Source organism: Symphalangus syndactylus, chromosome 13 (assembly GCF_028878055.3).
Source record: "Symphalangus syndactylus isolate Jambi chromosome 13, NHGRI_mSymSyn1-v2.1_pri, whole genome shotgun sequence".
Taxonomy (NCBI): domain Eukaryota; kingdom Metazoa; phylum Chordata; class Mammalia; order Primates; family Hylobatidae; genus Symphalangus; species Symphalangus syndactylus.
This window is the reverse complement of record NC_072435.2, coordinates 105,462,538-105,583,794: the sequence shown is the minus strand read 5'-3', so window position 1 is coordinate 105,583,794 and position 121,257 is coordinate 105,462,538. Positions and strand designations below refer to the sequence as shown.

Here is a 121,257-nt window from a genome sequence, read left to right as displayed (position 1 = left end):
GTTGGGATTACAGGCATAAGCCACCATGCCTGGCTAATTTTTTTGTTTTTTTAGTAGAGATGGGGTTTCACCATGTTGGCCGGGCTGGTCTCAAACTCCTGACCTCAGGTGATCCACCTGCCTTGGCCTCCCAAAGTGCTGGCATTACAGGTATGAGCCACTGCGCCTGGCCTAAAGTTGAGATAAGAAGTCTAGTGCTGCCTATGATTTAGTGGCTGTGGAGTCATATCAGCATGTTGTATTTTTTTCCACCTGGACCTCAGGCTTAAACCTACACATATTTCTAAACAGAGGCCTAGGTGGTACTTTGAACTTCATCACTCACTGTACCGCTGAATCACTTGAAATCTCCACATCCAGTTCATCTTCCTTGATGTCATTTGTGGTCAGCAGGAGACTGCGACCAAGCTGGCAGTTATGGCAGTTTCCCTTTCTTGTCATTATTTAGAGCAGACTTCCACTTCCTTGACATGCCACATTTATGTAGTGTGACAAGCTTGTTTACTAGAGCAGAGTGCCGTAGGAACTTAGTTCCTAGCAGTGTCTAACGTGCAGAAGTTGCTCAATTAAAGTTTCTGGCTGGGTGCGGTGGCTCACACCTGTAGTCTCAGCACTTTGGGAGGCCGAGGCGGGTGGATCACCTGAGGTCAGGAGTTCGAGACCAGCCTGACCAACATGGTGAAACCCCGTCTCTACTAAAAATACAAAAATAAGCCAGGCATGGTGGCACACGCCTGTAATCCCAGCTACTCAGGAAGCTGACGCAGGAGAATCGCTTGAACCTGGGAGGCAGATGTTGCAGTGAGCCAAGATCGTGGCGCCATTGCACTCCAGCCTGGGCAACAAGAGCGAAACTCCGTCTCAGGAAAAAAAAAAAAAAAGACTTCCTGCTGATATTGGGCCACTCAAGCTTAGCTTTTCAGTTTTTTTTTTTTTTTTTTGAGACGGAGTCTCGCTCTTTCACCCAGGCTGGAGTGCAGTGGCGCAATCTCGGCTCACTGCAGGCTCCGCCCCCCAGGGTTCCGCCATTCTCCTGCCTCAGCCTCCCGCGTAGCTGGGACTACAGGCGCCCGCCACCTCGCCCGGCTAATTTTTTGTATTTTTAGTAGAGACGGGGTTTCACCATGTTAGCCAGGATGGTCTCGATCTCCTGACCTCGTGATCCGCCCGCCTCGGCCTCCCAAAGTGCTGGGATTACAGGCGTGAGCCACCGCGCCCAGCCAGCTTTTCAGTTTTTAAGTAATCCATAGTCATTGCATCTCTTGACCTGAAAGAGTAATGGTATTCTTTATAGTGTCGTTGTGGCTTCAAAATATTGATATCTACTTTCCCCTAAAAGCAAAGCAGCTCCTTTACATCTTCCCAGAAATATAGCCTCATTTCTGGAACCCATACATTTCTACTGGCCAGTGCCTTTGTTGTTTTTAATACCAGCTTATTTAGATATAAGAAGAGTTTGGAAGCCTTATCATCTGGACTTCTAGGAACAGCCTCACAAAGCACTTGGCTTCAAGGGATAGCATTGATGCAGAGCTTTGATGTTAGCTGGGCTTCCCTTACCCCACAAGAGCCAGTTCCCCTCCAGGAGGACCACAGAGGTATCAGAACAGCCCAACACTGGCTTGCTTTTAGTTGCCATTTGAAACGAGCAGCATGGGACTTGTTAACCTGGGCAGGAAGGCTGGGAGGAGCATGCCACCTTTGCAGTGATGAACTGAGTGATGTGAAGCATTCTAATGTTCTACTGACATACATGACAGGAAGTGTGGGTACATCCAGTGACTAGAAAAAACTGAAAAGGAAAAAGACTCAAAGACTGGAATATTATATGAGCACCCTCTAAGGAAGCAGTCTTTATTTGCATTTTTAGAGTGAACACATATATGAAAAACGCTGCAACAGGTTGACACAATGCTCAGTCCCTTTTTAAGTGAGTTCCTGGGGAGAAAGTCAAGGACCTTAGGGAGCAGAGCAGTGGAATGCAAACACAGAAATTACCTATGAGTCACCTTTGTGAGCCAATGACACAGCCTCACTGCAGCCATTCCAAGAAGTATCTTTGCTCACAGTAAACGCAAAGTAAACAAAATGCCACACTGCATATTTGAAACAAATGTGACATTGCCTATACTGGCCTCGTGTGCAGAGAAGGAATTTTGGTCAGACAATGACAAAAAAGAAAAAAAAAAAAAAAGCAGATGGTGAAATGGAATTAAAAGCACAATTCTTTGTATCTGGGAACGTTTCACTGGCAACACTAACTGTATGATACAGACGTTACCTTGAACAGTAGTTATGATGTTTCTCTTCCTATCCCCAAAGAAGCACAACAGAGGAAACAGATGCAAAATGGAGGAGGGTATTGTTTACCAGGTTATTTCAGTGCAGCCTGTGGGAATGAATACGCGGGCCACAGTGAGCAGTGCCCTTGGCTGTATTCCCCAGGGTTCTGTATGTTGTGCGATGGTTATTTACAGGAGGGTTTGACAAGAGAGTTAACTACTAAAGGTATCCAAAAAAGGCCTGAGAAAATCTGGTTAAAATGTATAACCTTGTATTGCTACTGATGGGAGTTGTTTTTATCTTTTACAAATAATAAAAATATTGTTAAAAAATAGATTTATCTAGAAAGATGCTGATTTGAACTCTAAAAAGCAACGTGGAATCATCATTTTCCCTTTTGAATGAACAGCCATGGAGCTCCGTGGTTTTCAGCTTCCTTTCTGGTTGCAAATCCATCCTTCCTCTGGAGTGAGTCTAGGGCATGCAGTGGGCTTTTCCTAGGTGTCTATGTGGAAATCCTTCACTCGTGCAGGTGTAGAACACACCTGGTTTTGTTCTGTGTGTTCCAATATTTTGGCCAGCTTGCCCACTTCAAGAACAAGCCTCAGGTTCCCCTAGCTGCTCCTTCAGGGACAGGATTAGCTGCCTTTGATTTAGCCTGGAGAATCCTGCTCTCAAAAGAATTGCCTTTACAAATTCAAATCAGATCCTTCGATGCGTGCAGTGAGGTGATGTCAAACTATTAGTAATGTTTAAGGCTAAGGCAACATCCATGGCCATTTGTGTATCTTAATTTGATGCAAATAGCTAACAATAATCTAAAATAGATTCTATATGTATCTCCTCTAACTTTAGCTGGGTGTGGAAGGAACGGAATCAGATAGAGATGGAGGAAGAATAATGACAATGTCCTAGAAACCCTGTAAAAAGGTAAAAATAAGGAGATCAACACAGATTACCCATTTCTTTGGTGAACAGTAAAGAAGTGTCTCCAATTCTCATAGACCACACTTTATAGAGGTGGCTGCTGCTCTCATATATAAAAGCACCCTGACTCTGCAATAACTTGTCTTGTTATCACTCCTTGATAAAAATTTATCTACAAACCTGTGGGGATTGGGGTTTTGTCTAAAGCTGGTAGTAAAAATGTGACCTGCAAGCCAATACAGCTGATGGAAAGTGATGATGCTCTCCTCCCCTTAGCCTGGAGATGGGGCCTGCAATCCCTGGTCCCTTCTCCACCCCTGGGAGTGGCCTGGATGGGCCCAGGAGTCCCTGGTTCTGCACCTCTGCATAAAGAAGGGGCAGCTGTTGCCTGCTGCACGCACGCAAGGTGCAGGCCCTCAGCCCTGGGGCCCTGGTTGACACAGCATCTGTGACAGCCCACAGCCTCTGCTTTGTGCAGAGGCTCACAGGCCGAAAGGTCTATTTGTCAGTGAGTGACAGCTGTAAGACTTGCTGGAGCTCAGCCTCTTCCTCCTGGAGCCGGAGCTCCCATTCCTCCAGCTCTTTGGCAGAGAGCTCCATGGCCAGCTGCAAGTCATTATCAAAACGGCTTGTCTCGCTCAGGGCGCTGGGGCACAGGCCTTCTGTGCTGGTGAGGAGGCTCTCCTGGATGGCCCTGGGTTGGAAAACAGATAAAAAGGGAGAGTCACTACTATTTCATCATCATGGTGGCAGCAGTAACTACATTTCTTAACCGCTTACCAAGGGCACACTGTGCCAGGCATTTAATATGCATGATGCCATTTAATCCCACATAACTGGCGGTGTAGGTGCTGTATGTGGGTGAGAAACCCCACACTCCTGCCCAAGACCACCCAACCAGTAAGTGATAGAGCTGGGAATTGAACTTGGATCTGTTTTAAAGCAAAACTCAGGTTCTTCATCAACAGACTCTCATAGACACCTTAAGTCTTCGTAAAATGAATCCTTGCAGTTTTTCCTGTAATCTCTGGAGCTGTTCCTCCAAACTTCCTTATCTTTACAATTATATAAACTTCCCACTGAGGACATCTAGGCCCTGTGATCATACATCATTCATAGAAGATCAAACCAATCAGAAAAAACTGACTCAGTACCTTTCCCCCAATGGCACTGACCTGTGAACCAGTCAGCAATTCTATCACCCATTCCTGGAAACTTGATATCAAGAGTCTAGAGTTATTATAAGTAACTGCCACAAGAGGAAGCAAGAGAGCCAACACTTTAGTCTTTTTTTTTTTTTTGAGACGGAGTCTTGCTCTGTCGCCCAGGCTGGAGAGTGACGCTATCTCGGCTCACTGCAAGCTCCGCCTCCTGGGTTCGCCATTCTCCTGCCTCAGCCTCCCTAGTAGCTGAGACTACAGGTGCCCGCCACCATGCCCAGCTAATTTTTTGTGTTTTTTTTTAGTAGAGACAGGGTTTCACCGTGTTAGCCAGGATGGTCTCAATCTCCTGACCTCGTGATCTGCCCGCCTCGGCCTCCCAAAATGCTGGGATTACAGGCGTGAGCCACCGCTCCCAGGCTACTTTTTCTAGTCTTTCCTGCCAGTATGTGGCACCATGCATCTGCCTGGGGACCAAATGCACAGTGCCACGCGTCTGCTCGCCTGTGTCCAGGCCTGTGTCCACCCTGGTTTATTCCAGAGTCACGTCAGGCAATCACCTCTCATACTGGGCATCATAGGTGTTTGTCTGGCTGATCCCTCCATTCGAAGCTGGTCCTGAAAGTTCCTGGCAAAGACAAATGTGATAGACATGAATACATCTTAGGAGAAATTGGTGCCATTCTGGTAAGGAAACGATGGCAGCAAGAACCAAATTAAAAGTCTTTTCATGACCATTATCAATAGTGCTGTGTGAAAACCTAACAGGGACTTGGGTTACCTCAAAAACAACACCTAAGTGGTAGGGAGTAACATGCCACAGCCTAACTCACAGCCACAACCTTCTCATCCTTTGTACAAAATCAATCTCTTAAATACAGCTAACCCATGTGGAAGACATACACAAGGAAACACAAAAACACAGCTGACCTTGGGCAAAGTTCAAGCAACCAAAGCAGGTTTTTGTTTTTTTAGAGACAGGGTTGCACTCTGTTGTCCAGGCTCAAGGGTAGTGATGTGATCGTAGCTCACTGCAGCCTTGACCCCCAGGCACAAGAAATCCTCCCACCTCAGCCTCCTGACTAGTCGGGAATACAGGTGCACACCACCATACTTGGCTTTTAAAAATTTTTGGTAGAGGCTAGGCATGGTGGCTCACACCTCTAATCCCAGCACTTTGGGAGGCCAAAGCTGGTGGATCACTTGAGGTCTAGAGTTTGAGATCAGCCTGGAAAACATGGTGAAACCCCGTCTCTACTAAAAATACAAAAATTAGCTGGGTCTGGTGGTGCGCACCTGTAATCCCAGCTACTCGGGACGGTGAGGCATGAGAATCACTTGAACCTGGGAGGCAGAGGCTGCAGTGAGCCAATATTGTGCCCCTGCACTGCAGCCTGAGCAAAAGAGTGAGACTCTGCCTCAAAAACTTAAAAAAAAAAAAAAAATTGGTAGAGATAGGATCTCACTATGTTGCCCAGGCTGGTCTCAGACTCCTGGGCTCAATCAGTCCTCCCACCTTGGCTTCCCAAAGTGCTGAGATTATAGGCATGAGCCACTGCACCCAGCCAGTAATTCTAGGGCAAGATTAGAAGACACAATTCAATATTGGTAGTCTTTGACTTTGGCTACTCCCCTTGTTAAAACTTATGGTCAACAAGGTTTATGAAGCTACTTGGGAGCTGGCAGGGGGAGCTAAGCTCACTTACATAGGGAAAGGAAAAGCATACCAGGCTGATGGTGATGTCCAGGGGTCTTCTCCCAGGATGCCTCCCAAAGGGAACATGCTTGCTTTGGGGTCTGGCTCGGAAAACTGAATGGGTCTGGGAATGGGGCCATGGTGGTGGCAGGGGGAAGTGGAGGAGATAGACTCACATTACACAAGCACTAAGACTCAGGAATAGAACCAGAAAGCCATAAACTTGAACCAGTGAGGATGCTGGAGTGTGAGCACTGTTCTCAAAGCAGCAGCCCTGTGAGGGCAGGGGCTGCTTCCCAGAGAATTCCCAGCGAATTCCCAGCACCTGGCACAGCCTGGCACAAAGAAGGTACTCTGCAAATATCTGAATGAAGAATGGAAGAAAAAGCCAAGTAACAAATAAATGGACTGCAGGAACCCAGGACACACCAGAGGGTGCTGGAGGCAGACCAGACCCTACCCTAGTAGAGCCAGGAGCCACAGAAGGAAGGAGATGGAAGAAGTTGATGTTAGGGGAGGAGGACCTCAAGCCTTGGACTGTCCCAGGTAGGTGAGGCATGGAGGGAGAACCACATACGACGATAAAAGGCAACTGTTCTACTGGGCGCAGTGGTGCATGACTTTAGTCCCAGCTACTTGGGAGGCTGAGGTGGGAGGATCTCTTGAACCCCGGAGTTTGAGGGTGCAATATGATCATGCCGGCGAACAGCCACTGCACTCCAACTTGGGCAACATAGAGTCACACACACACACAAAGCCTACTGCTTACACAGGTCTGTCCCGTCCTCCATTTTCTGTTTCACTAGAGACCCAGAGAGAGTTTAGGGAGATGGTACCCTTTGTGGAGGGAGTGGGATTCAAATCCACTTCACTGCTTTGATCCGAGACTACTGACACACAGGTAATTCTTCAGGAAAAATATGATGATGTGATTCAGCAGTAATTTACTGCTTCAGTGCTAGAAAATGATGAAGGACATCTTGAAAAGTACAGAATTACAAGCTATGTGCGTGAATATGAGGAAAAGGAAAGTCTGCCTGAAGACATCTTGTGAATGGTGCTGACTGGGATTATGTAGATGGTCTCTTACATAACAAGCTTTTGTAAGAAGACCAGATGCACAAAGTATAACCTATGCAAATACCATGAATGTGTCAAACTTGATATTTAGAATAAATCTTTCAAATCAGCCAAACACTGAGGCTAACCCAGAGGGTAAGACCACCCACGCCCTGCCATTAGAATATTCTGATAAACACACCTGGCTCCTGCTGGACTCCAGCAGACTTTGCTGGATGGCAAACTGCATTATCTCATAATCTTCATCTTGCAAATGCACATTTCTGCCATTGTCTTGAACATAGTAAGATTCGGGAATTTCAAACACAGATTGATCAACCTCAAAGTTTGTGATGTGGGAAGCTGAAACACAAAAGGCAACCATCCAGTATCTGAGTTCATTACATTTCCACTCCAACTTTTTGCAAAAATGTTTTACATTAGAAAAAAAAAAAAGAGGCCGGGTGCGGTGGCTCACGCTTGTAATCCCAGCACTTTGGGAGGCCGAGGCGGGCGGATCACGAGGTCAGGAGATCGAGACCATGGTGAAACCCCGTCTCTACTAAAAATACAAAAAATTAGCCGGGCGTGGTGGCGGGCGCCTGTAGTCCCAGCTACTCGGAGAAGCTGAGGCAGGAGAATGGCGTGAACCTGGGAGGCGGAGCTTGCAGTGAGCCGAGATCGCGCCACCGCACTCCAGCCTGGGTGACAGAGCGAGACTCCGTCTCAAAAAAAAAAAAAAAAAAAAAAAAGAAAGGCTCAAAATTATAATAATCAAGGCTTACTATTATATGAGAGATTCTGAGGAAGCATGACAGAAAAAAGGGACAGAATACAGCTTTTTTCTTTTTTATTTATTTTTATTTATTTATTTATTTATTTTTTTGAGACGGAGTCTCGCTGTTGCCCAGGCTGGAGTGCAGTGGCATGATCTCGGCTCACTGCAGGCTCCGCCCCCCGGGGTTCACGCCATTCTCCTGCCTCAGCCTCCCACGTAGCTGGGACTGCAGGCGCCCGCCACCTTGCCCGGCTAATTTTTTGTATTTTTAGTAGAGATGGGGTTTCACCGTGTTAGCCAGGGTGGTCTCGATCTCCTGACCTCGTGATCCACCTGCCTCGGCCTCCCAAAGTGCTGGGATTACAGGCGTGAGCCACCGCACCAGCCAATTTTTTGTATTTCTAGTAGTGATGGAGTTTGAGCATGTTGGCCAGGCTGGTCTTGAACTCCTGACCTCAGGTGATCCACCTGCGTTGGCCTCCCAAAGTGCTGGGATTAAGGCGTGAGCCACCGCGCCTGGCCTTTTCTTTTTCCTTGATTTTAGTGGAAACAACGAACACAGTCATAAAAAAATACACAAAACTATAAAATGAAAAGCGCAGATTTCTCCCCCTAAACACATACGCACAGTCACACCAATGTGTTTCTTCCTTTAGCAGGAAGATATATGGTAAATATATAAAAGATGGTATATATAAAATATCTGAACACTTAAAAATGATAATAATAAAACATGCCTGTGTGCCCTTCACCTAGCCTAAGACACAGAACACTATCAATAACTGCCGGGCGCGATGGCTCACGCCTGTAGTCCCAGCACTTTGGGAGGCTGAGGCAGGCAGATCACGAGGTCAGGAGATCGAGACCATCCTGGCTAACATGGTGAAACCCCGTCTCTACTAAAAATATTAAAAAAAAAAATTAGCCAGGCATGGTGGCGGGCACCTGTAGTCCCAGCTACTCGGGAGGCTGAGGCAGAAGAATGGCGTGAACCCGGGAGGCGGAGCTTGCAGTGAGCCGAGATCGCACCACTGCACTCCAGCCTGGGTGACAGAGTAAGACTCCGTCTCAAAAAAAAAAAAAAAAAAAGAAAAGAAAAAACACTATCAATACCATACCACAGGCACATCCCTTGTTAACAATATTCCCTTCTTCCTCTCCAGAGGTAAATACATAATTCAGAATAGTTGTTTACACTGCCTAGCTCTTCTCTGGAGTTTGCCACATGTATATTATTCTAATAGTTTGTATTAGCCTGTTTGTGAACTCGACATAAATGGAATCATGTGGAATTTATTCTTCAAATTGGATTTTCTTCATTCAACATTATGCTTTTGAAATTCAACAGTTTTGATGCACATAGCTATAAATTTTTATTTTCAATACTATATGTTATTCTGTTGTATTAATAGAGCACAATAGCGCACTCTACCATCTCAGGACATTTGGGTCTTTTCCAGGTTTCTGCTGTTATGAATGGATGCTGCTGCTCAGTACTGGGGTCTCCAGATGCTCATGTGCATAACTTTCTTTAGGGTACACATCTAGGAATTGCTAGGTCATACACATCTTCAGTTTACACAGTAATGCCGAATGTTTTATTCAAGGAACTATACCAATCTCCTCTTCCTGCCAAGAGTACACGAGTGTTCCTTAGCTGCACAACCTCATGAACACATATCACCCAACTTTATTGCTATATGGGAACGTAAAGTTGTATATTACTGTCGAGTTCAATTGTTTTTATTTGAAGTCTTAATTTATATACATTAAAATGCTATCTTTTGATTCCTCCTACTGGTAGACTACAGGGGAGAAACACAGGACCATCACAATAGTTGCAGAAAACGCATCTCACAAAAATCAATACTTAAAAATGGTAATAACTCTCAGCAAACTAGAGATATAAGAGAATAATGTCCTCCAACTAATAAGGGACATTTACAAAAAACCTACACAGCTAACATCATACCTAATGGCACAACAATCCTTCCTCCCCTAGAACCAGGAACAAGACAAGGACAGCCATTCCTACCACTCTTACTCAACATTGTACTAGATGTCCTAGCCAGTCCAATAAGTCAAGAAAAAGAAATGAAGAGCTTAAAGATTAGAAAGGAAAAAGTAAAATTTTCTTTATTAATAGACAACATGACCATATATGTAAGAAATTCTAAGAAATCTACAAAAAAAGTGTAAGACAAGTAAATTCAGCCATGTTACAAGATAAACAAGGTCAATCCTGGCCATGCAATTGTGCAAGAAAAAAAAAGATTAAAACATTTTTAAAAAAGATTCAAGGTCAAAATACAAAACGCAATTATATTTCTATATACTAGTAACTGGAAATTAAATTAAGAAAATAAGTCCATTTACAATTGCATCTAAAATCATGAATTGTATTGATGGCAAAAGAGCGTGAGGAAATTTGGGGGCATATGGAAATACTGTCTATCTTGACTGTGGTGGTGGTTACACAGATGCATACCTTTGTCAAAATGTGGCTGGGTATGGTGGCTCACACCAGCACTTTGGGAGGCCAAGGTGGGTGGATCACTTGAGGTCAGGAGTTCCAGACCAGCCTAGCCAACACGGTGAAACCCAGTCTCTAATAAAAATACAAAAATCAGCCAGGCATGGTGGCACACGCCTGTATTCTCAGCTACTTGGGAGACTAGGCAAGAAAATCACTTGAGCCTAGGAGGCAGAGGCTGCAGTGAGCAGAGATTGTGCCACTGCATGCCAGCCTAGGTGACAGAGTGAGACTCTGTATTTGAGAAAAAAAAAAAAATGCATTGAACCGTCACACTTAAAATGAGAGCATTTTATTGTATGTACATTACACCTCAATAAAGCTGATTTTTAAGAACATCCTGTCTTTTTAATATAACTAGGATCATATATATTCTACAAGTTTTTTTTTCTTAATCTAAACTAAATCTGAAATTTTCTTTCATCCAACACAGACATCTACTCCCTCAGATACACCAGCTTCAGAGTGAATTATGAATATAATGACTGGATTATAATTTTTTTTTTTTTTTGAGATGTAGTTTTGCTCTTGTTGCCCAGGCTGGAGTGCAATGGTACAATCTCAGCTCACAGCAACCTCTGTCCCCCTGCCTCTCCCCCAGTTCAAGCGATTCTCCTGCCTCAGCCTCCCGAGTAGCTGGGATTACAGGCTTGTGCCACCACATCCGGCTAATTTTTGTATTATTAGTAGAGACGGGGTTCCTCCATGTTGGTCAGGCTGGTCTCAAACTCCCGACCTCAGGTGATCCGCCCACCTCGGCCTCCCAAAGTGCTGGGATTACAGGCATAAGCCACCACACCCGGCCACAAATTTTTTTTTAAATAACAAAACTAAACTTTTTATTTATTTATTTTTTTACCTGAATCAGCCTGGGTCCCTTCCACATTTTGAGATACAGATTCTTCGGCAGTGCTACAGCCATTAACGTTTCCAAATGTAATCCGTGCATTTAAGACATGAAACAAGGGAATTTCTAACAAACAAAATAAAAACTTTTATAAGTAAACTTTACTGAGAATAACAATAATAGTTAGCATTTACTAAGTGCTTACTATGCCAAGTACTTTGATAAGTATAATTTTATTTAAGCCTCATAACAACCCTTCCCAATACACAGATGGAAAAACCAAGATTGAGAGTTATGTATTTTCGGTCAGGCACGGTGGCTCACACCTGAAATCCCAGCACTTTGGGAGGCCGAGGCAGGCTGATCACCTGAGGTCAGGAGTTCAAGACCACCCTGACCAACATGATAAAACCCCATCTCTACTAAAAATACAAAAATTAGCTGGGCGTGGTGGTGCATGCCTATAATCCCAGCTTCGTAGGAGGCTGAGGCAGGAAAATCGCTTGAACCCAGGAGGTGGAGGTTGCAGTGAGCCAAGATCATGCCACTTCATTCCAGCCTGGGCAACAGAGCGAGACTCCATCTCAAAAAAACAAGAGAAAACGAGTTATGTATTTTCTCCTAGATCACAGTGAGTAAGTGATCAAGCCAGGGTTCAAGTGTCATGAACATACAACTATCCAAAATTAATACTCTTCATGAGTAGTATGTATGATATATACATATATAGCATTATGCATACTAGCTTGGGACGTAGATCACATTTACATATCAAAGGATCTTGGTGTCAACTATCTTCCTCAAATAATTATCTAATTTGAAGTCTCACTGAATTAAGATTTGACATTAAAACAATGACTGTGTCATGTTTTTATGCCTTTTTATATCTGTCAGCACCATTTGCAAATAGAAATGATGGTTGGAGATCTCTTGACTTTGATACGCAAAATGAACCACCAATCATAACACTTCTTTAAATCAAACCACAGAACTCTGACCTCCATTATGTCTATAAGCTACTTTGACCTAAAGCACTCCAATTCTCTGAAGCATCCTGCCACCCACAAACATGGGCAGAACCTCCAAGTGTTGCCGAAGTTTATTTATCAGTACCTATTTTGACAGGAAATCCAGGTGGGAATTCCAATTTGATGAAATCTCTCAGTCTTGCAAAATGAGCACTCGTTCGAGCCATTAAGTCAATGATAGGAATGACCTGCTCCACCAGAGAGAGGGGAAACTCTTCACACATCCACAGCATTGCTTTAAACCTGCAGAATTCAACCAAGAAAAGACTGAGGTCATCTCCACCAGATGGGAAAAGGAGATTACTGCTATGCAGTAGGCTAGACAACAGCAGCCTTACTCCACACTCTGCCCAGTCATCTCTTAATTCAGACCTATTAAAGGTCAAATGTCTAGGGCCGAAAGGAATTCACATCACCCTAAAATCTGGCAATAAAGGCAAGCGACCTGCGTGACAACCACCACGATCAAAGCTTTAAATGACAGCAAGCATGAAGAAATGATAGCGGGTGGAACAGTTTCATTTCAACTTGATCAGCTGAAGCTGGTTAGCAATAAAAAAAAAAAAAGGAATTCTTACATCCAATCTAGATTCTATTTGGAAAAGAGCTAATAACATGGACAATCTACTGTTAGCTTTCATGGCAAAGTAATTTTAAAATTATTTTTTATAAAAAGGGGCAGAGGAGGCTGGGCACGGTGGCTCATGCCTGTAATCCCAGTAGTTTGGGAGGCCCAGGCGGGCGGATCACGAGGTCAGGAGTTCGAGACCAGCCTGACCAATGTGGTGAAACCCTGTCTCTACTAAAAATACAAAAATTAGCTGGGCATGGTGGCACGCGCCTGTAGTCCCAGCTACTCAGGAGAGTGAGGCAGGAGAATTGCTTGAACCTGGGAAGCAGAGGTTGCAGTGAGCCGAGTTCGTGCCACTGCACTCCAGCCTAGGCAACACAGTGAGACTCCGTCTCAAAAAAAAAAAAGGGTGTGGGGGAGGGCAGTGGAATGATCCAACATAACACCATAAAACAGCACAATTTCTGAAACATACATAGGTTGAAAATGGCAGCTGAACCTCTCTTACTTCTGTGTTCTAATCGTCAGCTCTTTCGGCCTTCCAATGTCCCTGTCTTTCAGATCAAACTCTTCATTGAAGTACTCGTCAGGCGTGATGGCTGTGGGGTTGTTTGCAGTAGCACATTCCGTGGTGAGGTCCTGCTGAGCCAGAACTCAAGAGAGTCAGAAATGCCAAATGATGTTCACAAGTGAAGGCCTGTGGCACTCAGTGTCTGAGGTGGACGTATTAACCAGTTAAAGACCGGGAAGTTCTATTCACTAACTTTTTTGCATGGAACAAGAAAATCTATGAGGGTATCACCAAACTACACGGGAAGTCTAATGGATTTCTTCATTTTAAAGTATTGCTCTACTCTCCTTTACATTTTTATCTCCTGATTATAGCAAAGAAAAAAAGAAAGAAATATCTGAAAGTGCATGAGACTTGGAAGACTTGGAGTTGAAGTTCTAGCTGTTTCCCTGTCTAGCTTTGACAGTGGAAAGGTAATTTCATTTTTCTGACCCACAGGGACATCCACTGTACCAAGTTCATATAGTTACTGTGAGCATCAAGTAAGAAAATATTTGTTAAGGTGCTCTGTTGCAATATAAAGTCCTGAATCCTTTTTAAGTTCCATTTCTATAGAGGCCCCTCGTTTATAATGGATGAGGGAAAGCACCTGATTTCTATAATCACTGCCCCACCTCTAAAATCCTTATTTACTTTCAAAGAGTCACTCATCTAATTCTCTTCCAAAAGAGTATCTCAAATTCCAGCTTGGGGGTATCTTTGGCCTTTACAAAGAGTGAGCTGTTCAGGATCCAGTAAATGCCATCCCAGACACAGACAAGTTGTTTCCTTTCATCTAACTGCAATGAAAGCTCATTGCTTCAACTTACCCCTTGTGCACCAAACTGATGTTCCACAGTTCCCAGCAAAGATTCCAGCGGGTTCCTATCTGCTAAAGAGGGGGGGAAGTTTAAAGTCTAATATTATATCTCACTTGTGGCTATAAAAAAAAGATCTTCATTAAAGTTTCTGGTCCAAGCTACCTCATTAGGAAATGCAATTACAGATTGGCTGATCAACTCATTCACAATAACCATAAACTAATTTATCCTTTATAGGGTGCTTTTCATGAGGATCTCTAAACTAGATAAACAGTTGTAAGAACTAAAGCAGAATAATGGGAAGAGTCTGGATTTTGGAGTGAGCCAGACCTAGATTCCAACCCCACCTTGGCCACTTGCTACGCATGTGTTCTGGGCCTCAGTTCCCTCATCTGTCAAAGTGGAGTAATGGCAATGGTGGTGGTGGTGCTGGTGAACAATTACTACGTGCTTACCGCATACTGCAGGTGCCATTCTAAAGGCTTCCACGTCGTAACTCATCTAATTCTCTCAATAACTCTAAGGAAGGTTGGGTATCACCTGCATTTCACTGCTGAGGAACTAAGGCACAGAGCAGAAGTAATTTCACAAGGCCATAGAACTGGTGGGGCTGGGATGTGGCAACCACATGCAATGTTTTTGCTACGACTCCAAGTTCTGTCTAAATCTTTCATCACAATAGTTTGGACTAAATCACTCATTCCAATGATAAATATTCTCAAATGTCCTTATCTCCTTTTTTGGCTGAATTCAACAATTGTTCTTGATAACACATAAACAAGCCCTCACGAATAGCTTTAATTACAGCTGAGGCCAACTATGGGGAAACACCTCCAAGAATGAGTCAGACTAAGGAAATTTTCTTTCCTTTTTCTTTTTTCTGAGATGGAGTCTAGCTCTGTCACCCAGGCTGGAGTGCAGTGGGACAATCTTGGCTCACAGCAACCTCCACCTCTGGGGTTCAAGTGATTTTCCTGCCTCAGCCTCCCCAGTAGCTGAGACTACAGGAGTGCGCCACCACGCCCGGTTAATTTTTGTATTTTTAGTAGAAATAGGGTTTCACCATATTGGCCAGACTGGCCTCAAACTCCTGGGCTCAAGTGATCTGCCCACCTTGGCCTCCCAAAGTGTTGGGATTACAGGTGTGAGCCACTGTGCTCAGCCAGGAAATTTTTTTTTTTTTTTTTTTGAGATGGAGTTTCACTCTTGTTGCCCAGGCTGGAGTGCAATGGCACAATCTCGGCTCACCAAAACCTCCGCCTGCCAGGTTCAAGTGATTCTTCTGCCTCAGCCTCCTGAGTAGCTGGAATTATAGGCATGGGCCACCACACCCAGCTAATTTTATATATTTTTTAGTAGAGATGGGGTTTCTCCATGTTGGTCAGGCTGGTCTTGAACTCCCGACCCCAGGTGATTCTCCCACATTGGCCTCCCAAAGTGTTGGGATTACAAGCATGAGCCACGGTGACTGGCCAGAAATTTTTATAAAAAAGAAGTTAGGGGCCAGGCACGGTGGCTCACGCCTGTAATCTCAACACTTTGGGAGGCCGAGGTGGGTGAGGATCACCTGATGTCAGGAGTTCGAGACCAGCCTGGCCAACATGGTGAAACCCCATCTCTACAGAAAATACAAAAAATTAGCCGGACGTGGTGGCGGGTGCCTGTAATCCCAGCTACTCAGGAGGCTGAGGCAGAAGAATCACTTGAACCTGGGAGACAGAGGTTGCAGTGAGCCAAGGTCGTGCCACTGCACTCCAGCCTGGGTGACAGGGCGAGACTTTGCCTCAAAAAAAAAAAAAAAAAAAGAGAAGAAGTTAGGGTTAGGTTTAACACATCCCAATCACATTAACCCTAAACTTAACAGAGCCAACAAAGAGTTCCCTCTAGGCTTAAAAAATAACAACAAAACAAGAGGTGGAAGGGTGGTGGTGATTACCTTTATATCTCTTTTTTTCCTCCTCGGTCAGATGTTCTGTGCGTATTTTGGTGATCACATTCACATTGTTTACTGTGTAAACCTGAGAGGTGTATGCGAAAGAAAATAGTGACACAGGGAATCAAAACTCCAAAAGTAAGCACAGCAAAAGCAAGAATGCTGAAGCAAAAAAACAGAAAACAATCCAGCAAAATAAAAATGAGAAATGGTTAACTATCATTAGGATCCTTCAGAGAAAGTATATAAACTATCAACTGAAAAATGCATCAGCAGTTACCTCCCATGTTTGACAGTTTTAATACCAAGGAGTTGGCAGTGACAGGCTGCATCTTCCTGCTTGCCCTGCTGTAGCTAAATAGTCTCAAACAAATGCCCTGCAATCTAGGTTTCCACCTGGGTTTCTATTTAAACTAAGGTACCCAAACCAGGATCCTGTACTTCTGTTGGTAATTTTTTTTTTTTTTTTGAGACAGAGTCTCCCTCTGTTGCCCAGGCTGGAGTGCAGTGGCGTGATCTCCGATCACTGCAGCCTCCGCTTCCTGGGTTCAACCGATTCTCGTGCCTCAGCCTCCAGAGTAGCTGGGATTACAGGCGTGTGCTACCATGACTGGTTAATTTTTTGTATTTTTAGTAGAGACGGGGTTTCACCATGTTGGCCAGGCTGGTCTCAAAATCCTGGCCTCAAGTGATCTGCCTACTTGGGCCTCCCAAAGTGCTGGGATTACAGGCATGAGCCACCACACCCAGCCTCTGCTGGTAGTCTTGTAATACTAGTATGACTCAGACAGCCATCTGCTGGGCAGAAGAGAAAGGTAAGAACACAAGGTTCTCTATAGACTTATGAGCTTTAGAGAAAACCAGCAAGTCACTATTTAAAAGGCATTCCATGCAATGACAAAAATTATTGTAACTGCCAGAGCAAATGCTCTGTTATCAAGGATAACTGGGGAATATGGTGGTCTAGAAAATCAAACATATCAGTTAACACAGAATTCTCTCTATATGCCACGTGAGGAGCCCCAACATTCAAAGCTGCAGAAAACACACTCAGCACTAGGACAAGTGCTTCTAAACGTATCTTGCTGAGCATGACGTAAGCCTTTCTTTGCTCACTCAGAGGCCACTAGAGGACCCTGCAGCACTGGGCTCCATCACCAAAAGCCATCAATCCCTGCTGTACTGCGGGACTGAAAGGCCAGGAAACAGCTTTTCAGCTGACAAAATGCCAGATGACTGGATCAACAATCGTCTCCACTATTACAACTATGTTTTAAATGCACTGATGTCATACAAATGGGCTGTGAGCCTGCTGATTACAATTAAGCTGATTTAACAAAAAAGAGAGTCAAAAGCTACTACACAACATTTGAACACATGTGAAGTCTAATCCTTCCTCTTCCTTTTTTTTTTCTTTTAAATAATTAAGGGAATGACTAGCTTGTCATTCCTACTAGAACAACTGGTACCTGTACTCATTTCTCTACAATATTGCTTCTCTTTAGCATAGCTACAGACCTCCTCAGGGCATGCTATCCCATTTTCTGAAAGTCAGATAAGACAAAATCAAAAATCCAAGTGAGAGACACATCAGACAGTTCTCATTCCCCAGAGCATCTCCATGGCACAGATGCATGAAAAAAATGGGAACAGATTCCTCATTTGCACAGAAGCTAAATAGCTATATTAAATCTTATTTTAAGAGTTTCCTTTTACCTTTGCTTCGTAACCATTAACAACTTCTGCTTTATCTGTCCTCCAGCCCCAGAATCCGGATTTAGTTCTGATAAAAAGTGAACACCACAAATTTCTACATGTACAATATGCCATTCAGATTTATATCTGTAGCCTTTATAGTTTTTTTCCCCCCAGCTTAAGTTAGTGAAGGACACTTGGAAATCATGGTCCTATTGTACACAGAAGGCGGTTAGCAATGACAGATGGCTTATGCACCCTCCACCCTCCTCCCAGTTATTAATCAATTTGCCTCACCCCAGGCATAGAAAGCCTCCAATCTTGGCTTCTTTACAAAACTGCCGGCATTGAGGACAAAGCTGGTGACATTTATTGGACAGCAGTCCCAAAGAAGTGACTGAAGATGACCAGCATCCAAGGGCTCGCCACGAGGTGGTAACCAGGTCAGAGTATTTATGTGGGTCATCTTAACTGGGGACATGGATGTCAGTGGTGGGATCTCCACAAGTAGCCACATCTCAATCGAGGAATTCTTAGAACAATGAGGCACAGACCATCCTGCTCCTTACAAAAGAGCAGGTGGGCTAGAAACTCATCACTGTGGTGAGCTGCTTGGAGGCCATTAGGCCTGCAAAATGGCTGTGAGTCACATGTTTAGGCAGGTTTGGTGCAGCAGGGGAAAGGATGTGAAAAACAGATTTTTTTTAGCCCAGCTGTTAATTCCATCTCTGTGGAACTCCTTTTAAAGTAGCCCAGCATTCCAGTGGCAGATGCAGCATTGGTAATATGCCCAAAATCTCAGTTATTCAACTTAACATATTCCTGAAAAACAATGTATTTAGGAGCCAAAAGCAGCCAGGAGGCTCTGATTCTTTTTCAAAGCAGCTTGCCCTGGGAAATGCTCCCTCTCACAGGGGATCCCTGACCAGCCCTACCCTTTGTCTAGGACATCACATCCCAGCTCCTCTTGGCCCTGGCTAGGGCAACAGCCTGACTTCTGCTCTGACCACTGAGTGGGTTGGGACGTCATGCAGGAAGCTCAGGGAACGGCAGCAGGTTAGCCACGTTACAAAGAACATATGCGGTTATTTGCATTTTGTTTCCAAATAGTTTGCTTTTCTTCTAATGGGATTTGGTCAATGAAATTAGTCCAGATGGTATAATGAGTTTACACGTGTATTTTAGCCCATCAGAACAGGAGGGATCAGAGCTCCCATTTTCCTACTAGTTGTCTACAATTAGGACACCACAACCTGTGGATGCAAACAGAGGAATCCTAAAAGGATTATACCAAATGCTATCTCCAACTTACACTTCAGAAACAAGATAACAGTCACAGGGGCAGAAGGTAAGGAACCAGACTCAACTGATTAATAAGCCACAATCCCCTTTTATCATCAATACCAGAAAATCGAGATAGTCTTTTTCCTTCAATCCTCAGTTCCTTGTTTGCTTAAGTCACTTGATGTCTTGCCACAGGAAGTCACTGTTTTCTGGCACAGACTCTTCTGATGGATGGAAAGATGACTACGTCTGCTCCACCTCACCCTTCATGCACGCTGGGAAGACGGCGCTATGCTTTTCTCCCAAGGAACCACCAAGCTCCTCACCGGGCTACCTCTGCTCCTTCGGCAATCCTGCCTCTACTGCCCTAAGCATTTCCACTCTTTTTTTTTTCTTTTTTGAGATGGAGTCTCACACTGTCGCCCAGGCTGGAGTGCAGTGGTGCAATCTCAGCTCACTGAAAGCTCCGCCTCCTGGGTTCACGCCATTCTCCTGCCTCAGCCTTCCAAGTAGCTGGGACTACAGGCGCCCGCCACCACGTCCGGCTAATTTTTTATATTTTTAGTAGAGATGGGGTTTCACCGTGTTAGCCAGGATGGTCTCGATCTCCCGATCTCGTGATCCACCCGCCTCAGCCTCCCAAAGTGCTGGGATTACAGGTGTGAGCCAGCGCACCCAGCCCAGCATTTCCACTCTTGGAAGCAGTTTAATTATTCAACCCAATGTTCATACCCTGTTTTAAATTTTAATTTCCTAATGACTCTGTGGCCCTTGATAACTTTGCATGCAAAAGCATCCGAAGATGATAGAACACCTGGCTTCCCTCTCGTGCCATTTTCACCTCTGCCTGTCTCCACTGAGACCACCACACCAAAGGCCACTTCACAGGCACTGTGTCTTGGTGGTTGCTACACAATCTGGAGAAAGACTCTGAAGGTGGCAGGGAATATGTTGTTTGAGGTGGGCAAAGCATAATCTTTCAGAGAAGGGGAAAAATTCAAACTGCAACCAACAGTGTACATACTGCAGGCCAAAAATTCATCAGGGCAGGGTATTAATTTGCACACATAAGCTCTGAGTAACAGATTAGAAAAAAGTGGACAAAAGTGACCATCAAAAAATGAGAGAGGGGGCTGGCTGCCATAGCTCATGCCTGTAATCCCAGAACTTTGGGAGGCCAAAGTAGGCGGATCACCTGAGGCCAGGAGTTCAAGACCAGCCTGGCCAACATGGCAAAACCCCGCCTCTACAAAAATACAAAAATTAGCTGAACATGATGGAGGGTGCCTGTAATCCCAGCTCCTTGGGAGGCTAAAGTGGGAGAATTGCTTGAACCCGGTAGGCAGAGGTTGCAGTGAGCCGAGATTGTGCCATTGCACTCCTGCCTGGGTGACAGAGTGAGACTCCATCTCAAAAATAAAAAAAAAAAAAAAAGAAAGAAAAGAAACAAAGAAAAGAAAATGAGAGAAGGCCACACCTTCCAAATTCAATCAAATGAATACTCACACCTCTGATCAGAAGTAAATTCACCCACTTTTTATACCAACAAACCTCACATTCAAGAGCAGCTATATTCTTTTCGTAGCTGGTATCAATCCTAAGGAGTGGCTCAATTCTTGCTCAGTGCACGACAAGCACACATTTAATTCTGAGCACCATTAAAACAAAGCAGCTGTCTTCCAAAAATTCTCTCTCAGCTACACACTGTCAGTTGCAAAAGTGTTAGCTTGAGCACTCTGAAAACCCTGTGGGCACAAAAATACAAAATGTGCCTTAGTCCTCGGTACAAATGGAATATGCTATCATTTCCCATTTATACTCAGTGGGGTAACAGCCAGGAATCATCACACTTTCTTCATAAATCGCACTTCAACAAACAATGACTCTGGCAACTCTACTGTTGAACAATATGGGGAACAATGTCTCTTCTCAAGACATCTTAAGAGTCATAGACTTTGGAGACTTCATCTCCAGATTCACTCCATTATTTCTTTCAGCTAAGGAAAAAGAAAACTGGAGAGATGAGGCCACTTGCCCAAAGTCACACAGTTATTTAGGAGCCCTGCTGATGGCACTCAGTTCCTCCCCCTCTCATCCCTACGGATGAACAGTGGCAGAAAAGGCTGCCTCCTCTGCCTTCTGGGGTTACGAATAGAGCCCTAAGCTGCAGGGGCCCTCCCTGTCTGCAGAGGGATATGCAGAAGCCTGGAAATGTCTTTCCAAGACCCTCCCAGGGAAAGCCAGTCAGTCCCTAAATTTTGCTGTCTCTGAAAGACCATGAATGTCAACTGGCCAGGCCTGTGCAAGGAGGCTGGCAGAAGAGGACTGACCCTGCCTCCAGGGATGCCACCCTCCTGCCCTAGCAGCAGCCCTGGACACACTGGTTTCTTCTTCTATTACAAACAGATGTCCTAATTCCACAGCTCAATCTAAATTAGAAGAAAAGGATACTTAACAAGTTTTATGCTTGACTAAACACATTTATTAACCAATTTTATACTAGAAAGAAAAGAAAAATATAATGAGAGGACAGTTGTTATATTCATCAAGAGAAAAGAAGGCCTAAGTCCAGGATAATAGTGTCCATTTTGTCAGGGTAAGCTACTTAGGCTTGCAGAGAGCTGGATGTGGCATCCTAGGCAAATACTATCAGAATAATAGTGTCCATTTTCTCAGGCTAAGCTACTTTGGCTTGCAGAAAGCTGGATGTGACATCCTAGGCAAATACTATCAGTGCTCTTAGGACTCCCTCGGGTCAGTATGTTCTCCACTGTAGAAACAAGTGAACAGCTTTGACAGCCTCTACTCAAAGGCCCCCCCAAGCCCTCCATGTGGCCCAGAGGCACATGACCAGTGATGGTGTTCTCATCTGGATTAACCAAGGCACAGACCTCTCTGGAGAATTCTTTATGTGTCTGGAACAGAACTGAATCCCCTCCAGATTCTTGCTCTAAACTATTAAACCTCACAGGTGGGTTAAACAAACAAACAAACATTTAACTATATAGTAAGTGTGAATCTGACTGACCAATATCAGTACAACTGAACTCAGTACTGGGTCAATTCTAACCTCCAGAAACTCCACGCTTTGTGGTCTGGGACTGAGTATTGTGGGTCCATAAACACCAAGACAAAAACAGGATTCAAGTAAAATCCACTAGAAAGGGTACATTAAAGAAAAGGAAGACATTTCTTCATACTCTTCATGTTGGTTAAGTCTTCTAAGACTTAACTATAAAAATGATGGATGGTGTCGAGTGTCAGCTACAATTTCAATTGCTTAGAGATCAATCTTAAAACCTACTCGTGTTTATTATGTCATATTAGAAAAAACCCAATCCATCCATAATTTCCAATTAATACATACATGTCACTCAAGATGGCAGCATGGGGATTAGACATTAAAATTTAGAGTCTAAATTTGTACCTTTCAAAAGCAATATTTTTAGTATCAAGGCTGGTGTTAATGACAGGGCTTGTGAGCCGCCGCTCAACTTCCCTGCTTTTTGGCTTCATCAAGTCCAGAGTGAGGCGCTCCATTTCTTGGGAAAGGTCGAAGCGTTCGGTGGTGACCACTTTGTCATCATGGTTGACTTCCATCAACTCCGCCCAGTTGTCTATTAATGGAAACAAAAGCATAACTAAGTGCAAAGTAGGGAAGATGCAAAAACAAGGAAGCTTCATATGTTAAAACGTATCATCTTTCATGTGTGTCCTCCCAGGTGCTATCTGATAAAACCTACAGTGTACTGATTATCGACTACCTATTTGCACAGGGATTATCTGACCAGCTTTCCACAATACATAGGAAGCTCTGAGCCATCTTCCCCAAAGATGCGGAATTTTTTTAATAATTTGCATTCTTATTAGCAATATATTCCATCAATGTCCTTTATAAAATATATTATTACAGAATTCACAGAAATTATGCATGCACAACATTAGGTGAGCAATGCCATTTCTCATGCCTGATTATGGAGGGTCATACAGAGATACACACAGAAGGCCTGTGCACAAAGGCTCAGGAAAGTGAAGCAGACACATCACAAGGGTAACTGCTGGGTGGTAAAGGACACATGAAGGAGAACTAGCCAGACAAGAACGAAGACAGGGATGGAGAGCTGAATAATTAATAAGAATAACCAAAAAAACATGCCCTAGGAAGGATCAGACAGAAAAGGCACATGAATGTGAAAGCATTTTAATGGTTAAAAATCACCCTGTAATTTCGCTTGAGCAGTGATTACTACAAGAGAAGTCACTCACCTTCTCCCTTAAATATGAAACTACGCCTCCCTCTTATCCAGCTCATGTTTTCAAATCCCAGCAATGTGATATCGACGCGCAGTTTGGCACCACTTTTCCAGATGCGACAGACATCATTCGGGCATATTCTAGAAACCAAGGGCACTGGAGGAGAGAAGTGTACTACTGAGAAAAACTCAAGGGCCAAGCAGAATACCTAGGCCAGGAAATCAGGATTCTGATTTAATAAAAGGAGGGGAGTGGCAAGATGGTGACCATCAAACAATGGACTTCTTGGCTCTCATATTTACCATACAGGAAATCACTCTTGAAAAATAAAAATGAACCTTCCGTTCCATTCATCGGAAAAAAAATCTAAATAAATTTCCCAAGAGTATTCTTGATCCCGAAATGAGCCCCAATTTATAGTGGGGTCTGTCCCCACTATATAAGGTCTGTCCATCTGGCCTTCCTCACTCACATATGCAACTCTTGCCATATGGCTGTGGCCTACCATATTGTCATATCCACCATTCAGAGTATCAAATGTCTAAAGTATGCCACTTTTTTTTTCTTTTGAGACGGAGTCTCGCTCTGTCGCCCAGGCTGGAATGCAGTGGCGCAATCTTGGCTCACTGCAACCTCTGCCTCCCAGGTTCAAGCAATTCTCCCGCCTTAGCTTCCCGAGTAGCTGGGATTAGAAGCACCCACCATCATGCCCGACTAATTTTTGTATTTTTGTAGAGACGGGGTTTCACCATGTTGGCCAGGTTGGTCTTCAACTCCTGGCCTCAGGTGATCTTCCCACCTCAGCCTCCAAAAGTGCTGGGATTACAGGCGTGAGCCACCGCATCCGGCCTAAGTATGCCACTTTTTAACAAAACTTGAAATAAGAGTGACTATGTGCATTAGAAAAAAATTTCATTTCTCAAAACAATCTGAAGTTCTATTCTTTTACTTACTTTTATATCATTTAAACATTTCATACAAATATGACTTCTTGCCTGAAAGGGAAATCTGGAAATGGAAACAGCTGAAACCCTGTAAGTTAGGCGTTACCGTTAATTTATCTACAAGAAATAAAAGTAGAACATCTATGGAAATATACTGTCAGTCAACTGCCTATGTAATACTTGAGAGAAATATATCCATTTTGTTAAAAAAAATAAGCTATTCCAATATTCACCTCATCTTGTTTAGAATAACAAGTAAAAGAATCAAGCTAAACCACATAAGGAAATTAGTAAATTATGGTAAATCTACTAATTAAAATTCTAGCAATTTAAAGTGACATTTTGGGCTGGGTGCAGTGGCTCATGCCTGTAATCCCAGCACTTTGGGGGGCTGGGGCAGATGGATCAGCTGAGGACAGGAGTTCGAGACCAGCCTGGCCAACATAATGAAACCCCATCTCTACTAAAAATACAAAAATTAGGCTGGGCATGGTGGCTCATGCCTGTAATCCCAGCACTTTGGGGGGCTGGGGTGGGTGGATCACCTGAGGTCAGGAGTTTGAGACCAGCCTGGCTAACATGGTGAAACCCCACTCTCTACTAAAAACACAAAAATTAGCTGGGCACAGTGGCACGCACCTGTAATCCCAGCTACTCAGGAGGCTGAAGCATGAGAATCACTTGAATATGGGAGACGAGGATTATGGTGAGCCAAGTTCGTGCCACTGCACTCCAGCCTGGGCAACAGAGTGAGCCTCTGTCTCAAAAAAATAAAAATAAAAATAAAATAAAAAATAAAAATAAAGTGACATTTTAAAACTAATAATATAGATGTCAGCTATAAATGACAAAATGACAAAAGGAGGAAATGAAACTGTCTATATACTACCTTCATGAATGCCTGGGAGGAGAAGTCCTATGCATGGCGGGGAAGACTGGATGAAAAACACCCAAAGCATTAACAGTTGTGTTTAAATGGGACTATAGGTGATTATTTTTCCTTATTCTTCACTATGTATTTCCTTGATTAAAAAAAAATACATGTAACTTTTACAAAGGAAAAATAAACCTATATGCGGGCTAAGTAAATTTAGAAAGAGAAATAAATAACAAGCCCACAGCCACTCACCCCAGCTGGTGAATTCCCATTTCATCTGCACATAGAAATCCGGAGCCTGAAGGGCAGACAAAGGTTTAAAACAGATTACCCTTAGCACTATCAACACAACATAAGCAGGGGTTCACAGGGTTCTTAAAAACCCTGGGTTAAAAAAAAAACAAAGAAAAGAAAAAAATAAGAAGAAACAAAAATGTAAGCCCCTAGCCGGGTGAGGTGGCTCATGCCAGTAATCCCAGCACTTTGGGAGGCTGAGGCGGGTGATCACTTACGCTCAGGAGTTTGAGACCAGCCTGGGCAACGTGGCGAAACCCTGTCTCCACAAAAAATACAAAAAGTAGCTGGCTATGGTGGCTCGCTCTAGTCCCAGCTACTCAGGAGGCTGAGGTGGGAGGATTCCTTGAGGCCAGGAGGTGGAGGCTGCAGAGAGCCAAGATTGCACCACTGCACTCCAGCCTGGGCGACAGAGCGAGATACTGTATCAAAAAAAAAAAAAAAAAAAAAACAAGTGTAAGCCCATTACTTATTTTATTAAATATTAGAGTGTTATTTTACCTTGATATAAAATATGTCTAGATGTTAAGAAAGTGAACAGATGGCCAGGCACAGTGGCTCACTCATGCCTGTAATCCCAGCATTTTGGGAGGTTGAGGTGGGTGGATCAGTTAAGGTCAGGAGTTTGAGACCAGCCTGGCCAATACGGTGAAACCCCATCTCCACTATAAATACAAAAATTAGCTGGGCATGGTGGCACACACCTATAATCCCAGCTACTGGGGAGGCTGAGGCAGAAGAATCGCTTGAACCTGGGAGGCAGAGGTTGCCGTGAGCCGAGACAGCACTATTCCAGCCTGGGCAACAGAGTGAGACCCCATCTCAAAAAATCAAGAAAGAAAGTGAACAGAAAGCAAGAGGATAATAGGATTGGAGGGGGATAAAAGTCAAACCTGATTCAGGGTTCCAGTCAGGTTCCTAACAGTAAGAGAAAGATGAGCCTGGGAAGATGGGCTTAAGCACTGCCAAGCAATGTGGGTAACCATCTATTCTAGGCAAAGGGCAGGGAATGTCAATTCCATCCATTCAACGAGGAACTTGACTGTAAAAGGCTTTGTGTGCTGGCAAGTGCTTCCTATTTATTGAACTACTCTGTGAAACTGAAAGAGGTTGCTAGACTTCACTTCCTCAGGAAGTTGATTTTCCCTCCAGTTAACATTTTTCTCCACTTTCCTCTGAAACATGTAGAATTTGGCTTTCTGAAGTTTTAAACCACCAGAGCAGCCCTGTTTAGGATTATTTTCTTACCTACCATTCCTATACGTTCCTAAGATTCAGAAATCTAAAAAGTTACCCTTCAAGAAGAGAAATGCAGCCGGGTGTGGTGGCTCACACCTGTAATCCCAGCACTTTGGGAGGCCAAGGCGGGTGGATCACGAGGTCAGGAGATCAAGACCACAGTGAAACCCCATCTTTACTAAAAATACAAAAAAAAAATTAGCCGGGCGCAGTGGCGGGCGCCTGTAGTCCCAGCTACTCGGGAGGCTGAGGCAGGATAATGGTGTGAACCCGGGAGGCGGAGCTTGCAGTGAGCCAAGATCACGCCACTGCACTCCAGCCTGGGCCACAGAGCAAGACTCCGTCTCAAAAAAAAAAAAAAGAACAGAAATGCTAGAAATTCCAGGTGTTCTTCCTGTTCCTACACACTTGCAAGGCTTTGCCATGATTTTTACCAAAGCACAGGGCAGGAGGGCCAAGAATCTACCCTGGAGTAAAATCTGCCAGCATTCCAATGATGAGCAAAGACAATCTCCAAGAGACAGGTGGTAAGAAAGGCTGGTGTATGTTATAAGGAGATATTGTCCAAAGACAAGACATCAATGACAGCTTCTGGAGCCACTAAGTATGCAGGTCATTTATGGGCTCTCTATAACTTGAAGCAAAGAATACAATTCAGTGCAGTCCATCGCAATGGACCAATATGAGTAAAAAAATTAAAATCCTTGACACTAATTATTAATATTATTATTATTATTTTTGAGATGGAGTCTTGCCCTGTCACCCAGGCTGGAGTGCAGTGGTGCAATCTCGGCTCACTGCAAGCTCCACCTCCCAGGTTCACGCCATTCTCCTGCCTCAGCCTCCTGAGTAGCTGGGACTACAGGCGCCTGCCACCACACCCGGCTAATTTTTTGTATTTTTAGTAGAGATGGGGTTTCACCGTGTTAGCCAGGATGGTCTCGGTCTCCTGACCTCGTGATCCACCCGCCTCAGCCTCCCAAAGTGCTGGGATTACAGGCGTGAGCCACTGCGCCCAACCGACACTAAATTTTTTAAGTGAAGGGTGACCTCATGTTAAAAAAGTAATTTTCTACTTTGCCAAGTGGGCAGATGATGTTTTTAGTTCCTCTTGCAGTTAAGTTAGGAAGAAAACAAGAAATCCACGTGATCTTTGCACACTCAAAAATGTACACCTATTTTTAAAACAATGCACACAAATATTTCATATTTTATGGGAGATTTCACTGTAGTATATACAGGAAATGAATACCTTGGGCATGACTTAGCTTAGAAATTTTTTTTAGGCCGGGTGCAGTGGCTCATGCTTGTAATCCCTGCACTTTGGGAGGCTGAGGCAGGCGGATCACCTGAGGTCAGGAGTTCGAAACCAGCCTGGCCAACATGATGAAACCCCGTCTCCACTAAAAATACAAAAAATTAGCTGGCCGTGGTGGCATCCACCTGTAATCCCAGCTACTCAGGAGGCTGAGGCAGGAGAATCGCTTGAACCTGGGAGGCGGAAGTTGCAGTGAGCTATCACGCCATTGCACTCCAGCCTGGGCAATAAGAGTGAAACTCCGTCTCAAAAAAAAAAGAAATTCTTTTTAAAGATGGCTCAAAAAATGACCAATGATTGTGACCAATGATTGTCTTTTTTTTTTTTTTTTTTTTTTTTAAACAGAGTCTCGCTCTGTCACCAGGCTGGAGTGTAGTGGCATGATCTCGGCTCACTGCAAGCTCCGCCTCCCGGGTTCAAGCAATTCTTCTGTCTCAGCCTCCCGAGCAGCTGGGACTACAGGCGCATGCCACCACACTCAGCTAATTTTTGTATTTTTAGTAGAGACGGTGTTTCACCATATTGGCCAAGCTGGTCTCTAACTCCTGACCTTGTGATCCGCCTGCCTTGGCCTCCCAAAATGCTGGGATTATAGGCGTGAGCCACCACGCCCGGCTGATTGTCTTATTTATAATAAAGTTGTTCCTTTTCTCAATAGAGCTATTAATTTTTCTCTATAAATGAATTCGGGCAATGGACTAAAGGTCTCGAAATACTAATAGCTGAAGTGACAAGCCTGGCAAGGAGAAGTTACACACGGACCTCTGAGCCTTAACAGAATCTGAAAATCCCTGCATAGTAAGTGATGCCTATCACAACTTCCTTAAGATTATTGATGCTCAGGAGGCTACTTTCAAGAAAACAGGCACCTAAACAAATTAACTGTTTGATGTCCATTTTCCTTAAGTTCTAATTTTTACTTTATTATCATTTATTATTATATTATTATATTTATTATTATTTTAGGTCTTGCTCTGTCACCCAGACTGGAGTGCAGGGGTGCGATCATGGCTCACTGCAGCCTCAACCTTCTGGGTTCAAGCGATCATCCTACTTCAGCCTCCCAAGTAGCTCAGACTACAGGTATGCACTACCATGCCCTGCTAATTTTTTTTTTAGAGACAGAGTCTTGCTTTGTTTGTTGCCCAGGCCAGTCTCAAACTCCTGGGCTTCAGCAAATCCTCCTGCCTTAGCCTCTCAAAGTGGTGGGAATATAGGCATGAGCCACCATGCCTGGCTAAATTATAATTTTTAAATAGCACTTAAAAGGGTAAGCCCAGTGACTTAGAAGTGTAATTTGTGAAAGACCTCACACTTCCACAAATTAGAAGGGCAAGGAATAATGTGATTGGTATTCAGTATTTCATATTCGCGAATCAGAAAACTCTTTAGGAAGGCACACAAGGATGTCAAACTATGTCTCCAGTAATTGTATCAGCATTTAGCTCAGATTATGGCCTGGCCACATTTTCATGGATACCTCGAGAATTTTTTGGAGCAGCTCAGGAACTCCCTCAAGGGCCATGGACGTGTTGTGGTAGTCTCGATGTTGGAGAACTGTGTACACCATCTCAGGATCGCCAGTGCTCACAGCCTCATGTAAAACTGGAAAACAAAAGGATGAAATTTAATTCTCATACTTTCTGACAAATTCCAAAACCAGGCTGAAAAAGTATCTAGATCAAAGACCAGTATTTTCTTCAGAAGAAAAGGGCTGCAGTCCAAACTTACCACGATGATCATGACTTCTGATTGCTAGCTCTTCATTGAGTAAAAAACATAGAGTACCCTTAGCACCTCTCCCGACCCCTATTCTTACCACTGGTTCCGAAATCCTGACAATGTGTTTAGACAGTTGGCATTAACTATACGATCACACAACATGTAACTGTGGTTATATGTAGACCTGGCAGGCAGGGCTTGGCCTACAGTATCCCTGCTCAGTCAACATAAAATTGCTCTGACCAATGGTAGAAGAGCTTAAAAACAAGTGAAATGCCAGGATTTCCCAGGAAGAGGCTACTTTTAGCCACAATTTATTTTTGATTTTTGCCTATTTTGATGGATTCAATGGAGGTAACCATATTCCTCAGGGGAAAACTGGCCTCCACATTCATGTATGGTGGAAGAAGTTTGCACTGAAAGCTGTTTCTGGATGAGGAGTCATTCTCTACTGAGGGTTTCTGGCCTGGGACGCAACCTGCATCATCCTGGGCTCCCATTTCCTTGTCCCCATCCCTCATCCCAAGAGAGAAACCTTAAGATAAAGATAACTCCAAGGAAAAGTATGATTGAGACCGGCCATTATTCAGAAAGAGAAACCAAAATGAATGACCTTTTTTTGAGACAAGGTCTCGCTCTATTGCCCAGGGTGGAGTGCAGTGACGCAATCACAGTTCACTGCAGTGTCAACCTCCCCGGGCTCAGGTGATCCTACCCCCTCAGCCTCCTGAGTAGCTGGGACTACAGACATGCACCACCACATCTGGCTAATTTTCGTATTTTTTTGTAGAGACAGGGTTTCACCATGTTGCTCAGGTGGACTTTAAATTATTGTAAAAGTATACTTACCTGTCCATCCCTGGCGATTTTCTTTTGTCACATCTGCTTTATGTCGGAGTAAGACTCGAGCAGATTCCAAATGTCCCAAGGAAACAGCAAGATGCAATAATGTTCGACCTCGTGGGTCCACAGCCTCCACATTCTGTGAAAGAAACACTGGCATTTATATAATCGGATGTATTACATTAAGATAGGGAAATGTGTATGTGTGACAGATATTTCAAGTACAAAAAATAGAAAACATATTTATGCATTAATTAGAGCAACACATGTAAGAAGGTATGTTTGCATTTGGGCACAGTTAAAATATGAATTTGGGGATTATATATGAAGATGATAGTTACTGAATTCCTTTTTCTATAAAGTTAACTGCCTAATAAATAAATGTTGGCAATAGGCCCCAGATCATCCAACACAACGTTAAGCTCTCAACAGCACTCAAATTAAGTCTAAATAAGGCCACGAGCTTTCATGAAATGCAATCGCCGGACAACACTGAACATGGGAGATTTCTCAAGCACGTATCAGCATTCAAGTCTAGAACAGTAACTACAGGACCTTAATCAAAACTGAAAGCATAGAAGATAATTTGGGTCAGAATAAAATTACATTCTCTAGCTGGATTCCCACCAAAACACCACTCTCATTATTGTGTATTGAGTTCCACGTGCCCTGAAGTAGCACAGAAACTCCAGCAGCATCTGTGGATCCTTCAGACCACAAACATGATCTGCCAGGCACGTATGTGGATCTACTCACAGAGAAACAGGCAAGTGCACATGCGTCACTTCCGTCCATCCCATCGAGGGTTTTCTTCCCCATGCTAGATATGCACACCTGGCTTTACCTCTTCATTCCTATTCTCCCACTCTCGCCCCCCTTTTGGCACCTGCACCGCGTCTCCAGAGCCACGCAGCAATTTCTCTAGTGTGAGCTGAGTCTCAATGCCTGTGCACTGCCTGCAAAATGTGACTCTGAAAGTTCTTCCAAGGATACAACAAACTGCCATGGACTTTTGGAAGGCACAACTTTTTTTTTTTTTTTTTTTTAAACAAGGTCTCACTCTGTCACCCAGGCTGCTGTGCAGTGGCATGATCACAGCTTACTGCAGCCTTGACCTCTTGGGCTCAAGCGATCCTCCCATATCAGCCTCCCTGGTAGCTGGGATTAAAGGCATGAGCCACCATGCCCAGCCTTTAAAAACTTTTTAAACGCCATAATACATCTTAGAAAATGTGCTTTATTTTGATTTGAGATGCTAGCTGTTATTCAGGTACTACCCCTGCAGTCTCTGAAGATACGCAGAAAGTGCCACTTAGGAAAGTGAAGCAGGATCATGGGTAAACCACCACAATCCAATAGCAGTCAAACTTCCCTGTTTTGCGAAAACTATGTCATGGCTATTATACAGTGAAGATAACTCTTATTGAGGAATAAGGGATATAGTTGAAGACATCTGCTAGCTGAACCTAAGTCCTCCTGGACTAATCCCAGGCCTCAGTGTTCCCCCAGTGCTAAAATACCTCCCTGTCTCCTGGAGCCCGGTCCACACACCTCCCATGATTCCCTGACTCTTCCCAAGGTTATGACTTGTCCATCCCACCAAAGAGATGGAGAATTCCAAAGGGTAGGATCCAAGTCATATTAATATCTTCTAGATTCTCTTACCCTAGTCTCTAACTTGCATTAAATATTTTCTTAAAAGTAACAAGACGATGAACTTATGAACTATGAATTCAATTGAAGTTTAGCAGGAAAGAAATAATTAGCGAACTCATTATCTTCCTACACGTCTATTACATAAACTAAGTATTTTCTTACCTAACAAATTCAATCTAAATGAAAGATGCTAGGTTTAGCACACTACCTGCCACAGGGGAGGTGTGTAAAAATGTTTATCATGGGAAAGGGGAAACTACTTACTACAATTCACACCCCAGAGCAAAACTAAAAGCACAGAGTAAGGATTAACACTCAAACTCAGCCAGGCGTGGTGACTCATGCCTGTAATCCCAGCACTTTGGGAGGCTGAGGCAGATGGATCACCTGAGGTCAGAAGTTCGAGACCAACCTGACCAAAATGGTGAAACCCTATCTCTACTAAAAATACAGAAATTAGCCGGGCGAGGTGGTGAGCGCCTATATTGTCCCAACTACTCAAGAGGCTGAGGCAGGAGAATTGCTTGAACCCGGGAGGCAGAGGTTGCAGTGAGCTGAGATTGTGCCATTGCACTCCAGCCTGGGTGACACAGCGAGACTCCGTCTCCAAAACAAAACAACAAACAAAAAACACTCAAACTCCTGGACAACAGTTAGAGATGATGTACAAAATAAAAGCCAAATACATTATGATGTTCACTTTTTTTCTACTTTGAACCGCAGAGGAGCACCTATGGATAAGCCACAGAGCAGCACACATTTCTTGGATAATTGTAACTCTTCAGACCTTCCTGAATCTCTCTCATCTGAAGTAAGAGGCAGTAGAAAAAAAAGATGCTGTAATTGTATTATGGTGACAGTGTGATTTTAAAACAATAAGTGAATAAAGAGTAGAGGGGGAATGAGTAAAATAGAGAAGAGAAAGCAACAGAGAAAATCAACAAAACCAAAAGTTGGTTCTTGTAAAATGTCAACAACATTGACGAACATTTAGTTAGACAGACCAAGGAAAAAAGAGAGAAGACTTAACTTACTAAAATCAGGAATTAAAGATGGAATATTATTAGCAACTCTAGAGAAATAAAAAGGATTATAAAAGAAAACTATGGGCCAAGAGTGGTGGCTCCTGCCTGTAATCCCAACACTTTGGGAGGCCGAGGCGGGTGGATCACTAGAGGTTGGGAGTTCGAGACCAGCCTGACCAACATGGAGAAACCCCGTCTCTACTAAAAATACAAAATTAGCCGGGCGTGGTGGCGCATGCCTGTAGCCCCAGCTACTCAGGAGGCTGAGGCAGGAGAATTGCTTGAACCCAGGAGGTGGAGGTTGTGGTGAGCCGAGATTGTGCCATTGCACTCCAGCCTGGGCGACAAAAGTAAAACTTCGTCTCAAAAAATAAAATAAAATAAAAGAAGACTATGAACAACTGTATGCCAACAAATTAGACAACTTAGATGAACAAGATAAATCTCTACAGAAATGCAAACTATCAAAACTGACTCAAAAAGAAACCGAAAATCTGAATAAGTTTATAACAAGAGATTGAATTAGTAATTTTAAAACTGCCCACCAAAAAAATGCAGGCCCAGATGGTTTGTGTTTTTTTTTTTTTTTTTTTTTTTGAGACTGAGTCTCGCTCTGTCGCCCAGGCTAGAGTATAGTGGCACAATCTCAGCTCACTGCAACCTCCACCTCCCAGGTTCAAGTGATTCTTGTGCCTCAGCCTCCTGAGTAGCTGGGATTACAGGTGCCCGCCACCACACCTGGCTAATTTATGTACCTTTAGTAAAACTGGGGTTTTGCCATGTTGGCCAGGCTGGTCTTGAACTCCTAACCTCATGTGATCCGCCCACCTCAGCCTCCCAAAGTGCTGGGATTACAGGCATGAGCCACCATGCCTGGACTTCACTGGTGAATGCTATTAAACATTTAAAGAATTAATACCGATGTTTCACAAACTTTTCCAATAAATAGATGAAGAAGGAAAACTTTCCAATTCATTTTATGAACCCACTATTATCCTGATTACAAATGCGTCATATGAAAAGAAAACCACACACTAATATCTCTTATGATATAGATGCAAAAATCCTCAACAGTATACTGGCAAACTAAATTCAGCAACATATGAAAAGGGTATTTTATACTATGACTAACTGAGACTTATCCTACAAATATAAGAATGCTATAACTTCAGATAGTCAATTAACATATTACACCATATCATAGGATAAAACAAAATACACGATCATCTCAACAGCTGCAGCAAAAACATTTCACAAAACTCCAACATCCCTTCACGATTAAAAGAAAAAAACCAAAACTCTCAACATACTAGGAATAAAAGGAAACTTCCTCAAAAAGCATCTCTAAAAAACCCACAACTAACATCATAGTTAATGGTGAAAGACTGGATGCCTCCCCTCTAAGATGAGGAACAAGATGAGGATGTCCTCTTTCACCATATCTAGTCAACATTGTACTAGAGATTCTAATCATGGCAACTGGGCAAGAAAAAGGAATAAAAAGCATCCAGAATGGAAAGGAAGATGACATGATCTTGTGTATAAAATCCTAAGGAATCCACCAAAAAACTATTAGAACTATTAAATGAGTTCAGCAAGGTTTCAGGACACAAGATCAATAACTAATCAATTATATTTCTATATACTTGTAATGAGCCACTCAAAAATGAAATTAAGAAAACAATTCCATCTATAATAGCATCAAAAAATAAAACATTTAGGAATAAATATAACACAATAAATATAAAGCTTACATACTCTTAAAACCATAAAACATTGTTTAAAAAAAATTAAAGAAGATCTGGCCTGGTGTGGTGGCTCACACCTGTAATCCCAGCACTTGGGGAGGCTGAGGTGGGTGGATCACCTTAGGTCGGGAGTTCGAGACCAGCCTGACCAACATGGAGAAACCCCATCTCTACTAAAAATACAAAATTAGCCAGGTGTGGTGGTACGTGCCTGTAATCCCAGCTACTTGGGAGGCTGAGGCAGGAGAATCGCTTGAACCTGGGAGGTGGAGGTTGCAGTGAGCCAAGATTGTGCCATTGCACTCCAGCCTGGGCAACAACAGTGAAAACTCCATCTCAAAAAAAAAAAAAAAAAAAAAAAAAAAACACACAAAATTAAAGAAGACCTAAATAAATTGAAAAACATGCTCATGGTTTAAAAGACAGTATTGTTAAAATGACAAAACTCTCCAAACTGAGGTATAGATTCAATTCAACTCCTATCAAAATCTCAGCTGGCTTTTTGCTGATATTGACAAGCTGATGTTAGAATTCATGTGGAAATACAAGAAACCTAGAATAGCCACCTTGAAGAGAAAGGTCTGAGGACTCACATTTCATGCTTGCCAATTTCAAAACATACTACACAAAGCTATAGCAATCAAGACAACGTGGTACTGGCATAAGGACAGACATACAGGTCAATGGAATACAATTTAGAGTCCAGAAATAAACCCACACATTTATGGTCAATTGATTTTCAACAAGGGTGCCAAAATAATTCACTGGGAAAGAACTGTCCTTTCAACAAGTGCCGCTTGAACAACTGAATATCTACATGCAAAAGAACAAAATTTTGGCTGAGCTCAATGGCTCACGCCTATAATCCCAGCACTTTGGGAGGCCGAGGCGGGAGGATCATCTGAGGTTGGGAGTTCGAGATCAGCCTGATCAACATGGAGAAACTCCATCTCTACTAAAAATACAAAATTAGCCGGGCATGGTGGTGCATGCCTGTAATCCCAGCTACTCAGGAGGCTGAGGCAGGAGAATCGCTTGAACCTGGGAGGTGGAGGGTGTGGTAAGCCGAGATCACACCATTGCACTCCAACCTGGGCAACAAGAGTGAAACTCCATCTCAAAAAAAAAAGACAACCCATGGAATGGGAGAAAATATTTGCAAATCACATACTGATAATGGCCTATTATCCAGAATACACAAACAACCTTTACAACTCAGCAAGTCAAATAACTCAATTTTTAAATGGCAAAGGATTTGAGTAGACATTTCTCCAAGGAAGATACACAAATTGCCAATAAGCACATGAAAAGATGCTCAACATCACTAATCATAAGAGAAATGCAAATCAAAACCACAATGAGATGCCACTTCACACCCACTAGGATGCATACAAACAAAACAACAGATAATACCAAGTGTTGACAAGGATGTGAAGAAACTGGAACCCTCATACACTGCTGGTGGAAATGTAAAACAGTGCAGCCACTTTGAAAAATTCCTAGCAGTTCCTCAAAAAGTTAACTCAAAAAGAGTAACTACATGACCCAGCAATTCCTCTCCAAGGTATATACCCAAGATAAATGAAAACATATACCCATACAAAAACTTAGACATGGGGCTGGGCGTGGTGGCTCACGCCTGTAATCCCAGAACTTTGGGAGGCCAAGGTGAGCTGATCACTTGAGGTCAGGAGTTCAAGACCAGCCTGGCCAACATGGTGAAACCCCATCTCTACTAAAAATACAAAAATTAGCCAGGCGTGGTGATGCGCACCTGTAATCCCAGCTACTAGGGAGGCTGAGACAAGAGAATTGCTTAAGCCCAGGAGGCAGAGGTTGCAGAGAGCTGAGATTGTGCCACTGCACTCCAACCTAGGCAATAAAGCAAGCTGTCTCAAAAAAAAAAAAAAAAAAGAAACCCACAAAAACATATACACAAATACACACAGCAGTGTTATTCATAATAGCCAAAAAGTGGCAACAACCCAAATGTCCATCAACTGACAAATGGAGAAACATGTTTGTCTAACAAACAAAACATAGTACATCCATGCAATGGAATATATTCAGTAATAAAAAGGAATTAAGTACCTGAAACATGCCATAATGTAGATGAACCTCCAAAACACTATGCTAAGTAAAAGAAGAAACAAAAGGCCACATATGATTCTATTTATATGAAATGTCCAGAATAGGCAAATCTAGAGACAGGAAGTAGGTTAGCAGGTTGCCTGGCGCTGGAGGGGTTAGGAGAAATGAGGAGTGACTGCTACAGGTATGGGGTTTCTTTTTCAGGTGAGGAAAATGTTACAGGGTGGGTGCAGTGGCTAACACCTGTAATCTCAGCACTTTGGCAGGCCAAGGCAGGAGGACTGCTTGAGCCCAGGAGTTTGAGGCCAGTCTGGGCAACATAGGGACACATTTTCGCTACAAAAAAATCTTTAAAAATTAGCTAAGCATGGTAGTGCTTGCTCGCAGTCCTAGCTATTCGGGAGGCTGAGGTGGGAGGATTGCTTAAGCCCAGGTCAAGGGTGCAGTGAGCTGTGATGGTGCCAGCCTAGGCAAGAGAGTGAGACTCTGTCTCAAAAACAAAAAAAAAAGAGAAAGAAAAATAAATTCTGAAATTTGACAGTAGTGATAGTTGCACAACTCAGCAGATATACTAAAAACCATTGAATAACCTTTAAATGTAGATTATATAAGTGAACTATATCGCAATAAAAATCTTTTGAAAAAGATCAATGTGTATGTGTTTATATATAATACATAAAACGAATCTCTCATGTACTGTTTGACAAGTTGCTTAATTCCTCCTGAGCTTCAGTTTGCTCGCTTGTAAAACTGAACAATAAAAAAAACCTACCTTACAGTTCTTACAAGGGGAAAGGCCTTAACTTAGCACGGTGCTTGACACCACAGTAAGCGCTGAGAAGAGTTATCTGTTATTATCATACGCCCACACTATGTAGTTTCATATAGCTGTCACTTTCTTCCTAAAAGGGATTTGCTCAAATGGCATTACAGTTAATAGTGGGGCTTAGAATCTTCAACTAATAATATGAGTTCAGAGAACAAGGACTTTCAGAATTTAGCTGGAATTCACTTTTTCTTTTGAGACAGTTTCCCTCTTGTTGCCCAGGCTGGAGTGCAATGGTGCAATCTCGGCTCACCGCAACCTCTGCCTGCCAGGTTCAAGCAATTCTCTTGCCTCAGCCTCCTGGGTAGCTGGGATTACAGGCATGCACCACCACACCTGGCTAATTTTGTATTTTTAGTAGAGACGGGGTTTCTCCGTGTTGGTCAGGTTGGTCTCGAACTCCCGACCTCAGGTGATCCGCCCTCCTCGGCCTCCCAAAGTGCTGGGATTACAGGCGTGAGCCACCACGCCCGGCCGGAATTCACTTTTGAAACTGATCATTTAGGTTTTTCTTTTAAGTTTCTTTAGCCATGAGCTATACCCAAACAAAAATACCCATCCCCCTTTAACTAGGAGTTTCCTTCCTATTTGCTCATCTCAGCCCATCCACTTTTCTTGCTCAAACGCCTTAAAAAAATATTTATTTTTTTTATTGAGATGGAGTCTCATACTGTCGCTGGGGCTAGAGTGCAATGGTGCGATTTCGGCTCACTGCAACCTCCGCCTCCTGGGTTCAAGCAATTCTCCCGCCTCAGCCTCCCAAGTAGCTGGGATTACAGGCACCCGCCACCATGCCCGGCTAATTTTTCATATTTTTAGCAAAGATGGGGTTTCGCTATGTTGGCCAGGCTAGTCTTGAACTGCTGACCTCGTGATCCACCCACCTTGGCCTCCCAAAGAGCTGGGAGTACAGGCATGAGCCACTGTGCCCAGCCAAAAAAAAATTTTTTTTTAAGGAGATGGAGTCTTACTATATTGGCCAGGCTGGTCTTGAACTCCTGTCCTCAAGCACTGCCCCCACCTCAGCCTCCTCAATCAAAAGCCTTCTTTACTATCTTGCCATCCTCCTGCCGAGCTCTGAGGCCAGGCTGCAGAACCAGACAACCAGGCACCCCTTCCAGCTTGCCCACTAGCCTCAGGTGAATTATCAGTTCCCCTGTGCCTTGGTACCTGGCATGCAGGAAGTGCTTCATAAACTCACTGTCACCTTTAGGGGGACTCCAGCAAGAGGCTGCTGGCTAGTCCTCCTCTCTCTCAACACAGACAACCACCCTCACTCCTCTTTACTCTCAGACCATCCTGGTCCTCTGTGCGGCCCCCACCGTGAGTCAGTGGGAACAGGAATCTTGAGGCCAGTTTCCTAAGGTGAGCTTGAACCCCCAATGACCAAGGGGGCACATGCGGAGAGCAGACTCTAGGCTCTTCATCTTGGATGCCTAGCCCATGGCTCAGCGATTTGAATCTGTGCCCAGGGGCCTCACCTGGCCTGCCCCAGGCTGGAGTAAGAATCCCAGGAATGTCCTCCTCTTACCTAGGTGCTATGCTTTTCACCTGCTGGCTTCCTAACAGGGAGCCTGGCTCTAGAGTCAGGCCTCATTTGCCACCCTCCTCACACAACCCAGGTTTTCTAACCCTGTCTAAGGTACACTGACTCACCTTTGCATCTGTCCCCTTAAGTGTTCATGTCTCAGCATCAGTAAGAAGGCCAAAGAAGTTTAACAGACTTCTTTAGCTAAGTGGCAAATGACATAAGCAGAACACAAAGTTTCAACTTCAGCAACCAACTTCAAGGCCCCACTGAATATTAATGAGCTGATGGGTTAAGAAGCACTTTATTAAATGCCTCTGCTGATCAAACGAAGGCCTGAAACAATCTCGAAGTTGGCAAAGTTACACAACTGCCTGCTATTAGTGAGACAGTGGGATTGGGGCTGGCTCACACACACTCAGAAACATGTGCTTATCCTCTTCATCTGGATAAACTTGATTCTTTCCTGTGTTGCTGTTCCTGGAACAGGAACAAAAAACCTGGAAAAAAATCCTTACAGCTATCAGTGTACATGCTCCAAGTCTCAATCGGGTGATGGAGGGAATGAGGAAACTGACAGCAGAAACTCACCAGCAAACAAAACATTAAGGGAAACAGGCACTTTATTGCTGGGGTGATAAGAATTTTTTGTTTTTTTGTTTTTTGAGTTGGAGTCTCGCTCTGTCTCCCAGCCTGGAGTGCAGTGGCACGATCTTGGCTCACTGCAACCTCGGCCTCCTGGGTTCAAGCGATTCTCCTGCCTCAGCCTCCTGAGTACCTGGGATTACAGGCGCGTGCCACCACACCCGGCTATTTTTGTATTTTTAGTAGAGATGGGGTTTCACCATGTTGGTCAGGCTGGTCTCAAACTCCTGACCTCAGGTGATCTGCCCACCTCAGCCTCCCAAAGTGCTGGGATTACAGGCGTGAGCCACTGCGCCCAGACTTAAGAATTTTTTGTTTTTAATTATGCAATCAATACATCTTCCTTGCAGAACAACCGTAATATAGAGAAAAGCTCAATCCCCAGGTTTACAAATGATGATTATAATAGCAGCAGCTACTAGTAAATATTGTTTCCAATTACCATATGCCTGCACTTTCAGGTCCATTATCTTCCTTATTTATTCTCCATAATCTTGAAATGAAGTCATTTTTGCTGAAAGAAGTATAGTAGGGGTTAAGAATACAGGATTTGGGCAGGGCACAGTGGCTCATGCCTGTAATCCCAGCACTCTGGGAGGCTGAGGCGGGCAGATCACTTGAGTACAGGAGTTCAAGACCAGCCTGGGCACCAAAAGAAGTAGATGCCTAAAAACCGAAACTGGTCATTTTTAAAGTGTCCTAGCTGAGTCTTAGAGTTTTTACCTCTGTACCATGTCTAGTAATAGAAAAGGAATTAAATGATCAGTATACTAAAATGCCTAATGGTGTGAATCATTTAGTCTGAGGGCATGTGTCCTATCTCCTTAACTCTTAAATCGTTGGCCTGTCATCTAATTAAGAATGATGACTCTCACAAAAGTTTATCGGATCTGGAATTCTTTTTAAATGAAAAAAGGCCGGGCACAGTGGCTCATGCCTGTAATCCCAGCACTTTGGGAGGTAGAGGTGGGCGGATTGCTTGAGGCCAGGGGTTGAAACCAGCATGTCCAACATGACGAAATACCATCTCCACTAAAAATACAAAAATTAGCCTGTAATCCCAGCTACTCAGGAGGCTGAGGCAGGAGAATCGCTGGAACCCAGGAGGCGAAGCTTGCAGTGACCTGAGATCGCACCACTGCACTCCAGTCTGGATGACAGAGCGAGACTCCATCTCAAAAAGAAAAAAAAAGAAAAAGAAAAGAAAAGAGGGTAATTTTGGACTTTCGGTGGGGGCTCAACCACCTTAAATATGGCAGGTTGCAAGCACACAGCTTGCAGTACCCATTCACCAAATGGAGTAATGCTAACCTGTCTCAATTTTTGTCAACCATAAGACAAACAATCCTCCTCTTCCTCTACAATTTCTCAACAATTATAGCACCAATTTTGAGCCATTCAAAAACCAGGTCAGTAAGACACTGGATAAAATGTATGAAGTCAACAAGAACAACCATACTAGATTTCAGGGGTAATCACAAATCCTCATCCTAACTGCTAAGTTTGTTAGCTTGAAACTTGAGGGCACCAATACCTCCCAGAATTGTTGGGATACTTTAAAAGCAGAGTTTCTCGGCCAGGCGTGGTGGCTCACACCTGCAATTCCAGCACTTTGGGAGGCTGAGGCGGGCGGATCACCTGAGGTCAGGAGTTTGAGACCAGCCTGACCAACATGGAGAAACCCCATCTCTACTAAAAATACAAAATCAGCCGGGCATGGTGGCGCATCCCTGAAACCTCAGCTACCTGGGGGGCTGAGGCAGGAGAATCGCTTGAACCTGGGAGGCGGAGGTTGCAGTGAGCCGAGATCGCACCATTGCACTCCGGCCTGGGCAACAAGAGTGAAACTCAGTCTCAAAAAAAAAAAAAAAAAAAAAGAAAGAAAGAAGGAAAGAAAGAAAAGCAGAGTTTCTCAACCAAGACGCTATAGGCTTTGGGGGCCGGAGAAGTCTTAGTTGAGGGGGGCTGTCTTGGCCATTGTAGAATGTTGAGCAGCATAACTGGCCTCTACCCACTACCAGAAGCACCCACTCCCCACTTTCAACAATCAAAAATGTCCCATACATTGCCAAATGTCCCCGGGAGGTCGTGGGTGCAAAATCACCTCCAACTGAGAGCACTACTGCTTTAAAGAGACGGCAATAATGAAAAGATTAAAGCATCAAAGCACTTCAGAACAGGAAGGGATTTTAAGGAGCCTGAGAACCAGTGATTCTCAAACTTTGCTAGGTATCAGCCTCCCTGGAGAGTTTGTTAAAACGCGGCACCTGGACCTCACCCCAGACCTATCAATAGAGTCAAGTGTTGGGTTCTGCCCCAGCACCAACATCCTCATTCTACAGCTAAGTTAACGTCGGCCAGAGAGGGAAAATGCCTTGCCCAAGGTCACAGGGCGAGTTAGAACCTGGACTCCAAAACCAACCAAGCCCTTCCTTACAACAAGGAGGGTGTGCTATTCTTACGTCTTTGAGGCAGCAGAACCTAAAAATGGTTAAGACGGTGCATTCTGGAGCCAGCCGGCCCGAGTTAAAATCCCGACTTGGCATTTATCAGCGGGGCGGCCTCGCACAAGGCACGTAGCGTCTGAGGACCTCAGTTTCCTTCTCTGTCCAGTGGAAAAGTAACAGTACCCACTCTCCAGCGTTATTGGAAAGGTGAAGAGAGAAGATATTTAAAAAGCCCATCGCACGGTAAGCACTCGATACGTGTCCTATTATTAGGGCTGTCCCACACCTGCAAAGTGGAAGGGGTCTGGGGATCCCGGGGACAGAGGGCTGGAAATGGGCTCAGGGAGGCGAAACGACCCCCGATTCCCCGAAGTCCCCACCGGGAGACGGACCCCCGCCCCGCCCCTCACCTGGCCCTGCAGCTCCTTCTCGAGCTGCCGGTAGTCGTTTTTCCAGACTAGGAGGTGCAGGGGGTAGTGGTCGCCCGCGTCGCAGGCCGAGGACATGGCGAGGAGGCCGTAACCGGGTCCTCGTCGCCCGCCCGCCCCAAGTCTCGGCCCCGGCGGGGTCTCCCGCGCCCGCCTGCCTGCCCTGAGGCCAGCGAGCAAACGAGTGAAGGGCGCGTTACGCTGCCGGCCGGCTGAGCCGGTCGGGTACGGGGCGCGCGGGAGGTCCGGGGTCGCCGGCCGGCTCAGGGACCAGGTCGGCCGCGCCCACCCCTCGCCCCGCGGCGTTCCCGCCCGCGCTGACAGCTCGCGGACCGACTTCTGCGGACCTAACTGCCCCAAACAGGGAAGTGCAGAGAGCGAACCACCGCATGCCGTGGCGGGGGTAGGCGACCTCGGGCACCGGGTCCGGGGTCCGCGCCATTGCACCCACCTCCAGCTCACACCGAGAAACTCAGTATAGCCCACAGAGCAGAGCTGAGCTCATTCTCTTGGCCAAAGATCTCCACGCGGAAAGTTCCGTCTACCTGTCCCCAGCTTCTTTCCCCCTTCTCCAGCGTCCCCATGTGGTTCGGTCCACAACTGGACCTCTTCCATTGGCTCTGCAGTCAGGGGGTGACAACTGAGCCCCGGACCAAACCATTCCAGCTGCCGACAGCCTTGCAGCCTTTCTGCAGCAGGGCAGATGCTTCCACGATGGGTCAAAAGCCATTTTGGAAGTGGGCAACACCGGACAATTTTTGAAGGAGGAACGCTAAACCCTGGCGAAGTGGCTTCAAATACAGTATTTGCATAAAAGGGGATATTTCTACTTCATGATTTCTCAACCTCGGCACATATTGAACTGGGCAGTTTTTGTGTGGGGGTTGTCTGGTCCTCTGTAGGATGCTGAGCAGTTTCCCTGGTCTTTCTCCCCACTCAATGCCAGTAGCACTCCCCAAAACATGCCTCTCCAGATATTGCCAAATGTCGTCTCGGGGAGAAAAGTCGTCCTCAGTTGAGAACCGCTTCTATTTGAACTCCGAACCAGGTTATGATTCAATAGCTATCTATGGTGGTGATTTAGTCGATGTATGAATGTCATTTTTAAGCTAGCTTTTTGGATTTGAGGTTATGGCTGAAAGGACTGATAAGTAATATACATATTTGACCACAGTCTGCGAATATGAAGTTTATTCTTTGAGTTTCAGGCGCTATGCCTCCTTGACTCAATGAAGAACCAAATCAACTTACAGCTAGCTACTCAAGGGCTTGAACTTTCTGCTGCTGCTTCAGCTCAGCTGTCTACAACTAGACCACATAGCTGGGTGAAGCTATTTAATGCATTGTGAAAATATTCCCTCTGCCCTCTGAGTGTATGCACATCCAGCTCTTCAGATGCCTGCAACAACAGCTGTTCAAGAATCCCATGCTAATCCATTCTCCACAGATGTGGAGCCCGAAGATTTGTGAGTTGTTAAACCAAAACAGGATGCAGGAGCACCAGTATGGCACCCCGGAGACTCTAACCATGGAATGCGTGGGAATTCTGTGATTATTCCTCCATCACACATTTATCACACTGTAGAGATGGACTCAAGACCAGTGCTTCTCAGGCCTCTTCCAGCACTTCTCATTCTTTCAGATGCCTTTTGCAACTTAACATTCTTCTTCTTCTTCATCATCCCATGTTTATTGAAAATCTCCCTATTTCATTAATCAGAAAACCCCACAATGACAGGAACCACGTCGTTTTGCTTACCAGAGTATCTAAAACCAAAATAGTACCTGGCTCACAACAGGCATTCAATATTTGCTGAATGGAGATCATAGTTGTGTTTGTATGTAAGACAGACAATAAGTAATCATTGGTATTAGGGTCACATCTCCTTTCTCCTTCACACTGATTCACCTCATTTCATTGTGTTTATCTCACACCATTTTGTAAATTATCCCAGGTTAGCTATTGTTATTCTCAAATTCCACGCATATGAAGAAAAACAGTAATTAGAAAATAATAGCAATATCCATAATTATGGGAGCTACTATTTACTGAGGGGTTACTATCCAGCAGGTATATCACATTTTTCCCATAATTTATTCCATCTGTCCTTAGCCAAAATGAATGTTTAACTTTGCTGGTCACATACAAGTTTTGTCGCATATTCTTCTTCCTCTTTTTCTTTCTTTCCCTCTCTTCTCCTTTATTTTCATCTCGCAACCCTTTAAACATGTAAAAATCATTCTTAAGTAGCAAGCCATACAAAAACAAATCGTGGACTAGAAGTAAACAATGCATTATCTTAATTTTGAAGATGAGATTAAAACTGAAGCCTAAGGAATCATCTAATATATTCTTTTTTGTTATTTCTGTTGTTGTTGTTGTTGTTGAAGTTGTTTTTGAGACAGTCTCGGTCTGTCGCCCAGGCTGGAGTGCAGTGGCGTGATCTCTGCTCACTGCAACCTCCACCTCCCAGGCTCAAGCGATTCTCATGCCTCAGCCTCCTGAGTATCTAGGATTACAGGCATGCGCCACCATGCCCGGCTAATTTTTTTTTTTTTTGAGACGGAGTCTCACTCTGTCGCCCAGGTTGGAGTACAATGGCATGATCTCGGCTGACTCCAACCTCCACCCCCTGGGTTCAAGCTCCTGCCTCAGCCTCCCAAGTAACTGAGATTACAGGCGACTGCCACTGTGCCCAGCTAATTTTTGTATTTTTAGTAGAGACGGGGTTTCACCATGTTGACCAGGCTGGTCTTGAACTCCTGCCTCAAGTGATCCGCCTGCCTCAGCCTTCCAAAGTGTTGAGATTACAAGAGTGAGCCACCGCGCCCAGCCTGGAATCATATAATATATTCTTATTTTACTTTACCCCAGTAAAATGCAAGCTTCGTAAGGACTAGAAATTCAGTCTTTGCTCACTGCTGTTTCTCCAGTGGCTGGGACAGTATATAAAACATGGTAAGTGCTTGATAAATATTTGTTGAATCAAGGAATGAATGAATGAACTTGACCATTGATTGCCTCGGGAAGGTTGTGGCTGCAGGGTTCTCATCACAAGATATTGCTACTTCCCCTGGTATTAATCAGTTGGGACGAGGGGAATCTGCCAGAGAGGGAGACCCAAATTCAATATTTAAAGGTAAGACAGATGACACTCGGGCAGTCTCCTGCCCTCACTCAAGATGGCGACAAGGCAGCGTGCCCTTTCCGGTCACATGACCTGACACTCGCAGAAGGGCGCCTCCCCGCGCGTGCGTGCTGTGCCAAGGCTGCAAGGCGCTGAGGGGAGAGGCGCCGCCGTCAGCGCCGCCGCCGCTGGGACCCGTTAGAGCGGAAGCGCCGCCGTCGCCGCCTTTGCTGTCCCCTGGCCTCTAGTTCCCCGCAGGTGGGAGGCGGGAGCCATGTCGAAACGGCTCCGGAGCAGCGAGGTGTGCGCTGACTGCAGCGGGCCGGGTGAGTCGCACCGGCCGGGCCCGCTCCCCTCTGCTTTCCTGGCCCGGACCCCTACCCCGGGGCCGCCCCCTCAGGTCAGGCTGCATCCCGCGGCCAAGCGTCCGCAACCCGCGGCTAGGGTCGCAACGAAGAGGTCCCTGGGCGGCCTTGGGGTGGGACCCGTCCCGGGCCTGTCAGAGCCAGGCGGGCAGGGGGCCGCCGCCCTCCCCGTCCCTCGCGGCCCTCCCTTTCCTCTAGTTCCCTCCCGTTCCCTCCGTCCCAGGCCAACTGGGGAGGTGACGGGGGCCAGGGCTGCTCCCCAACAGGAAGGGGCTTGGGCAATCCACAGGAAAGCCAATTACAGAAGTAAAATGCGAGCGTCTTGCCGGCTACAGCCTCCAGAGGCTGCAGGTGTCACCTCCCACTAGACCCTTTCTCTGCCTGGGTGTCCTGCCCGGGGAAGATGACACTCCCTGAGACTCGCCAGAGGGTCCCCATAGATGACTTCCCCGCTGCTGACATGCGACAGCTACTCTGCCCGGGAGAGGTGCCAGGAGATCGGGGTCTTCCAAACACAACCAGCACGTAGGAGGCAGTGCTTGTCTCACGTTTGAGGATCTGAACGGCCTGGGTTCAAACTAGATTTTGCTTCTGGATGACCTTGGGCTGGTGACTTCACTTGGTCACTTGGCTTGATTTCCTCATTTTTTTCGATGAGGATAATCGGGAGTATCACGCTCAGGGGTGAGGAAGATTCAATGAATACTCGTAGGATCGTATCATTTAAGGCTTTTCTTTTTTGCATTATGCTGTCTACAGTAGAACGCTTGCAGTCCCTTAAAGCTATATTTGACTGTCTAAATCATACGTTGATTACAACAGAAACAAACGCAAAATCACCAGCAATATAGGGGCATTGAAACGCTAAAGCCATTCCTTCATAATGATGTATAACTGTTCATACATAATATTCACATTTGGAGATCAAGTGTGTCTTAGCAATTGCAACTGAATTGTCAGGTCTCCGGATAGATTATTACATGCTGTTTTTTAGGTGCTTGGATGTATTGGCTTTGAGTTAATTCGAAGGTAACATGGCTTTCTTGGCACAATAGTGTCCAATAAACAATCTTAATTAAATCATTGAACACCACTGACTTTGCAACTGTTCTGATCTTCAGCTTGTCATTTGGAAGTAGAGACTGATTGTAAATAGAACTGTGATAACTCAAACCTCTTGTGGTTGTTTTATGGCCCGTATAGTGCAGGTGTTACCAGTTTCCTTTGAAGCTAGGGAGGGGGTATGGAGGAGTTTAAAAAGAAGTGTTTCTAAACCAAGTTAGTGTGTTATACAAACTCCATCGTTTTCTCTAAAAATGTTATTTGTTCCACTTCCTTATTTTCTTGCCTATTTTCAGTTGAACCTTCTGTGATGTGTTTGATTCACATATGTCTAGCTTCTAACTTCCTCTTGGAATGCGTATTGTTTTGCTTCTTGATGAGGTACAGGGCAAAGCAAAATTGTTCCTCCATTGCCATCCTAAATATACTTTTGCAACATTTTATGCATTTCAGAACATTTTCTCTTCCATCGTATCGCTTTAGTTGTTGTCTCATACGCCTAATCTGCAGAGACTTGAGCCACTTCCTTCCTGTTTTGAATATAATTAGGCTACCTTGAAATATTCTGTGAAATTGAGCAGCTGGGAATTTGTGCTGCCTTTTCTGCAAAGCCCTGCTGAGAGAATTACCTGTAGGGTTAGGGACCCCTTTGAGATTCTGATGAATGCTAAGGCCTTCTCCCCTAAAATGCACGTGAACGAATTTACCTAAGATTTGTCTGGGGGAGTCACAAACATTTTTGAAGTTCATTTGTGGTGTCCCTGGAGCCCTGGCTCCAGATGAACTTAAAGGGTTTTACCCAATCTCATTCATACAAACATTTTTATTTTACTATGTTAACATTCTAATATTCTTTCCATGGGATTCTGATCCAGGATGCTAAAGTGGTTAGTCGAATACTTGTCTTAATTAATATGTGTTAAATACTTGCTAAAAAAAGAATATTGCAAATCCTCTGAATAAGTGAAAACCAAAGCTATGCTTCAAAACAGTCTTTTTTTTTTTTTTGGCCATTAGTGGCAGTACTATACTGCAGGAAGCAGTGTTATGCATCTTTGTAGAGCTCCTTCATCTGGACATTTCCAATCTCTGCTTTTTAGGATGATATAGTAATAGCAACAGAGTTATACTAAATTGAATTATTTTGATTCTGTTTTATTTTATGCAAACATTTAACCATGATCACGTCTTCTTAAATGTTCTACTTTTTTTTTTTTTTAATGAATCTGGTTCATTTCAAATACATCACACTCTGAGTTCAATTACTTGAAAACTCCATGGAGATTTTCAGTACAGTAGTAGAGTGGTCACATGAAATGTTCAATGTTTTAAGTATTTCCCATCAAAAACTTTTTCCAGTGATCATGAATTTCACGTCTAGAAAATATCTAAATACTGAGAAAATAATTTAGAAAAGATATAACAGCTAACATTACTACTTTACTATGTGTGAGGTACTTCACTTATTCTCTATATCCTTACTATCCCCAGATATGTTGTTGTTCTCATTTGAACCATGGTGAAAACGCTCAAGTAACTTGTCTGAGATCATTGTGCAAGAAGTGGCAGAGTTGGGGTTCAAACCCTTAACTGCTTGTCTCTAGAGTCAACCCTCTTAACCACCATACTCACTGGCTCCCAGGATTCGTCTTTGATTGAAAGCCCATAACTTTTCATTATATGGTTTGAAAGGGTTTGAATAAACTCTTAAAAAATGGTAAAGATGGTGTACATGCATTTTAGAGATTTTTGTGGACATTGAAGAATTTTTAAATGTAACCCTTTGACCAGGCAGCTTAAATGGCACCTATTGTCACCCCATTGTGAGTCTGATGAAATGTAGCTCTTTCTTTATTTGAGGTTTCTAGGTATTTACTTACCCAGATCCATCCTGCTTGCCAAATATGAAATTATCCCTTGTTTCAGAGGACAGCTAATGAAGCTCTATGACTTTAAAGGGAAAAAAGTATTATACACACACTAAAAATATTTTTCATTTTTATTTTACATCTTTGCCTCTGTGAAGCTGCTGTTATTGCAACTTCTTTTTTTTCAGATCAGTTGCAGGATTGGACTTGGTAGTTTATGTAAAACAATCAATTGGCTGGGCATGGTGGCTCAAGCCTGTAATCTCAGAACTTTAGGAGGTGGAGGCGAGTGGATCACCTGAGGTCAGGAGTTTGAGACCAGCCTGCCCAATATGGTGAAACTTCGTCTGTACTAAAAATAACAAAAATTAGCCAAGCTAGTGTCACACGCATGTAATTGCAGCTACTCAGGAGGCTGAGGCAGGAGAATCGCTTGAACCCTGGAGGCAGAAGTTGCAGTGAGCGGAGATTGCGCCACTGCACTCCATCCTAGGGGATAAAGTGAGACGCTGTCTCAAAACAAATAAACAAACAAACAAAAACAATTCATGGACATCATAGAACATTTCCTAATGGAAGAGGCCAGGTTTCCCTGTCCTCAGAACCGTAGCAGCTGAGTGATTTTATGATTCTGTAACTTGCAGCTTTCTGCTAAGCATATTGGCATGTTGATTCATAGCAGTGAATTAGGACAGCCGTCTTTACACCATTTACTGCAGAAAATGCTATCTGCATAATTCACTGTCAAAATTATATTATCTTGGCCGGGCACAGTGGTTCACGCCTATAATCTCAGCACTTTGGGAGGCCGAGGTGGGTGGATCACCTGAGGTCAGGAGTTTGAGACCAACCTGACCAACATAATGAATCCCCATCTCTGCTAAAAATACAAAAATTAGCCGGGCATGGTGGTGCATGCCTGTAATCTCAGCTACTCGGGAGGCTGAAGCAGGAGAATTGCTTGAACTTGGGAGATAGAGGTTGCAGTGAGCCGAGATTGTGCCACTGTACTCCAGCCTGGGTGACAGAGTGAGACTCCATCTCAAAAAAAGAAAAAAATTATCTTGATTTTTATGGAGATGGATCCAAAATCATTCGTCTGTACCCTCTCAATTTGCTTTCTTAGCTTGAATGAAAAAGCTTGCATCTGAAATGGTAGATCCACATTAGGGCTACAAACTGTGGCCCTGAACCAGAAAGAAGATAACTGTTTACCCAAGGCTCCCACTGGTATTTTTAGTCTCAACATTGTACCTGATCAGCCAAGATAGGTCATACCATCCGACAAGATGACCAGCCTGGTGCGTTGATGAGCATACTGAAACAAAAATGTCTCCGTTTTCTGACAAACCAAACCTCAGTCGTCTTTTGCCATCTGGCAGTATAGCAACCTGCTGGTATCTCTGCCACTGAGATTTCACTCTCTTTCCAGATCCTTCCTGGGCATCAGTAAATAGGGGAACGTTTTTATGTGACGAGTGCTGCAGTGTCCATCGGAGTCTAGGGCGCCATATCTCCCAAGTGAGGCATCTGAAACACACACCATGGCCTCCAACACTGCTTCAGGTAAAGGATAAGAAGAATTCTCCCGATGGTTGGTAATTTACATTTTAGGGCTCATCATGTTAACAACTAAAATTTCTCCTGGTGTACTTCTTCCATAAGACAAAACTGTTTCATAATTGAATAGAGATGGCATGCCCATCAATGCTATTTACAAATATTATCTGTATTGAATTCATTAAAGACTTTTCTTCCTACTTGACATAAATCTTGTTCAAAAAGCTCAATTATAGGTAGATAGATGAATACTCATTAAAATATCTTGGTACTGTTGCTCTGTTGACTTTCTAGACTGTCACCAGAAATTTTTTTTTTTTTTTTTTTTTTGAGACGGCATCTCACTCTGTCATCCAGGCTGAAGTGCAGTGGTGTGATCTCAGCTCACTGCAACCTCCGCCTCCCGAGTTCAAGTGATTCTCCTGCCTCAGCCCCCCGAGTAGCTGGGATTACAGGCGCCTGCCATCATGCCTGGCTAATTTTTGTATTTTTAGTAGAGAAGGGGTTTCACCGTGTTGGCCAGGCTGGTCTCGAACTCCTGAACTCAAGTGATCCACACCTCAACCTCTCAAAGTGCTGGGATTGCAGGCGTGAGCCACCGCACCCAGCCGGTAGTCCATCTTTTCTACGCATGATAATGAATGTTTCTGAAGGCTACTGCCTGAGAATCTTTTCTTTAATGTACTTATTCCTGAGTACCTGCTAATATTTTTAGAACATGTTTTTCTGCTTTGATAGCAGCATGGGCTGAGATTCCTCAGAAACTTCTGAAACATTTTAAGTTTTCTTAAAGCTCTTGTTACTAGTCAGAGAGACCAAATTAAATTAATATGTTTTGATTGCATGTAGAATACCCTGTTAAATGAGTTCTTTGTTTTATTTGGAGTCCAATGTCACGTCACCTTTACTTCTATCTTGGGGTACACATTCTTCAAGTTCTCTTGGAACTCAAGGTTAAGTGTGTGTTTTGCCTCATTTGTCTTGATTACACATTTCACTGAATCTGTGACAGCTGCACATATCCCTTAAACTTGCCTGTGTGAACCAAGGAGCCAAAACAAGTGGGTATGGATCTCTGATGTGAAAATAACTACACTGCTGTAAAAAACAGATGGGGCTGTTTTAGGAGTCATGCCTTGAAATGAAATTTGGAGATATGATTTATTACTAACTTTTGCTTAGAAGTTTCTAACAGCTCACGCTCATGTGAAAGGGGCTATTTACTGCTCTCAGGTCTGTCTGTGTTTACAAAGCCAGATTGTATTATAGAATCTCAGTAAAGTCCAGAGATGAGTTGTTTAGAATGCCAGGGTTGACCCTAAAGCAACAATTCCCCAAATATGGAACCACCAGTGGTATTCGAGACAGATGTGGGTAATACATGTTTTTTTAATGGTTACATTATTTTACTGTGTATGGGAAAGCTATAACTAGCACATCAAACTGTAGTTGTTTTTAAAAGTAAGGGGCTTTAAAGACAAATATTAAGTGAATAATATAGATAGTACATGGGTCGTTAAGAATGTTGAAAATAGTGTTCAATTAGGTTTGGGAAACCCTGCTCTAAGGTGTCAGAGTACTTTTCTTTCATACTGAATAAGAACAGTTCAGTCACACTTCTTTTGACTAGTAGGATAGCTACTAGTCAAAGCTGAATCCTGCATATAGATTGATCATCTTTCTCATTCTCAAATCAGAAAACAATGATATGAATGATATTCCTAACAAATGAGCATTTATAACAGGACTTTGTTTACTCTGTTCAGTCACTGATCCCCATTAATATTTGTGAAAAGAAATTGAAGTCTTATGTCATCCTGCTTGGTTTTAGATGGTTGAGACCTTGTATAATAACGGTGCTAACTCTATATGGGAGCATTCTTTGCTGGACCCTGCGTCTATTATGAGTGGAAGACGTAAAGCTAATCCACAGGATAAAGTACAGTGAGTGGAATGTTTATAAATACTTTTATTTCTTCATAACAAATGGGGCCCACCGAAAGGAGTGCAGCTATTTTTGGTCAGTCTCCACAAGGGCAGCAAAGGAGGGGGTTACACTAGTCGTGCATCAGGCTCTTTGCTATTAGAAATGCAGAATGGGGTGGGGCAGGACCATCTGTTTAGCATGGCCACCTGGCAGGAGTAAGTGGCTTCCTCAGTTGGAAACCATGGCTTGGAGTCTGTAAATGTAATCAGATTTAAACTTACATTCAAATAAGAGGCGATCAGACCAGAAATCTAGGTCTGGGTACCCGTCTGCCTGTTGCCTCACCTATAAGATGGGACTAAATGCTGCTTTCTCCCAAGGTTGCTAAGTCAGTTCAGACAATTACACAGAGAAGATGGCTACTATAAAAAGCAGGTACTCTGGAATCCCAGCCATTATAATAACTAATGTATGTTTTCAAACTTCAGGTCTTAAACCTTGCTGAAACTTACTTGAGCATTGTTCATTTTATTCTCAAGTGGGGGATGTGGGTCACTTCCTCTTCTTTTTACAGTACAAAGAATGGGGATTGTTGTATCTGAACGAGTGAACTGTTTTCTTTTTTGTTTTTGAACCAGTCCCAATAAAGCGGAATTCATCAGAGCCAAGTATCAAATGTTAGCGTTCGTCCATCGCTTGCCCTGCCGGGATGACGATAGTGTGACTGCCAAAGACCTTAGCAAGGTGGGTCACACCTTTTAAAATCCCTAAAAGAGCTGGCTGAGACAGCATATTGTTTTATTTGAAAAAAAAACAAAAAAAAAGTTTGGTTGTGGGCTTTTTTTTTTTTTTTTTTTTGAGACAGAGTCTTTCTCTGTCACCCAGGCTGGAGTACAGTGGCGCAATCTCGGCTCCCTGCAGCCTCTGCCTCCCGGGTTCCGGCGATTCTCCTGCCTCAGCCTCCTGGGTAGCTGGGATTACAGGCGCATGCCACCATGCCCAGCTAATTTTTGTATTTTTAGTAGAGACGGGATTTCGCCATGTTGGCCTGGCTGGTCTCGAACTCCTGAGCTCAGGTGATCTGCCTGCCTCGGCCTCCTAGTGTTGGGATTGCAGGTGTGAGCCACTGCACCCGGCCAGGGTTTTTTTGTTTTTCATTTGTTTTTTTTGAGACAGGGTCTTGCTCTGTTGCCCAGGCTGGAGTGCAGTGGTGCAATCACGGTTCATTGCAGCCTTGACCATCCAGGCTTTAGCAATCCTTCCACCTCAGCCTCCCGAGTAGCTGGAACTACAGGCGCATTACCATACCCAGCTAATATTTTTTATTTTTTGTAGAGACGGGTTCTTGCTATGTTGCCCAGGCTGAAAAAAGTTTTTAAAGAAAGAAAAAAACTCATTTCTGCACATTAATTAATTAATAGCTTTTTTGTCAATTGGTTTCGTCTTTAATCTGAATTCAAATGGCAGCCATTCACATAGTGGAGGTTCAGAGCAAAGAGGAAAAGTAAGTCTCTGGAAGGCTGTTTGTGTTTTTCCAATATGGCTTTTAAATTATATTTTGATAAGTTTTTTGTTTGTTTAACTTTGAAATAGGAACCATCTCAGAGTTGTTTCTAGAAGGGACTAGAAAGTTTATAGGACAATTGTTTCTTTTTAATAAGGACTAGAAAAAGTACTAAAGGAAGGGGACTTCTTCAGGTTTCCAGGTTGAACAGTGAGTATGATCTTCGGAAAGCAATGTGTGACTCAAAGCTATAGTACACAGAATGGTTTATGATACTTGTAAAATGAGTGAGGTGGTTTTCTTTATGTGGGCCTTCGCATGTTTTTGAGAGATGCTGTAAGAAATGTGCATATTTATTTTCAGAGCGCTGCCTTGGATAAATGCTTACTCACACAGAGCATGAGGACTTACTTATTCAGAACTTTTTAAATTACTTTTTGGCCGGGTGCGATGGCTCACACCTGTAATCCCAGCACTTTGGGAGACTGAGACTGGCAGATCACTTGAGCTCAGAAGTTCAAGACCAGCCTGGGCAACATGGTGAAACCCCGTCTCTACAATGAATATAACAATTAGCCGACTATAGGCACACGCTTATAGTCCCAGCTACCCGGGAGGCTGAGGTGGGAGGATGACTTGAGCCCAGGAGGCGAAGGTTGCAGTGAGCTGAAATTACACCATGGCAGTCCAGCCTGGACGACAGAGCAAAGCCCTGTCTCAAAAAAAGAAAACATTTTCTGTATCTATTGAGATGATCATGTGGTTTTTGCTTTTGCTTCTATTTATTTATTTGTTTATTTATTTTTGAGATAGAGTCTTGCTCAGTCGCCCAAGCTGGAGTGCAGTGGCGCTATCTCGGCTCCCTGCAAGCTCCGCCTCCCGGGTTCATGCCATTCTCCTGCCTCAGCCTCCCAAGTAGCTGGGACTACAGGCGCCTGCCACCACACCCAGCTAATTTTTTTTGTATTTTTAGTAGAGACGGGGTTTCACCATGTTAGCCAGGATGGTCTCGATCTCCTGACCTCGTGATCCGCCCGCCTCAGCCTCCCAAAGTACTGGGATTACAGGCAGGAGCTACCATGCCTGGCCTGCTTTTGCTTCTACTTATGTGGCAAATTACATTTATTGATTTGTGTATGTTGAGCCAGCCGTGAATCTCAGCAAAAAAGCCTACTTGATCATGATGGGTTAATTTTTTTTTTTTTTTTTTTTTTTTTTTTGAGACAGAGTCTCACTCTGTTGCCTAGGCTGTAGTGCAATGGCACAATCTTGGCTCACTGCAACCTCCACCTCCCAGGTTCAAGCAATTCTCCTGCTTCAGCCTCCCTAGTAGCTGGGATTACAGGCACGTGCCACCAGGCCCGGCTAATCTTTTGTATTTTGGGTTTTTTTTGTTTGTTTTTTTTTGAGATGGAGTCTTGCTCTGTGGCCCAGGCTGGAGGGCAGTGGCGCAATCTTGGCTCACTGCAAGCTTCCGTCTGCCGGGTTCACGCCATTCTCCTGCCTCAGCCTCCTGAGTAGCTGGGACTACAGGCGCCCGCCACCACGCCTGACTAATTTTTTTTGTATTTTTAGTAGAGACGAGGTTTTACCGTGTTAACCAGGATGGTCCCGATTTCCTGACCTCGTGATCCGCCCGCCTCAGCCTCCCAAAGTGCTGGGATTACAGGCGTAAGCCATTGTGCCCGGCCATTTTTTGTATCTTTAGTAGAGACCGGGTTTCACCATGTTGCCCAGGCTGGTCTCGGACTCTTGACCTCGTGATCCACCTGTCTCAGCTTCCCAAAGTGCTGGGACTACAGACGTGAGCCACTGCGCCTAGCCATGGTGGATTAACTTTTGATGTGCTGCTGATTCAGTTTGCTAATATTTTGTTGAGAGTTTTTTAAAAAATCTGCGTTCATCATGGATTTTGGCCTGAAGTTTTCCTTTTTTGTTGTGTCTCTGCCAGATTTTGGTATCAGGCTGATGTTGGCTTCACAGAATGAGTTAGGGAGAAGCCTCTCCTCTTTGATTGTTTGGAATAATTCCAGTAGGATGCTCTTCTTTGTATGTCTGGTAGAATTCGGCTGTGAATCTCTTGAACTGGGGAGACGAAGGTTGCAGTGAGCTGAGATCATGCCACGGCACTCCAGCCTAAACGACAGTCTCACTCTGTTGCCCAGGCTGGAGTGTCGTGGCACAATCATGGCTGACTGCACCCTCAACCTCCCCAGTCTCAAATGATTCTCCCACCTCAGCCTCTCAAGTGGCTGGGATCACAGGCATGTGCCACCAAGCCTGGCTAATTTGTGTGTGTGTGTGTGTGTGTGTGTGTGTGTGTGTTTTGTTTTGTTTTGTTTTGTTTTGTTTTTAGATGGAGTCTCTCTCTGTCACCCAGGCTGGAGTGCAGCGGCACGATCTCAGCTCACTGCAACTTCCACCTCCTGGGTTTAAGCGATTCTCCCGCCTCAGCCTCCTGAGTAGCTTGGATTACAGGTGCCCACCACCATGCCTGGCTAATTTTTTTTTGTATTTTTAGTAGAGACAGGGTTTCACCATGTTGGCCAGGCTGGTCTTGAACTCCTGACCTCAAGTGATCTGCCTGCCTCAGCCTCCCAAAGTGCTGGGATTACAGGCACGAGCCACCACGCCCGGCCAATTTTTGTCTTTTTTGGAGAGATGGGGTTTTACCATGTTGTCCAGACTGGTCTCAAATTCTTGGGCTGAAGCAGTCTGCCTGCCTTGGCCTCCCAAAGTGCTGGGATTACAGGCGTGAGCCACCACATCCGGCCTTTTTTTCCCCCTTTTTTAATCCCCAGCAGAATCTGGCTGAAGAATTCAGAATTTGAAATTTTGCATAGAAATGCATATACTTGGCCGGGCGCGGTGGCTCACGCTTGTAATCCCAGCACTTTGGGAGGCCGAGGCGGGCGGATCACGAGGTCAGGGGATCGAGACTATGGTGAAACCCCGTCTCTACTAAAAATACAAAACAATTAGCCGGGCATGGTGGCAGGCGCCTGTAGTCCCAGCTACTCGGAGAGGCTGAGGCAGGAGAATGGCGTGAACCCGGGAGGCAGAGCTTGCAGTGAGCCGAGATTGCGCCACTGCACTCCAGCCTGGGCGACAGAGCGAGACTCCGTCTCAAAAAAAAAAAAAAAAAAAAAAAAAGAAATGCATATACTTGCTACTTCCATTGATTAATAAGACTTGGTATATGTTGGGTTTTTTTTTTTTTTTCCTTACCAAAGTTTTAAAAAATTAGGCACAGTGGCACATGCCTATACTACTAGCTACTTGGGAGGCTGAGGTGGAAGGGTTGCTTGAGCCAAGGAGTTCAGTCCTGCCTGGGCAGCATAACGAGACCCCGTGTTTAAAAAACAAACAAAAAAACTATTTAAAAAGTTAAACAAGACTTAGAAATAGATGTTAGAGTAGATTTCTTCATTCCTGTGATAATGGTTACTGCATCTTGGACAATTCTAGGTTAGATTTGAAGGAAGGCAGCTCATCTTCTGAATGTATAAGAGCTTTTCTGCCGTAGTACAGAATTCGGTATATCACAGGCCTTTTCCTACCCTGAAAGACTTTATTAAAGCATATTATACAGGCCAAGAATAATGCGGTAGAGAGGGTATTGTATAAGGCAGGATCCTGTAGCTTACACAGTGTAGAATTTGAAGTCCTAAAGCCCTAATTACAGTAACAACTAATAATAATAACTGTTATTATAGCATTTGTATTCTTTGAGCACTTTATTATATCAATAAATCCTTATAATAACCCTGTGAATAGGCCCGGGCACGGTAGCTCATGCCTGTAATTCCAACACTTTGGGAGGCCAAGGTGGGAGGATCACTTCAGCTTGTAAGTTCGAGACCAGCCTGGGCAACATAGTGAGACCTCATCTGTATTGAAAAATAAAAAATTAGCAGGGCATGGTGGCCGGCGCCTGTAGTCCCAGCTGTTTGGGAGGCTGAGGTGGAAGGATTGCTTGAGCCCAGGGTACTGAGGCTGCAGTGAGCCATGATCACTCCACTGCACTCCAGCCTGGATGACAGAGCAAGAAAGACCCTTTCTAAAAAGAATAATGCCACCTTTTTTAAATTTTGTTTGTTTGTTTGTTTGAGACGGAGTCTCGCTCTGTCACCCAGGCTGGAGTGCAGTGGCATGATCACAGCTCACTGCAGCCTCCACTGCCCAGGCTCAGGTGATCTTCCCACCTCAGCCTCCTTAGTAGCTGGGACTACAGGCTTGCATGCCACCACACCCAACTAATTTTTGTATTTTTTTTAGAGCCAGAGTTTTGCTATGTTGCCCAGGCTGGTCTCAAACCCCCGGGCTCAAGTGATCCTCCCACCTCAACCCCCCAAAGTGCTGGGATTACAGGCATGAGCCACTGCATCTGGCCATTGTTGACATTTTTGAGATGAAGAAAGTGAGGTTCGGATTGCTTAAAGCCCCTTCTCCAGGCCACACAGCTTGAAGTGGGTATAGTTTGAAATTCAGGTCTGTCATATGTCAGAGCCATGCACAGTCACCTCTTCACACAGTCTTGCCTCTCACTCAAGTTCTAGTTGTGCCATTTCTTAGACAAGTCACGCATTTGGGCAAGTCAGCCTTCACAGCCCTAGTTTCCTTATCAGTAAAATGGCCTGACCCCACCTTACAGCCCAGGGACAGTTGTGACTGGCAAAGGAGAGACTGGTCCATGCACTTTACCGAGACAAATAAAGATTGTGTGTTACTGATGTAACATATATTAAAATGGTCTATCAGCTGCCCTAGGACATCATTTTTTACACCTCTAACTACGATTCCTTTTTTGTTTCTGCGTTTTTCAGCAACTCCATTCGAGCGTGAGAACAGGGAATCTTGAAACCTGTTTGAGACTGTTATCTTTAGGAGCACAAGCCAACTTCTTTCATCCTGTAAGAAAACATTAATTGCTTCAGATATTGAAACTAAGTGAGTTGTGTTCATATAGCCTTTATTTAATGTGCTCTTTTGTCTACTTTTTATTAATGATTCTTAGGAAAAAGGAAACACCCCACTCCATGTTGCCTCCAAAGCAGGGCAGATTTTACAGGCTGAATTATTGGCAGTATATGGAGCAGACCCAGGCACACAGGATTCTAGTGGAAAAACTCCCGTTGATTATGCAAGGTAAGAGACCTAGATTCTCGCTACTTCTCTCTGGGATTTTTTTGTTGGGTATGATTCCTTGTTAAATAGCTAAGTTGTACATGTTAATATTTAACCCCTTTAAAGATGTACATTATTTTACAGATGAAGACATTCAAATGCATATAAGCTCAGCCTGGCAAAGTCGAGGAAGGCTAGAATCATGAACCAGTGTGCTAAGCTTCCAGTCTTTTACTTGATCCTTTATAACACAGTGATATTTGAGCTGTAGTCAGATTCCAAATCAAGTATCAAGAATTACAGAATGCACGCTTCTATTTTTTAATAATCCTAGTTATTGCTTGAACTTAAAAGCAAATATATACATAGATATGTGACTAAACAAGTATAGTAAAATGTTAATTTTAAGGTTTGAGTAGTAGACATCTAAGTGCTTACTCTAGGCCAGGCACGGTGGCTCACACCTGTAATCCCAGCACTTTGAGGGACCAAGGCGGATGGGTTGCTTGAGGCCAGAAGTTCGAGATCAGCCTGGCCAACATGCTGAAACCCTGTCTCTACTAAAAATACAAAAAAAAAATTGGCTGGGCATGGTGGTAGGCACCTGTAATCCCACTACCTGGGAGGCTGAGGCAGGAGAATCACTTGAACCTGGGAGGCAGAGGTTGGCTGTGAGCCGAGATCATGCCACTGCACTCCAATCTGGGTAACAGGGCAAGACTGTCTCAAAAAAAAAAAAAAAGTGCTCACTGTAAAATTCTTTAAATTTTTCTTTATTAATAAAGTCCTTGAAAAATAAATCTGTAGGTTAGTCTTGAATATCATTTAAATGGCCAAAGATCAATCATCTTTCCTTCTTTTTCCAAAATACTTTTATTAACTGTGAAGCACAATACTCTGCTCCACAGAGGATAAAATGGGCAAATAACAAAACTGCCTTCACAGAATTTACTCTCTTGGAAAAGATGATTCATAAATGCCTGAAAGAGTTCAAGGAGGCAAGACCATATGGGATTCATTGCCAAAATAGATAATTGGTCTTAAAAAGCATATATAGGATTTCTTCATTGTGGTCCAAATCATTTAAGAAATTTCTTCAGCTGGTCTTGAAGAATGGGTTGGATTTGAATGTGTGAAGGAGGAGCTGAAGCATTCCAGGTAAGAGGAAAGGCAGGAGTCAAGATCAGGAGGCAGGGAGGGACAAAGTGTGTTCAGCACAGCAGGAGACCTGACTGGAAAGAACAGAGTGGGTCTGGGAATAACAGCAGGAGTACAGTATTGCACGGTGCTTCATTATTTCACAGAGCACTATAAAAAGAGCTCAGCCAATTAAATTATGGTGTATCATCAATTGTAGGATATTTCCTGATTTCACAGATACTAAAAAATGAAAGAATAAGATGTGCCTCTCACAAATCAAAGCTGTGTGGTAGGTTGGAGGGTGTTGTGAGTGCCTTGAATGGTGGGGAGAGAAGCTGGCTGAAACTATCAGGTTGGTGCAAAAGTAATTGCAGTTTTTGCCATTTTTAAGGACAAACACCAAAAAATATACTTGATCTTGGACGAGAGCCCTGGGTAAATGATACTTACTACACTTACCTTGGAATTTTCGCACTTGTACCTTGCATATAATAATCTCAATATAATTTGTATCCTTGTTACTAAAAGGATCCTAAGCAGCCTAAGTATTTATTTCATGGATGTTGAAAGGTAAACTTAATATTTTCTGTTGTGCAAATTGAAGATAAGGAGGCAGAAGTAGCTGCAGGCGTGAGCTGTGCGTTAGGTTGGCCTGTCTCTTGCTGATTTGAAGCCTTTGAAGTGGTTACTAGACTCTCATCCAGAGTCAGACTATCTGCATCAGCATCACCTAGGGGAAGGACCTTCTTCAACGTATTGGCCCCTGGCCCCATCCTGTCCCCATTGATTCAGAATTTCCAAGGGTGTGGCCTGCACATGGTATATTTCTAGAAATGCGCTAGTTAATTTTTGAGAACCTCTACCCTAAACCATTGATTAATTTCATTTTTTTTACCTTATTAAATTAAGTCATTCTTTATCCTTCCATCTCATAAGTCTTTGAATTTCTTATTAAATATTCTATTTTGTGCCTTAATAAAGGGGTTAGTTCAGATGGTGAAAACCATTTATAAAAGTGGGATGCAAAGTAGACTTCAGAAATCTACCTCCCACAAGAAGGTTGATGATTCTCAAAAGTCTTGTGTGATAAACTGCTCAGGTGTCTCAGGAGACATCTTTGTACTTCTCCATTTTAAAGCCAGTGAATAGTGAGCGATATAAATGGTACTTTGTTTTCTCTTGATAGGCAAGGAGGGCACCATGAGCTGGCAGAGCGCCTCGTGGAAATACAGTATGAGCTAACGGACAGACTAGCCTTCTATCTCTGTGGCAGGAAACCAGGTGAGTGGATGGAGAACGACCGCTTCACATCTCCAGTTGGGAAGGTTCTAGAAAAACAATTTGGGACACTATTTGTTATTACCTCCTCTGCTTTAACATATCACTGAGAAAGCTGTACATATGGGTTTTAATTTGAAAGGATAACTACAGAATTGTCAGTTACATGTAAAAGATATAAAGTTGGACAAATCTCCTTAGATTTTTCATTTTTAATAGCTCTAGAGAAATGACTATTTCAAGAATCAGATTGAATAATCAAAGCAAAATTGAATGGGTACCACAGTTCTTGAACATGGTGGGACTAGGAATGTAGGAGCAAAGCAATAACCTTTCTAGTTATTTGAAAAATTCTTCCTAAGGAATGGAAAAAAAGTCCAGAAGTAAACTTTGTCAAAGCCAACTTGGCTATTTGTGATAGGGAACAGGGGTCAGCAAACCATGGTTTGTAGCCCAAATCTAGCCAGCTACTTGTTTTATTAAATAAAGTTTTGTATCGCGCCACTGTACTTCAGCCTGGGTGACAGAGTGAGACTCTGTCTCAAATAAATAAAAATAAATAAATAAATAAAGCTTTTGCCGGGTGCAGTGGGTCTTGCCTGTAATCCTAGCACTTTGGGAGGCCAAGGCAGGAAGACTGCTTGTGCCTAGGAATTCGAGACTAGCCTGGGCAAGAGGGGTGAGAATCCGTCTCCACAAAAAGGTTTTTTTAAAAATCAGCCAGGCATGGTGGTACGCGCCTGTTGTCCCAGGTACTTGGGAGGCTGGGACTTGAGCCCAGGAATTCAAGGTGGCAGTGAGCTATGTTCGTGCCACTGCACTCCAGCCTGGGTGCAGTGACAAAGCAAGACCCCCATCTCTCTAAAAAATAAATGAATAAAGTTTTATTGCAAGAAAGCCACGCCCAGTTATTTATAACTTGTGTATGGCTGCTTTCACATAACAACAGCAGAGTTGAATAGGTTAAGTTGTTGCAACAGGCCAGACGGCCATAAAGCCTAAAATATTTACTATTTGGCCCTTTACAGAAAATATTGGCCAACCCCTGATGTACAACATTCACATACATGTATGCAGTGGTTCTCCATCCTGGTTGTATGATAGAGTTAAGAGCCTCTGGTGTAGTTTCAGTTCTGGGTGAGATGGAGTAAGCATACCCCACTGTGTCTCCTGCAAAATAGAACTAACAGACCTGGACCAAATGCTTGGAGTAGCTAGCTAAAGACTCTGAAAAGTAAATCCTGGTTGGTGGATTAGGGAACTCAAAGTGCCATTAGCTGGTGGTGAGTGTCCTCTTTGTCTTACTTCTGATAGGACTTCAATGACAGCCTGAAAACTGGAAGTACATAATGAGTGCAAAAAACCCTTTTTCTGCAGGGTGCGGTGGCTCACGCCTGTAATCCCAGCACTTTGGGAGGCTGAGGTGGGCAGATCACGAGGTCAGGAGATCCAGATCATCCTGGCCAACATGGTGAAACCCCGTCTCTACTAAAAATACAAAAAAATTAGCTGGGCATGGTGGCAGGCGCCTATAGTCCCAGCTACTTGGGAGGCTGAGGCAGGAGAATTGCTTGAACCCAGGAGGCAGAGGTTGCAGTGAGCCAAGATTGCACCACTGCACTCCAGCCTGGGGGACAGAATGTGACTCCATCTCAAAAGAAAAAAAAAAAGCCTTTTTCTGGTTAAAGAGCAGGAAATGAGACTTCTACAGGACAGAGAGGAAGGGGATTCCCCTGGGGTTTTTTCTTCCTCCTCCTCCCTGTTTCTGATCTCTCCCATCCAGCCCCTAGGCAAGCCTGTGGGCAATAGCAGCAGCAGTAGTGGCAGCACAGGTTCCTAAATCTCTGAGCAAGGGGTTGGGGGGGATCCTGATTGCTTTTCTTTTTCTCTCTATTCTCTCACCATCTGCCCAGGAGGCAGAACCTCACCTGGTCAGTTGCCTGCTAAGACAAAAATATTAACATTTTTGCATAAAGTTTAAAGAAGACCCAGAGTCCCATAACATTCACAATGTCCAGGATACCATCCATAATGACTTGACATATGAGTAATTCTCATGTACTTGCCAGGGAACGCAGCCAACAGATGCCAACCCCAAGATGACACAAATGTTGGAGTTATCAGACAAAGATTTTAAAGCAGCTACTAAGACCATGCTATAAGAAGTAAAAGCAAACATTCTTGAAACAAACAGGAATATAGAAAGTCCCATCAGAGAAATAGAAGATACAGAAGAGAACGAAATAAGAATATTAGAACTGACAAATACAAACACTAAAAATTTAAAACTCACTGGATGGGCTTAATAGAAGAATAGAGATGACAAAGATAAGTCAGTGAATTGAAAACAGATCACTAGAAATTATCTGGTTTAAGCAACAGAGAGGAGAAAACAGTAGGAAGAAAAAGCTGAACAGAGTCTCAGGGACCTGTGGGAAAATACTAAAATGTCTGACATTTATGTCATTGGATTCTCAGTAAGAGATGAGAAAGAGTGGTGTGTGCAGAAAACGTATTTGAAGAAATATTGGCAAAAAAACCCCTCTAAATTTGGAACAGGCTCAATGGCTCACACATGTAATCCCAGCACTTTGGGAGGCTGAGGCAGGCAGATTGTTTGAGGTTGGGAGTTTGAGACCAGCCTGGCCAACATGGCGAAACCCCATCTCTACTAAAAATACAAAAATTAGCCAGGCATGTTGGTGCGCACGTGTAATCCCAGCTACTCAGGTGGCTGAGGCACGAGAATCACTTGAACCTGGGAGGTAGAGGTTGCAGTGAGTCCAGATTGCGCCACTGCACTCCAAGCTGGGCAACAGAGCGAAGCTCCCTCTCAAAAAAAAAAACCTCTAAATTTGGTGAAAGACATAAACTTACAGATTCAAGAAACTTAGAAAATTCCAAAGAAGATAAACTCAAATCCACAGTTGAGACACATCAAAATCAAACTGCTGAAAACTAAAGTTGAAGAAAACATCTTGAAAGCAGCCAGGAAAAAGTGACACATATATAGAAAAATAGTGATTTGAATGATTGTGAATTTCTTAGCTGAAACCATAGAGATGAGAAGGAAATGAAATAATACTTTGTTTTATTTGTTTGTTTGTTTGAGATGGAGTCTCTCTCTGTTGCCCAGGCTGGAGTGCAGTGGTGCAATCTTGGCTCACTGCAACCTCCACCTCACAGGTTCAAGCGATTCTCTTGTCTCAGCCTCCTGAGTAGATGGGATTACACGTGCCTGCCACCATGCCCGGCTAATTTTTGCGTATTTAGTAGAGATGGGGTTTCACCATGTTGGCCAGGTTGGTCTTGAACTCCCGACTTCGTGATCTGCCCACCTCGGCCTCCCAAAGGGCTGGGACTGCAGGCATGAGCCATCTTACCCAGCCAGAATAATACTTTTATTATTATTATTATTTTGAGACAGGGTCTCACTCCATCGCCTAGGCTGGAGTGCAGTGGCGTGATCTCGACTCACTGAAACCTCAACCTCTTGAGCTCAAGTGATCCTCCCACCTCAGCATCCACAGTAGCTGGGACTACAGGTGTGTGCCACTGTGCCCAGATAACTTTTGTATTTTTTGTGGAGATGGGGTTTCACCATGTTGCCCAGGCTGGTCTTGAATTCCGGAGCTCAAGTAATCCACCCACCTGGGCCACCCAATGTGATAGGATTACAGGCATGAGCCACTGCTCCTTTTTTATTATTATTATTTTTTATTATTTTTTTTTCTCATCTTCTTTGTGATGGTAGAAACAATACTTTCAAAGTACTAAAAGAAAAGAGCTGTCAACCCAGAACTCTATATCCAATGAAAATAACCTTTGGAATTAAGGCAAAATAAGGACATTATAACAGGAAAAAAAATTATTATTATTTACTTTAACAGAAATGCTAGAGAAAGTTCTTTGGGTGGAGGGGAAATGATGCCAGAGGGAATCTTAGAACTTTAGGAATGAAAGAAAAACAACAGAAATGTTAAAGATCTGGCAGAGTAAGAAGACCCTGTCTCAAGAAACAAACAAAAAGTTGAAATTATCATACATATCTTAAAGCTATAACATTGTCAGCCAGGGGCAGTAGCTCAAGCCTGTAATCCCAGCACTTTGGCAGGCCGAGGCAGGCAGATCACCTGAGGTCAGGAGTTTGAGACCAGCCTGGCCAACATGGTGAAACCCTGTCTCTACTAAAAATACAAAAATTAACTGGGCATGGTGGCACATGCCTGAAACCCAGCTACTCAGGAGGCTGAGGCAGGAGAACCACTTGAACCTAGGAGGCAAAGGTTACAGTGAGCTGAGATCGTGCCACTGCACTCCTGCCTGGGTGACAGACTCCATCTCAAAAAAAAAAAAAAAAAAAAATGCCAGGCGGGGTGGCTCACGCCTGTCATCCCAACACTTTGGAAGGCTGAGGTGGGCGGATCACGAGGTCAGGAGATCGAAACCATCCTGGCTAACACGGTGAAACCCCATCTCTACTACAAATACAAAAAATTAGCCGGGCGTGGTGGCAGGCGCCTGTAGTCCCAGCTATTCAGGAGGCTGAGGCAGGAGGATGGCGTGAACCTGGGAGGTGGAGCTTGCAGAGAGCCGAGATTGCGCCACTGCATTCCAACCTGGGCGACAGAGTGAGACTCCGTCTCAAAAAAAATTGTCTAGTAGGGTTTTCAGCATATATCAATGTAATACATTTGACAACTATAATATAAAAGGGGGTAGGGTAAAAAATATAATGGTAAGATTTCTACCGTCTACTGGAAATGTAAAATAGCATTTCTAAGTAGACTGTGAAAAGTTAGGGGTGTGTGTGTGTGTGTGTGTGTATATGTATAGTAATTTCTACCATAACCACTAAAAGAAGACTATAAGCCAGGCGCGGTGGCTCACGCCTGTAATCCCAGCACTTTGGGAGGCTGAGGCAGGCAGATCATGAGGTCAAGGGATTGAGACCATCCTGGCCAACATGGTGAAACCCTGTCTCTTCTAAAAATACAAAAATTAGCTAGATGTGGTGGTGCGTGCCTGTAGTCCCAGCTACTTGGGAGGCTGAGGCAGGAGAATCGCTTGAACCCGGGAGGCAGAGGTTGCAGGGAGCCAAGACAAGATCATGCCACTGCACTGCAGCCTGGGTGACAGAGTGAGACTCCATCTAAAAAAAAAAAAAAAAAAAAGACTACAAAGATATGTGATCAAAAATGCTAGAGGTAAATGAAAATGGAGTATTAAAAATTACTCAAATCATCAAAAGATATTTTGATTCAAAATATTCAAAAGAGAGGAGGGGGGAGAACAAAAAACTAAGGATCAAATAGAAAATAAATAATAACATCATAGACTTAAATCCATACATATCAATAATTACATTAAATGTTAATGACCCAAACACATCAATGAAAAGCAGAGGTTGTCAGAATGGATTAAAAAACAAAAGGGGCTGGGAGCTGCGGCTCACACCTGTAATCCCAACACTTCAGGGAGCCTGAAGCAATTCTCCTAATCGCTTAAGCATAGGAGTTTGAGACCAGCCCGAGCAACAGAGCAAGATTGCTTCACTACAAAAAATTTTATAGAAAGCAGCCAGGCATGGTGGTGCATGCCCATAGTCTCAGCTACTCAGGAGGGGCTGAGGTGGGAGGATCACTTGCGCTCAGGAGGTCAAGGCTGCAGTGAGCGCTGATCATGCCACTGCTCTCCAGCCTGGGCAACAAAACAAGACCCTGCCTCAAGAAACAAACAAAAAACCATAAGGCCTAATATATACTGTCTACAAGAAACCCATTTGAAATATAACAATATAGGTAATAAGTTAAAAGCCAAAAGTATAAAAAGGTATACCATGCAAAGGCTCAGGAAAAGAAAGCTAGGGTGGCTATATTAATATCAGACAAAGTAGACTTCAAAGGAAGGAATATTAGCACGGATAGAGAGGGTCATACTGTTATCAGAAATGAGTCAATTCATCAAGAAGGCATAACAGTTCTAAATGTGTACACATCCAGCAACAGACCTTCAAAATACATGAAGAAAACTTTGATAGAACTAAAAGGAGAGAAGGTCAAATCTACAATTATTGTTGGAGACTCTACACTCATCTTTTAGTAATAGATAGAACTAGTAGATAGAAAATCAGTAAGGATATAGAACGAAACCAGACCAAAACCCAACTAGATCTAGTTGATGTTTATAGACTCTTCTACCTGACAACATTAGAATACACATTCTTTTCAAGTACATATTGAACATTCACCCAGATAGACCATATCCTGGGTCATAAGACAAACCTTAGCAAATCTAAAATAATTAAAATTTTATAAAGTATATTTTCAGACCATAATAGTATTAAGCTACAGATAGGTAATACAAATAAAACTGGAGAACACCCAAGTGCTTGGAAGTTGAACAACATGCTGCTTTTTTTTTGGAGACAGAGCCTTGTGCTGTTGCCCAGGCTGGAGTGCAGTGGTGCAATCTCGGCTCACTGCAACCTCTGCTTCCTGGGTTCAAGCGATTCTCCTGTCTCAGCCTCCCTAGTAGCTGGGATTACAGGCGCGTGCCACCACACCCAGCGAATTTTTGTATTTTTAGTAGAGATAGGGTTTCGCCATGTTGACCAGGCTGGTCTCGAACTCCTGACCTCAGGTGATCCACCCACCTCAGCCTCCCACAGTGCTGAGATTACAGGTGTGAGCCACCGTGCCCAACCCTGAACAACACACTTCTAACCAATCCATGGATCTAAGAGGAAGTCTTAAGGGAAAAAATATTTTCTACTGAATGAAAATGAAAATGCAGCATATCAGAATTTCTGGGATGCAGCCAAAGCAATGCTTAGAGGAAAACTTTATAGTATTAAATTCTTACCTTAGAAAAGAAGAAAGGTCTCAAATCATTCTCATCATTATTTTTTGAGACGGTGTCTTGCTCTGTCACCCAGGCTGGAGTGCAGTGGTGCAATCTTGGCTCATGCAACCTCCCCCTCCCGGTTCAAGTGATTCTCCTGCCTCAGCCTCCTGAGGAACTGAGATTACAGGCATGCAGTGCCATGCCTGGCACATTTTTGTGTTTTTAGTAGAGATGGAGTTTCACCATGTTGGCCAGGCTGGTCTCTAACTCCCCACCTCAAATGATCTGCCTGCCTCAGCCTCCCAAAGTGCTGGGATTACAGGCGTGAGCCACCGCGCCTAGCCTCAAATTATTAATCTAAGCTCCTCCCTTAAGAAACTTTAAAAAAAAAAAAAAAAAAGAGCAAAATAAACCTGAACCAAACAGAAGGCAGCAAATAGTAAAGAGCAGAAATCAATGAAACTGAAAGAAGGAAACAGTAGCGAAAAATCAATGAAACTGAAAGAAGGAAACAGTAGTGAAAAATCAATGAAACCAAAAGCTAGTTTTTCAGAAGGATTAGTAAAACTCATAAATGTCTGGCAATACTGACAAAAATGAGAGAATACAGATGGAATTGTCACTATAAACCCCACAGACATTGAAGGATAATTAAAAAAAAATACAAAGCAGACTGGGCATAATGGCTCATGCCTGTAATCCCAGCACTTTGAGAAGCTGAGGCAGGTGGATCACCTGAGGTCAGGAGTTCGAGACCAACCTGGCCAACATGGTGAAACTCCGTCTCTACTAAAAATACAAAAATTAGCTGGGCATGATGGTGGGCGCCTGTTATCCCGGCTACTTGGGAGGCTGAGGCAGGAAAATCGCTTAAACCTGGGAGGCAGAGGTTGCAGTGAGCTGAGATTGTGCCACTGCACTCCAGCCTGGGCGACAGTCAGACTCCATCTCTAATAATAGTAATAATAATAATAATAATAATAATAATAATAATAATAATAGTGATACAGACCCGGCATAGTGGCTCACAGTGGTAATCACAACACTTTGAAAGGCTGAAGTAGGAGGACTGCTTGAGGCCAAGAGTTTGCGACCAGCCTGGGCAACATAGCAAGACCCCATCTACAAAACTGCAACAACAAAAAAATTAGCCTAGCATGATGGCACGTGCCTGTAGTCCCAGTTACTCTGGAGGCTGAGGTGAGAGGATTGCTCGAGCCCAGGAGTTCAAGGCTGCAGTGAGCTGTGTTCACACCACTGTACTCTAGCCTGGGTGACAGAGTGAGACCCTGTCTCAAAAAAAATAGAGAAAAATGCAACATAACCAAGTGGGATTTCCAGATAGGCAAGACTGATTTAATATTTAAAAATCAGGCCAGGCGCGGTGGCTTACACCTGTAATCCCAACACTTTGGGAGGCCAAGGCGGGCGGATCACTTGAGGTCAGGAGTTTGAGACCAGCCTGGCCAACATGGTGAAACCCCGTCTCTACTAAAAATACAAAATTAACTGGGCATGGTGGTGCATGCATGTAGCTACTTGGGAGGCTGAGGCAGGAGAATCACTTAGAACCCGGGAAGCGGAGGTTGCAGTGAGCTGAGATTGCGCCATTGCACACCAGCCTGGGTGACAGAGCGGGACTGTGTTTCAAAAAAAAAAAATCAGTTAATGTAATCTATCATGTTAACAGTAAAAAAGAAAAACTATATAATCATATCAGTTGATGCAGAAGAAGCATTCAACAAACTTCAACATCCATTCATGTTTTAAAAAAACTCTTAGCAAACTAGGAACAGATGAGACTTCCTTGATCTGATAAACAGTATCTATTTAATGATGAAAGACTGTGTTTGCTCTCAAATTGGGAGAAAGACTAGGGTGTCCACTCTTACCATTTCTCTTCTACATCACACTGGAAATCCTAACCAGTGCCAAGAGGCAAGAAAAATAAATAAAAGGTATACAGATTGAAAAGGAAGAAATCAAACTGTCCCCATTCAAATGAGATGATTTCTATGTAGAAAATCACGAGGAACCTACAAAAAGGTTTCCAGAACCTTGAGTTAAACAAGATTGCAAGAATACAATTTTGCATCAGGCCAAAATTGTATCAAACAGCCAAAAATCCATTTTTTTTTTTCCTTTTTTGAGACAGAGTCTTGCTCTGTCACCCAGGCTGGAGTGCAGTGGTGCGATCTCTGCTCATTGCAACCTCCGCCTCCCAGGTTCAAGCAATTCTCCTGCCTCAGCCTCCCAAGTAGCTGAGATTACAGGTGCCCGCCGACCATGCCTGGCTAATTTTTTGTATTTTTAGTAGAGACAGGGTTTCGCCATGTTGGCCAGGCTGGTCTCGAACTCCTGACCTCAGGTGATCCACCCGCCTCGGCCTCCCAAAGTGCTGGGATTACAGGTGTGAGCCACCGCGCCCTGCCAAAAATCCATCATATTTCTTTAGACTAGCAGTGAACAATTGGAAACTGAATCTAGAAAAACAATACCAGTAATAAAAGCTCCAAATTGGCCAGGCGCGGTGGCTCACACCTATAATCCCAGCACTTTGGGAGGCAGAAGGGGGTGGGTCACCTGAGGTCGAGTTCGATACCAGCCTGGTTAACATGGGGAAGCCCTGTCTCTACTAAAAATACAAAAATTAGCTGGGCATGGTGGTGGGCGCCTGTAGTCCCAGCTATTCGGGAGGCTGAGTCGGGAGAATTGCTTGAACCTGTGAGGTAGAGGTTGCAGTGAGCCCGAGATCTCGCCACTGCACTCCAGCCTGAGCGACAGAGCGGGACTCTGTCTCAAAAAAATAAGCTCCAAATTAAGTACTTAGGTATAAATCTAATGAAATACACAATATATGTAGTATCTATATGCCAAAAACTGCTGATGAAAGAAATCAATGAAGACCTGAGTAAGTGGAGAGATGTACTGTGCTTATGGATATGAAGACTAAATAACATGTCAATTCTCCACAAGTTAATAAATGTGTAAATTTACTTCAATTGAGGATTTTTTATTAGACATAGACAAGCTGATTCTAAAATTCAGATGGAGGCCAGGTATAGTGGCTTATGCCTGTAATCCCAGCACTTTGGGAGGCCAAGGCGGGAGGACTACTTGAGCCCAGGAGTTTGAGACTAGCCTGGGCAGCATGGCAAGACTTCATCTCTACAAATAATAAATTAGCCATGTGTGATGGTGCATGCCTGTGGTCTCACCTACTCGGGAGGCTGATGTGGGAAGATCACCTGAGCCCAGGAGGTTGAGGCTGTAGTGAGCCATGATCGTGCCACTGCACTCTAGCCTGGGCAACAGAGTGAGACCTCATCTCCAAAAATAATAATAATTTAAAAATTCAAATGGAAAGGTGAAGGAACTAGAGTAGCCCAGACAATTTTGCAGAAGAATAATGTGGAAGGAAGTACAGCACCCAATTTTTCGGAATTGCTATGAAGCTGTACAGTTCTCAAGACTGTGACACCAATGAAGAGATAGACATATAGGCCATTGAAACAGTATAGAGAATCCAGAGATAGACCCACACAAATATGTTCAATTGAATTTTTTTTTTTTTTTTTTTTTTTTTTTGAGACGGAGTCTCGCTCTGTCACCCAGGCTGGAGTGTGCAGTGGCGCGATCTCGGCTCACTGCAAGCTCCGCCTCCCAGGTTCACGCCATCCTCCTGGCTCAGCCTCTCTGAGTAGCTGGGACTACAGGCGCCTGCCACCACGCCCGGCTAATTTTTTTTTTTTTGTATTTTTAGTAGAGACGGGGTTTCACCGTGGTCTCGATCTCCCGACCTCATGATCTGCCCACCTTGGCCTCCCAAAGTGCTGGGATTACAAGCGTGAGCCACCGTGCCCGGCCTGTTCAATTGATTTTTGTCAAAAGTGCAAAGGCAATCAGTTCAGTGGTGGAGGAAGGATAGTTTTTTGTTGTTGTTTGTTTTTTTCTTTTTTTTTTTAAGACGGAGTCTCACTCTGTCACCCAGGCTGGAGTGCAGTGGTGGGATCTTGGCTCACTGCAACCTCGGCCCCCCAGGTTCAAGTGATTCTCCTGCCTCAGCCTCCTGAGTAGCTGGGACTACAGGCACACGCTACCACACCCAGGTAATTTTTTGTATTTTTAGTAGAGATGGGGTTTCACCGTGTTAGTCAGGATGGTGTTGATCACCTGACCTCGTGATCTGCCCGCATCGACCTCCCAAAGTGCTGGGATTATAGGCATGAGCCACTGCACGCACCCCAGGATAGTCTTTTTAATGCATTGGGACAACCGGACATCCACGTGCAGGAAAGTGAACTTCAACCTAAACCTCACACCTTACCCCGAAACTAGAAAGGATCATAGATGTAAACGTAAAACCTGACACTGTAAAACTTCTAGAAGAAAACGTAAGAGGTCCGGGCACGGTGGCTCACACCTGTAATCCCAGCACTCTGGGAGGTCAAGGCGGGTGGATCACCTGAGGTCAGGAGTTCGAGGCCAGCCTGGCCAACATAGTGAAACCCTGTCTCTACTAAAAATACAAAAATTAGCCGGGCATGGTGGTGAACGCCTGTAGTCCCAGCTACTCAGGAGGCTAAGGCAGGAGAATCACTTGAATCCAGGAAATGGAGGTTATAGTGAGCTGAGATCACACCACTGCACTCCAGCCTGGGCGACAGAATGAGACCGTGTGTCAAAAAAAAAAAAAAGAAAACAGAAAATCTTTGTGATCTTGGATGAAAGCTTTTAGCCATCAGCTGAGTATGGTGGCTCACACCTGTAATCCTAGTACTTTGGGAGGCCGAGGTAGGAGGATCACTTGAGCCCAGGAAGTCGAGGCTGCAGTGAGCTATGACTATGCCACTGTACTCCAGCCTGGGCGACAGAGCAAGACGTTGCCTCTGCAAGGGGTAAAAGAAAACCTCTTAAATATAACACCAAAACTCAATCCATAAAAGAAAATATTGATAAATTATACTTCATCAAAACTGAAAATTTTTGGCCAGGTGCAGTGGGTCACGCCTGTAATCCCAGCACTTTGGGAGGCCAAGGCAGGTGGATCACCGGAGGTCAGAAGTTCAAGACCAACCTGACTAACATGGTGAAACTGTGTCTCTTACTAAATACAAAAAGTTAGCCAGGCATGGTGGTGTATGCCTGTAATCCCAGCTACTTGGGAGGCTGAGGCAGGAGAATCGCTTGAACCCGGGAGGCAGAGGTTGCAATGAGCCAATATTGCGCCATTGCACTCTAGCCTGGGCAACAAGAACAAAACTCCATCTCAAAAAAAAAAAAAAAAAAGGGAAAGTTTTGTTCTGAGAAAACTAGTTAAGAAAGTGAAAAGACCGGCAACAGACTGGGAGAAAATACAGGTATTTGGAAATCACATATCCAGCAAATTACTCATATTCAGAATATTTAAAGAATTTTTAAAACTCAGGCCGAGCACGGTGGCTCACGCCTGTCATCTCAGCACTTTGGGAAGTCTAGGCAGGTGGATTACTTGAGCCCAGGAGTTTGAGACCAGCTTAGGCAATGTGGCGAAACCCTGTTTCTACTAAAAATGTAAAAAAATTAGCCGGGTGTAGCAGTGCACACCTGTAGTCCCAGCTACTCAGGTGGCTGAGGCATGAGAATCGCTTGAACCCAGAAGGTGGAGGTTGCCAGTGAGCCGAGATCCACGCCACTGCACTCCAGCCATGGGGCAGAGTGAGACCCTGACTCAAATAAATAAGCCGGGCACAGTGGCTCACGCCTGTAATCCCGGCACTTTGGGAGGCCGACGCGGGCAGATCACCTGAGGTCAGGAGTTGAAGACCAGCCTGACCAACATGGAGAAACCCCATCTCTACTGAAAAAACAAAATTAGTCGGGTGTGGTGGCGCATACCTGTAATCCCAGCTACTCAGGAAGCTGAGGCAGAAGAATCGCTTGAACCCAGGAGGCGGAGGTTGCAGTGAGCCGAGATCGCGCCATTGCACTCCAGCCTGGGCAACAAGAGTGAAACTCTGTCTCAAATTAATTAATTAATTAATTAAAATTAAAACTCAACAGTAAGAAAACAACACAAAAACTGGGCAAAGACAAGATATGGGATGGCAAAAAAAAATCACACGAAGACAAGCGCGGCATGATTAGTCATTAGCACAATGAGATGCCACAGCATAGCTATCAGAATGATTGAACTTTTAAAAACAAAACAAAAACTGAAAGTACAGGTGCTGGGAAAGACAGGAAGCAACTATAACTCTTACACATTGCTGTTTGGAAAACAAAGTGATAGCGCTACTCAAGGGAAAAAGTCTGGCAGTTTCTTACCAAGTTAAACATACATTTACCATATAACCCAGCATTTCTACTCCTGGGTCTTTACCCAGAAGAAAGATAGATTTATGTTAAAGAAAAACCTACATAGGAGTGCTGATAGTGGCGTTATTCATTGGCACATGGATCAGTGTCCTCCAGGAGCTAGATTAGGGCTGAGTCAGTAAGCTTCCTTGCAGATGGAGTCCCTGTCTGGATCTGCAAAGGCCACCTGCCCCAGCCCTGACTGTTTTATACTAATAGATTCATTTGAGCAAGGCCTAGAGCTCATCCACTGTCCCACACCGTGGGCTGATGGATGCCTGCTGTGAGCTGATTCAGCTCCCTCAGCACACTTTCCATGGCCAAAGATCGTCAGTTACACTGAGGGCAAACTAATCATAACGATTGGGGTGAGCACAGGTTTCTGTTAAATGATGCCTGGACCTTTGTACCAGAAAAAAACAAGGCTATGAGCCTTGCTACTGGCTGGGTCTTCAGGAATTTTTAGCCAGTCTAGCAACATGAGTCGTCATTATGCACAAATACTAATCGCAAAACTTAGTTTGAGGAAATAATGGTGATGTTCCTTTACAGATCTTATCAACATTTCTATGAACAAAACTTTGACTTGGTTTCTGTTTCAGATCACAAAAATGGACAGCACTTTATAATACCTCAAATGGCAGACAGGTAAGGTCATTGAAATACCAGTTTTGTCTATCGCTAATATTTCCTTGGTTGTATTATGTTTAAGTATATCATATTTTGTGTTTAACAAAGCCCATACATTTTTCTCTTTTATGGCTATACCATTTGGAAATAAGACGGCTGTAAGTAAACCACTATATACAACTTAAGTTTCAAAGAGCACAAGTAGCAATTTTACTAATAGGAAAATTGGAACCAGTGATATTGTCACTGTTTTAGCCAGTTGTGACAGTATTTTGTATTTATTTATTTACAGAATACTTCTGTATTATAGGAGATTACATTATCTATGACAGGGGTTGGCAAACTTTTCTTCTAAAGGGCCAAATAATAAATATTTTAGATTTGTGGGTAATATGGCCACTTTTGCAACAGCTTAACTCTACTGTTGTAGATGAAAGCATCTGTGGACACTATAAATGAATGGGTGTGTCTATTCCAGTGAAATTTTATTTCTGGACACTGAAATTTGAATTTCAAATAGTTTTCACGTTATGAAATATTGTTTTTTCTTTTTGCCCCCAAATATTTTAAAACGTGAAAACCATTCCTAGCTCAACTGAACAAAAAGAAGGCCATAATTTTGCTGACCCCTGGTCTATAAGAGCAGATGAGTTCATTGCTACAGGAATGAACCTTAAACCCTTGTTTTGCAAGTTACCTTTGCACAGAAACTGTCAAGAGTTTATGAAATGACTAACTGCTATTCCAGATACAATCTTGCCATCCCAATCTTTTACATCTTCCCTTTTTGTTTTTTGTTTTTTTTTTTTTTTTTTTTTTTTTTTTTTTTTTTTTGCTTTGGTAGAGACAGTGTCTTGCTATGTTACCCAGGCTGGTGGCAAACTCCGGGACTCAAGCAATCCACCTGCCCTGGCCTCCCTACGAGCAACTACATCTGGCCTTGTCTTTTCTTTTCTTTTCTTTTCTTTTCTTTTCTTTTCTTTTCTTTTCTTTTCTTCTTTTTTTGAGACAGAGTCTTGCTCTGTTGCCCAGACTGGAGTGCAATGGTGCAGTCTAGGCTTACTGCAACCTCCAACTCCCAGGTTCAAGCAATTCTCCTGCCTCCGCCTCCCGAGTTTCTGGGACTATGGGTGCGTGCCATCACACCCGGCTAATTTTTGTATTTTTAGTAGAGATGAGGTTTCACCATGTTGGCCAGGCTGGTCTCAAACCCCTGACCTCGCCGGGCGCAGTGGCTCACACCTGTAATCCCAGCACTTTGGGAGGCCGAGGCGGGTGGATCACGAGGTCAGGAGTTCGAGACCAGCCTGGCCAAGATGGTGAAACCCTATCTCTACTAAAAATACAAAAATTAGCCAGGCGCAGTGGCGTGTGCCTGTAATCCCAGCTACTCTGGAGGCTGAGGCAGGAGAATTGCTTAAACCCTGGTGGCAGAGATTGCAGTGAGCTGAGATTGCGCCACTGCACTCCAGCCTGGGTGACAGAGTGAGACTCCATCTCAAAAAAAAAAAACAAAAAAAAACCCTGACCTTGTGATCCTCCCACCTCAGCCTCCCAACGTGCTGGGATTATAGGCGTGAGCCATCAAGCCTGGCATATTTTCTTATATCATGCTTTTTTTTTAATACTTCAAAAATTGTGACTCCTCACATAAGGGCCTGGAAGATAACCTGGCAATAGTTTTTGTCGTTTAGTTGGTGGACGATTTTTTTTTCCTCTTTAACACTTACATGATTGTGGTATTTCAGAAGGAGTTACTTTCACCAGATTGTTCTGTTTAGAGCTCCTCACTGACTCTATTGGGCTGTAGAATGCTTGGTTCTAACATGGTCCATGAACTGTAATAATATTTTTATCTCTTGGTTGTCTTAAACTTTACAGAGTTCACAAATCTGGCTTTATTTATGTACTTATTAGCTTTGTATGTTTTCTTAGCAGCCTGGATTTGTCTGAATTGGCAAAAGCTGCTAAGAGGAAACTTCAATCTGTGAGTATCTCTCTGTACTGGTTTTCTCTAGTATGAGAATTGGTGCATCCTGCTGATACCTACTCTCAATGCAGGTTACCTATTGCGCCTGATGACTTTATTTCATACTTTTATTTGTTAAACTAGAAGCAGACTATTGAGTATACAGCACTGATGACAAGGACTATTAAGTTCAGTATATTCAATTCATTGATTCTGCTTCAGATAATCTCATTTTTCTCTGTCATGTAAAAACTGCAGATGGCACCTTTGGCATTAGGCAGTTGTTCTCCTCAGGAGAGTTCCCTAGTTCCTCTCAGTGTCATGAGTAAGTAGGGCACGCGTTCTTGGGGTGACTTAGCCACGTAGGATTCTAGAGCTGGTAAATGCTGATGCTGAAATGGTGGCGAGTCCCATAGATTCACTGGCTGCCATTTGGATCCAGCCATACTGTAACCCTCTTTCCCATCCCATGCCATTCATCAGTGCTTTTTAAATTTCTGCTGTTAAAAGCTGGTGGTCTTGGCCCACGTGCACGCTCAGAGTTTGCCGGGTCTGCGCCACAACCTCCCTTTAGCCTGTGTCTTTTTTCCAGACTGCCCACCTCAGCCTTAGGAAAGGCCTAAGGGCCCAGGCCTCAAGGCCCTGGGAAATCTACTTCTCTGGGATTGACTTCTCTTTGTCTAGTTCTCTCACATGAAGCCTCACCAGGGCACTTCTCTCCACTTTAACCACCAGAGTATACTCCTCAGCTGTTCCCATTGCTCTTTGGATCAGAACCAAGATTCTTAACTTCTTTTTGTAACCCATAAGGGCATCATTCAACTCTCACCTTTCAGAGATTGCCCTGCTTCCCATCTGGTTCCGTGTGTGTGTGTGTGTGTGTGTGTGTGTGTGTCTGTGTGTGTGTGTGTGTGTGTCTGTCTGTGTGTCTTTAGATTAACACGCTCTGAGGCCATGATCACGAGGTCAGGAGTTCGAGACCAGCCTGGCCAAGATGGTGAAACCCTATCTCTACTAAAAATACAATGAGGCCATGAGCTGCACATTCAAGTCCTCTTCCAGGAATCCTCCTTTGCCTACAGTGTTTGCCTTTCCCAGCTTCCATCTCTCTGATCATTCAAGGACCTGAAATCTGACCAGTGTAGGTAGCGGCTTTCCCAAAGCCTGACTCTGACATTGCAACTTCCCTAATTTATGACTTTCTCCTGATTTCCGTTTTCACAGAAGACCCTTTACTAAAACTTCATATAATACTCAGTATTAAATATTACATTAAATGAATTTATCCTTACTAGTATTTAACTGTATTATGAAATAAATGTGTTTTATGCAATTTGTTTGGTGTCTCTGTGTTCTGTATCTACAGTTTTGTGTGTCTGTGTGTTTTATTGCCTTAAGGAAGTTGTAAACTAAGATGATCAAACTAAGGTGCTTTGGAGTCAGATAGCACTAAATATTGTGTTTTCCTTTTAATTACTCACAATCTGTAAGTAAATTTTATTATAAATAATTCAAACCTAGATTAAAAACCTACATTTTCTTAGACTATCCTACATTTGCTTCACTGGAAGCTGCATGAAAGCTGAGATTATGCCTGTAATGTCTCTAGCATGTGGCAGGCATGAAGTAAAGACCTGGAACAGAGTCTAGTATAGCTCTCAAGAGCTGCGGCTGTGGGTCAGACTGGTCAGTACATATCTCAGCCCTGCCAAGCTTCCTAGCCTCCCTGTGCTTTGGCATCCTCTCGTAGAAAAGGGAGATAAGGATCCTGCAGGGGCTGCCCACCAGAACTGCTCAGAGTGGGCTGCCACCGTTACTTGTTGACCCTCACCCTGTGGTCTCCTTCTCACAGGTGACCATCTTATCAGCGCCAGGTCAGTGTTTATCCTCCAGTATCTTCCTCCTGTCCTCCTTCTCTTCCTCCCTTTATCCTTTCTTTCCTTTCTCTTTTCCTTCCCTCCCTTCTGATGAAGAGCTGAGAGAAACATAACAAAGGCTAATGTATTCCTTGAATGAGTAAATGTTAGCGTTTTCAAAGATGTAAACTTGGATCTCAGGTCTGTCACTTACTAGCTTTGTGACTTTAGGCAAGCTACTATCTTCTCTGCCTCAGTTTTCTTGTCTTAAAAATGGGACAATAGTAGTTCCTGTTTTCATAGAGGTGTTATAAGTGAAATATGATACTGTTAGCACAGTGCCTGGGATATAAGCCCTTAATCAGCGTTGGCCATTGTAGTTGTTGCTAGTAATAATAACATTAGCTTGTAGTTCCATGGAGGAAGAAACTGGATATTTATGAAGCAAGGTCAAGCTCCCAATCCTTCATCATCTTGTCTAGCAACAGGCTCTCTGGGTTTATTTTTAATTATAGTGCGACCACATTTGGGAAGATTTGGAAAATAGAGAAGGGGGACCATCCTCACTGCTATACTCTTAATGGAGTCAGGCTCAATATTTTGGTACATTTCTTTCAGTTCTTATTTTATATGCATATCTTTTTTTAAAACGAACTTAATCATAATAATAGGCGTTTATAACCTGCTTTTTTTCACTCAATAATATATTGTACCCATTTTAACATATTCCTATGAGGGCTCTGTAACCAGCACTTGTTTTTTCTTTTTTTTTCGAGACAAGGTCTCACTCCGTCACCCAGGCTGGTGTGCAGTGGTGCCATCATGGCTCACTGCAGCCTTGAACTCCCAGGCTCAAGTGATCTTCCTGCCTCTGCCTCCCAAAGTGTTGGGATTATAGGCATGAGCCACCACATCCAGCCTGTAGCCAGCATTTTAAGTTGCTGCATTAAATCCTTTCTGGCCAGCCAGTGCCTCTTTTCTGGCCCCTCTTAAAGTGTGAGGTACCATGTGTGGATGTAAGGAGCCCAATAGGGAATATAACAGATTCAGCATCTGCCCTCCCAAAGCAGATGTCAGACAGTTTAAGAGTCACAACTACCACATGTCAAGGTGTTTCATGAGGCAGAAAGTGCAGAGAGAGGCGGAGCCACCCCAGAAGGGGCTTAACCTCATCTGGGCCAGGAAGACCTCAATTATCCTCCATGTGCCCAGGGAGGCACTGCAGGCTGTGAGGTGGTTGTTGTGTGCTGAAGAGTTAGGCTGTGCTTTGTTAGGAAGCTTCCTTCTGGAGACTGAAGCAGTAGGACTGCTACTGAGAAAGAGAGCAAAGAAACTCAGCTGAGGTCTGGGTCATGTTTTTGTGCAAGGGCACATTTTATCCTCTCAAAACAGCATGTCTTTTGCTTTTGTTTTTTCTTTTTTGAGATAGGGTCTCACTCTGTCACCCAGCCTGGAGTGCAGTGGTACGATCTTGGCTCACTGCAGCCTTGATCTCCTGGGCTGAAGTGATCCTCCTGCCTCAGCCTCCTGAGTAGTTGGCACCACAAGCATGCACCACCATGCCCAGCTAGTTTTTGTATTTTCTGTAGAGGCGGGGTTTCACCATGTTGCCCAGGCTGGTCTCGAACTCCTAGGCTTAAGCAATCCACCTGCCTCAGTCTCCCAAAGTGCTGGGATTATAGGTGTGCACCACTGAGCCTGGCTGTTTTTGCAAGGGTATAGGATCCCTTACACTTTGGGGAACTGATAAGCACTTTTAAGTGCAGAAAAGGAGGCTTACAGGATGATATCACAAGAAGAGTAGAGAACTGGAACCTACTTCTGAGATGATGCACTTTAGATGCCTCTTAGCTCCTTAATAGCAGCAGCTCTGTCTGTGTCATAAAGTAGTGAAATTGCTGTGGTTAGCAGACATTTCTAGAGGCCCTGTACGATTTTGAAAATGTTATGTCTGTTTAACAGTGGGTATGTACCAAGCACTGGCATTGGATAAGATGTAGGCAATAACAGGATGACTAAGTCGCAGTTCCCTCTCGTCCTCCTGGTGTTAATCGTTGTCCCTTGTGTTCCTGATATTTTTTACTTTCAGCTAAGTAATCATTTGTTTGAAGAACTTGCCATGGATGTGTACGATGAAGTTGACAGGCGAGAGACGGATGCAGGTGACTTGACGTAGCTTTGTCTAATAAGCTTCTGTTATCAGTGGGCAGTGAAAAGCTGCCAGGCTCAGTGTTTTACTAGTTCAATTTCTGCTGTCCTGATGGTGCGAGTGTCGACGTTTGCCTTTGTGTGTGTTGGCTTCAGAGTGTGTTTCCCCTCGTAGTGCGTGAGCTGTGCCTCCCAGGAGCAGTGGCACACAGGTGTGATGAGGTTTGTCTCTGGCTCTTTCCTCTGGCTAGTCTGGCTTGCCACGCAAAACCACAGCGCCCTGGTAACTGAGACAACGGTCGTCCCCTTTCTTCCGGTCAATCCTGAGTACTCATCAACACGAAACCAGGCAAGTGGCTCAATTTGGAAAGGAATAGTAGTTGGGGAATGGCTGATGTCATGATGTTTCATTTTCCCAGGACAAGTATTCTAAATGTTTTGATTGATTAAAAATTTAATATCCTTTATACATATACACACACACACAACCCCCAAATTGATAAGAAAAACAATGGACGATAAATAAATGACTGGGAAAGAATATGAAACAATTCACAGAAGAAATACAAATGTGAAGAAATGTTTAACCTTGTCAGTAATCTAAGAAAGCAACTTAAAAGAATTAGTGCAAATTAATAAAATATATAATAAAGGATACTCCAAACTGGTATGGATGTGGTAAGCTGAGCTTTCTCTTGCAACAGGTAGAACTTTAAATTGCTGTAGATGTTAGAAAAGCAATTTGTTTACCAGTTTCAGAAGCCTCAAAATTAAGTACATCCTTTTACATGGGAATTTCTCATTTGAGAATATGCTCTAATAAAATAAAAATAGATTTATGCACATGATTTTCATCAAAGCACTGCTGTATATAATAGAGCGTTAAAAACAGCTAACACATCCATCAAGAGGAGAAATGTTGAATGAATTAGGAAGGTGTTTTAGTCTTTACAATTAGCAGCTATATATAAGGACAGGGTATATCTAGACTATGATTTTGTTTAACTTAAATTTTTTTTTTTTTTTTGGGACGGAGTCTTGCTCTGTTGTCCAGGCTAGAGTGCAGTGGCGCCATCTTAGCTCACTGCAACCGCCACCTCCTGGACCCAAGCGATTCTCCCGCCTCAGCCTCCCCAAGTAGCTAGGATTACAGGCACCCGCCACCATGCCTGGCTAATTTTTGTACAAAGTCCTGACCTCAAGTGATCCTCCTGCCTCAGCCTCCCAAGGTTCTGGGATTACAGGCATGAGCCACTGTGCCCGGCCTTAACTTAAAATTTAAAAATTCTCCTCAAAATTAATATATTATTACTGGGTTTACTTCCAAACTGAAGCATTAATAGAAGAAAAGCATTTAGTAGAACGATTTTATTTTTGCTTACCAAAATAGACCTGTATTGTGAGAACAATGCATATGTGAGAAATGCCATAACATTTATTATGAAATTCTCTTATATAAATGGTTTTAAACTGTTCATATGGAAAATAAGCATTAACTTGGTTTGATTATGGCTGGGATTAATTGTACTTTGATCATGTCAGAAGAAAGTATTTGCAGAAGTCTGTCAATAGTCTGACTAGTTTTATGTGACTATTTATGTATACATTTTTACACTGGGAAATATTTCCAATTATTTTCCCACCTTTAGGGCAGACAGAAGTTAGCTCGGTTCAACGCCCATGAGTTTGCCACGCTGGTCATTGACATTCTCAGTGATGCCAAGAGGAGACAGCAGGGCAGTTCTCTCTCGGGTTCAAAAGGTAACTGCTCAAACCTCCAAACATTTGCATTTTTTGGCCCTCTAAATTTGACTCAAGTGTTAAAGTTATAAACTAATTAAAGCTGTCATCAACATGACAGTTCAATAGGTTTTTGGTTTTTTGTTTTTTTACTTTAAGTTCCGGGATACATGTGCAGAATGTGCAGGCTTCTTACATAGGTATACGTGTGCCATGGTGGTTTGCTGCACCTATTGACCTGTCCTCTAGGTTCCCTCCCCTTAGCCCCAACCCCTATAAGTTTTATTGGTAGTATATTGTGATAAATAGTTTACCTGTCTGAGCCCTGGTGAATTAACAATACTTCAGAGTTACTAACTGCTACACATATTTATCTTATATATGATTTCTGTTTTGTTTTGGGACACTTACCTACCCTGTAAAATTGCATGCTGAAATTAACCCAAAACTCTGGCTTAGATCTTGTTAAAGGACATAAGAAAATAAACTCTTCTTGGCCGGGCACGGTGGCTAACACCTGTAATCCCAGCACTTTGGGAGGCCAAGGCAGGTGGATCACCTGATGTCAGGAGTTCCAGACCAGCCTTGCCAACATGGTGAAACCCCATCTCTACTAAAAATACAGAAATTAGCAGGGCTTGGTGGCAGATGCCTGTAATCCCAGCTACTCGGGAGGCTGAGGCAGGAGAATCACTTGAACCTGGGAGGCGGAGGTTGCAGTGAGCTGAGATTGCACCACTGCACTCCAGCCTGAGTGACAGAGCAAGACTCTGTCTCAAAAAAAAAAAAAAAAAAGGAAAAGAAAAACTGTTCCTGATTGAAACTGCATAATATCTGCTGTTGCTTACTTACAAAACTGAGTTCAACATAATTAAAATTTGTTGCCATAAACGTTAAATGTCTTCAGTGAGAATTACTCTGATATACAATTATAAGGAGAGCTCTGAGCATCTGTTTCACAGGTGCCCCGTTGAGTCTAGTTCGGTAGCCCAGGTCATGTCTGCATGCTTAGGAATGTCCTTCCTCTCCAGCCCTATTACTGTATCCATATTGGTTTTTTCTAATTATAGAAATTAGACGTTTTTCATTGTAAATCATTTAAGCAAAAGAAATATGTACCATAAAAATTAAGTTTTCAGTCAATATCACATTCCCCAAAGACAGTAATCATTAACTGACAACAACTCATTTGTTCTTCTTGCCTGTTCAGGAATTTGATTTTATCTGTTCAACCAGGAATAAGGAAGTTCTGAAAAGGTTTATTAAATTTTGGTGAAGGCACAGTGACAGGAGTCTTTGGATAAGTTTAAAGTCTTAAAATGGCCTGGGTGTGGTGCCTTACGCCTGTAATCCCAGCACTTTGGGAGGCTGAGGCGGGCAGATCATTTGAGGTCAGGAGTTCGAGATCAGCCTGGGCAACATGGTGAAACCCATCTCTACTAAAAATACAAAAAAATTAGCTGGGCGTGGTGGCACGTGCCTATAATCCCAGCTACTCAGGAGACTGAGGCAGGAGAATTGCGTGAACCTGGGAGACAGAGGTTGCAGTGAGCCGAGATCACACCACTGCCCTCTAACCTGAGCAACAGAGTGAGACTCTGTCTCAAAAAAAAAAAATGGCCGGGCACGGTGGCTCACGCCTGTAATCCCAGCACTTTGGGAGGCTGAGGTGGGCAGATCACAAGGTCAGGAGATTGAGACCATCCTGGCTAACACGGTGAAACCCCGTCTCTACTAAAACTACAAAAAATTAGCCAGGCGTGGTGGTGGGCACCTATAGTCCCAGCTACTCAGGAGGCTGAGGCAGGAGAATGGCGTGAACCTGGCAGGCAGAGCTTGCAGTGAGCCGAGATTGCGCCACTGCACTCCAGCCTGGGCGACACAGCAATACTCCGTCTCAAAAAAAAAAAAAAAATTGTTTTAACTTAAAAAACAAAGTCTTAAAAAATACCTTCTTTGATTTGATAATTCCATTCTTAGGTGTTAACTGAAAGGAAATCATCAGAGATGTTATATGTATGTTATGTAGAACAACACAAACATTAGAAGCAACTAAGTAATAAAGAGGAACAATTAGTCACATTTTAAAATAGTACATACTGCACTTTCGGAGGCCAAGGCAGGTGGATCACGAGTTCAGGAGATCGAGACCATCCTGGCTAACATGGTGAAACCCTGTCTCTACTAAAAATACAAAAAATTAGCCGGGCATGGTGGCGGACGCCTGTGGTCCCAGCTACTCAGGAGGCTGAGGCAGGAGAATGGCATGAACCCGGGAGGTGGAGCTTGCAGTGAGCCAAGATTGCGCCACTGCACTCCAGCCTGGGCGACAGAGCAAGACTCCGTCTCAAAAAAAGAAAAAAAAAAAGTACATACTTTTTTTTTTCATACTTATCTTTTTTTAAAAGAATATGTAATTGTCTTAGTCCCTTTTGTGTGGCTATAAAAGAATACCTGAGACTCGGTAGTTTGTAAAGAAAAAAGGTTTATTTGGCTAATGATTCTGCTGACTACAGGATTGGGCATCTGGTGAGAGCCTCAGGCTGCTTCCACTCATGGAAGGTGAAGGGGTGCTGCATGTGCAGAGATCACACGGTGAAAGAGGAAGCAAGAGAGCGAGGAGGGAGGTGCCAGGCTCTTTTCAATAACCAGGTCCTAATAGAGCAAGAACTCACTACAAAGGGAGGGCATTAATCTGTTCATGAAGGACCCACCCCCATGACCCAAACACCTCCCTTTAGTCCTCCCCTCCAACATTGAGGATCACATTTCAACATGAGATTTGGAGGGAAGAAACATTTATACTATAGTAGTAATTAGATGAAATAATAAAGTTTGATTTTTTTTTTTTTTTTTTTTTTTTGAGACAGGAGTCTCACTCTGTCGCCCAGGCTGGAGTGCAGTGGCGCGATCTTGGCTCACTGCAACCTCTGCCACCCAGGCTCAAGTGATTCTTGTGCCTCAGCCTCTTGCATAGCTGGGATTACAGGTGTGCACCACTACACCCAGCTAATTTTTGTATTTTTTAGTAGAGACGGGGTTTCTCCATGTTGGCCAGGCTATTCTCGAATTCCCAGCCTTATGCGATCTGCCCATCTCAGCTTCCCAAAGTGCTGGGATTACAGGCATGAGCCACCATATCTGGCCAAATAATAAAGTTTTTAAAAGGTTTTGTATAACCCCAGTTTTGTAAGGAAAACATATTTATGTAAATATATGTGTACAAGTGAGTATACCACATGTAAATATAAATACACAATTGATCCTCATGTGCACATCCCATATTTACAAATTCATCTACTTGTTAAAATTTGTGACCTCAAAATTAATACAGCATTTTCAAGGTCATTCTAAGAAATGTACAGAGCAGAGAAAAAAATTGAGTCACCAAAAGCACATGTTTCCAGCTGAGATTGAACAGGGAGGAGACTCCTTGACTTCTTGTTTCTGCACTCATAGACAAGTGTCTATGGTCTAATTAGTGCCGTGTTAGTCATATTTGTGTGCTTTTCATTGGTCATTTCACTGTTTTAAAATGGCCCCTTCCTGCCCAGGATCAACTGAGTGCCCAGGAGGTTGAGGCTGCAGTGAGCCATGATCACGTCTGCACCCTAGCATGGGTGACCCTATCTCAAAAGCGTCTCCTTGGCCAGACGTGGTGGCTCACGCCTGTAATCCTAGCACTTTGGGAGGCTGAGGTGGGGCGATCATGAGGTCAGGAGTTCGAGACCAGCCTGACCAACATGGTGAAACTCTGTCTCTATTAAAAATACAAGAAAAATTAGCCAGGCATGGTGACGCGTGCCTGTAATCCCAGTTACTCAGGAGGCTGAGGCAGGAGAATCACTTGAACCCAGGAGGCGGAGGTTGCAGTGAGCTGAGATCGCGCCACTGCACTCCAGCCTGGATGACAGAGTGAGACTCCATCTCAAAAAAGAAAAAAAAAAGTGCACGCCTGAACAACATAGCAAGGCCCCATCTTTACCAAAAAATTTAAAAATTATCTAGGTGTGTTGGCATGTGTCTGTAGTGCTACATACTCAGGAGGCTGAGGCAGGAGGATCACTTGAGCCCAAGAGTTAGAAGCTATAGTGAGCTATGATTATGCCAGTGCACTCCAGCCTGGGTGACATAGCGAGACCCTGTCTCAATAAAAAAAGAAAAAAAGTGGCCCCCAAGCATAGTCCTGAAGTGCTGTCTAGTGTTTCTAAGTGCAAGAAGGCTGTGATGTGCCCTACGGAGAAATGTGTGTTAAATAAGCATCATTCAGGCATGATTTATAGTGCTGTTGGCCATGAGTTCAATGTTAATGAATCAATACTATGTATTAAATAAGGTATCTTTAAACAGAAACACACATAGAACAAGGTTATATATTGATTGGTTGATAACCCCAGAAGCACTGATCTAATATTGGCCAATTCACAGCAACTTTTTAGAACATAACTACCAAGAGGCTGGGTGCGGTGGCTCACGCCTGTAATCCCAGCACTTTGGGAGGCCGAGGCGGGCAGATCACGAGGTCAGGAGATGGAGACCTTCCTGGCTAACACAGTGAAACCCCGTCTCTACTAAAAAAATACAAAAAAATTAACTGGGTGTGGTGGCGGGCACTTGTAGTCCCAGCTACTCAGGAGGCTGAGGTAGGAGAATGGCGTGAACCCGGGAGGCGGAGTTTGCAGTGAGCTGAGATTGCGCCACTGCACTCCAGCCTGGGCAACAGAGTGAGACTCTGTCTCAAAAAAAAAGAACATAACTACCAAGCATAACAAGAATTGACTGTGTGTGGCTATAAGTGCTCAGAAAAAAACCTAGAAAGAAATAGATCAACAAATAACAATGGCTAGAAGTGATTACTTTATCTTGTTCATTAGTTTCTAAATTGTAAATATGTAACAATGGCTATAAGTGATTACTTTATCTTGTTCATTAGTTTCTAAATTGAATATATTGACTATTCTGTAATTATATTTATGTGTTTTAAAATATTTAAACAGTTAAAATAGGACCTATCCTTTTATTTATTATTATTATTTTTTTTTTTTTTGAGACAGAGTCTCGCTGTCATCCATGCTGAAGTGTAGTGGTGCAGTCTCGGCTCACTGCAACCTCCACCTTCTAGGTTCAAGCGATTCTCCTGCCTCAGCCTCCCGAGTAGCTGGGATTACAGATGTGCACCACCACACCCAGCTAATTTTTGTATTTTTAGTAGGGATAGGGGTTTCGCCATGTTGGCCAGGCTGGTCTCGAACTCGTGACCTCAAGTGATCCATCTGCCTCAGCCTCCCAAAGTGCTGGGATTACAGATGTGAGCCCCTGCGCCTGGCTAGGACCTAGTCCTTTTAAATAACCACAATTCATCACCCAGATATCATCCATCCATTGTTTCCTCAACATCTCTGGGAAACAATATTAGAAGTTAGAGTTTGAGTTGCCCGAAAGAAATCAGAGAGACTTGGGTAGTTTGTGAAATCTTTTGCTCAAAGTGTATTAGATCCTGTAGAATAATCCCTGCTCCCTATGGAATAGACACTCCCTGTAACATGCACATGTGTATTTGTTTGATTCATTCTCCTCTTATCTCTTTCTCTCACTGAGATGCAGGTAATTGACTAAATGCCAATGTTTCTATTTTTTTTTTTGAGACGGAGTCTCGCTCTGTCACCCAGGCTGGAGTGCAGTGGCATGATCTTGGCTCACTGCAAGCGGGTTCTTGCCATTCTCCTGCCTCAGCCTCCCGAGTAGCTGGAACTATAGGCGCCCGCCACCACACCCAGCTAATTTTTGTATTTTTAGTAGAGATGGGGTTTCACCGTGTTAATAACCAGGATGGTTTTGATCTCCTGACCTCGTGATCCACCCGCCTCGGCCTCCCAAAGTGCTGGGATTATAGGCATAAGCCACTGCGCCCAGCCCAATGTTTCTATTCTTTGAGTGCCTAGGTTCTGGCTCCAGTTTAACAATTTGCTTTCTGTTTTGATTGACATTACCTTGTAAATATGTTATAGGTATTCATAGAATTACAGTTTATCTTCCATTACCTACAGCCTTATCTTCATGACCTGGAGCTAGGCTCTATCTCTAGAAACTTGGGAACCTGCCTTCTTTATCTGAGCAGTTCCCTCCTAAGCCATCTGTTTAATTTGCCCATATTTGGCAGTTAGATGAGAGGAATGCTGGAGTCTTATGTAGCTGTCCACCTGGTTGAAAACTTTTTCTGTTATCTCTATATTGGTGTGAATATGACATTGCCATTTCTGTCATTTTCTTTCAGTCCTTGTTCATTTTGTTTTTGTCTTTGTTTTTGCTCTTAGAGACAGGGCCTCACTCTGATGCCCAGGCTGGAGTACAGTGGTGCAGTCATGGTTCACTACAGCCTCAATCTCCTGGGCTCAAGCAATCCTCCTGTCTTAGCCTCCTGAGTAGCTAGTAGCTGGGACTACAGGCATGTGACACCAGGCCTGGATAATTTTTAAATTATTTTGTAGGGATAGAGTCTCATTATGTTGCCTAGGTAGGTCTCAAACTCCTGGCCTCAAGCAGTTCTCCTCCTTGGCCTCCTAGAATGCTGGGATTACAGGCAAGAGCACAGCATTCAGCCCTTTGAGTCTTTTGAATGGCTAAACCAAAAAATCCTCTCTATAGTTTTTTGGAAGAAAAGCAATGTTTTAAGCCTGAAGTAAAGTTGTTTGCTTTTATTGATAGATAATGTGGAGCTCATACTGAAAACGATCAATAACCAGCACAGCGTTGAGAGTCAAGACAACGATCAGCCCGACTATGACAGCGTGGCATCAGACGAAGACACAGATTTGGAAACCACTGCAAGCAAAGCAAACCGGCAGAAGGTGAGAGGCCGTGTGTCCCATGGAAGGGCAAGCACGCATCAGCTGAGGGCTAGCCCTGCTAAAGCTGCTGTGCAGGAGGTTGGGTTTGTTACTAGCTCAGGCCAAGCAAAGGTGAAACGAGGTTAAATGGTTTTAAAATAGGGGTCCTTGTCCCTGCATCATAGCCCTGCTGCAGTTGAGACTTTATAAAACTTGTGAGGAGTAATTGGTGTGTTTTATTCATTCGACAAGTGTTTACTGAGTGACTTCGGATATTACTCTCCTGAATGAGGCTTCGTCCCTTTCCTGTGAGGCTCTCATTACCTAGGAGAGAGAAAACTGCAGGAGAAGGCACAAAGTGATGTGTGTCATACAAAGCACACACAGGCTGAGGGAGTGAGCAGAGCGAGAACCTATGGCTGGGAGTATCAGGTGGGGTTGTGTCACAGGACAGCTCTTAAGATGCGCCTCAAGGGACGCTTGGGATTGGGGCATGTGGAGGAGTCAGAAAGGAACTGAAACCAGGCCATCTAAGGGGAAGCTGGTCATGCATAGGGACAGCCTAAAAAGGGTGGGACTCGAAGCTGCAGCAGGAGGGATATGACGCCCGACGGAAGAGCGTGGGCCTCACAGGCAATGCAGAGCCCAGGATGCCATGTCTGGGGAGGACTATTCTGGTGGGTTAGAGAGTGGAGGGAGAGGTCCATACTGGAGCTGATGCAGGCCACCCGAGGACCCACGCTAGGATGGTGCAGGTAGGAGAGACCTCCGCACCAGAGTGTGAGCTGGGGGAGAGGGCGGCAGTACCCTAGGCTGTGCACCCTCTGCTGACCCCCAGGACACACCCACAGAGGGGCTTGGCAATCATTTGAGAATGAATGAATAGGAAGGTAGAATAGAAAAGTCTTGGCAATAAGTTGGAAGGTTGAAGTGGGGAGATAGACTTATAGAAGATGTGTTTGGAGTTCTTCAGCCCACATGACTGAGAAAAATGGTGCCATTAGCAGATGCAGGGGACACCCCTGTGCAGACTTCCCGGAAGCCACCTGGTTCACTCAATGAGAGCCGAGGTCATTCCAAGACCCTCTGTGACCAGGCCCTCTGTCAACTGCCTGGCCTCCTGCCCAATCCATCCCGCACACCTGAGCTCCACTGCAGGCTGGAATGTTCTTCCTCCAGATTCATGTGACTCATCCCTTCACCTCCTGGGGCTCTGCTCACCTCTCACCCACTCACAGGCTTAACCCCAGCTCCCCGCTTAACATGCAGTCCCCTACCCTGCTCTGTCTTATCTTTTCCCACAGCACTCATCACCCTCAATCATACGATATATATACTCTCTCATGCTGTTGGAATATAAACACCATGGAAGCAGGAATCTTTGTCTCTTTTCTAATATATCCCAAGCACCTAGAACACTGCCTAATGTTCAATGAAAATGTTGGAATGAATGAATTAATGAAAGAATGAATAAAAACAAAACATGAGTGAACGAGAGAAAGGCTTACAAGACAGGACAGACCTCATTGTCAGCATAGATGTGTAGCCTCACTGCCTGTTCTATTAGAAAATACTGACTTTCAAATTTTTTAAATAGGATAGTGACCCTACTTTTATGTTTTAGTTTTGCATTACTCTCAGAGGCCTTGATTTGGTTTGACTTAACTTTGCAATTCAGCTGGCTTGGTCAGAATTTGAAATTCTTGAGCTGTTAGTCTTTAATGTTCTCGTCATCTCAGATTGTGAACGTTTTCCCAATTTATTTTTAGAGCCTAGATTCAGATTTATCAGATGGACCAGTCACTGTACAGGAATTTATGGAGGTCAAAAACGCTCTAGTGGCTTCTGAGGCCAAGATACAGCAGCTAATGAAGGTGAATAACAACTTGAGTGACGAGCTGAGAATTATGCAGAAAAAGGTAACATGTTAATAAATGCCAGGACGGTTGACGCTTTAATCCCATAGTACAAGGAAGAATCTCAGGCACTGTGATGTGGTCCGAGGAAAGAAAAACAGTTATTGTAACAGCCTTAGAAATCTCTGGGCCAAGTTGTCTTTTTGAAGCAGGATGTATTTGGATATTTAAAATGAAATATATCCAGAGTAAGTTCCCCAGGTAGGAGAAACCTAGCATCCTATTTAAGCATTTGTGCCCATTAGAATAACCCTTGCACTGTTGTGTGCTTCCTGGAAACCTGGATGGGGCTCCATGGATGTGATTCTTCCCGTTGCTAGGGAAGGATGATCACACCATGGAGACAGAGCCAGTGAGAGCCCTGGGCAGGGACATGTTTATCAGCATTCAAACCCTGCTCCCACCCTGGCAGCACTATCTCACATCCCCACCTTATTGCTCACCAGTTTTTACTACTAACTTGTATTATCCCCAGAGCCTACAGGAGGGCCTGCCACAGAGTAGGTTCTCAAAAAATAAGAAAAAACATTTCATTTGTACTAGGAAGAGCTGCACACTGGTGAAAAAAAAAATCTCATTTGCTCAGCATTTTCTCATTCATTACCTTTTGAGAGAATCGGAACCGTGTGAATATATTAATCCCTAAAAAGAGTGTGGTTGATGGTAGCAAGGAATACCCTTAGTAGGAGGGGGATTGTGTATGCAACTCTTTATGAGAAGGCTAAGTAAGGGAATTCAAAAAATTCCAAATTTTGCCCATGACTTTGTGGGTATCACTCATCATTCAGTTCTAAAATGAGATTTGGACACTTTACTTAACCAGAAACAAAATGAAATACATAATCTATGTCTTTAGACTGTCATTTGAGAAGTAAGGTTTTCAAATCATTTTCAAGACCTGAGGACGTGGTACACTCCATGTGTGCCTGGACTCTTCAGTGCTGCTTCCTGAAGGAAGGTGGAAGAACTAAAAAGGGGCCCATGCCCCTCTATTTACTAGGGAAGGAAATTGCTGTGCACTTTTGCCTGGGGTTTGGTCTAGGATTCTTTTGATGTTGAGTTCTAGAGCATTTTTGAGACTTTTTGAAATAAATGGCTCTAATGCCTGTAGTAGCAGGGAATGAAGAATGCTCAAGATCAGCTAGCCTTAAACGAACAGACACTTGTTCTGTGTCTCCCAGCCCTGTCTAGGGCTGCCGTGCAGCTATAAACGAGACAGACCAAGAGCCCCTTTGTCATAACAGATACAGGACCTGTATTTTCTCTGCCTTCTTTGGAATATATTTTATTTAGTGGATTATAGTTTGTTCCATTAATTGGACTAATAATTTTGACCAGGTGACTATTTCTGAAACATGCTGATTTTGCCACTGTAAATCAATCTGCTGCACATCACCTTTTAAAATCTAACAATGCTTCTTTTAGTATTTTTGGAAATCACCTGAGAGAGCCTCATTATCTCTGAAAGCAAATATCTTGAGCTTCTTTGAGAAATGCAAAGTGAAATTATTTGCTTTTGCTGATTGATTATCTCATCAATTCTTAGAAGTGCTTTTGATTTCTGAAACTATTGAATTGTCCGTAACTTTTTATTTTCCCTTATACTCCTTCCAAATAAAAAAGTGTAGCCTGGTTCTTATTAAGATAAACATCATTAAAATTTATGTGAAGACATCTCTCTAAATACAGAGTACTAACATTTTAAAAAATTGAAACCAAGAACTTGTGCTCATGAGAACACATTCAGACAAAATCCAGGCATGAAAAGTGTTAGGATAAAGTTTCAGATTTCAAGGCCTTAACTAAAAAACTGCCACAGAGGCTTTTTACACAGACAAACACATGATCACATGCACCAGTGCCCCATTGAGGACATGTGTCAATTACACGCCTCAGTCCTTGAACCTTGACCATTTCACTCTAGGCCATGGGTTCTCTAATGAATAGTTTCAACAGGCACTTCATGCCTGTCTGTATCCTGGAATGTAGAAATGTTCAGGGCTGCTTTGTCACTTTGCAGCTGTTCTTTCCTTGGAAAGAGAGTTGCAGATATGAGCTATATATACCCTGCAAGCCTTTGTGGTATAAAAGCAATCTATCATTCTGTAATGGCTTGCTCTTCAAGGTAACAGAATGAGTGGTCTTTTTGTGGAAGAGGCAGTAAGTCACACTTTGACAGCAGTTTGGCATGATCAATATAAAGTATATGGAATTTGTTTATTTAGCAAAGATGTATTGATTTTATTTCAAAGTTAGGTAAAGTTTTTAATATACATAAAGTTGACAAAGTAGCATGATTTGTATCTGATCTTTCACATTTAACAGTTGCTTGGAAAAGATGCTAATTAATGAAGAGGAGCAACTACTATTGGTGTATTTTTCACAGATTGGTGCTTTCTAAATAAAAATTGAAAGTAACTCCTAACATTGAATGGGTTTGCTACTGAAAAAATAATGATCTTCTGGTGCAAACAGTTGCTTGTGGACTTAAACCTTGGCACTGGTGGGGAATTTGGTCAGATTTTACAGTCTCTGTCAAAGAGTAGACAGCTGAAGTCACACCACACCCAGCTTATAAAATGTCCATGGAAGAGGAAGGCGCACCGGAAGGGAAGGACCCTGCAAAGAATGGACGTGGTGAATGGTGTTTAAAATGCCAGATGCCAAAGAGTAACACGATTCCCTGCTGACCCCTTAACTCTAATCCATCCAGCACCATGGAGCAGCCTGCATGTGAGGAATGGAAGGAGCATTCAGGGCCTCCAAGTGACAGTCTCTAAAATGGGGTGGTGCCAGGCAGATTAGCATGTTCAAAGCTGACACCACTGAGGTCGTGTTTTTTGGGTGACAAAGCCAAAGGAGAGAAAGGCCAAATATTCCAGCCCTGACCGAAAGATGATCACTCACCAGACGGAAGCAAGTGTGCTGCGTGGAGCATCCATGCGAAGATGTCAATTCCATAGATCAATAGATTTCCAGTTTTCTTCATGATATGTTAATATAGCAAACTTACCATGATCCGGTTTTCTCTTTTTTTTTTTTCAAAGTGCTGAATTGTTTAGAGTATCAAGAGTATTATGTAATAAAAACTTGTTGATCATAATTTTTCTTGTTGGCTTTTTGGAAAGCAATAGGCGATCTGATTTTTCATAAGCTGAACTTCTGTCTTTCTTGCTTTGCAAAGCAACCCTAGTCATCTTTGTGCTGCTTCCATGGTGTCTGCTGTCATTTTTGGCCTTTGCAAATTGCTCAGGGCTCATTTGAAAAGCAAGTTACCTAAATGATGTTTTAATGATCTCAAACTCTTGCTTGAAACAGCCTTAGAATAATCCAGTGTACAGCTTGCCTGCAAACATTTCCCAGCCCCACCATGACAAATTTTTAAGTGGTTAGACATTTTGTTTTGAGGAAGTCCAAGCCACAACTTTTCCGCATTCAGAAATGAAGCCATTTAATTTGCTTACGTGATGAAGGGAGTTGATTGTGTTTCACCCAATCCAGAAGAAAGGGTCCTTGTTTGTATTGGCTTTTTACTTTCAGCCCGGCTAGCTGTTACTGTCCTTATTGTTTAAAGCTGGTAGTTGTATTCATTTACTTGGTGTTTGCTTTTTCTGCTTGCTATAAAAAAACACAGTCCCACTGCCAAACATTTCTTTCAGCTTCAAACACTCCAGAGTGAAAATTCGAACCTCAGGAAACAGGCCACAACCAATGTATATCAGGTGCAAACTGGTTCTGAGTACACAGACACTTCCAACCACTCTTCCTTAAAGAGACGTCCGTCTGCCCGGGGCAGTAGGCCCATGTCCATGTACGAGACCGGATCAGGTCAGAAACCGTATCTCCCAATGGGAGAAGCGAGCCGCCCCGAAGAGAGCAGGACGAGACTCCAGCCCTTCCCCGCGCACGTAAGTAACACCACTGGCGCTTCTGCCGTTCACTCTGTGCAGCCTGACTACTCTGTTGCCTCTTCTGAACCTACAGGTCCCCACACCTCTGCTTTGCCAAATTGGACTAAGAGAGTTACCATTGTGTTTGCTGTATTAACATGTCCACAGATGCTTGCAGTGTTCCCACAAGCACACAGGGCCATGGGCTGATGGTTTCCTAACCAAGTTGGGGATTCTGGCTCTTGCCCAAACTGCTGCTTTTTTCTCCCCCACATCCATGATTAGTTCTCAACCAGCCAGTGTTGGAACTTTTTTTGGTAAAGCTTCCTTCCTTCTCCACTTCCAAAAACAAAAACAAATCATAAAGGTCACTCTCAGAAGGAAGTGTCGCCTTCTTGGAGCTAGACAGGGATGTGCCCCTTTAAGGACTGGAGCCTTTAGAATCCAAGATGCCTTTTCAGCTCCTCCTCAAGCAGGTGGCCTTGAGTCTGGGCCCAGGAGCCCAGGCAAGGCTGGAAGGCTCCAGGCCTCCGCAGCCTCTCCACGTGTGCTCGGTGTGCCTGCTAGGTTCACTTCTGCATCCTGCTCCTCCCTCCGTGGTGGGGGAAGTGTGGCTTTGTCGTCTCAGAAAAGGAAATGTAATACTCTACATCAGTCTTAGAAGCGCTGAATTCCAGAGGCTGTGCTCTGCAGCAGGCTTCTTACAATCTTATTTTGCATTGGGATACATACAGTGTTACAAGGTTTTCAATATATTTCTTCTGGATTACTTTATTATAAAATGTGTTTTGCCAAGATGTTATACAGACATTTAAACTTTTTCATGTGATGCTTTTTCAGAGAGTAGTATTTGTCTTTTTGAGTGTCAAAGTTTATTATTTCTTCAGTCAAATTTTATGGGAGTTTCCAAAAAAATTCTCAAGGTAGATGCAAAGCAAGGACATGTTTTTGTAAATTTTTTTTTTTTTGAGACGGAGTCTCGCTCTGTCGCCCAGGCTGCAGTGCAGTGGCGCAATCTCGGCTCACTGCAAGCTCCGCCTCCCGGGTTCACGCCATTCTCCTGCCTCAGCCTCCCCGAGTAGCTGGGACTACAGGCGCCTGCCACCACGCCCGGCTAATTTTTTTTTGTATTTTTAGTAGAGAGAGGGTTTCACCGTGGTCTCGATCTCCTGACCTCGTGATCCGCCCGCCTTGGCCTCCCAAAGTGCTGGGATTACAGGCTTGAGCCACCGCGCCCGGCCTGGTTTCGTAAATTAAACCCTAGTTTAATTTTGTCAATTTTCAGTGGTAAAATTACAATATTGTTTTACTGTAATTGGGAGTCTGTTATCTCAAATTCTTTTTAAGATACTTGGGTTTAACGTTCTAAGGCAATTGATTTGATACATTTGATGTAATGGGAAAGCCATCGAACTAAGTTAAGAATCTTTTTTTTTTTTTTTTTTTTGAGACAGAGTCTCGCTCTGTCACCCAGGCTGGAGTGCAGTGGTGTGATCTCAGCTCACTGCAACCTTTACCTCCTGGGTTCAAGCAGTTCTCCTGCCTCAGCCTTCTGAGTAGCTGGGACTACAGGCACATGCTCCCAAGCCTGGCTAATTTTTTTGTGTTTTAATAGAGACGGGGTTTCATCATGTTGCCCAGGCTGGTCTCAAACTCCTGAGCTCAGGCAATCCTCCCGCCTCAGCCTCCCAAAGTGCTAGGATTACAGGTGTGAGCTACCGCGCCCACCCTAAGTTAAGAATCTTATTTTTGTATAGCTGAAGACAAAATTTAGGAAAAGCAGCTTTGTTATTTTTCAGTGTACTTTCTTATTTTAGAAAAAATTAGAATATAAAGATATCAGGAAGGTGCTGTAACTGTACTAAAAATTAGATTGATAGTGTATAGTGGCCGGGCGCGGTGGCTCACGCTTGTAATCCCAGCACTTTGGGAGGCCGAGGCGGGAGGATCACGAGGTCAGGAGATCGAGACCACGGTGAAACCCCGTCTCTATTAAAAATACAAAAAAATTAGCCGGGCGTGGTGGCGGGCGCCTGTAGTCCCAGCTACTTGGAGATGCTGAGGCAGGAGAATGGCGTGAACCCGGGAGGCGGAGCTTGCAGTGAGCCGAGATTGCGCCACTGCATTCCAGCCTGGGCAACAGAGCGAGACTCCGTCTCAAAAAAAAAAAAAAAAAAAAGATTGATAGTGTATAGCAACTTAGAATCATTTGTATGGTTCTCATTTCACATCAGTCCTGATTGAAAAACAAATATGCATTTCATAGTATCCATTAAAAAATTATTGACAAGTTTGACAAATTATGTTAGGTATTTCCCTTATGGAAAAGCAGCCTTATTAAATTCAGAGTAATTTCCAGGAGGTGTTTCACCAAGAGTTTAAACATCTCTGGGGTCCTGTTACCGGTGGCCACTGAGTTTGCAGCACTCATGTCACATAATGTGTGGTGTTCCGGGATTCTTTTACTGAAGCTGGCAAGATGGTAGGTTTTTGGTTTGTTTTGTATTTTCCCGAGTGTGTTTCTCTTTCCCATTCCAGATCGGGAGGAGTGCACTTGTGACCTCCTCTTCATCTCTGCCTTCCTTCCCCTCCACACTTTCCTGGTCGAGGGACGAAAGCACCCGAAGGGTTAAGTACATTCTGAATGGTCTGCTCTCTGGAGGAGGGGCCGTGCTCCTGGGCGCTTTGTGCTTGGGCTCTGGCCCCCATGTCCCTCGCTAATTGCCCTTCCGTCCTGCATGAAGCAGCACTTCCTCCTGGTTTCTCACAGTGCATCAGGCTCACACTCGTGCACATGCACGCTCACCCATCGAGGGCGCCTCCCTTTCTCTAACCCCACACTGCTCATGTTCACGTCATATTTAACAAAGTTTGCAAATCACCCTACAGCATTTATTCTGAGCATACTGTTTTTTTAAACAACCAGCAAATTAGCTGGCTGCTGGTTAGATATTGTAATAGGCCAAATTTGTTCAGGGCTACAGTTGTCAGATTGAAACTGCTGTATGTGGACTCGCTGAAGTACTAAAATGTCATGCCTTTTTTTTAACCTGTGACACATTTTATGTCAGCACCACACTTGACAAACCAAGGTTTACAAGTCCCTACATCTTTTTTTTTTTTTTGAGACGGAGTCCTGCTCTGTCGCCCAGGCTGGAGTGCAGTGGCGCAATCTCGGCTCACTGCAAGCTCCGCCTCCCGGGTTCACGCCATTCTCCTGCCTCAGCCTCTCCGACTAGCTGGGACTACAGGCGCCCGCCACCACACCCGGCTAATTTTTTGTATTTTTAGTAGAGGCGGGGTTTCACCATGGTCTCGATCTCCTGACCTCGTGATCCGCCCGCCTCGGCCTCCCAAAGTGCTGGGATTACAAGCGTGAGCCACCGCGCCCGGCCAAGTCCCTACATCTTGAATCAGAATTTTAACACCTTGTGGCATTGGAGCTGTGCAAGCAGCTGTTAACCTAAAGCTGTTCACTTGTATGGATTGATTAAACCTCACCTACTGGTGTATAATTTATGGTCTCAATAGCAGTGCATGATTCAGGTAAGCCCCTTTTAGAGTAGTCAGGCAGTAAGTATTAAGCACCTCCTCCATACACAGCGTTTTGGTAAGTCAATGAAAGGGTCCTAAGGACTCAGGTGGCACAGCCCCTGCTCCCAAAGGCACTGTCAATTAAAAAATACTTTCATGCATAAAGAATGGTACATGACCGCAACCTGGGAAAGCCATGGAAAGAGCACAGGCTTTGAAAATCCATGTCCCAGTTCTGGCTCCATCTCTTTTTTAATGGAAGGGTAATGTAAGGTAAGAGGAGGAAGGTGGCTGTGGGTAAGGGACCACCTTTACAGGCAAGGTGGGGTTTGCACTGGGCCTTTGCCATTCCCTCCACACCTAGGAATGGATGGAGAGCCTTTCTTTCCTAGTTCCAGTGGCATATGGATTACCAAGGCCCTTTCAGGATTCATTTTTTTATTTTTTAGAGACAGAGTCTCATGTTGCCCAGTCTGTAGTACAGTAGCTATTTACAGGCATGGTCATAGCATACTATAGCCTCAAACTCCTGGGCTCAAGCAGTCCTCCTGCTTCAGGCTTCTGAGTAGCTGGGCCTACAGGCATGCGCCACCATGCCCTGACCCTTTTGGAATTCTTTACTTCACTTTCAGTCTATTAAGAATTCTCAGCCGAGTGCAGTGACTCACACACTTTGGGAGGCCTAGGCGGGTGGATTGCTTGAGCCCAGGAGTTCAAGACCAGCCTCGGCAACATGGCAAAATCCCATCTCTATAAAAAGTAAAAAAAATTATCCAGGTGTGTTGATGTGCACCTGTAGTCCCAGGTACTTGGGAGGCTGAGATGGGAGGATCACTTGAGCCCACCATGAGAGATCGAGGCTGCAGTGAGCCATGATTGTGCCATTGCACTCCAGCCTGGACAACACAGTGAGACCCTGTCTCAAAAAAAAAGGAATTATTGTACTAAAAAAAAAAAAAAAGAATTATTGATAAATTGTACTTAAAGTCTTGGCTGGGTGCAGTGGCTCATGCCTGTAATCCCAGCACTTTGGGAGGCCAAGGTGGGTGGATCACTTGAGCCCAGGAGTTTTGAGACCAGCCTGGCCAACATGGCAAAACCCGTCTCTACTAAAAATACAAAAATTAGCGGGGGGTGGTGGTGCATGCCTGTGATCCCAGATACTCTGAAGGCTGAGGCACAAGAATCAAGAATCCCTTGAACCCAGGAAGTGGAGGTTGCAGTAAGCCGAGATTGCACCACTACACTCCAGCCTGGGTGACAGAGTGAGATTGTCTCAAAAAAAAAAAAAAAAAAAAGTCTCCTGAGCAGTTCTGAAATTGAACTGTAATGTTTCATTAAAATATCCCAGATACAACTAAAGGACAGTTAGACCGTGATTAAATATCTCATTAGAAATTTTGTAAGTCAAACCTCTTTTGTCTACTGTGAAATTTTGTTTTTTAATTTGTATGGTAGCCTTAAAAATCATTGCAAGGACTGCTTGCTGAGACAGAGTTTTGTACAAAAATCATTTAAACTGATCACCCTGATTGTTCCTGACAGCTTCATCATGAGTTTAGATTTTTATGGCATGTCTTTATTCAGAGAAAACTGCAAACCTATTAAATAAATTGAACCAGCACCAGCTATAAGGTAACCTTCCTATTAACAGCTTTGAGAGAGCAGCACTCTTAACCAATAGCTTTTGGCTCTGCATGTTTATAATAATTTGATACAATTAAATGCTAGCTACACTGAAATTCTGTACGTATGCTTTTGTTGACAATGATGAAGGACTTAACTAACATGTAAGTAACTGATTTCCTGGGTGGTTGCTGCTATATGTTGTTTTGCATACTTGAGAAAACATTTACCAAATGCACTTATTAGGTATATGAGTCACTACTCTTCTAAAATGTTTAAATGAAACTTGGTACTTTTGATCATTGAGGGTAATGCATTTGATTTGCGATTTATCACATTTTCATCAGGGAAGGCAAAAAGATTCATTATAAAGGCCGGGCATGGTGGCTCACCCCTGTAATCCTAGCACTTTGGGAAGCCGAGGCAGGTGGGTTGCCTGAGCTCGGTAGTTCGAGACCATCCTGGGCAACACAGTGAAACCCTGTCTCTACTAAAATAGAAAAAATTAGCCAGGCGTGGGAGTGGGCGCCTGTAGTCCCAGCTACTTGGGAGGCTGAGGCAGGAGAATCGCTTGAACCTGGGAGGCTGAGGCAGAAGTTACAGTGATCCAGGATTGCACCACTGCACTCCAGCCTGGGCGACAGAGCAAGACTCTGTCTCGTGAGCCACCACACCCTGCCTGTATTTTAACTGCATCTCATTATGTTATAAATTTGAGAACTAAATGAGGGTGTATTGCCTTGCATGTCTGTTAGTTTGTACTAAGGATCTGATTATGGAGTAGCCACTGAGCTAAGAAGAAAATGGTGCAAAGAAGGAAAGAGGCCATTTCTGGATCCAATGTTCATCTTGTACTAAATTTTCACTAGAGAGTTGTCCCCTGTCCCAAATGAGATTTGGGATGTGAAGGCCAGTAGCCTAACAGGTAACAATTCCTGGGGAAGACTCCTGAGAAGACTCCTCATGTTACAAACTCATGAGGGTCCCTCTTCTTTCTTGTAGGCATCCAGGCTGGAGAAGCAGAACAGCACACCTGAGAGTGACTACGACAACACTCCCAATGACATGGAGCCAGATGGCATGGGGTACATCCACAGGACGAGCGTGCCAGGGGAGGGGATCCCCAGGGCCAGAGACCTGGCAGGCCTGGGCCAGCAGAAGCAGTTCACCACACACACCCCTTTTCTCTATTTTCAGATTCATAAAATCTTAAAATATTCAAGCATATGCTCATAGTTTACATGTCTTGTCATCTCACATTGTTGCCGAAAGGCCTTTTTCTTTGTACCAGCATGTTATGTGTCTCTAGCTGTCTGTAGTGTGTTTAAAGTCATTACCCCACTTCATCATGAAGACAACATTAGGTTACATTCTGCATCCGTACCCAAAGAGTTGGCCCACCTGGGGATGGCTTTATAAACAAACACCCTCCCCGCTCCAGGTATTTCCCTCCCTTTTCCCCTCCCTCCTTCACCCTTCCCGTGAGAGTCAACACTTCCAGCCCTATGGTAGAGTGAAATAGCCGATTTTAGAGCCTTACCGTGAGTCTGCTGCTAGACAGGATAAAGGAAATGACGAGACCAGCCTGCTCATGCATTTAGCCAGTGCATACAAAGTGGCTCCTAGAAGCAGAGGGGGAGCTGATAAGCACCTGCTGTATTTAACTGCATCTTTAATGTTCACAGGTCAAGCCGAAAGGGACGGCAGAGAAGTATGGTGTGGCCAGGTGATGGCTTGGTGCCAGACACAGCAGAACCCCATGTGGCCCCAAGCCCCACTCTCCCTAGCACCGAAGATGTCATCAGGAAGACTGAACAGATCACCAAAAACATACAGGAGCTCTTAAGAGCAGCCCAAGAAAATAAACATGACAGGTAAGCAGGATTGAAGACCCTGCTTTGGGAGAGTGTGTGTTATGCACCCAGAAAGGGATGATGCCCACGTTCCTAATGGCAGCTGTTCCCAGCATGCTGATTTCAAGGTCATTGAAAACAAGTCTACATAACAGGCTTAAGAACAATGTCAGTTTTGGTTTGGTTTGTCTTGTTTGATTTACATGGTATTTTCTTTTTTTTCATCTTGTTATGAAGCTCCGAAAATAAATGCCTCTAGAAATAGGATTGTGGCATAGTTAGGGTGGCGACAATGCTAGTTCTAGGTGGAGGGGGAAAGGGGCTACCTTACACCTTGCTTCTGGCCATGGCTATACCCTGGCCTGGCTAAGGACAAGGCCGCTGACACAAAAAGTATCCTGGGCTGGGCACAGTGGCTCACACCTGTAATCCCGGCACTTTGGGAGGCCAAAGCAGGTGGATCACCTGAGGTCAGGAGTTCAAGAGCAGTCTGACCAATATGGTGAAACCCTGTGTCTATGAAAAACACAAAAATTAGTCGAGCATGGCGGCATGTGCCTGTAGTCCCAGCTATTCAGGAGGCTGAGGCAGGAGAATTTCTTGAACCCTGGAGGCGTAGGGTTGCAGTGAGCCAAGATCATGCCACTGCACTCCAGCCTGGGCAACAATAGCGAAACTGTCGCAAAATAAATAAAGTTGATCTCCTCATCACCCAAATCCATCTCTGAGCATGAGAGGGGAGGCTGCTTACTCTGACTAGAAGCACGTCCTGTGGTTAATTCTTACCCTGAGTAAGGGACTGGCTCTTGCTCCAACTTAGCCTTTTGTTCTTTGAGAGTGAATTCTCTGAGAACTTCCAGTGAGTTGCGAACTGCTTGGGGTAACATCCTAGCTTCCCATGGTTGGCAGGATGTAGACACTCATAAAACATTAGCTAAACCAGCAGAGTTCAGTCAAACCCAAGAAAAATCTCATTCTTTTCATAGGTCAGCAAAGTTTAGGACTTCAGTGAAGAACTTTCTTCACGCCTTGCACGAGCAAAAAGTGTTCAAGGGATGCTGTGCTGTTTACTCTTCTGTTTTCTTCTTCCACACAGACATGCATCTGGGCCTTTGTATTCCCTTTTGTAGTCCTGGCACTACTGGGCCAACCTCCCCTTTCTGTACCCTTTTTTATATGGCTCACACATCTCCCAGTGTCCTTATTTCCCACTAGGAAAGAAGGGAATAATCCATGTTTATTGAAAGATAAGAGTTAGTCTTCTGGAGGGACTGCTGGAAGCTCCTCAGAGAAAAAGAGAAACCTGCATAACTTTTTAGCCTCCTTCGATAAAAGCTGTCTAATTATTTGGCTTCCTCCCCCGTCCTTTCCCAGGCATTCTCTTCATACCACACCTTTTGGACCTCACGGGTTACAAGCACACTCACTTTGCTCAGGACCATAGTCTTGGCAGTGAGTGACTTCATATTTGATTACAGAAAGCAAAATGTCCCGTGGCTTTCCAAAGTACAGAGCTTTTTTTTTTTTTTTTTGAGACAGTCTTGCTCTGTCACCCAGGCTGGAGTGCAGTGGCATGATCTTGCAAACTGCAACCTCTGCCTCCTTGGCTCAAGCGATCCTCCTGCCTCAGCCTCCCAAGTAGCTAGGATTACAGGCGCCCACCACCATGCCCGGCTAATTTTTTTGTATTTTTAGTAGAGACAGAGTTTCACCATGTTGGCCAGGCTGGTCTTGAACTCTTGATCTCAAGTGATCTGCCCGCCTCAGCCTCAAAGTGCTGAGATTACAGGCATGAGCCACCGTGCTTGGCCAAAGTTTTTGACAGTGTTTAATGTAATCATGATTCAATAACACTTCTTCCTGAGCACCGTGACCCCATTTGTCAATGTGCTTCACTTTTCATTTCCTCTAGTTCAGAAGTGCTGTGCTTGTATTTCAAACTAAAATGTGCTTGCCTTGTATTGCTGTCGTTGTCAAAAATATAAATATCTGCCCTGAGGCCATTTCTGCTTCAAAGTGCAATATGGTGCTTGGTACAATTTGGGAAGTTTCTTTGTTTTGTTTTTTTTTTCTTTCTTTGTTTAAAATTTACAAATCCATTCAACAACACATATAATGATCTGATTTCCTTTTTTTTTTTTTTTAAGACCATGAGAGAATGATGCAGAGATTTTAATCATTAGCTCATTCGTTTGGTTTAAAACCATAATTGGTCTAGAGAATTTATATTTCATAAATTGTTCAATGCTATACTAAAATTTCTGGATACTTAGATACCCAAGATGCTTTTATTTATAATCTTGAATTGTACAAATTAAACCCATGCCTTTTTCTCTTGTTTTCTCCTCTTGATCCATGTAAGCAACCCCAGCCCCTGACCTTCCTGAAGTCTGGTCTTGTCTCTTGGGCCTCCAGCCTCACTCCTGCCCTCACACAGACACACATACAATTCAGGGATTATGACATATTATACATGAAAACCTTTTTGAGGAAAGATACCAATGTCAAGTTGTGAGCGTGGACTCCTGTTAGAGGAGGAGGGCTTCCTCATTAACCTGGGTGTGCTTGCTTTTCTATCTTGTCAAGGACTTCCCCAAATAGTTCATAATGAGTGAGATTTTGAGAGATGGCCTTAAGAAAGATTCCTTCTTTGTGTAGCAGGATGAAAGGGTGAATCGTATTTCTTAAAAATGAAACCATAACCAACAGAATATAAAACTCTTCACTGGCTGGGCGCGGTGGCTCACGCCTGTAATCCCAACACTTTGGGAGGCCAAGGCGGGTGGATCAGTCAGGAGTTCGAGACCAGCCTGACCAACATGGTGAAACCCCATCTCTACTAAAAATACAAAAATTAGCCGGGCGTGGTGGCGCAAGCCTGTAATCCCAGCTACTCGGGAGGCTGAGGCAGGAGAATTGCTTGAAGCCAGGAGGCAGAGGTTGCAGTGAGCTGAGATTGCACCACTGCACTCCAGCCTGAGTGACAGAGCGAGACTCCATCTCAAAAAAAAAAAAAAATCTTCAGTGTGGTTCTCAGTCACTGTGATATTAACAGACACACAGTTTATTAGTATGCATGATACATGTGATGGCTGTGGACATTGCTTTTTTCTCTTTCTGAAATCTGTGTGACCAGATAGGTTGTTGCCCCTTCATATTTACAAGTTAAATAACTCCTCATATGTTGGAATTTTTGTTATTAAATGGTTTGTGATTCTAATTGCTCACAAAGGTAGAAGTCAGGATTTCCTATGAAGGATTTTTGGATACTATAAACCGTTTTCTTGAAATGTAATGGTTTAATTTAAAATGTAGGCAGTCTTTTTTTTTTTTTTTTTTTTTTTAGACGGAGTCTCGCTCTTGTCCCCTAGGCTGGAGTGCAGCGGCACAATCTTGGCTCACTGCAACCTCTGTCTCCCGGGTTCAAGTGATTCTCCTGCTTCAGCCTCCTGAGTAGCTGGGATTACAGGCATGCGCCACAACGCCCAGCTAATTTTTTTTGTATTTTTAGTAGAGATGGGATTTCACCATGTCATTCAGGCTGGTCTCAAACTCCTGACCTCAGGTGATCCGCCCACCTTGGCCTCCCAAAGTGCTGGGATTACAGGCGTGAGCCACTGCACCCGGCCGACAGTTTTAATTATAATAGTTTTGAAACCAGATTTATTACAAAGGTGAAGTACATAAGTTGCTTATGACAATCTATTCAGAAGCCAACTTCATGGTTTAAAAAATGGGGAAAGGGCTGGACACCGTGGCTCACACCTGTAACCCCAGCACTTTGGAGGCTGAGGCAAGAGATTCACTTGAATCCAGGAGTTCAAGACAAGGCTGGGCGACATAGTGGGACTCCTCTGCAAAAAAATATTTAAAAATCAGCCAGGCATGGCGGTGCATGCCTGAAGTTCCAGCTACTTGGGAGACTCCAATTCTAATTTTAAGGAATTTTTTCAGTCCTTTATTTTTCACTTCTGTGGCCTTTTGCATGGAAATCCTTTCTCTTTCTAGAAATTAGGACGATGAAACACATGAGAAGTAAATGACCGACGTGAGGAGAGGTGAATTATGTTTCTGTACTGTTGTGTGGCCTCACCTGACCAAGAGTGTATGTTGCCATATTTCATACCTGGAGACTTTTCATCAGATTGAACTTTCAGGAAGCAATGAGAGTCCTGCTGTATAACCATGTGCCCTCATGGTGTGGGATGCACGGCTGGCTGCAGCCCCAGCCCCTTCATGAAAGGAATGTAAACAGAATCTGTTCTAGCACTTGAGTACTCTTTGCCTCCGAATCATTTTTACTGTCATTGAATAACTTCTTCAATATTCTTGCAGTTATATTCCCTGCTCAGAGAGGATACACGTAGCTGTTACAGAAATGGCAGCATTATTCCCCAAAGTAAGTCACTTCGTACTCACTTGGTTTAAATCCTTTTAAATGAACAGCAAGAAAGTTCTTTATGACCTATATATTACATTAGCTTTTTTGTAGCACATGCAGTTTTAAAATATGCAGTCGAGGCCGGGTGTCGTGGCTCACGCCTGTAACCCCAGCACTTTGGGAGGCCAAGGCAGGCAGATCACCTAAGGTCGAGAGTTCGAGGCCAGCCTGACCAACATGGAGAAACCCTGTCTCTACTAAAAATACAAAATTAGTCAGGCGTGGTGGTGCATGCCTGTAATCCCAGCTACTCGGGAGGCTGAGGCAGGAGAATCGCTTGAACCCAGGAGGCAGAGGTTGTGGTGAGCCAAGATCGCGCCATTGCGCTCCAGCCTGGGCAACAAGAGCAAAACTCCGTCTCAAAAATAAAATAAAATAAAGTAAAATATGCAGTCGTATAGAGCTTTGAAATATTTTTGTTGTGCATGAATGTTGATTTAATAAGACAAGGATATATAAGTCGTGCTAAAAGGCAAATCTTAAAATTTATAGGATTTTTCTGGAATATTTTACCCACATGGATTAATATTTTTCAAAAATTACCTCAAAATACCACATACTACTAAAATTACCCTGCATGCACTTTGACCTTTGAATCAGAATATTTCAGCATCTCTTACGCTGTGGGCTGCAAAGCTTGGAGTGTGTAAAGCACCCCTTTGAGAAAGGGCAGGACCAAACTGCCTTTCATTCTGGGGAACAGCTTGGTTTGCTTTAGAAGAATGTTTGTCCCCTGCTTTTGGATGTCTGCCCTGCAGTTCAGGGTAAACGGCTGTCTTTTTCTTTTTAGAAACCCAAGTCTGATATGGTGAGGACTTCCCTTCGTTTACTGACGTCCAGTGCCTACCGACTGCAGTCAGAGTGCAAGAAGACCCTCCCAGGGGACCCCAGCTCACCCACAGACGTCCAGCTGGTCACGCAGCAGGTCATCCAGTGTGCGTATGACATTGCCAAAGCTGCCAAGCAGCTGGTTACCATCACCACCAAAGAGAACAACAACTGACAAGGGCAGGGCACCGCCTCCTCTGTTTTCTAGGCTTTATAAAGTCCAATTTCAAATTCAGACGCAGAACTCTTCAGATTTCTACAAAAAGAAACATTTAATGACGGTTTAAAACTTTTTAAAAGAAAACTCAGTATTATTTTTGCATGTTTTCTAACCAATTTTCAACTATTTAACCCACTTGCCTTATTTTGTGCCTATTTGCTGGTTTAGTTTCTGATGTTCGGTTGTGTTGTCAACAACTGTCGAGTTGATCACATACATCCAAAAGTATAGTTTCATTGTCTAAAGTTTGTGAAAACTTTTCCATCCCTTAAAACTCCCTGCCTATGGCTAAAACTATAAATGAAATTTTTCATAAAACATTTTCTTGAGAGAGTTCAGTTAAAAAAAAAAAATCAACGTCATTTGTTCCCTACCAAGCATTGTGCAATAAGTGAATTTCCTGGCCTACTTCAGAATCTCTAAGTTTGGGGTATCTCCAAGCATGTATGTAGAGAAAGGACTTTGCCACTTTTTAAAACTAGTGTCACAGTCTCTCTTGGGAGGAAACAATGAATTGATCCATTTCTTCTCAGTGTTTTACCCTGTTACATGTTCTGTTATTTAATGTTGTTATCTCAAGCTCCTATCTCTTGATATTTTGTTGTCATCTTGAAGGCTCCATGGAATGAGATAAAGCATTGACCCCACAGGACATCTCATGAAGCCATGTTCAGGGTAGGAGCTCCACGCACATCACCACCCATTGTCAGGTGCTCTCCCTCACCCCTGTAAGCCAGGCAGTTTGTTCAAAACCTGCAGCAAAGAGAAGCATCAGTCTAACAAGCCAGAACTCATTTTGTGCCACCCATTCAGGTATCACTACCATGAACTATAGAGAAAAGAAATCGCCTACTCCCTGACATTGTGTTGTACCCTTCATCCAAAAGTCAGCTTGCTTCTCTGACCACTTACAGCTTTCTCACATGAGTTGCTTCACATTTTTCATCATCTTTAAGGACTTCTTATAAGGAAAGATGTATCGCAGTCATCTGAGTTAGTTTATCCTCCATCACCTCATGAGTACTTAAAAATTAGACATCAACTTTCAAGAATTCCTTAGAGGGTGTGCCCTAGCTGGCTGCCTGCTACTCCAGAGCTCTGAAAGAGTAAGGTTGAAGTGCTGGAACATGCTCAGATTGTTTTTTAGTTACTAAAAAGCCCCTTCTTGTTCTGAATGTGAAAGCTCTTCCCGTTCCTGCTTACTGCAGCCATTCTGTGTGTGTGGTTCAGACCCTGGCCTAGGGCCAGTGATGTGGATGAGTGAAGGGAGCCAGGTACATGGCAGCAAGGCAGAGGAGACTATGGGGAGCCCATGGCCTACCCGGTAGGGGCAGTAGCCCCCAGCTCCACACCTGTTGCCATGTGGAAAAGTGGGCCTAGAGTGGCCACAGCTTTGATTTTTCAAGAGACAAGAAACCTAGATTTTTTTTGGTGCCATCTCTCCATTTATAAATGTTGGCAACCAATTTGAACACTTTCAGAGACTATGTGCAGGTGAGCTGTGTCTTCTAGGCTGCCAGCTCACAGCCCCCACCCCAGGGCCCTGTAAGCTGTGCAGTGTGAGGGCCTGGCTCCCCCGGACACACCTGGAGCAGCCTCTGCGTCTTACCTGTAATGGAACCGGCCAACCCTGTATGTTATGTTGCTGTCGCGCCTGTTTTTAACCGCATGTTCTGTCCCATAGTGGTCATTAACACATGTGAAGAAGATACAAGAATCAAAGTACAAGTTGCCTCAATACATGCTAATAACTAAGCTTCTATTTTCACAGGACTGATTCACGCACACCTTTATAGCTTGACCGTATGCTGTCATGGAAGTAGCACCCCGACGGTGCTTGCTTTACTAAGTCACCGTCTGTGGATGCTTTTGTCGTGTTTTGCTACACTGTGAGTAGCATGGGAAAAGGGTCCACATCGCCAAAAGACTCTTCCACTTGTTTGTCCCACAGCCCTAAGTGCCACATTGCTGTTGGATGCTCCCAGGATGCCTTCTAGAAGGGGGCCTCCTACCTTAAGTTCAGGTGCCATCTGATAGCCTTTTCTGCAGGCTTCATGTCCTTAGCTGATCCTCCTTTTTCTTGCAAACCCCTGCCCCTGCTGTCCCAGGGAGGACAGGCTTCTGTAGAGGCTTCTGGGAAATGAGCTGTCTGCAGGAGGTGAAGCAGTGTTTTCCTTGGAACGTTTGAGGACCTGTAATAGAAGATGTTGCCTTTATGGCCCTAGAAAAAGTCAAGGAACATGGGGACCAACAAAGTATTTCCAGTTGTAAGAATGTCTCAGAAGAGTGCCCAGTTAGCCCACAGTGCCAAAAACTCCAAACAACTTCCCTGGTGGAATGACGTGGCCATTGGAGGGCTGCAGGTCGTCCTCTCTGTATGTGCCCTGTGCATTTCCTTGGCCTCATCTGAGATCTGGTGTCAGAGTTCTCTGCTCCTGTTGGCAAATCGCACCTTGTCTGAACATTTGTTCCAGCCACCTTTTGCACATGGATTCCGTACCTTGCACTAGCAATGTCTACCTTCGGTAACGTTGTTCTTTTTTACCCTGTATTCTCAATGATCCCTTCCTCCCCATATGCCACCCCTCCCCCAAAGCCGATAGGGCAGAGGTGCACTTTATGAAACTGGCACTTGGCTGAACAGAAGGAAACAGCTGTACCTCTAAGCTCCTTTCACAGAAATTGTCATCTGCCTTGGAACGCAAATAGTTCTTATTTGCCAAAGAACAGTGAATTGGGCCCAAAGATCAAACATAGCATTTCATGTAATCAGAATTCTAAACGCACAACTCGGGAGCTGTACACGGCTTCTCAAGCAATTCAGTTGCAGAACCAAGAGCAAAACTTGCCTGTTTTAGTCCTCAATGGCACCCATGAGCTTTCCAATAGTATAATTTTCTTTCTTTCCTTGTCCTGGTTGAAGGTAACGTGTTCCTAGAAAAGAAAATGCTGCATAGGAAAACGGAGATGCCTTTTATTCCAACGTGTTTGATCCCTGTCACTCATTATTCTGTACTTCTTATTGTATGTTCTATTCCTGTAATTATTGTGCCCTTTAAGTGTTGTAAAATCGTTTCGGAATTTGTGCCTGCTAGTTATGCAATAAACAGGCTCTACAAGTGTTTTTGTGGTAATGCTGTGCTCCCCATCAATTAGTTGATGTTTCCAGATACTCTGTAAAAGGTCTGAGAAAGTTCTCCCAAAACACCATCATTAGTGAGATGCAGCAGTGTTTCATATGCTTTGGGGCTCCGCAGTTTTACAGTAATGACTATCTTTTTCTTCCTCTGTGCTTAGCAAATAGCTTTCTTTTTTTTTTTTTTTTTTTTTGAGTTGGAGTTTCACTCTTGTTGCCCAGGCTGGAGTGCAATGACGCGATCTCGGCTCACCACAGCCTCCGCCTCCCGGGTTCAAGTGATTCTCCTGCCTCAGCCTCAGAAGTAGCTGGGATTACAGGCATGCACCACCCCACCCGGCTAATTTTGTATTTTTAGTAGAGACAAGGTTTCACCATGTTGGTCAGGCTGGTCTTGAACTCCCGACCTGAGGTGATCTGTCCGCATCAGCCTCCTAAAGTGCTGGGATTACAGGTGTGAGCCACGGCACCCAGAGCAAATAGCTTTCTTTGAACCCTGCATCAAGATACTAGTTCCATGCATCTTATCATAATATATTTATTCCCTCTGTTTAACTTTTTTTTCTTTTGGAGAGAGGATCTCACTCTGTCACCCAGGCTGGAGTGCAGTGGTGTGATCTCAGCTCACTGCAACCTCCATCTCCTGGGTTCAAGCGATTCTTGTGCCTCAGCCTCCCAAGTAGCTGGGATTACAGGCATGCACCACCACCCCTGGCTAATTTTTTGTATTTTTAAACATGGAGTTTCACCATGTTACCCAGGCCGGTGCGAACTCCTGGCCTCAGGTGATCCACGCGCCTCGGCCTCCCAAAGTGCTAGGATTACAGACGTGAGCCACTGCGCCCGGCCCCTTAATTTTTTTAATGCAGTGAAAGCCAGCCCAGCACAGATGCCCTCACTTCTTCCTAACAGGTGATGGGGTCCTGGAATGAGCTTAGTGTCTTAAAACCACTGGTCTTTATTTTATTTGCAGAGAAAGGCCCCCTGTGCAGGTTCCTAGGGGGAGCTGGTATAGATTTACATGGTGGTTCATCAGGGCTGCCCATGGTCACCAGTGATTGTCCTCTGGTTAGGTGACTTGGGACTCTTCTCCCAAATGGAAGAAGGGTGGGGGAGGGCCTGAGCACCACGGGTACTTTTCCAAGTGAGAAGTCAGAAAGATGCCACGTCCTCACTGTGATCCCGCTTGTTCAGGGGACGTCTGTGCAGGCTTAGGACCAGTGTCTCACACAGCTCACACCCAGAGCAACCTCCTCAGGCAAGGAGGCTCAAAAGAGCCAGCAGCAGGCCTCCTGGAATCCTGGCGGGCTCACCAGGCCGGGCCCCCATAGTCTGGTTCAGCAGCTCTGGGGTGGGGCCCAGGAGTAGGCATTTCTAACAGGTTCCAGGGACTACACTCTGCGAAGCTCTGCTGTAGACCGTTTCCAGGCCTTTCCCACCACACAGCTCCTTGGCTTCTGCTTTTAAACATGTTTTAGTGTAGGAGAGTCATGTGAAGTCATCATTATAATTTTAGCTGACATTTCCTCTGTGCCAGGCACTGTGCTGAGTTCTTTTTTCTTTTTCTTTTTTGAGACAGAGTCTCTCTATTACCCAGGCTGGACCGCAGCAGCGTGATCTCAGCTCACAACCTCTACCTCCCGGGTTCAAGCAATTCTCCTGCCTCAGCCTCCCGAGTAGCTGGAACTACAGGTGCGTGCCACCATGCCTGGCTAATTTTTTTGTATTTTTTTTTTTTTTAGTAGAGACAGGATTTCACTATGTTGGCCAGGCTGGTCTCCAACTCCTGACTTCATGATCTGTCCGCCTCGGCCTCCCAAAGTGCTAGGATTACAGGCGTGAGCCACCACGCCCGGCCTGTGCTGAGTTCTTGACACATGTTCATTCATTTCATCCTCACTACAGCCGGATGAAGTGAGTGTTTCTTCCCATTTTTCAGATAAGGATGTTTACAGCCCAGGAGGCCAAGCCTCACATCCAAGGAGAGAGTGTGTCAGTTGCTGTCATGCTCCTTACTCCTCTTCACCACCAGGGTGCGCTTCCCAGCCTCCAGCAGAGTCACAATGTTACAGGATCTCTGGGGTGTCGATTTTTCTGGCTGGAAATCTCTGGCCAGTGCCTTTGCCTGAGTTTTTGTTGTCCTGCATCCAGGAAGAATGAGGTACGCAGACAAGTGGAGGGTGAAGACTTTTTTTTTTTTTTTTTTTTTGAGACAGAGTTTCGCTCTGTTGCCCAGGCTGGAGTGCAGCGGCGCAATCTTGGCTCACTGCAACCTCCACCTCCCGGGTTCAAGCGATTCTCCTGCCTCAGCCTCCTGAGTAGCTGGGATTACAGGCACGCGTCGCCATGCCCAGCTAATTTTTGTATTTTTAGTAGAGATGGGGTTTCACCATGTTGGTCAGGCTGGTCTCGATCTCCTGACCTCTTGATCCACCCACCTCAGCCTCCCAAAGTGCTGGGATTACAGGCGTGAGCCACCATGCCTGGCCAAAGATTTTTATTTAGTGTTAGAACAGCTCCTCTCTGTAGGCAGGTCGTCCCGTCAAGTATTCAGCTGTCAGCAGAGAGGAGGCCCTGGAGAGGGTGGCTCCTCTTCACAGGCAAGTCATTCGGACATCTCTGCAGGTCTCTGAAGCTCTCAGTAGAGAGGGTAGCTCCTCTGTGCCAGCAGGTTGTCTCTGCAGCTCTCAGGGAGAAGGGTACTACTCCTCTCTGCAACTGGTCGTCCCATCGTCTGCAGCTGTCAGCAGAGAGAGCACTCCTCTCTGCAGCTGGTTGTCCCGTCATCATCTCTCTGCCCTCTCCATCCTCTGGTCTGCTCTGGCTGAGCCCAGGGCTTTTATGGACCACAGAGGGGAGGAAGTGCCTGCCAACTGGTCCATGAGTGGCCATGGGCAGGCCAGGAAGAGGTACCACAAGTCCCCACTCAGGTCTGCAGGACTGGCATCCTGGCCCCCAGCCTTTAGGCCCTCCCTGGCTTGTAGGTGAGGCCTTACTGCGGACCCTGCCCACTCCCACCCAGGACTGTCTGCCTCCCGCTGCCATTCATGGCCCCAGGGCTTGGCCCCAACCCTGCTCTGAGATGGGAGAGGGTACTGGGAGCTGAGAGAGGCCAGGCAGTGGGAACAGACACCCCTGAGCCTGCAGAGACTGGGGGATCCTTTCTGGGGCACCCGAGGATGCAGGCTGCAGAGACACCCAGGTCCTGCACCTGGGAGGGCAGCCACAGCTGCACCTGGGAGCTCCCGCCCCACCAACCAAGAAGAGGAAGGGCTCCCGCTTGTCCCCAGCTCCTGCCTGCTTCATGGAGCAGGAGGCTTAGGTCTGCAGTCATAGGTCCAGTGGCTGCAGCTGCACCCAGGAGGGCAGATCCTGCCTCTTCCTGGCTCCCCCAAGAGCCCAAGAGCACAAGGAGGCTCAAATCCACAACTGCAGTTTGGGCGGCAGTAGCCCCACCCTCCTGGAGCAGGAGGCCTTGGTCTGCAGCTGCAGTTTTGGTGGCTGCAGAGGCACGGAGAGCTCCCATCCCAACCTAGAAGGGGTAAGGCTCCCAGTGGCTCCATGGAGTGTGCAGCCCCAGCTGTGCTTCCCTGCTGCAGCTGGCATAATGGCAGCAGCCACTACCATCAACAATGGAGTCGGGGCCGGGTGCGGTGGCTCATGCCTGTAATCCCAGCACTTTGGGAGGCCGAGGTGGGTGGATTACCTGAGGTCAGGAGTTTGAGACCTGCCTGGCCAACATGGTGAAACCCTGTCTCTACTAAAAATACAAAAATTAGCCAGGTGTGGTGGTGGGCTCCTGTAATCCCAGCTACTCGCAAGGCTGAGGCAGGAGAATTGCTTGAACCTGGGAGGCAGAGGTTGCAGTGAGACAAGATCGCGCCACTGCACTCCAGCCTGGGTGACAGGGCAAGACTTTGTTGTTGTTGTTGTTGTTTTTTTTTGAAACAATCAATGGAGTCAGGGAAGGTGGCCTCCACGTTGAGCTGGCATTGCTGGGCTGGCTGCACTGCAGCACCTCAAAGTCTCCTCCCCACGAGTCTAGATATGGGGGGGCAGGTGGGCAACAGGCTGTGTAAACAGATAACTTTCACAGCCCTGACAGCTGGTGCCCTCACAGCCCAGAGGCCCTTGAGCAGAGGGCTGAGTCCCTGGCGCCTGGACCTCTCTAGCGTTTGTTGAATGGCTGACTGGAAGGACTGTCTGAGCGCCTGTCCCCTTGCTTACAACACCGTGACCGCAGCAGTCTCCATCCCCTGAAGCTGATAGGGCAGAAGTGCACTCGGCAACCATCTGAGGAGCTGCTCGCTGTCCAGCAGGCCAGGCGCGTGAGGTTGTCCAGAAACGGGTCCCTGTGGTCTATGGACTCTGGGGGTCCCAGCGTCTGCTAGCCAGCCATGGAACCAGGAGCCAGAACTCCACTTCAGTCCAGGCCCGGTGGTTCCAGCTGTGTTCAAAGTACGTGTGTCAACTTCCCACCGAGTCCCAAAGGCAGGGGTGCTGGAGATGAGAAGAGGCTGGCCTGGACCCTCACCTCATCCTCCCACCTGCTCCACCGTCCGTCGTGCCCCACACCCAGGCCCCTGCTGGGCTCACAGCTCCCCAGCTGCTATCTCTCCAGTTCCTCAAACCACTCAAACCTGCTCAGAACTCCTCAGCCTCATTTCTCTCCCAAAGGAGGCTTCTCACCAAAGACCACGTCTCCTTCTCCAAAGTCCCTCTTCTCACCCAACCCCCACCTTCCCTTCTTGGGGCTCATCCTCCCACTCCTTTGCATCATCCCACAGGCCCCCTTGGGCCTGGCTCTCCACTGCCCTTCCCTTCAGAATCCCACTCACCTAGCCCTGGCCTCTTGGCCTCGCTTAGTCCTGTGAGCCCCATCTCTCCCAGAACACTTTACATACAGGAGTGCTTTTTTTCTTTTTTTTTTAAAGGTAGGGAGGGATTCCACTTTATTATTTTCCAAGATGACTGTCCACTTGCTCCAACACTGTTAGCAATTCATCTTTTTCTTTTTCTTTCTTTCTTTTTTTTTGAGATGGAGTTTTGCTCTCGTTGCCCAGGCTGCAGTGCAATGGTGCGATCTTGGCTTGCAACCTCCGCCTCCCGGGCTCAAGCGATTATTCTGACTCTGCCTCCTGAGTAGCTGGGATTACAGGCATGCACCACCATACCTGGCTAATTTTGTATTTTTAGTAGAGATGGGATTTCACTGTGTTGGCCAAGCTGGTCTCAAACTCCCGACCTCAGGTGATCCACCCACCTCGGCCTCCCAAAGTGCTGGGATTACAGGCGTGAGCCACTGCGCTCGGCCGTCATCTTTTTCATACTACTTTTTTTTAATCACTCTGTCGCCTAGGCTAGAGTGCAGTGGCGCGATCTCAGCTCACTGCAATCTCTGCCTCCCAGGCTCAAGCAATTCTACTGCCTCAGCCTCCTGAGTGGCTGGGATTACAGGCACGTGCCACCGCACCAGGCTAATTTTTATATTTTTCATAGAGATGGGTTTCGCCATGTTGGCCAGGCTGGTCTCAAATTTCTGGCCTCAGGTGATCCTCCCGCCTTGGCTTCCCAAAGTGTTGGGATTACAGGCGTGAGCCACCGTGCCTGGCCCTTCATGGGGGCGTTTTGAAGTCTAACTTGGTTTTGCAATTTGCATATCCGGGCCTGAGTGGTACCTTGGCCCTCCCCTCCGGGCCAGGGGATGCAAACTGTCCTCCCCTCTGGGCCCGGGGATGCAAACTGCTCTCTGCTCCCCTCTTCCCACCGCCCCTTCCCAGGACCCCACTTCAGGTTCTTCCCCAGCCCGGCCTGTTGCTTTCAGACCCGAGGGGCTGAGCTGACACCTGCACTCCGAGCAGCCACTGGGCTAAGTGCTCTGGGCATTTCCCAGTCAGTTATGAAAGCAGGCTCCCCAAGTAGGAATTAAAACTACCCCCATTTTCCAGATGAAGAAACCAAGGCTCGGCCCTTGGAGCCCAGTTCATACTGGAGCAAGTGAGAGCACTGAGCCTGTGCTGTTAACCGCAGGGCTCGACTGGCACAGGTGGACGTCCAGGCCAAGGATGACAGGCCTCCTGGAACCAGGAGAGGGTGAGGAATGGCTGCGACCCTGGCAGGGGTGTGGTGGGAAGGAGGTGTGGAGCAGAGACTTGGGGGCTCCCATCTCCTCCCAGTCCTCTTTCCTGGGAGGGTCGGAGCAGGGAGGCCCCTGGGGGGGGCTGCTTACTGTGTGGTCCTCTCCTCGCCTTGGGAGGAGGCTCACAGGAATAGAGCCTGGGTGGCCGGGTTTGTATTTTGCCTTTCAATTCCTTATTTCTGCCATAAATATTTCTCGTCTTTTCTGTTTGTTTCAAATTGAGATCTTTAGTAACCACTGCTCAGGTAAGACTCTGAACTCTGTGTGGAGGACGCTGCCCAGTTCCACTGCTGGAATGATTCGAGGAGCCTCATTCACAAGCACAATGACTTTCCCCACGGCGGCCCTTCTGAAAGGAGCGGCCCTGCGCCTGCTGCTGGAAGCAGAAGCCTCCCTTCAGGGCATGGCACAGGCCGGTCCACTCCATCCCCAGAGTTGAGGGAGAATCTGCCAGTCCAGGGAGTGCTGGGGAATGAGGTGCGCAGCCAAGAGTTGACCTGCTTCCACTGGAAGCAATGGAAATCCTGCCCAAGTCCACGTCCAAAGGCAGAGCCATGGCCAGTTCCACTCCAGGCGGGTGGACTTCTCGGGGCAGCATCCTATTGGCAGAAACAGTAGGGCCTTCTGAGCTCCATGCTTTTTTTTTTTTTTTTTTTGAGACAGTTTCGCTCTTGTTGCCCAGGGTGGAGTGCAATGGCGTGATCTCGGCTCACCGCAACCTCCACCTCCCGGGTTCAAGCAATTCTCCTGCCTCAGCCTCCCAAGTAGCTGGAATTACAGGCATGCGCCACCACACCCGGCTATTTTTTGGTATTTTTAGTAGAGATGGGTTTCTCCATGTTGGCCAGGCTGGTCTCGAACTCCTGACCTCAGGTGATCCACCCGCCTCAGCCTCCCAAAGTGCTGGGATTACAGGCGTGAGCCACCATGCCTGGCCTCTAATTTTTGTATTTTTAGTAGAGATGGGGTTTTGTCATATTGGTCAGGCTGGTCTCAAACTCCTGACCTCAGGTGATCCACCCGCCTCAGCCTCCAAAAGTGCTGGGATTACAGGCCTGAGCCACTGTGCCTGGCCTGAGCTCCATGCTTTCTTACTCTATCTTTTCATATCTTCACATCTTCCTTCTCCACATTTCGCAAAACTGGGCCAGGAAAATCACCCAGCCACTAAGTGGTGGGCATCAGGACTAGAACCTGGGCCAGTGTGGGCTGCAGGCTGTTCTTCCCCTCACACTTGATTCAAGTGTTCTCTCAGTCTTTCTCTTTTTGTGACCTGTAAACAAAGAAATATGTCTGATGCATCTATGTGCAATTATAAAATGGCTACCTGTGTAACTACCACCAGGTTAAGAAACGGAACAGTGCCTTTCTCTCAACCCTGGCTGCAACCCTGGCAGTGGTGCGGCGGGAGGGAGGTGTGGAGCAGAGACTCGGGGGCTCCCATCTCCTCCCAGTCCTCCTTCCTGGGAGTGTCAGAGGAGGGAGGCCCCTGGGAAGGCTGCTTCCTGTGCAGTCCTCTCCTCGCCTTGGGAGGAGGCTTAGAGGAATAGAGCCTGGGTGGCACAGGGACCCCAGGGTCCCTCTTTCCCTTAGACTTTGATGCCTATCACTTCCTTGCATTTAGCTGAACCAAACCTTTGTGTGCATCCCTAGGTCACAGCTTAGGGTTTTGCCTGGTTTTGAACATGCAAACAGAACCCTACTGATGAATTCTTTCCCTTAATGTTGCAAGATTCAACTAGGTCAATGTGTGTAGCTAGTTCATTTTCTTTTCTTTTCTCTTTTTTTTTTTCGAGATGGAGTTTCGCTCTTGTTGCCTAGGTTGGAGTGCAGTGGCGCAATCTCAGCTCACCACAACCTCGCCTCCCGAGTTCAAGTGATTCTCCTGCCTCAGCCTCCCAAGTAGCTGTGATTACAGGCGTGAACCACCGTGCCCAGCCTAGTTCATTTTCAGTGTCAATGTTGTATTCATGAATATACCACAGATTTTTTATTTTAGTGAAAGCGTTTCCCTTTGTCACCCAGGCTACGTTGCAAGTGGCACAATCCTAGCTCACTGCAGCCTCAACCTCCAGGGCTGAAGTGATCCTCCTGCCTCAGCCTCCCGAGTAGCTGGGACTACGGGTGTGAACCACCATGCCTATTTTTTTTTTTTTTTTTTTTTTTTAAGACAGGGTCTCACTGTGTTGCCAGGCTGATCTCAAACTCCCAGGCTCAAGCAATCTTCCTGCCTCGGCCTCCAAAGTGCTGGCCTTAACTTTTTAACGTGGCAGAACATTTCTCCATAACTTTGTTTTCCATTCCACTTTAATTCACTGCATAACATCCCAAGCTCAAACAGCCTCTTGGTGTTAGATGCCTAGGTTATCAGTTTCTGTTACCATACTAATGCTGTGAGCAACATCTTTGTACCAATCTGGTATTTATTTCTATCTTCTGGGCCAGAAGGCAGAGCAGTAAATTTCAGGAAAGCTCTGCAGGGCCAGTCAGGACAGGGCCTTGTAGGCCAGGGAAGGATTTGGCTCTTGGTACTCAGTGCAGTGAGCGGCCACTGAAGAAGGTGGACGATTCTCATTTCAGGTGTTTATTTGTAAATAATCTCTGACTGTACGATGAAGAAAAAAAATGGGCTGGCTCGGTGACATGAAGGGTGGACATGAAAGAGCAAAGTGGATGGCCAAAGGTTCGGGAGGCCACCAGGACGCGGTGCCCTCGGTCTAAGGCATAATCAACTGGCAGGATAGATGGCATCACCAGGCACTTATCTGAGAACACTGGAGAAGGGCCAGATGCGTCTGGGGTTTTTTTCTGATGGGGGTTTGGGGGAGATCACTCATTCATCTTGGCTATGCTGAGCTAGAGGTGCCTTTGAGACACTGTGGAGATGTCAAAGAGGTAGGGACATCAGAGTCTGGACTAGAGCTGCAGAGCCAGGAGTTACTGACGTGAGGATGGCAGCAGAAGGCAGAGGCCTGGCTCACATCACCTAGGAGGGCCTGTGTGGTGAGGCCTGGGCCCAGAAAACTGGCACTGCTCCATTATGACCGGCAGAGGCCACAGTAACCGCAAAGTACCCACAGAACCCCATGTATATCAGCAACCCCGATGGATCAAGAAGAGTTGTACATGTGAACTGGAAGCCAGCATCGGTAGCCCAGCTGCTTAGGTCCAGATGCTTGGTTTGTCTCAGGAGCCAGGAGTCAGCGGCATAAACCACTGTGCCGCACAGCTTGAGCACCCTCACGTGGGGGATCCCCGCCCACCAGCCTCCTACCATAAGCATTTCTATATGGAAATGGAAGAGGGAGTGTTT

General features: G+C 44.6%; 2 protein-coding genes across 26 annotated transcripts; one reads left to right on the top strand and one right to left on the bottom strand.

Annotated features, from left to right (window-relative positions):
• Positions 1-1,822: 1,822 nt before the first annotated feature.
• On the bottom strand, positions 1,823-43,636 carry ANKRD13A (ankyrin repeat domain 13A). Of its 7 annotated transcripts, none has more exons than XM_055236374.2 (15): positions 43,033-43,636; positions 30,663-30,795; positions 29,572-29,696; positions 25,493-25,538; positions 23,432-23,575; positions 22,593-22,782; positions 17,903-17,969; positions 16,190-16,271; positions 14,263-14,324; positions 13,391-13,521; positions 12,397-12,554; positions 11,296-11,409; positions 7,328-7,488; positions 4,931-4,998; positions 1,823-3,904 (listed from the first exon to the last, which is right to left on the bottom strand). In XM_055236374.2, exons 1-15 carry the CDS (start codon positions 43,126-43,128, stop codon positions 3,709-3,711), a joined length of 1,773 nt encoding a protein of 590 aa, XP_055092349.1. In that variant the 5' UTR covers positions 43,129-43,636; the 3' UTR covers positions 1,823-3,708. The 7 variants fall into 7 exon arrangements, 6 of the variants coding, with proteins under 6 accessions (XP_055092349.1, XP_055092350.1, XP_063470539.1 ...); XM_055236375.2 differs by having other exon boundaries at positions 13,391-13,524; positions 43,502-43,615; XM_063614469.1 differs by having other exon boundaries at positions 14,263-14,321; positions 43,033-43,410.
• A 2,640-nt stretch (positions 43,637-46,276) lies between these two features.
• Positions 46,277-111,803, top strand: GIT2 (GIT ArfGAP 2). 19 transcript variants are annotated; one of them, XM_055240081.2, is made up of 20 exons: positions 46,286-46,504; positions 50,906-51,039; positions 52,865-52,977; positions 53,599-53,704; positions 59,291-59,377; positions 59,482-59,612; positions 61,918-62,012; positions 75,794-75,839; positions 77,757-77,808; positions 81,736-81,808; positions 82,046-82,143; positions 83,444-83,555; positions 90,240-90,382; positions 92,131-92,280; positions 95,937-96,185; positions 98,706-98,795; positions 102,330-102,412; positions 103,013-103,201; positions 107,516-107,579; positions 108,412-111,803. In XM_055240081.2, the coding sequence occupies exons 1-20, from the start codon at positions 46,453-46,455 to the stop codon at positions 108,622-108,624; spliced, it is 2,280 nt and encodes a 759-aa protein (XP_055096056.1). In that variant the 5' UTR covers positions 46,286-46,452; the 3' UTR covers positions 108,625-111,803. The 19 variants fall into 19 exon arrangements, with proteins under 19 accessions (XP_055096057.1, XP_055096059.1, XP_055096056.1 ...); XM_063614437.1 differs by having other exon boundaries at positions 46,312-46,504; positions 77,760-77,808; XM_063614438.1 differs by having other exon boundaries at positions 46,312-46,504; positions 92,131-92,235.
• The last annotated feature ends 9,454 nt before the right edge of the window (positions 111,804-121,257 follow it).

Bases quoted from the DNA above. Each gene is read 5' to 3' on its own strand.
- ANKRD13A (XM_055236372.2), bottom strand. From the start codon at position 43,128: ATGTCCTCGGCCTGCGACGCGGGCGACCACTACCCCCTGCACCTCCTA. The intron at 23,576-25,492 runs GTGAGTGGCTGT...TCTCTCCTCCAG, and splicing joins ATGGGAATTCACCAGCTGGG to TGCCCTTGGTTTCTAGAATA. The intron at 22,783-23,431 runs GTGAGTGACTTC...TTCCATTAATAG, and splicing joins TTTCATATTTAAGGGAGAAG to ACAACTGGGCGGAGTTGATG.
- GIT2 (XM_055240081.2), top strand. From the start codon at position 46,453: ATGTCGAAACGGCTCCGGAGCAGCGAGGTGTGCGCTGACTGCAGCGGG. The intron at 82,144-83,443 runs GCAAGTGGCTCA...TCCCACCTTTAG, and splicing joins ACTCATCAACACGAAACCAG to GGCAGACAGAAGTTAGCTCG. The intron at 98,796-102,329 runs GTTAAGTACATT...TCTTTCTTGTAG, and splicing joins GGGACGAAAGCACCCGAAGG to GCATCCAGGCTGGAGAAGCA.